This window comes from Vigna unguiculata, chromosome 3, assembly GCF_037176805.1.
Source record: "Vigna unguiculata cultivar grain cowpea cultivar isolate G323 ecotype 2 chromosome 3, ASM3717680v1, whole genome shotgun sequence".
NCBI lineage: Eukaryota > Viridiplantae > Streptophyta > Magnoliopsida > Fabales > Fabaceae > Vigna > Vigna unguiculata.
Window position 1 is genome coordinate 64715307 of NC_140794.1, and position 142641 is coordinate 64857947.

The window sequence follows — 142641 nt, forward strand, 5'->3', positions numbered from 1 at the left end:
TATTTTTACAGATTTGTGTGTGGTTGATACATGTGAATGAAATGAATGGTTTCCTAATTGGCTTTTGAATAATGATATAATGATTTGACCTAGTTGGTGAGTGATATAGTGTGTTGTTGAGATTGTGAAATGTGCTTTGTGATGGGTTGTGTGAATTGAATACAATTTTTTAAGTGTGATGTAATTAAATTGGTTTTAATGGTACTATTTGAGAATGTTTTGAATCAAAGGATACTAATTCCTTTATCGGAACTTTTTATAATTTTATAAAAAATAATTAATTGATATTAAAATAATAGGTTCAAGTCTCATGTATACCTATTACGAGATGATAATGAAAAAAAATATACTCATTAGGGTTTGATACAAAGATGAAGATGATTTTTTTTTTCTGTAGGAATGAGTATGAAATAACAAAACTCATCTCTGTCCCTTGCCATCCCTTGGTGTCTAATTATAATTGTAAAAATCTAATAGTAAATCATTGAGTTTGTGTTTTTTGTGTTGTCACTGTACAAATTTATTTGATGTTATTGTAAGTTCTTTTGTTCTACAATTAATTTGTCCTTAAATTTAAATCCATTAACTTACCTTTTTTTTTTTCCTTGTGTTGATTGTTTTGATGCGATGATCGTATAAATGTGTGAGCATATAAGAACATATGGGTTCATTCAGTAGTGTTGGGAATGATCTAAGTGTGAGTCAAAGTCTTCATTGAGTATAAATGACAAAGTTAAATACTATATAAGATGAAAGACTCCTGAATTAATTGTCTAAAGATTTTTTGTTAAAAGTGGTGTCAATTATCTTATGCATGTAAGGCTAATGTTATACATGGAGAACCACAATCTCTCAATAACAAACCCCTATACGAGAAAAATAACACCATAAATCTCTCAATGACAGACTTTATCCTTACTTAATATCTTTTTTATTTAAATTAATTTTTATGAAATATTTCAGTTTTAGAAATATGTTTCAATTTTAAAAATTAGTTATTATTTTATATTAAGATTAAGATATTGTAAGTATTTTATATTTGATATTTTATTACATTTTACTTTATATATTAATAAAATAGAACAAGTTCTTTCGTATAATATGTCTCATATCTCTCTCATATTTCTAATTTCAAAAGTCCTAAAAAAATTTCAGCAAGGGATTCCAGAGCAAGAATCTATTACTGATAATTTAAATTAGTGATTAATTAATAAATGAAGTATTTGTTTCTAAAGATGTTTAGGTGAAACTATTTTGATATACTATGATAAAGTATTATAAAACAATAACAAAAGTTCGGTCAAAATAAAATAATAACAAAATTTCAGTCAATGCTTAAATCGACCACTATTCAAAATAATTACTTACTACTAATGAATCACTACTAATTATTGTTTTCTTATTTATTAACTAATGCACATTAATTAAAATAGTAATTCAAAATAATGATAAAATCAATAACTGAAAAACCAAACCACTAATCAGTTGCTAACCCATTTTTAAACACTCTGAGATGACCATAAAACTATAACGGAAATTTGTTTACTAAATTTGTAATTACTTTAAAAAACTCTATTTCAACATATATCAAAACTATTTCGAGACTTAAATAATGGTTTGATTTTAGTTTTTATTTAGTTTTTTTTTTAATGTGGTCCTATTTTTGTTTTCTTTTTCAATTTGGTTTTAATATTCGTCAATTTTATTCAATTTGATCATTTTTGTTAATACTGTTAAAATAGTTAACGAATGTGAACCGTAACTGCCACATGTCATTTTGTGATTTTTTTTATTTTTTTTATTTTTTTTTTATTTTTTAAATATTTTTTATTTTTTTATAATTTTTTTTTAAAATATTTTAAAAAAATGTACATGTATCAAACTCATATCATGCCACATGTCATTTTGTGATTTTTAATTTTTTTTTTAAATTTAGCTGTTTTGTTTCTCTCCAAAGACAAAATATAATTTGTATATAAATATTGTATGGATATTCTTATTAAAATACATATTTTTATTAAATAATTTTAATTTAGAATTAGAGTTGGTTTAAAATTAAATATTTTTAACCTCTTAAAATTTTAAATTAATGGTGTTATTGCTTTTTTTCGTTTTAATTTTAAACTAACTCTAATTTCCAATTAAAAACATTTAATAAAAATATGCATTTTAATAAGAATATCCATATAACATTTATATATAAATTAAATTTTGTCTCAGAGAGGAACAAAAATGCTAAATTAAAAAAAAAATAGGACCAAATTGAAAACAAATAACGAATATTGAGACCAAATTGAATATAAAGAACTGACCCTAACACGTGGCATGATATTGGCTTGACATGTGATTTTTTTTTAAATTAAAAAAAAATAAAAATCACAAAATGACACGTGGCATGATGTGAGCTTGATGCATGTACATTTTTTTTAAATAAAATAATTATAAAAATTATAAAAATCACAAAATGACACGTGACGATTACTGTTCACATCTGTTAACTATTTTAACGGTGTTAACAAAAATGACCAAATTGAATAAAATTGACAAATATTTAAACCAAATTGAAAAAAAAAAACAAAAGTAAGACTATATTGAAAAAACTAAACAAAAATTAGGATCAATCCATTATTTAAACCATGTTTCAAAATGGAGTGATAGTTTAGATAATTATTAAATAAAATTAACAGCATAGACTCCTTGACAGTAATTTCCTTTAAATTCTCGGGTTGACCCTGTACAACATCTTAAAAAACAATACCGTCAGTTTACATTAATTATAGCTAAAAATAATTTTGACCTATCACAATCTATTAAAAAGGTACACGAAATATATTGTAAATTATTTTATTCAAGTGATATTGGATACCTGTATTTATTTGGTTTTTTATCAGTGCATTCAAACTAACACATAATTTATAAACTACAACAATATATAATTTTTTATATAAAACACAAAGAAAACATAATTGAAATGGTTGGAGTATACTTTTACTTCAAGATTATCATATTTCTTTCCTGCTTGAAAAACGAAATTCAAAAACTTATTATTACATTAAAAACCAAAAGAAGGAATTAGTTTAAAGAATTTATAACTAAAGTGTAAATTTAAATGTCAAGTTTCAAATTTCTGTAACTAAATTGTGTGTTCTCATATTGAAAGTTTTTGACTTTGGAAGGTAAGAGATTGTGAATCTTAATTTCGTTTTTTATTTATTTAAGACTTAAATCCAAGTTAGTTTACATATGATGTACTGATACTTCAATTTAGATCATGTATTCGTATCCAATACGAGTCTGTGTCCGATACTTTAAGATACATTAACAATTCTTATCAATGAAGTAGTTAACTTATGAAGTCAAAGTCGACTACAAAAAATCATTGAATAATTATTAACTTTAGTGACAAAAAATAATTAGTTAATAGAGTAACCAATTTAGGTATCAATTTATAAATTAAACATTATTGACAATTAAAATAGTTCAAAAAATTATAATTGATCCCTAAACTGGTAACTAAAATAGTTTTTATATACATTGGATTATAAATCGGTCATTAACATTAGCTACTAAGGTTTTAATTTGGATTCACACAGTAACAATCATATATTTATTATATTATTAAGAATTATTGTACACTTTTCAATATTTATATATCATACATCTATTACGTATCGTATCCTATTAATTTCAAAACAAATATATCGACGAATTAGATACGTGTTGTATATGATACCTGTATCGTATCCGTGCATTCACAGTCTAAAACATGTAAGGATAAAATATTAGGTTCAACCTTTTCACTGTCTTGATTTATAAGTTATAATAAAAATTATAATATTCTTGAAAAGATAAATCAATCTAAACCGTTTGTTGATTCACAATTATAGACGATAATTGTTAACTTTTTATGTGACATTTTCATTTTTCAACTTGATGACTCAAATTAAACCACTTTTTTACTAAAATGATTTGATTAAAATTAGAAGAATTCAAATCAAATTGAGTTAAGTTAGTTACTTTTTGATGTATTACTTCTCTAATTAAAATCAATTTTAACTTTATTCATTAATGCTAATATTAAGAGAGAATTATACTTGAAGATAGCAACTGTGATTTAAACTTTAGAAATGTGTTCAAATTAAAATAGAAAATAGTCTTTTATTCGACAATAATACATATTAATTATTAAAATTTATTTTCAAATGTCACGTTATCCTTTTTTAGTTAATGTTTTTGTTGTTGTTTTATTCCGTGTGTTTACTAATTTTATGTACATTTACAGAAGTAACTTTATGTTTTTTGAAAAAAAATGTTATAAAAGGCATTAATATTTATGAGACGAACTCAATATATTTTGTAAATAATATAATATAATATAATAATTATGTTCTTTGTGTGGGGCTTTGATTAATAGCTGATCATTAAATTTGTATATGCTTAAACACTTTGTTTTATTCATTTATAGGTGTGATATATGTGCATTTGTTTTTAAATTAAGTGTTTTATGACAGTGGGGTAAATCGGGGATGAGAGTGGTATTTCGGGAAGGTACAGATAGTAAATAGACTTGGGCTTGGACTTCAATAGAACAGTAATAAAATGGTGGGGTGGGCACATTTCCTGCACCTCCATGGATTTCACCATGCACCACTATAGGCATTCAAAATATTTATTTTTCCTTTTACCTTATTTCTTTCATCTTCTACTTTCTTTCGAATTATATATTTGGGAATGTTTCTAAATTATAAATTATAAATTCTAAAGTGTTCCTGAATATTTCAAAACTCAAAATAAAAATATATTGAAATTATAATTTTCACATATATGGAAGTTTTAAATAAAATTATAGAGATGTAGGGTGAATTTGTGTGATGGATGCCTGCACCAATTTGAAATATTTCTTTACTTTATTTATTAAAAAAATATTGCAAAGGAAAAGAGCATGTCCTTTAGGTAATATAGAATTTATACTGGTGTTATTCAATCTTTCTCTCCTCCTTCAAACCATGGTATATATATATATATATATATATATATTAGTAATTTACATAAACATTTTCAGTTCTTATATTATAATCATAATTTTTTATTGATCTAAGTTACCAACTTCTTTGTTTGAATATCTCTTAAAAGAATAATTAAGTTTATTATCTTATATTACTTTAGTTATGAATAAATTGCTTGAGTAACATGGTTTTAATAGAAAGAAAATGAATACTAATTATTGACACTCAAGTATGGTAGTGGTTATTTGAGTAATAAACATTCTAATCAAGGTATTAATTCCATTAACATTTATCTTTGCTAAAAATATTATTAGATTTAATTAATACTTCGATAAAGATCAAGGTAAATATTTAATCAATATTTCCTTTTACTTAATTAAATCATAATTTTATTTAAAGTCATGTTTATTTTTGTTTACGTGGGTTTATGAAAAACATATGTCAGTATTTTGAATTTTTAAAATTTAGTTCTTTTATTTTAGTTCTTTTCTTCATCCATTAATTTTTTCCTCTTCTTCTCACACCATCTCTCAATATCCTTCGTCCTCCTTCATTAACTTTCGTTTGTTTTAGGGTACTGCACAATTCACGTATGTGAGGATGAATTTATGATACTGTGGGCGGGATGTTTGTTTGGATATTTGTGAAACTATATGTATATGATCATTTTGTTAAAAATTTAAATATGAATTTAAGTTTTACATCGGATAAAATTAAGAAAATAGAATAATATATAAAAATAAAAATCCACAAATTTATTATTTTAAGGTTCTAAATTGATAATAATGTTACTTCCTAATGTGGTTGGGCTTAGACATTATTGATATTATATGTTTCCAATAAACATCCTTTTGCTCATATAAAATAAATTTGTAAGGAAATATTGTTTAGTTTATGCATGTGTAAGAAAAATAATACTTTCTCGGCCTTAAAAAAATTACAGCCATTCTACTACCTATTTAAAAACAAAAAAAATATATTATTATTTAAGTTATTAAATGAATTTTAATCTGGTAATAATTTAAGTTGTTAAATGAGTATATTTTGTTTGGTGGATGTGAAACATAGCATTACCATAGTATTTAAAAGAAAATGCAATTATTATTATTTTATTATAAATATTAAATTTGATTTAATTTTAATATCATTTTCATTATTACGTTTAAAATTGTATTAATCTCCCTTCTCAATTCCATAACTCTTGATTGTGATCCGACCCACTGATCTCCATCATGGGAAAATTGTGTAATACACAACAATATTCTCCTTAACAATTATTCATCAAGAATCGAAATTATGATCTTAGCTCTGATACCAATTGTTAGGATCGAACGCTTACTTCCAAGCCAAAAACTAAAACTATTGGTCAGGGGACTATTTTTTCACTTAAGAATGTAACAATCAAAGTACCACCATTCTCGACTGTGACCTGACCCACTTGACCTCCACCAGGGGACAATTAATGTCACATATAATCATCTCTCTCTCAGCAATTGTCCTACTACGAAATTCACTTTGATTATGACTTGGTCCACCTGGCCTCTGACACGGACAATTGTGCAACTCGCAACAAAAAATACAATATATTTACTTCTTCAATTCTTTATAAATGATTTAGAAATCTGAAATATTAATTATTATTGTAAGTATAATTTTAAAATTTATGTTTTTACATTATTATCACTATTATACAACATTATTAACGAATGAACTTAAGTTAAGAATAAAACCAATGAATCGTAATAATAATCTTTTTCAAATCCCCCTCAAATCATATAAGATGAGGAGATATGCAAAAATAAGAAAATTTCTATATTTTTTTTTTCTTTCTCAAATTCCTAGACACGGAACTCATCCTCCCCCAAACAATGTTTCTTTAATCTTTTTTTACAATAAATCTCTTCAAATGAACACAACATCATTCTTCATCAAATCACTACCCAATCCAGACACACCCTCACACTTTGTTCATCAAGACAATGTACTTGTTACTCCTTCATATGTGTTGAGGAACAACAAATTGAAACTACAATGAACCAACAAAATCATTATTTGAGTTTCTTGTCTCGCATACTTATACCTACAAAATCTTTATGTTTGGGAATTCTTTTGATGAATAAAATCGAAAGAGAAAGAGAATAATAGAAGTCAGAGGTGGTGTGAAGGTTGGGAACTCCACTTTCCCTATCTTAATCATTAAAAGAGTTACAAAAGTTAAAAAAAAATATATGATGTTTTGACTGTTATACACCACTTGAATTTTATTGACTTTAGTAAATCGCAATTTTTTTTTTCAAACTAAACTTTTTTTTCTGTTCAAGTACAATCTCCTTTAATAAAAAACTAAATTTTTATTATTTTTTTCTTCTGATTTTGCAAGTCTTTTATTGTTAGATTCCTATGTTTTGAGAAACGAATACTTAAAAGCATGTTATAAATTTGTATAGTCATTTATAATAAATTATTTTATTAAAAAATTATAATTATTTTATAAACTCATACAAATATAAATTTAAAAAACAATTTTAATTTAATATTTATAAATTAATAAGAAATAAAATTTTTGAAGAGTGATTATAATAATTAAGATTCTAAATATATTATAATTATGATAATTATCATAATAAAATATTATATTTATCGTTGTTTTTTTAAATAAATTATGAGAAATGTATATTTATTTAGTTAAAATAATTTGTTCAATATTTTTTTTGTGTAATTTAAGTTAAAAAAATAAAATAAAATAATAATATGATTGGTGAAAATATTTAAAAAGAGATTTAATGTAAAGATAAAAATTAGTAATATGCATATTAAATTTATTTAAAGAAAATATAAAAAAATAGAATTATTTTAAACAAGTTTTATTTAGAAAAAATATATCAACTTAAAATATAGAAAAATATAATATTTTTAATAGAATTTTATAAAAAAGTTAAGATACAAAAGGTATAGAATTCAAAAATTCAAATTTAAATTCAGATTAAATAATTATTTGTTGAATATATTAGTTATTTAAATTAAAGTTAATAATTAAAAAATATTACTCGGAATTAAAATTTGTAGTTTTGAAAAAAGTTAGTAATAAATGTATAGTATATAAAGAATGAGAAATATGATGAATTAGGAGAATTGATTTGAATTAAATTCGACAAATATATACTTATGTAGTTAAAAATTTATTTTATTTTTCTAACTTAATAAACACATATTTTCTTATTAAATATATAAAATTGGTGCGTATGAAATATTTTTATCTACTTCTTTTTTATTTTGAAAAATTACTATAATTAATTTCTAAATAATATATAATCTATTTTACTGGGTGAATTTTATTAATGTTCCATACTAACATAATATCACAATCAATTTTAAAAGAAAAAATATTTCTTACAAAATATCAAAATAAAAATTAATGACTAATAACATTTTTAGAACTTATTTATGTATTAAAAAAAAACACATTATGTAATCGTGTGGGTATATACATATATGGGTTTATTGGCCCGTTATAACACTAAGCAAGAAAAGGGTTTTGGTGAAACCCTAATTGAACCCTTCGTCTATAGCTTTGTGGCTGTGGCAGGGGACTAGTTTGGTTACAGAGAACGGAGTGAAAGGCCACTCTGTTTTCGCATGCCTGCAACTCCACCGTGTAACAAAGGAAGCTCAACCATCTTCGTTTTCACTCCTCGCCAAGTTTTGTTAAGCAACCAAACCATGAAGAACACCGCACAGAACGGAACCTCAAACTCCAAGCGGGAACCCACACTTCTCCTTCACCAATCCATTGCCCGTTACTTGGAACTCTCTGGCTTCTCCAAGACGCTCAAAAAATTCCGCTCCGAAGCGCAAATTGAGGTCGGTTACGTAGCCGAGTTGGAACTTCATTATGTTGAACCCTAATTCTATGCTTGAACAACTTCTAAGTTAGGTATAGGATATTTCACAAAAGGACCGTAATATTATGCATTTGGTTCTAACTTTTTTTTATTTTTTTAAACTTCCATTTTGTGGTTGACGTGGAATCTTTATTAAATCATGCTTGTTTTCAGGTTACACAACGTAATTTTTATTCATCAAATAAGTTGGAATGCATTGGAAATGGAAAGTCCCTTGTCTTGATTATTGTACTATTTTGATGATAAAAGCCTCGTTCCCTTAGATAAAATGGATATCATTAGAAATTACTACATACATGTATAGGTTCTGTTTGGGTTAGTTCCTCCATAAACTATAGTGAGAAAAGAAACTACAAAGTTAAAACAAACTAAGTTTCTCAAATTTAGAGAAGCTGTATGAGAAGATTTTATAATAGTTAAGTGCCTAAGTTAATTTTAGATTAGTGAAAGAATCTCAATTCGTTTAATCTTCTCATTTTTTTCTCTTACAAGTGCTTTTGGTACAATTGGTCCAATTAGGGAGAATACATAAATGAACTTTATATGCCTGATGCCATGTTTTTAGTAAAATTCTTCAATGTTCCATGTTTTTTATTCCGTATAACTGCTGAGTGGCAGATTTCATGTATCTGGGTCTTGTGTCAGTGTTTTACTTTGCTGTTCATGCTTGTGATGCAGAAAAATGATTTGGAGGAATCGCCGGTTGATCTAGAAGAAATGTACTTCAAGTATATAGAAATATGGTAAGACTAGTATGGTAATGTTAGTTTTGCATTGTGAAGTAATTATTTAGGATTTTTTAATTTATGGAACCTTTAGGCATATAACTGTAAACCAACTAAAATATAATTATGGTAATGTAATATTGTTGCTTTTGAAGAATATAATCAGTGTTTTCTTGTTTTAAAGTTTTCTTCTTTAAAAATGTTGCTTTTGAAGAAGGTCCTTTTGTTAAAATTCTGTTTGACCCACGTGCTTTTTCCCTGTTGATTTTAGTGAGATTATCTAGAATCTTTCCTATCTTAACGGAAAATATTATCAGGAAAAAGTACAAGTGTGACTGTCAAATATCTTCCAATCCATAAAAAGTAAAAGAAGGCATAGAATCAAGCTGCGAATGAAGGATGTTTTGTATATTCAACTATCATGTCTGTGTCATTTGTATGTTAATTGAGTTTTTCCTTGTTTATTTTGTCTCTTTTCAGTGGCAAAGATGCTAAGGCAAATATCAATGATCAAAATGAGCAAGGTAAGCTTAAATTCGTTGAAATTTTTTCTTGTCTTCGTTACTTCCTTGGCACAGGTAAAATTGTTGCATTGTGACATAGAGGTCTGGTAAATATTGGAAATGGTCTCTTTACTAGCAAGGGTATGATTATGTACCCTTGTAGACTCGACCACATGAGAGCCTTGGGCTCTGATACACCCTTTTATTGTCATAACTTTAAATGCCTTCGTATCTCATTATGTTACTTCCTAAGCTCTGGCAATTGAATCTTTATTTGCCTCTTCTGCTTCTGAATAGTTGCAGATGTACCTGACAAAAACAAAGAGGGTAAATCCAAGGAAAAGAAGAAAAAGAAAAGCAAGTTAGTTTCTGAGTCCCTCGCTAATAATGTGGAAGGCAATCAATTGGAGTCTGTTACTACTGTTGCAGATAATAAAGTAAGCGCTGATGTTTCTACAGATGCTAAAGTTATTAATGGTTCTGAGGCGCAGAAAAAATCCAAGTCTAAGTCGAAAAAGAAAGACAAGCGAAGTGGTCAAAGTGATGAAATAGCACATACTGAAGATCCCAATGAAACTGTTTTGAAGGAAGAGAATATTGTATTGTCAACCAAAGAGAAGACTAGTGAGGAGAAAAAAGATTCTAAGAAAAGAAAAAGAACAATTTCTGAAGAAAATGGTCAAGAGGTTGCAGATGTAAAGGCAGATGAAGAAAACAAACGCAGAAAAGTAGAAAATACTAATGCATCTAAGGATGGAAACATTGAGAACACTGGAGAGAAATCTTCTGTACAGAGGTCTCAGAAGAAACAGCAAAAGGAATCAGTTGAGGTATGCTTTAACTAATGGTTATTCTCTATATATGTCACTTTCTGTTTGCTAATATATAAAGCTCCTCTGAATGAAACTCCATGTTTATTTTTGTATTGTTTTAAGATATATACCTTATATTTCTTTCATACTGGCCTTCGCCAATGCTATTGGTTCGAGTTGAGTTAGCCTTCATTATTTTTATTGAGGAAATATACGTTGTTAATGAAGAATCACATCATCAATCAATGCTATTAGTACTCTATTAGACTAATAGAGTTTTGTCAAAATGCCCATAGTTTACTACGTTTCCCATATCTGCTATCTGTCTGTCTTTTTTAGGTTGTTTGCAATGCTTAGTTTTATGTTTTCTTTCATTCTTTGCCGATGATTGCTGTAGTCTCCAATTTTTGTTTATTTAGTTATATGAAAATATCAGTTTCTTTGATGAAGCTAACATGGTGGAATTCATGTTTCTGATAACTGTAATTGCAGAAACCAGTCAAGACGGCATTTCAGCGAGTACAGGTGGACAAGATACAGTTTAGTGATGAGAGGCTTCAGGATAACTCTTACTGGGCAAAGGTGTGATAAATTGATAGTTTTTCACTTTTTTTTTTTTATTGCATTTGGTGTTGTAATTTTCTCCTTTTTTTTTTTTGCATTCTCCAACAAATTGTTACTGGTGTATCTATCTGCAGGATGGTGCCGAGAATGGTTATGGTGCTAAAGCAGCAGAAATTCTTGACCAAGTTAGAGGAAGGTTTGTGATTTCACGAGTAGTGATTTTTGGCTTGCAAGTTTAGCGCTTTTATGGACAGTATAAATTATTCGCATGGTTGCATTAGTTCTATTTTAGTCTACTTTCAAGGGAAAATCGTTGTTTATGGGCTATTCAGAACTTAGCTTAGCTTCATGTTATGCATTGTGTATATTAAGGTTGTCATTCAATTCTAAATTCTGTTCAGCTCACTCAATATAATTGTTTAAAATACAGAGCCATGTCTTTATGCACAAGTTCTTTAACTGTCTTTTGTCTTTTTTTTGTGTGTATTGACATCAAACTTTTTTCTCTGTTTCAGGGATTTTCGTCATGAGAAAACCAAGAAGAAACGTGGAAGCTATCGGGGAGGTCTTATTGATTTGCAATCTCACTCAGTAAAGTTTAATTATTCTGACGAGGAATGACTGGGAAACATCTAGAATTCTTTTGCCTCAATTTTTGTTATATGAAATTTTGTGATCGGGGAGTATATTTATTACAGCCAACAGACTTTGCTAGCTCGCGGCTAACAAGTTGATTTTCATATATGCATGTTGTCTTTGTCTTTCATGCCTGATAGATGTTCCCGAAGGAACGGAAATTTTTGTCGGCAAAATGAAGAATCCTTTGTCTGAAATTGTGATAGTAGATGGATGAAATTTGTACTTGATTTTCTATTATGTGTGGTTGGTCTAGTGTTTTTGCAGTTCAAACCGTGATATTAGCTTGGGATATCGGCAACATGATTTTCTGTGCATATGAAACCGTGATGCTAGACGAACCTTAATTTTAAATTTGAACAATTATGAAGAGTTGGAAAAGCTAATTTACTTTTTTTAATATTGATGTGACATAAGTGACTATTTTTATTTATTTCAAAAACATGCTTATATCACGGAAAATCAAACGTATTTTCGTTATTGATTGTAAATCTGGAACATTAATGCTTCGGACCAAGTTCTAACTTCCAGGCGCCACAATTTTCTACAACAAATAAATAAGGCAAGGAATTCATGCACCCTGCTGCACTCCATCAACAATTTCCGGAAAATTATTTCGGTAATAGAAGTGGGGGTGATTGTCTAGGTGTTGGGATATGGTGGAGTAATATAACCAATAAATAAAGACACAAAACAAACCTTTTTATTTATTTTACGAATATGATTGGTACATATGATTACTCTAAAGTGCATAGTTAAGATACAATTAATTACTGTTGTCAGTAAATTTTGATAACAAAACTGCTAATTACATGAGATATCATAACAAAAGCTGTAAACAATCATCTTTCACAATTCAAAGCCGGGATATCAATTTTGACAGCACAACAAGAACTCGATAAGACAGAACCCGAAAGTAGCTACATCTTTTAACATACAAAGTATAAGGTCAAATTCCTTTTTATATTCTATTGTTTAAATTATTGAGAAAATGATATAAAGTAAGCTTTTAAAACTGACAACATAATGAGCTTTATATGCATATATCTTTTATTGCCTATGAAGGGTCATGTTACTTAACGTTGGTTGGTTTTTAATACGTAATGGAAAGAGAAAGGATTAACATGTGAATAAATGAAATATGAGTGGTAGTTTGAATAAGTGGATGCGTCAAGAAATATATGAAAACGGAAGGCACGTGATAATACTCTCTCTAGTTGTCAAAATGAGTTAGAACCCGCAAGTTAACCTGATCTATCATGGATTTGAGTCAGGTTGGATTAAAATTTTGGTTAAATTACTCTTTTGGTCCTTGTATTTGTCAAGTAGTGTCAATTTGGTCCTCAAGTTTTGTCTGTCTAATTTGGTTCTTGTTTTTTTAGAAATGATTCAATTTGGTCTTTACTGTTAGTTTGACCAAATGGTATTAAAGTCAATGTCACAAGCCAATTTCTGTTTTTCTTTTTTATTTTTTTAAATTTTTTGATTTTTTTAATTTTATATGTGTCGTTTCACTGTTGTGTCATTGTCAAAATAATTCAATTTGGTTCCTATATTTGTTTTTTGTTTAAAAAATGAAGCAATATTGTCTCTTCTTAAATTGAGACATATTTTATTTTTTGTATAAATATTATGTGTATAAATATTATGGTGATATTCTTACTAAAATTAACATTTTTATTAAATATTTCTTAAAATATTTTTAAATTAACCTTAAATTGTATACAAAAATTGTTTTGTTTTGAACTTAAAATTTAATTCCTATAAAAAATGTAATTTTTTTATGAAATAATAGACTGTGTAACCCTGTAATCAAATATGAGACTTGATAACAATGATGGCAATCCGAAATAGATTATGGATGTATTTTTTTATTTGTTATTACAATAATAAATAATTTAAAAATATTAATCAATAGATAAAATTAATAATAACTTTTGTGAACCAATATTTATTTTTGCTTTACTATTATTATTTTTTCTCTACCTAACAAAGTATCAAATAGTGTTTCTACTTTTGTGCATATTGCCTAACATGTGTTTCACTCCAAATGTGGGTTGTGGAAAAAGAAAAGGGTGAGTTAAAAGCTAGTTATTTTGCGTTGGAAAATATTTCAATGGTTGACTTCATGTTAGTGAGGTCTAGTTCTTCTTTATATTTAATTTTATACTATATTTTTTTAATAGAAATATGTAACTTTACTTTCATCAAATGTGCTAACTTTGGGAGTATAGTGATCATACTAGAGTAATTAAAGTTACGCTTTACTCAACTTGGTTGTAGTTTAATAGAAGTGTTTGATATATTTAAAGTATTATTTTTTTAAAGTGAATATTTAATGTCACTAAATCTAAGGATTAATTTCTACAAAATTATTTTAACTTTAATAAGTGATATTAATTTTCATTTATAAGAACTAGCCTAAAAAGTAAACACAAGCACTTTGCATGCATTTTTAAATCATTTTTAAATATGCATTACATTATACAAAATAAAATCATATTTATTAAAAATAAAGTGAGATGACCTGAGAAAAGTAAGAAAATAAAGGTTGATGAATAGGAAAAAAAGAAAAAAAGAAGATAGACAGTTTTAAATCATTATTAATTTTTAAAAATTTAACAAATAATTATATTTTAAGAGTAAAACATGGACACAAAAAGAGAAAAATACTCTTCATATATAATTATATATAATAATAGATATAGGTGCATCAAATATTTAAACAAAGTTTTATCATGTGGTTATGGGTGACCTTAGTGGAACAATATTTAGTGGATGATTTTTGTGACTTATATAAAGAAATTGGTAAAGGATAAGAGGGAAGGGGAAACTAGTGGTGTGTATTTTATTTTCAAAATCTAATTCCATCTTCTTCTTTTTTTATAAAAGAGAATAAGTTCCTTAACTTTTTTTTAAGATTTTTTTCTTCGAAAGAACTAAATTCAATTTTTTTAAAAGAAAAAAAAATCAACCAAATCACTGTAAGAAAACTTTTAAATAATGATCCATTACTTTAGTAACCAAGATCTTAGTAACTAATGTTGCAATCAATTTAGAAATCAATTAATGATAAAACAAATTATAGATTAATTAATGTTGGTGTGTGTGGTGTGATATTTGATTAAGATGTTTTCATTCATTCTCAGAGCATTTAATTTTAGGTATTATTGGTTATAATTGAGATTAAAACCACTCTTTTAAGTGAAATTTGTCTAATTGGGATCAATCGAGCAAGTATAATCATTAATAAAAATTACTTTCAAAGTTTTAATAAATGATTGGACCTTCTAGTTAGATTAATCTCACTAAACGATCTAATTTGTTGATTTTTACTAGACAGATCGACGAAACGTTTATATATTAAAATTTGATGATAAGATACTTATATTATATGTGATATTTCAATATTTCAACGTTTCTTATGCAGATGAGGAAAAAATTGAAGCATGTAGGGTCTATAGCTGGTACAACTATAAACAATTTAGTGAACTTTGGATGCTCCAATAACTTATTTGATTTGTTTATTTGAATTTAAATTTTATTCTCAAAGTACACACAATCCAATCATGGAGAGAAACGATTGTGATCAGTTGTAATTTTTAATCCTATCTATGATATTACTTAATTTATTTCAGAAAAAAGAGACAAGAACACTTTTTTTTTAATATCATCTAAAAACTTTCTATATAAAGCGTTTTATAAGGCTTTTTATGTCAAAAGATGAAGATACACGTCTCATAATGCAAATTATGTAAGATTAATTGTTAACTGATTTAGAGTTTCAAATATTTTATTGAAAGGGCTACATAAATACATATTCTGCATAGTGCTATGAGCACCACATGCTTGACCTCTACACTCTACTCATGGTTACCACTGTTTTTTTTTTTTTTCCATTTATATCTTTTTTTGTTTTCTTCGTAGAAGGCTAAACCTTTTTGAACTTTTTTTTTCAGATTTATGAGATTAAACGCACACACAAAGAAGGTAAACAAAATAAAAGTAAAGACCACACTATTGATAATTGAGTTGGGAACAAACTAACAAAAGTATCGATTACACAATCTTCTTGAGGAAAAAAAAATATCTCGATGAAAATAAAATATATTCTTAAAACTCAATAAAATGAAAATTTTTAATAGTACATTAGATTCCAATATTTAACTAAGCCTAACAAAATTTATAATAACAATGATGAGAACGAAGCAGGGTAGTAATATGAGCCTAGCCCGTCAGGCCGGCCTGCAAGCTCGCATAAAAAAAAATTATATTTGTGTGTATCAGTCAACTTTTTTAGACTCTTGCATTAACATTCTTAATTCTTGTATGACTGAAAAAGACAAGTATTATGTATTGTTTAATGTACTAAAATTTGAAGAAGACATCTTGTATGTCAAAATACGAATATTCATGAAAATGTTGAATTACCAATTTATCATCAAACTTCCCAAAATTTTTGCTTTAATAATTTTGTGAACTTCTTAAAGTTTTCAAATTTTTTGAACATTGAAAGTTTTATCATAAAAATTAAAAAAAAAATAAAAAAATAAAAAAAAGTGAGCTGGCGTGCGGCTCGCACTTATACGAGGCAGGCCAGACATTTCAGCCCGTGTTAATAATGCGGAACAGGGCAGACCAGCCTGCATTGTGCTGGCCAAATGCAGGTCGGATCTAAACAAGCCGGACCGACCCACATTATCACCCCTAGAACGAAGAGAAACCTTTCCAGTATATTAATAATAAAAGTGATAATAGTTCTTATTACAATAATAATAATAATAATAATAATAATAATAATAATAATAATATTATTATTATTATTATGACGCTTTTACGATAAATTTTGTAACAAAGATGCATGGACTAGAGAAGTGATATATATGAAAGAAGTTGTAACAAAAATAAAAAAGATGACAACCACACATTAATAGTGAAAGTGCCATGACAATTTCAGTGAAAGTGCTTACAAGGAGAACAAAGACTAACAAAAGTAACGATGAAAGTGAAAAATGACTATTTTATCTCGTTGTCTTCTAACTTCATTATCTTATAATAAAATAAATATACAACATTGATATAATATAATTAATGTAGTAGAAAAAAAATCGATTATATCAAAATAGGATACATATCCTATTATTATATTTGTGTACCCTAGGCAATCTAAATTGTTTGATTATTTATGATATCCCCAATTATGAAATTTAAAAAAATAATAATAATAATAAACAATTAAAGACGACCTAGAATATCAAAGCTCGTGTATATATTGCCAATGACTTTCAGAGGTCATTTGTCAAATTACCGCGAATTTTCAGTGTGGAGGCAATTTTCCTCGTCGAATATATACTACATATATAATATAATATGGTTAGTTTCTTCAATGACTACAATGCCATCTGCATCAACCCATTTATGAATACAAAGAACAAACCCAATTCTTAATCTAAGTGAGCATTTATCTTACCATGTGAATTGAATAACATTCTTATAATTTAATGTGTATTTTGTTTTAAAAAAATTGTTTTTTTTTGGGTAAGTGTTTTTTTAATTTAATTATCTTTATTTTTTGGGAGTAAATTTTAAATTTAATTAAGTATTACAGAATTAGTTTCTGAGGTAAGATCTGTATCCATAAAACATATATTCACTATCGGAATATTAAACAAGGAAATGGAGGAACTTGACAATGGATGACATGACATATTTAACTAATCTCGTTTATAATATTGATAAGCTCCGGTAATATTTAAAATAAAATTTAAAGATAACTCAATCTTATCAAAATAATTTATAAATTAAAACTTGTATCTATTAGTATATTATAATTTTATTTTATTTTTAATTGATGTGAATTATTCAACAACCATTTATATTGATATTTTGGACATAAGACTAAAAAAATACGATAATAATCCCAAATATGAAATAAACTTATATTATCCTCAATATTTGATTAACTATTTCAGTTTCAATAAGAAGTGTTGATTATCATATAACTCGTATGTTGATGCTTTACAATTTTATCAGTTGGTAGTCTATAGTAGAATTGGATATTCTAAGATGTGTGTAGTTACATAAAGTTGTTAATATTCATATATTTTGTACGCCCTTTAAATGCTGTGTTTAAAAATAACATTAAATAATGCTTTGCATTGCTCTAACGAAACTGTTTCTAGTATGGTATTAATATAAGAGTCTAAACCTTTCTTACAATATTAGGATCAAAGTAAAGATGGTTCTTTACCTACATATTTTTTTCATGCAACAGTTTTTCAATAATAATGTGCTCCCTTACGGGGGTTTGACATGCTGTGAATGTTCTTGAAAGAGATGGGTGCCTTCGGGAACACGGATAGAGGAGATGCATGACTTTCGTGAGCTCGTGTCGTAAGATTTTGGGTTAAGTCTCGCAACGAGCATGATCCTCGTGTTTAATTGTCAAGATTGAGTTTGGAACCCTGAGCAGACTGTCGGTGATAAGTCGGAGGAAGATGAGAATGATGTCAAGTCATCATGTCCCTTATGTCCTGAACGACACACTGAGAATGGATAAGAGGCTCATGGGATTACACAAAGGATGGATGAGATATATTTCTGGGAGCGAACTCCAGTCGAATATGAATCGTCTGGATAGAGGTGATGTCTTGGAATGAAAGAGAATTCCAAATCATCTTTATCTACGAATAAGGAAGCTATAAGTAATGCAACTAAGAATTTCATGAAAAGTTCAATCCTGACTTATGACGGCATGCCTTACACATGCAGGTCAGACCGAAACTCCTATTTTATAATAAAGAATGTGATGAATTTGAAAAAAATGTTAGTAACTTTTGTTAATATAGGAGATTAATTTGGTAGAAAATAAAGACGGAATCAAATTAAAATAAAATAAAAAATCTTAAAAATAATTGGATAGGGGTTTGGAAATTGCCAAGAAATTTCAATAATGTACGAGCTGGTTGGTTGTCATTAGTTTCACATGGGGTTGGGTTTGTCCTCTTGTACGGTTCTTGGTCAGGCACAAGCATCCTATGAAAAATGTAAACGTGCACGGGATGAAAATAACAGAAACACAACACATAAAATAACGTAAACCGCGGGGATAATTTTCATTTAAAAACCTGAATCTAAATTTAACACAGAGGTGGTATCATCTCTAATTATCTGTCTCCTTCTTAACCAATATCTTCACCCGTCCTTCAGGATACACGCTTCTATGACTTCTTAATTCTTATGAAAGTGGTGAAAGACAAGTAAAAAATAAAAGAACATAATAGAATCCTCGAATCATTTGATTTATAGTAAAATTCACACTCGTTTTAAATCATGTTATGATATGAATTGATAACTTGATAATTCATGCATCAAATTGTATGATTCTGATGATGATCCCAAACATCTGATGCATAGAGCTCTGGAAGAACAGTGGTACAAAGGATGACCCCTAGTTTAAATTTAAAAAATATAATGCAAACTAAATAATTCATACTATGTATATAAATCCTAAGTTTACCAAAAGTAAATCCTAAACAATGTTGTCCTAAGGGTACAAAAACTGGGTTTTGGAAGCCTGTATCATATTTCTATGGTGCAGAAAAATCTGTTATTGCAGCCACTTTTTAAAACACTCCACTGTTTGAGTCTTGGTAATGTCTTACCGCTGCTTTACATCACTGTATACACTGTATATTTAAATTAAAATAATTAATGTTAACTATTCTTGTATCCCGTGTCCTCTTTCAAAAGGCTTGTTTTTTTTTTTTTTTTTTCTATCACATCATATTACATACTAGTTACTCTTGTAACGGAAAATATACCCCAATTTGTTTCCTAAAACAACTATTATAAAATGCTACAACTCGGAAAACAGATTTGTCAAGGTACATGTAGCTTGCTAACATACTCTTGATCACAAACAAGTGGAGTACACAGCAAATTGCAGTGAACGCGTGATGAAAGATGAAGGATGCACGCTAATGGAGCAATGAGTTCAACAAAACCTGATAATTTTGATATACAAAACCACAGGTGAAAACAACTCTTTCCACCAAATGCCATGCATTTTTTAACACTACGTAGAAAAACAAACAAAGGTAACCACGGGCAAACCACACCCAAAAACACATTCAATCACGGTTACGCCAAAGGTCACATTTATCTTCTTGAACAACAAAAACAACAAAAGGCCAAAGGCAGTGCATTTATCGTCTTGAACAACAAAAGAAGGAAAAGGAACACACAAATGTATACGTGAAGTCATAGATATATAATAATAAATAATATTGAATAATTTATTTAATTTTAAAAATATTGAAATTTTAACTCTCTTAATTAGATACTTTTAATTATTTACGTTTTACCGAAACTTGAACTACAGACGTTATTTTCATAATTAGACAAAACAACAGATTTCTCCATTGTTTTAAACCATTTTTATTTTGTATACTATATTTTTTTAAACTTCATATTCATTCTAATTTTAAATTTAAAATTAAATGTTTAATTGAACTATTTTAGAAAAAAAAATATATAAATAATTTATGTTTAAATGGATTGTTATATCAAGTCATGATTACAAAATAATTTCTTCATATAATTTAAATTTAAAAGATTTCTTCATGATAATAAAAATAATAAAATTATTGTAATCGTTGTTATTATATGTTACGAATTATTAAAATAAACACTACGCTAGAAAAATGGGAGAGGATTTGTGATCAAAATAACACCCATTTTTTATAAGTTTGTAATTTCCACTACACCTTAACGTGTAAATATATATATATATATATATATATATATATATATATATATATATATATATATATATATATATTACAAAAATAAATAATTCTTTTATAAAAGTAATTATTTGAATTTTAAAAAAATTATTTATTAAAATAATAAAATTAAAAAATAGTTGTTTATTACAAATAATTGTTTAAATTTAAAAATAATAATTAAGAGAAAAAATTTTAAAAAAAAAGTAGAACACCATAGAGGTATCTTCTTATATATAATTATAGATTATTAAAATGATAAAAGAGTAAATAATTCTTTCAGGGTTAAATATATTTTTGGTCCCTCACCTTTTGGTGAAAATTGGAAATAGTTCATTCTCGAAACTTTAGACTAATTTAGTTCCTCAATTTTGAAAATACGTGTATTTAGTCTTTTTAACCAAATTTGTTTAAGTTTATTTGACGTTTTAAACGTATTTTATGATAGTATTTGAGTTGTTTACATAGTTTAACTCATTTTCGATACAATGTTTACTTAGAATCACGTTTAAAATGTTAAATAAACTTAACAAAATTTGGTTAAAAGGACTAAATTCACCCATTTATTAAAGATGAGAGACTAAATTGGTGTAAAGTTTCAAATAGGGACTAATTTCAATTTTCACTAAAAGTTAAGGACCCAAAAATATATTTAACTCATTCTTTTATAATGCGTAATTATTTAAATTCAATAAAATAGTTACCAAAATGATAATACTGAAAAATAATTTTTTATTATGAATAATTATTTAAATTTAGAAAAATAATAATTAAGAAGGTAAAATTGAAAAACAAAAAATGAAACCAAATAAATGTATCTCTTTATATATAAAAAATACATCTCTTTGGTGTACTTTTTTATTTTTTTCAAATGAGTCGATCCAAGCTAAAGGTCAAGTAAAGTTAGTTAATGGCAATGGTCGACCTGAGTCCACTTGGTTTAAAAAAATCAAGCTGAGGCAAGCCAAGATGGAAGTCGAGACAAATCATTGTAGGCTGAAGGTCAAAACTAATTGGCTCAAACAAAAGGGTAGAGTCGAGTCATTATGGGCCTAGGATCTAGCCGAGTCAACACGAGCTCAAGTCAAGTCGAGTTGACTTAGATCGAAGTTTAGCTTGGTTGATCCAATCCTAGGTCAAGCTGGGTCAAAATGAGTCAAACTTAATTTGATTCCATTTGTGCCTAGGTTGACTCAAGTTAGCTTTAGCCGAGATTGAGGTAAAGCAGTCCAAACTCAAATTGAGTCGAGTGAACCATACCCAAGTGAGTATGAGTCAACCTGGGTCTAGGTTTATTCGAGTTTAGGTTGAACCAAGTCAATCTGAAACAAAGGTTGAACTTAGTCGAGTCAAGATCAAGTGAAACCAAGTCAACCCGAACCCAAAGAGCCTAATCAGTCCGAACCCATATTTAGTCAAGTCGACCCAACCTGTTTCTAATAGGCCCAAGAGTTACGTTTAATAGATCTAATCTTATTAAGTCAATCTCATTAGATTAAATCTAATTGAAAAGATGGATTTAGTCTAGATTTAATCTAATACAAATTAAATTAAAAAAATCCAAAACTAATTAATTTAATTAAAATAAAATTAAATGATAAATTAAAATTTATTTAAAATTCAATATATTTTCAACCTTCTTAATTTTGAGAGGAGAGAAAGGATATTGAAGGAGAAGAAGGTGAACATCATTTTTAATGTTTTCTTTTTGGTTTAAGTAGTCAGATGATATTCACTTTTGTTTGAATGTGTGAGTTTGATATCCGTTTTTAAAAAAATGTCAATTGCGTCTCAACTTTTGAAAAAGTGCCTTAATTAGGTCCATTTTAGAAACAAAAAATTATTAACGCCATTAAAGGCGTGGCGTACCACATGTCAGTCTCTAGTTTTTTTCATTTTTTTTTCGTTTTCTTTTGTCACGTGTCAGGTCCTTGATGTGACACGAAACATTATAAGTGGCACATGGTAAGGTACTATCACGTGACAATGTCATTACCAACTGTCATTGTCTTGATTTCAATTTAATCTTCACATATGTTTTTTTGTTTCAATTTAGTCCATTTTTTTAAACAGAGAAATATTTTCTCTCCCTTAAGACCAAAATTATTATTTATATAAATGTTATATTGATATTTGTTATTAAAAGTGACTTACAAATTAAGTATTGATATTTGTATTAAAATTTAGTAGTAAAAGTCATGAATAGCAAAACATGTGTTAACAAATTAATAAAAATGTAATATGTTATAATGTAATTTCCAATAAAAAATATGAGTATAACATTTTCACTAATACTCATATTTTTTTATTAAAAAGGACATTATAACATATTACATGTTTGTTAATTATGAACCGTATTTTGTTATTCACAACTCTTATCATTAAATTTTAATACAAATATCAATACTTAATTTTATAAGTAATTTTTTTAATAACAAATATTAATATAACATTTATCTATAACAATATATAAAAAGGAATCCTTCTTTTGTGTCCACATCTCAAAATACTAATTTTACCTTTTAAAATATAATTATTTATTAAATTTTTGAAAATTGACCGTTATTTTTACAAGTGTTTCATAAAATCATCTATCTTTGCTTCTTCTCTTCTTCTGTATTTATCAACGGTTATTCTCTCATCTTTTCTGATATATTTCACTTTATTTTTAATAAATATTTTTTTTACATATTAACTTATTAACATTACAATATCATCACCTACTAATATAATATCACACATATTTAAAAAATGCGTACACACAGGCGCGATAACGTCTGTGTTTATGTTAGTATAAATAATAAATTTCGTTTTAAGAGAGACAATATTTCTCTATTTTGAAAAAAAAAAGTATTTAGACTAAATTGAATCAAAATGACATATGTGAGGATTAAATCGAAACAAATAAGTATGTGAAGACTGAATTGAAATCAATATAATAACATTTGGTAGTGACATTGACACTTGACACTACCTTGCCATGTGGCACCAGCTTGCCATGTGACACCACCTTGTCATGTGGCACTGACATTGTCATCACTACCTTGTTACGTGACACTGACATTGTCATGTGTCACACTAGGGACCTAAAACGTGAAAAAAAAATCAAAAAAATAAAATTAAAAAATATAAATAATGACATACTGATACATGACACTGTTAATGACATTAATCATTTTTTTCTGAAAAATACCTAATTGAAGTTATTTTTCAAAAGTTGAAATACAATTGATAATTTTTTAAAAACGAGTACCAAACTAACAAATCCAAAGATGGATACCATTTGACTAATTAAACATTTATTTTGTATACACTCAATGGTTCCTTCAATTACACAAGTGTGTGTATATATATATATATATATATATATATATATATATATATATATAAACTTTTTCGGTGTTAGTAAACATGAACAAATTTATCGTACAAATAGTTTATTTAATGTGATATTACTGGGAATCAATTATTGCACGAACAAATTGAAACATAACAATAAAAATAAAAATAAAAATTAAAAAAAGGTAATAATCGTAGAAAATAGTATGTATAGACCCCACTTAAATTTCCAAGAAGTTTCGTTTTTGTGAAGAGAAGAGTGTAGTATATTTATAGCGACGATGATGCAGTGCTTAAAACTTAAAGATTACTCCAAAGAATAAGCAGATTCAAAACTTGGGATGAGAGCAGAGAGAATATTGCGTTTTCTTCGTCACTTGCTGTCGCTGTTCACTTTCATCCATGGATCCATCTATCCCTTTTCCTTTTTTCTGCTGCACTGAAGGTATGATGCCTTCTATTCTATTCCATTCTTACCACTTTTAATCCCTTAATTAGGGTTCAAGCCAAGTACTTAGCTTTGTAATATACTAATTACTTTTATAAATCAAACCCTTCTTTATTAATTGTGGAACGAAACAAGATATACTAATTAGTTTTATGGTTTGGAAGCTTCTGAAGTAAATAAAGAAATTCAGTTTTAACTGTTCATTTGTTTTACGAATTTTATTATATTTTTTATTTTTATAAATTTTACTGATCAATTATTATATGTATAACAACATTGTGTTGGGTTTAGATATATTGATTAAAGTTGTGATTTGAGTTTAAAGGAGAAAAACAATTACCGCAGGGTTAATAGGGAGATCTAAAAAGGGAAATTTTGATTTATAATGTTTGAATCATATAAACTAAACGACTCAGTGTAAATAGTTTTTTTTTTTAATAAATATGATATGCATTTATTATTAAAATTTAGAATACAAAAACCATAAAAAGAAAAGCAGATTCCTATGACATAATGAGTGTTTTTTTATTTTATTTTTAATCTTTTGTCTTTAGTATAATGTTTGTTCCATTACGACATCTACCATTATTTGAACCATAAACAAATAAGGACCAAAAAATTAAAGGGATAAAAAAATGTAATAGAGACTAAATAGTTATTTAAATCAAATTTGTAAAATTTAGACACCAAGTAAAATACCCTTACGATTTTGTAAAGGCCATTTTGTAGCTATCACTTTGGCCCACAATTTTAAAATTTTCATTATAGTCTTCTAGTTTTAAGAGAGAAAAAAATAGAGATAATTTTAGTCTTCTAATTTTAACTTTCCAAATGTAGTTCATACATTTGAGAAATAGACGATTTTAATCCTATTAGTAACTTTTAGCATCTAATTATTAACAGATGTCATAATGTGATAAATCCATATATAGATATCAGTGTGATGTTAATAAATTTTTTTAAAATGAATTCCTTTAATATAAAAAACGTAAAATAAAGTGATATTACAATTGTTCACTCAAATTGGCTAATTAAACTGACAAGTAAAAGAATGGTAAAAATTGAATTGTAAACTAATAATATAATTAATTTTTTATAATTTTTCAAGGGTGTCATCAAAATTCAACAATTAAAATTATGTGGGTTATTATAGTTGTCCGTTTATTAAATATAGGTTAAAATACTCCCTTCGTCCATGTTTTTGTTGAAAAATCTCAACTAGGTCGTAAGATTTTTTTTTAGTCTCAATTAGGTCCATATTTTTTAAAATGTGTAACAATTAGGCTCATTCCGTTAGTATAGAGTTAACGGTGTTAAGGATATGCCACATGTCAGCTTCTCATTTTTTTTTTAATTTTTGAAATTTTTTGATTTTTTTTTGATTTTTTTTTGAATTTTTTTTTGAATTTTTTTTGAATTTTTGTAATTTTTTTTTGAAAATTATTCATGCCACATGTCACATCAATATTGTGCCACGTGTCAAGTCAATAAGGTGACACGTGTCAAGTCATTGTTTGAATCTCAATTTGGTCCATATATTTGTTATTTTAATTATATTTCAGTCCATTTTTTTTTTAATTTTCAATTTCATCATTTCCAAATTGAGATCAAATTTAACTTTTATATAAATTTTATAATGATATTTTTATTAAACATTTTAATAATATTAAGTTTATTTTATATTTTGTTTTAAAATTTTAAAATATTTATTTTAACTTATTACAAAATTGTTTTAAATAATTTATATACAAATGTTAGAATTGGTTTAAAATTAATAATTTTATAAATTTAAATATAAAATTTTAAAACAATTTTGTAAAAAGTTAAAATAAATATATTTAAAAAAATTTAAAAAAATGGACTGAAATGTAATAAAAATAACAAATTTATGAACCAAATTGAGATTCAGACAATGATTTGACACGTGTCACCTTACTGACTTGACACGTGGCACAATATTGACGTGACACGTGGCATGAATAATTTTAAAAAAAAAAATCAATTTTTTTTTTAAATTAAAATTTTTTTAAAAAAATTCAAAAAAATGTGGAGCTGACACGTGGCACATCTTTAATACCGTTAACTCTATACTAACGGAATGGACCTAATTGTTACACATTTTCAAAAATATGGACCTAATTGAGACTAAAAAAAATCGTATGACCTATTTGAGATTTTTCAACAAAAACATGGACCAAAAAAGTATTTTAACCTTAAATATATGGACTAAAGACAGTAAATTAAAAGTATTTCAAACTCGTCTTCAACTAAACTAAAAATAAAAATAAAAATCAAAGGCAGAATTAATTCTCTTAAATTAATGTACCATACTTCTCCTGAACAATATTTATATTTTCTTCCACTTTCACATTAGATTGTTTTATTTTTGTTGTATAATTTTTTTTATTATTTAATAATAGTATAAATTAGAAAATCCCATATTTCTCCATCGAATATTAACCACACAATCTTTCCACTAAAAAAATAAATAAAATTATATACGTTTAGTATTTTTGAAGTCAACTTTATCATACTATCAACTTTTTTTTCACAAACAATTCCTTTCAAACAAATTCTTATAAAATTATCTATTCTTTTCACTTTGGAGTGATAATTCTACAATTTTTCAAGAAATTTAATATAAATTTTAAATATATTAAATATAAAATTAATTTTATATTTAATTATTTTATTTTTAAGGTATTTTGATTAAATAAAACCATTAAAATCTTTTTTTATTTTTTAGTTTAACTACCACAAAATAATACAACCATTGGTGACCTCGATAAAAAATTATTAATATTAACAAAAAAATATTTAGTCACTCTTGCAATTGTATAACGCTGGTTGATGTCCATAAAAAATAGTATAGAAAATAACTTTAATCAATATTGACTAATTTTTTTTATTTACACTATTCAAAAAATAGTTTAATTAATATCAATAAAAATTCTATTAGACGTCGATTCAAAAATAGTTTTTGTTAATATTTGTTGAAAAGTAAATATAACTTAAATTTTAATCAATGTTGATGACAAAACAACTTCAACTAAAAATAATCATCAACAAAAAATGTTTGATAATTAAAAAAATATTAGAAATATCGACAAATAAAATTCTAACTAACATTATATATGAATAAAAAAGTCTCTACAATGATAAATAAAAAATAATTAAAATTAACTTTAGTAAAAACAAATCTTAAACATTAGCTGGAATAATGGTATATGTTAGAAGTGAGTTTTAAGCCTAACTCAACCCCACTACTTGTAAGGTGAGATTTTTACCTCACTTATATACTATGCAATTGCTTTATCTCTAGTCGACGTGGGACTTTCATGTCTTCTCAACAAAATTTGACTCAATTATATTTTGACTGACACTGAGAACAACAAATTTATAAATTTGAGAAAAGAAGTAGTATATATATATATATATATATATAACTTAAAATTATTTATTTTGGATGGAATTTAACATTTTATAATTTTAAGTTATCCATCTATATTTATAAAATTTCAATTTTTTTAAAATTGTTATTAAAACAACATATTTTATCATATAAACATTTTAAATTTTTATACAAATAATTTATCCTTATTTTTTTTCTTCATTCAAACACAATTACTTTAAAAAAGATGCATACAGTACTAGTAAAACATGAAGCAACTTATTTTTGTAATCATAACCAATAATATATATAGATAAATAAAAAATATTAATTACTATATTAATTTTATGTTTTATACAGTAAATAATATTATTTATTTGCCTTTAATTTTTCTCTCACTTAAAATTATATTAACATTGATTACTTTGGCCTTTTCACTATTTTTTAATAATTTTATTGTCAGTTATGTCAACTAATTTGAAATTATATTGAAATAAGAATTATTGTTCTTACTTAACAAAAGTAACTCATTAACCATAAATATTTGTTAATGAAAATATATGAACTATTATAATTTTTTATTTTTTGTGGATCTAACAGTATATATTTGACTTGGAGTAATTGTAGAAAACTTTTATGTTTGATGAAAACTTGTATACTGTTTTTTCTATTATTCTACTTTTCTAAATACAAACAATAAAACACATGTTACGTTATTTAAAAATTATTTTTAAACAGTTAAATCTATAAATACTCATCCCAAACACACATTCGTTTTGAATCGAATCTCAAGTTGTTGACTTCGCGAATATTAATTTTTACACATGTTATATGATACTATTTAAAATTAATTTACAAGAAACAAAATTTTATTTTATAAATTTATATTTCTAAACTATAAATGTCAAATATAAATTTCTTAGTCAATTTAACTCATCGTTGATTCGAGAGGATTTGAATTGGTTAATTTTTTTAAATATAAATTAAATTAAATTTACCTTTCTTAATTCTTTATTATTATTTTTTTGTTTTTTTTTCATAATTGTATTATAATTATTTATTATCACTTTTAATTATATAAATGGTTGGAAGTCCATGACTAGAGATAAAACTAATTCACAATAGATAAGTGAGTGCAATCCTCACCTTACAAGCCTGCCGGTTTTGTGGGATTGAGTTAGGCTTAAAACTCACTTCTAACATAAATGGATAATTTAATCATTTAAAATAATAAAATGTTGTTTAATAATGTTTAAATAATTTAAATGTTTAATTTATTTGTATGTTAAGTTAAAAAAATATGTAACACTTAAATTGTGTTGTTGTAAAATAATGAGTAAAAATTAATCCAATTTAATTATACCAAAATAAATATATAAAGTAAAACTAAAAAAAGACACTATGAGTTAATATACTTACTTATCAACTCACATCGAATCAAAGTTAAAAATTGTTTGATTAACAAATAGTGAATCAGATTTAATTGATTTATTTGTAACTAAAACAATGTTGAGTCGACCTATATCATTATTTATTATACTAATTTTATTATTATATAATATACTAATTTTATAGTCTTATTCTTTATGTCCTAAATGTGCCTACATGTAATTATATATATAATTATATGTAATTATTATATATATAGCCATCTTTACGTAATTATATAAAATACATATATTCATATACAAAGTCATTGGAAGATAAAATGCCTTACTACACACGCAAGTATACACATCTGTAAATATTAAAAAATGAAAAAATATTATTAGTTCTATTTAATATCTACACTAGAACTTGCAACATCACTTATTTCAATATTGAACATAATAATTGTACATATGTGGAATAATTAATTATGTACACAAAAGAATTAATTAATTATTTTATAATCACTACACAACATTGTATACATATGTGGAATAAGTTTAACGAAACCATTAGAAGCATTTCCAAAACAAACAATGGTATGATAATAATAAAATACACAAACAAGATAAGGAATAATAAGAAATATCACACCAAAGTAACGTAGTTCGGGTTAAGTGTTTTCAAAACCGTGTCTAGAATCGAAATTCTTAACAAATAGAAGTTACAGCTTAAAGTTTTTCTGTTAGTTCTTTTCTTCTTATAACTGAACAACAACTCTCAAATAACAACAGTAGCTTATATAAGTTTAGGGACGATTTTTTTTTGATACTGAGGCCACCTTGTATACTAGTACAAATATAACCACTATATTAATATACATTTTTTAAATATATAATATTATATTAATAAATAATGATATTCTAATATTATTAAATTAATATAAAAAATAAAATTATATTTATTGAAAATAAAATAAAATAAAAGAAAAAAATTAAAAAAATAATTATCGATAAATATTGATGTACAGAGGAAGAACAATAAGAGAAGATAAATAATTTTATAAAAAAAATATGTAAAATAACAATTAATTTTATTTTAAAAGATAAAGTTAAAATTATAAAACGAAGACTCAAAAGCGAAAATCTTATTTATATAAAATTATAGATTATAGATAAAATCTTGTATATAAATAAAAAATTAACTTTTAATTTTAATATATTTATCCCTTAAATTTATATATACTTATAAATTTGGTATTTTTAAAATATTTATGGAAGATTCGTTATAAATTATCATTTATACACCATAATTGTTATAATTAACATTTTGTGAAATACTCCTAATAAAGTAATAGATAAAACTCAAACAATGGTTTTCATCACTGAGTTGCAACATCACATAGACGAAATGGACTAGATAATCATATTACATTTCCTAGTATTTAAACACCGAAATGGACCAGATATACAATTAACTTTATTTACCTAGTGTATCTACGGCTGTCAAAAGCTTCCTTTATACAGTTCCCAAATTCTAACCATTCTTTATAGAAGAAGCATTTGGTTTTCCCAAAAGGACAAGACATGTTGCAATACCTTTCTTGATTCTGTAAACAAATTTATTGAGTAATGGAAGTTTCAAGGAAAGAGGGATATACTATACCAACAAATAAAATCAGCACTCTGCAACTGCATTCTTCAAATGCTCTTATTCCTTCATTTCATGCATGGTGAAATGAATTTCAAACTCTAAAATAGTAGTTAACATTATTTGTTGAAGACAAACTAAAGTGTTCATTTCTGAAGAGAAGATATCATATCTTGCAAGGAGTTGCAGATTTGTTCTGACTGCAATCTGCTGCAAATGATGTATACATTGCTCCAGAATAAATAGTTCAAGCCAGCATCATTCTGTAAAGGTAATAATAATCTCTCTTAAACAATCTTTTACTTCTATCTGTCTCTTAAAGTTCAACTTTTTTTACTTGTTATGAAATGTTAAGCTCTTCCATAAATGAATTTTACTCCAAATTCTTATCCCCACATCGACGCGAATCTCAAGTTTCGTCCAACTAAAATGATTTGCCTTTTCTTATTTTTGGAGGGACAATGTCACGTGAATTAGGGAAACTTTGTTTTTTCTTTCATGTATAGAAATGTTTGGCCTAATGTCATTCATTTTCTTCTTCGGTAATAATGAATTCAGCGGTGAATCTGATTTCCTTACTCGTGTGTGTGGTGGATCTAATGATCATCTTTTAATTTTACAATTTTCAATAATAAAAAAATATATAAAGTTTAAAAAGTGATAGAAGTCAATTGCATATTCTGAAAGTATTAAATTAATGATAAATAATTCAGAAAAATTTAATAAATTGTAATTAAATAAAAAATTGAAATAGATACATTAACATGAAAATTTTATTATTCCCGGTTGGAATTCCAATTTGTGACCAGAATGGCGTGCATTCGGCCATGATGCACGGAGACATGCTCTTCGGTATTATAGTGACTGGTGGAGAAAACCTATAATCTACTTAATTAAGTACACATTAATTTCAATAATGATTATTATTGAATAAATTTCTCTATTATAATAATAACAAATCGGCTAAAATATCAATATAATATTAAAATAATAAATACAATTATTAAAAGTAAATAAATCATCAAAGGGTAGTTATTTCCTTCCTTTGTAAATGTTTTCAAAGCTCAAAAAACAAAAACGAAAAAAAAAGTGTATTTTCTTTTTTTAATTGCTTTCTCATCAGCCACTGAAACTTGTCTTTTCTTTTCAAACTTATCCTTAAAAGCAGATTTTGAAAATTAATTACTAAAATTGTTTTTAAAGAGTAAAAACGAAAACTAAATCAATACGAAATTGAAGTCTTTTTACCTTCAAATTATTCTCGGCGCGTTCAACAAGATCTGCATAGCTGTGTTACAGAAAAAGAAGAATGCAAGAGCGTATTTTATTGTTTGCCAGCAGTGCGCAACCCAAACCAAGTATGGAATATAAGAGTAAGAGAGTTTAAGCTCTAGCATTATTGAAAGTTTGTTTGTGTGCGATTTCACTGAATCAATCAACTGAGAAGTGCAAACACTGAGAGTAACGTTCCATTGAATATTTTATGACGGTACGGTTCGTATTATTCACATGCCATTGTTCATCTCCTCGCCTGAACTCTGAAGCATCCAATCTCACGAATTGCATTAGTGAGTGCTCACTTGCCGCTTTTGATTTGTGCCACAAGTTAGTTATTCGTCTTTTTCAACCATTATTTCGATACTTCCTGCATCATATGTCAAAACTTACTTTGCATTAACTAAACATATTCAGTTTTTTTGTCATTGTCGTTTCCAAAAGTGAAGGTTCTGATTTGTCGTGAAAAAAAGAGGTTCTGATTCTCGTGCTGTTGTGGCTACTAATTGGACTGAATCAAACCGAGCCACTTTCCACTACAGGAAATGTTGCGTTTATCAACTGATGACGCGAAAAGGCTTCTATTAGAAATTGGAAAAAAGGTTGATTCAACAATCTTGGAAATGAGAAAACGAAAAGTTAAAGAGAATATAATTTAGGCGCGTAAACTGTATACTGCACTTAAATCGTGAAACGAAATTTCCTCGAAGGAGGGAACCGATGCGTATATATATTCTATTAATGAGGATTCTTTTGCATGAGGTGGAAATCTCGTGAACGGAAATGGAAATTAATTTAATTGTTGTTTTAAATGCTGTTGCGTTATTTATTAGTGTAATAGTGTTCTTTTTCTTCTCTGAAGGGTTTCAGGTTTCAGAGGAAGAAAAAGACGAGAATACCGCTATCGGCACCAGACTACTGATATAGTCTCTTTATTTTCCCAGTAAGTCCACGGGCTACTATGCTTATTGCTACATAATAAAGTGATGATACTCATTATGCACTATATAAGCCTAATGTAATGGTGCGTATATATTAGGGGTCTTAATTTTCTAGAGATATGTGCTTTACTGTGCAATTGAAAGTGATTGACTTGAATTTAGGGATCAGTGCTAAGTGAACTGCGACTTTGAATAATAATGAAACGACAAATATCAGTTGAGATTTGAAGGGTGGATATTTGAACTGCTTTCTTTTCCGAAGTAGAAAAACTGAATTTACGTTTTCTTGTTGTGATACGGCGAGGTTTGTCCCGAGAGTGGAGGTGGAATGGTTGTTAATAAAAACGGTTATTAATGATATACTGTGAAGTGGTAGTAGTAAGTGATACTAGGTGGTGACGGTGTCATCTTTCCTGCGACAGTTTTCGGAAGCATGAGCTTCTCCAAGGGTTCTCCTGGCAGCCAGACGCCGGGTGATGTAGAGGCCGGGCCTCCCACTGATGATTTTGATGATGGAGACTTTTCTGCTGATCCATTTGATGTTACCAGAACAAAGAATGCTCCGGTTCAACGCCTCAGGCGGTGGAGGGTACGTGTCGACATTATTTCTAATTCACTCTATTGCTGTTACTATCTTATGTCATATTATTTTCAATAATACGACTAATACATTTTATCTGCTTTTGAATTTGTACCGAATACATATATTATTCCCCATGGGCATGGGTTACTATTTCAATGAAGCTAGTTAAAACTATTTGCGGTTTTGACCTGTCCAATAATCTTGTAGGGGTTGGGCATTTGTTGGTTTCCCTAGCATGCTATTGATGTATTGTCTTCTGGGATTTTGGGTGCCGTCCCCTACATGGGTGGCAGGGATTCGCTTGTTGAGCCAATATATTTTGCCAAACTTTACTGTGAACATGTTTGGTTCAATGTCCCTATAAACGCTTTTAGGAAAAGAAAATTAGAAGAAAGGATGAAATAAGCTTCTCCATAAACTAAAGTTAATTTACATATGAATTAAAATTCATCAGATAGAAAAATTAATATGAAAGATTTTTTACAGATTTGCTTAAGCATGAGTTATTTTAGTTCTAGAGAAACTCATTTCATTTTTAATGCTTATGTTTCTCCTTTAGAGGTGCTTATTATTTTTTTTTAAACAAACTCTAGATGACGCAAACATAAAGAGATATAGGGAGGGAGAGAGAGTACTTCCCATCATTTTAATAGTCAACAAAACCTATATTAAGAGCCGCAGAAGGGGAATGAATCCTCTTTCTTTCATGTGTTAGGGCCATGTGAAGAGAGAGAGAAAGACATGGAGAATATAGGGCCTTATCTGGGGTGTTGTTTAGGGTCTCTTGAACTCACATGAAAATATCCATTCCTTAAATGAAGTGAGATCAGGGGCTGTGGGAATACTGGATCGACAGTATGGTTTCTAGAAGACATGTTTGAAAGATAAGTGGATAGTAAATGGCTTAAAAGATACCAAGTCCATGTGCTGACTGATTGGTTTTTGCAATATAAATTTGAATTTTATTTCATTTAAATTTCCCCTGCTAGTACAATATTTTAGCATTCATGCACCTACCTGTAGTCATTGACGCAAATATTTGAACATGTACCAGTTTAGCATTAGTACTCAAATGCTGTCAAACCGGAGTAATTTTTCTGTTGTGGGGTTTAGGACAAGTTTATACAACCTGTTTCTTATAGATATTTCTTATAGATATACCCGTTTATTAAGAGGTCCAAAATTATAGTGTTTTGAATTATGAGACTAAACAAGGTTCTTTCTAAGGAGAAGACTGATAAAATATACAATATTAGCATAAAGACTAGGAACTGATTGAATTTTTGTTGCCAAAGACTCAGCATATCTAACAACAGATCTGTAGTGGATTATTAGAGTATTGAAGACAACACAGTACCCATTCCAATTAGCACAGTTTTGGGATCTTCAGTATTATTTTGAACATCTTGTGAATCTCTTCCAAAGTGTTTCATTGGAAGTATTACTTTGAATAGCTTTCTGTACTTGGAAATAACATATTTGAGGTATTGTCAGGACTACCAGCGGCAGTCCAGGATTCTTATTATCTACAAACAGCAATATCAAAAAGCTCAGTTCTTAATCTTTCTAGAGAACGTCTGTTGTGAGGGTTTAACCTCACCTCATAAGTTTGGGAAAAAGTACTTGAGAGGCAAAAAGGCCTGCTTTGAGTCTTTGATTTGCAGGAACTCCAGCTGTGCTTGGTAGCATAATATTTTGATTGAAGATTATATTGCATCCATTTCAAATTTTTATCAACAACCATTGATATGTATGGAGTCAAAGAGGGAGGGCATATTTGTGTAATTATTTTGACAGTTATGGTTGAAGACAAATTTGATCCCTTGTTTGCTGGTCGCTAGATAATGAGGACAATAGCCAATTTGGAAGCTACATTGGGATCAGTCCTTATGTTTCTTGTAAAGGTTATCGAAGGATAAAGTGCTTATGCCCTTATTGGGAGCCAGTTTCTGAAAATTTTGGTTTAATTCATTTTGATCTGAAATGCCTTCCTTGTGTTTCCCAAATTCTAATTTTTGCTAAGGTGGTGAGTTTAAGAAGACTTGGATTAGATTTAGGGATTTGAGATTCTGTTAGGGTAATAAATTTGGACTCCAAAAGACTAATGCAAATTGCTGGGTTTCTATATTTTTGCCCATTGCAAAATATAGATGGATAAATATAAGTTTTATTAATGGGACAAAAGCACGGTGATATTTAATGGAATCTTTAAAGTTAATTTTCAATTCTTCTGGCATTTGAAATTTTCAGATGTTGCAGGAGGTAAAGAAATCATTCAATTAATAGAAGGGTTTAACATTTTCACGTGGGGAAAAAGTTTTGTTTGTGACAAGATAATAAGTAATACTATCACTACAGTTCTGGTAGTTTTGTCGTAATAGGCTCTTAATGATTGTCTTTTTCATGCTGCTTTGAATATTCAAGATATATTGTATTTACAATGGCTCGAGACACAATACATCGCATTTTCTTGATCTTGCACCAGGGACTTGAAGCCACCTTTTTTCACTATTTCTGCAGTATCAGAGTTCTATTTTATAATAACCGTGTTAGCATCAATTTCTACTTGTATATGACTATTTTTGACATGCATTTAATTTTTATCTTTGGGACACACAATGTTTTGTTCAATGACGAGACAAATAATTCCTTTGGTGTTTCAGCAAGCAGCACTAGTACTCAATGCTTCTCGGCGATTTCGTTACACCTTGGACTTAAAGAAAGAAGAAGAAAAGAAGAGAGTATTAAGAATTGTTATAGTGCATACACGCGCCATTCAAGTTTGATTCTTCAATTGACTTTATTATTTCTCATGTTACATGTGTTAAGTATACTAATTAACTAATTGACTCTGTTAGGCTGCATATCGATTCAAAGAAGCTGGGCAATTGAATGGTGAGTCACTAGATTGTTTTCACTATTATGTGTAAAAATTGTAGTACACTAGTAATTCATAGTAGTTTTCCAATTTAGAACTTACTCCTGTCTCCTATATTGTTAGAAACACTTTTGTTGTAAATATATTTCATTATTGTTCTGCAACTTATAAAATTTACTCTCAATGTTTTTACTTATCTTGTGTATCATTTGCTTTGATTTCTTGTTCTGCTAATCTGCATCTTCAGTCTGTTTGACCATGAAGGTTGCCTGTTCTAGTAGTTTGTGAACAAAATCAATAGGTTTCTTTTGTACCTTTGTACTACTTTTGGTCATAAAGAAAGGTTGCTATAGTCTGGTGTACTATCACCTGATTGGCTGCATATCGGTATGGAAAAAGTCTGAAATAATTTGTCTGGTATAACTGATCTCCCTTGATAAGCCCTGTTAACGTTAATGACCTAATATTCATTCCAGTTGCTACATGTGTCTGAAAAACTTCTAGCTTAGTAGTTAAGTACTATAATGTTTTTGACATATCTGGTTTTAACTGATAATCATTCTAAGTATTGTGTCTGACATGTTTTTTTAATGTGAACCAATTATCCTTTTAGCAGATCAACTCCCTTTAGCATGTCAATTGTAGTTTTATGACTTGTCCATTCTCTTTTATATTGTTTTGTTGCTATACATTATTTGCATGTTAGTTTTCAGCATAGGTAATGTTTAAAAATTACTATTACAGAGATTTTTAATGGTCTTGCCAATTTATGATTATAGAAAGTGTGTATTAATACCTTAATTCTAAACTGCTTCCATGATATATCCAATTATTTTTTGTGATTATCAAGCCTTGGACATATTTATCATTTGGGGATTGTAGTTCTATCCTATTTCACAATGATAAAAGGTGTTTATAATATTATCTTAAATTGTAAACTTAAATACCAAAGTTGAAAATGCTTTGATATGCTGCTGATGCTTGATGCTCCCTAGATCTTTGTTAAATCATTTACAGCGAGTTTACCCTGGTATACTAAAATTGTAGACACTATTTTCCTTCCAATATCAATACTCGGTACTTTTAACTGATAGGACTTGGAACTATAAAACCTCATTTAAGCGAAACTGGAGAATTTTCAATTGGACAAGAACAACTTTCTTCAATTTCAAGGGACAGAGACACTACTACTCTGCGGGAATGTGAAGGGGTAAGTGTAATAAGAATGATTTGCTTAAATATGTAATTATATTTATTAGAGTCATCATTTTCACTTGATTCTTCTGAATCACTTTATAAGGTTGTAGGGTTATCAAATTTATTGAAAACCAATTTAGAGAAGGGGATTCGAGGTGATGATGCTGACTTGGTAATACGGAGGAACGCCTTTGGTTCCAACAACTACCCTCGAAAGTCTGGAAGAAGTTTTTTGGTACATTTTGTGCACATTAATCATTTGAAAACACCTCTTTTTATTGGAGGGTTATTTTACTGATGTTGTTTTTGTTGCCTTAGACGTTTATGTGGGATGCTTGCAAGGATTTGACATTGATTATTCTAATGGTAGCTGCAATGGCTTCATTAGCACTGGGGATAAAATCTGAGGTGAGATTGGTTGAGAAAGTTGATATGATCTTGAGGGGGCTGATATAATTTTTGTTTTCTTTGTAATTTTTATTATGTTTTTTTTATTAAGTGGTTGAATGGTCACATTAGAAGACAAAAGAACCACAAGAAGTTAATTACTAGTGGAAATTAAAGGTCACGTACTGGAAATTAAAGTGAAATTTAGAGAGTCTTACATAATTTAGTCTGTAAAAGGATGTACTTGTAATGCAATGAGGGAGATTATGAATTCTGAAAGAAAATTAAGTTTTTTCTTTGTGAGAACTTTATGAAATGGAGTTATAAGTACCCAAATTTGATCTTATTGGGGAACCTGCGGCATTCGACTCCGTGACTTATCACTCACCTTATTTTTTTTGAGTGTGATGTTAATAACTTTCTCCAAACTGCATATTTGAATGATTCTCCTTCTGTTTTCTCATCAGTATTTACCTTATTGTGATCTTTTATCTTCCCATGTGACCATTCAACCACTTAACTAAAAACATAATAAAAATAACAAAGAGAACCTAAAATTATATTGAACCCTTCATGATCATATCAAAAGTTGTGAAACAATTCTATGCTTTATGTGATGATAAAGTTTTGGTAGTTTGTCTTTTTAGGTAAGTAGATAGTCTGATTCCAAACTTACACTGTTTTTCATTAAAAAAATGCATGGAAATATTAATGTCCTGTACTTTCAGTCACTGATTACTGTAGTTTCCCCCCTTCACTAACTCAGCCCGCAGACAAAAATTAATCCTCCCACTGTGTGTTGTCATATTGCCCGTTTCATTGTAATGCTTCCTTATTGGTATTCTTTGATAGTGTCAGTTGCATGCTAGATAATTTTCGTTTCCTTTTTGTTCAATCTCTATATTGATTTCTGGTGTACAACCCTTCTGTTAGCTTTATAGCTCTTATACCAGTACCATGATAGCATCTATACACCAGGCTCATCTGCTTTTTATTTGACTAATCTATTACCAACAATAAATTCTTTTGACCTTTAGTGCCTTTAGTGCTCCTTTTTCATTTCTCATTTCATTCTTGCATAATTCGGTATTAGGAGTATACTTTTGTTAATGCTAAGAATTAGGTTCATCTTCAGAATTAATTGTTTCAGGGTATCCAGGAAGGATGGTATGATGGGGGAAGCATTGCTTTTGCAGTTGCTCTTGTTATTCTTGTTACAGGTATTAATATTGTCTCTGTATAGTTGATAATGCATTAAAGCATTAAGATTCCGCCTCTGAATTTTCAATTTTATATAAATCCATTTGCTGTAGACATAAGTCCATCATCAACTTTGTCATCTGTTATAGCTGTTTACCGTAATAGCTATAATATTCTCCTTTGATGGGCAAAATATCCTTGTTTGTTTCTCCTCTTTTGTAGCTATAAGTGATTATAAGCAGTCTCTTCAGTTTCAAGATCTAAATGAGCACAAGAGAAACATTCATTTGGAGGTACATTCCTGGCTTAGATATACTTTATTATTATTACTATTGTTATCATCATCATCATCATATATCTTTAAATTTGTGATTTGATTTGTGCTTGAGAAGGTCATTCGAGATGGTAGAAGAGTTGAGATCTCCATTTACGATGTTGTTGTTGGTGATATTATACCCCTTAACATTGGTGACCAGGTATTTCATTTCCCATTTTTTCATAATCTCACACCTAACCTAATAGTTCATTTCTTGTTATTTAGTTCTTAACTGATGTTTTCTAGGTCCCCGCTGATGGAGTTTTGATCTCTGGTTACTCTCTTGCAATTGATGAATCAAGTATGACCGGGGAGAGCAAAATTGTTAGTGTTTATTTCTATCTTGTGGAGAATAAGTTTAATTACTGCTCACTTTTCCTAAGTGGATAATAATTTTTTTCAGGTCCAAAAAAATTCTAATGATCCTTTTCTGATCTCTGGATGTAAAGTTGCAGATGGCAATGGAACTATGCTGGTAAATTCTGGACTTTCGTTTTCCCTTCTATATTTTGCAATTGTCCTGTCTTGATTTTATTTACAAAAGGTGAACCCAAAGGGGGTTGTTGATATAATTAATAAATAACCCAAAGGTGAACCTTAACCCTTATAGCTTAGATTGGAATTGTCCCAAGGGCCCGAAAAACATGTAAAACACCATTTTGGTCTTTGAAAGGTTTGAGGTGGACCATACCAGTCCTTGAAAAATGAAAAATGGATCATTTAGTCTTTTATTTACATCAATTAGAAGAACTAAATTGATTGACATTTTCATCTTTTAAGGTCCAATAATTAATTCAAATCTTCCATAGACTAAAATGGTGTTTAACCGAAATGGTGGAAGCTTTTTCTAGTTGGATCTGTAAGTAAATTTTTCATTTTTTTCTTCTGGAGAAGTCACTCTGAAATGATCATACTGGTCAGGAAGGGATTCTAGCCACTGTTTGATTTTTGAAAACAACAGGCAAAGGGAAATTAGATTGTACTGAACTTCTTTCAATAATTCAATATATTAAATTTAATTATTTATTCTTTTTTAGTTTTAGTCCATCTACTTTATGATTGATTAACGATTTTTTTTTTCTGATGTTTCTTTTTGTTGGTTGCTTTCCTTCCTCAGGTAACGGCTGTTGGTATTAATACTGAATGGGGGCTTCTGATGGCTAGCATTTCAGAAGACAATGGTGAAGAAACTCCTTTGCAGGTCCCTTTTTGACATGCAGTTTGTTTTTAGTTCCTGCTTCCAATATTATGTTTACCTATATAAAGCTCTCAATGTAGGTACGCTTAAATGGTCTCGCTACCTTAATTGGTATTGTTGGACTCTCTGTGGCTGTTATTGTTCTGATAGTGCTACTGGCCAGGTTTCTATGTTTCTTTCTATGATCTAAATCTATTTTAGTCTAAGCTGATTTTTTGTAACGCTGTCCCTTTATCAAATAGACCTTTGGTTTTTGTTTTGATGTTAACATTCTTGGAATTTCAAATTAACCTACTTAAAATAACAATGTGTGGCTTCTTCTCTGCTAACTCTTTTGGATAACTATAAAAAATTGGAAGTGCGGTAAATTTTCTATTTATTGAGTCAATTATTGAAATTTGTTATTTTCCATGTATTGAAAGTTATAGCATGTTAATTGTCGACTGTGAAAGGGTAGGATTATTTGCCAAACGGTCAAAGTTTAAGTGGATAATTTGCACTTTATCTTAGTTTTAACTTTTGAACTTTTTCATATTTTTTACATGTCCCTGAAATGGCAACCTGTAAACACAGGTATTTCTCTGGGCATACTAGAAACCCAGATGGAAGTGTTCAATTTATAGCGGGCAAAACCAAAGTAGGTGGTGCTATTGATGGAGTAATCAAGATATTCACTATTGCGGTATGTGCATTGAGAATTACCAAAATGGCTGATCGTATATGATCCATTTAAAGATAAATATTCACATCCTTTCACAGAATTTAATGTTGATAACTATAAGGTGATTGTAATGGGTTGAATATGTAGGTCACCATTGTAGTGGTTGCAGTGCCTGAAGGGTTGCCTTTAGCAGTTACGTTAACGTAAGTTTCTTAATTTTTATCTCAGTTTTACCTAGTTTTGATGGATATGTGGTAACATGAAAAGTTCTTTAATATGATTTATAGATTTTATCCTTAGTTCTTTTAATGATTGTACCAATTATTGGTCCAATGTAGATTTTCTGTTTAATCTGATATTTTTCTATCTTAAGGTTTTTTCTTTTTAATTTTACTATTATTTTCTTATCATTATATGATGGCTTTCATTATCTCTGTTCTATCCATTTTAGATTTTCAATGTGCTCTTTCGTATTCAATGAGGTGTTACTCTGTCTCTCAGTGAATCTTATTTGTCTCTACTAACACTGTTTCCCATCAACTATTTTACAGACTTGCCTACTCGATGAAAAAAATGATGGCAGATAAAGCTTTGGTATGCCAATTTTTGTTTGTACTATTGAATTTTGGCGTATCTATTTGAAAATGATGTATGATATAACACATTGATTTGCAGGTGAGGAGGCTCTCTGCCTGTGAGACAATGGGGTCAGCCACAACCATCTGCAGTGATAAGACTGGAACATTGACTCTGAATAAGGTTAGTTGTTATTCAGTGTTTAAACCTTTTTTATAATATTTATTCTAAGTAACTTATACTTGCTGGAGAGCACTTGTTGCAATATTTTAATTTATTGTGGCGTATCTGTTTCCCAGCTTATATCAAGTAGGAAACATATCAACATGTACGATTAGGACTTAAGAATAACTTTAACGAACAAGAATAGGCTATAAAGTATGGTGTTTGTGAAGGTTGACCAGTGGCTATATATTTTGGGTGAATATTTCGAAGTAGTTTATGATGAAAATAATAAAGTGTCCAGCAAATTTTAATTTCTCCAAAATTCTGAGATAGATGACTGTGGTTGAGGCTTGCATTGGTGGGGGGAAGATCACTCCTCATGATAAATTAGACCAGTTGTCTCCTATGCTACGCACTTTGCTGTTTGAAGGTGTTGTGCTGAACACTAATGGAAGTGTTTATGTCCCCCAGGTATGATAGAAAGGTTTTACTTTGTTCAGCTCCCCCCCAATAATAATTTCATAATTGAGTGCTTCTTCTAATTTTTGAATAATTATATTTGTAACAGGGTGGTAATGATGTTGAAATTTCTGGATCACCAACGGAAAGGGCAATTTTAGAGTGGGGAATAAAGGTCTGTTTTGAAACTTTAAATTTGGGCTTCATTTTAATGACCTTTATGCAATTACAACTAGTTAACTCTTAGATCAAATTTCAGCTTGGGATGCCTTTTGATTCTGTCAGATCATCAATTATCCATGTCTTCCCATTTAATTCAGACAGAAAGCGAGGAGGAGTTGCAATACAGAGGGTAATAATTTATTGGCATTTTAATTCAAATATGTAAATCTTTTGCTTCTGTTCTAAACTGATATGTTATTTGGGAGCTAATATATTATATGGTGAGATACCTATATGTTGATTTTCATCCAGACCACTATTGCTAATAATTTTTTTACTTTCACGCAGCCCAACTCTGAAATCCATATACATTGGAAAGGTGCCGCTGAGATAGTCCTTGCATGCTGTACAGGATATATTGATGTTAATGATCAGTTGATGGAGATGGATGAAGAGAAGGTTTGAGTAAATGGTTAAATATTTAGATCCGTAGTTAAGCAAAGGCATTGATTATTCCTCCCAATCAAAATTCTCTTTTGGAAACCTTATCTGATTACCATTTTTTGCTAAGTTTTCGTATTCTGTCTTCTGTCTTTTCCCTATCTTTCATACACTAATGAAACGACAGCTAATACAACTATTAGATGAACTGTTGGATGCCATTTGATACTTGTTTTTTGACTGATTTTTATAATGTTCTTAAGTAAAACATTCCTGTCTCGCAGATGTCATATTTTAAAAAGGCTATTGAAGATATGGCTGCTGATAGTCTACGCTGTATTGCCATTGCATTTAGATCATTTGAAATGGAGAATGTTCCAACTGGTGAAGAACTTGCTCACTGGTCATTACCAGAGGATGATCTTTCTTTATTGGCTATTATTGGCCTGAAGGTAATATTTCCACTAGAAATTAGATTATCATGGAGTTGCGAACCCACAAATGAGAGAGTGGACAGATAGAATGAAAGAAAGAATGGAAAGGAGCTGTTATTGATATATGAAACTTCATGAAAAAGGAGAAATTCTCCTTTCATGGGTTTCCCCTTTCACAATAGAGCTACTGCTGAGTTCATTAATCTTATCTTCACAGAACGATCCTCGTCCCTTGCATTCCCTTATGTATTTTTCTTACTAACTTTTGTAACTGTCAAAACTAGATATTTTGTCTGTCCTCCCCTTATTCTTCCAAGTAAATACCCTTCAGTCATAATGCACTGTCATATTTGTTTTGTTTCCAGTATTATAACATCCTGATTGTATTCTTGACTTATATGTTATTACTCACATTTTTTCTTTAGTTTTGTGTTGAATGACAGTACCACTATAATCTATAATTTGCTCAATTTGTCATTCTTTATCTGGTATATCTTGTTTAGAGTCTATAGCCATTCTTAAAGGGCCTACACTTTATTGCATGACTTCTACACGTTTACCTTTTAGTATGTTCTTACAATTTGTTTTATGCCAATTTTGCATCGAAATGCAGGATCCTTGTCGACCTGGGGTCAGAGATGCAGTGCAGCTTTGCCAAAAGGCCGGGGTTAAGGTATGTCTATACATGCTTTTGATGTTGAAAGTCATTTTGTTTCATTAAGTGGCTTAAGTCATTTTAACAGTTATAAAATGTTATAGGACTCTATTTGTGCTGGTAAGTGGCCAATGTTTCACCCACCGATGACTTTTATAGAGAGAATGATTTATTTTAGGAAAAATAAAATTCATTACTCAGGATAAATTCTGTGAAAACTATTTAGTTTTTACCTATGTAGCACACTATTTAATTTTTACATATGTAGCACAAATACTAACATAGACACTAGACACAATAGGACACAAATACTTCAACACATGTAGTCTCCAAAATTTAGGACACAGGGACATGGATCTATATATTAAATGAATTATTTAATTTAATAGCTAATGTTTATATACTCAAAATCATGTATAAATAAGGTGAGTCAAATATAATAATCTAAACATATCGTCACCTAATACAAAAATGAATTTAATTCATCTATCTAATATCCTAAAAGTTAAAAGTAGTGATCATATAATAGTTGTTCCTTATCTATAGTTATATATAAAAGGGATTCTCTTTTTTCGTGTACACATTTTCTTTCTAATTTTACCCTTTCAGGAACTATTATTTTAAACTAAAATAGTTACATTTTAAATAGCCGCAAATTTAAATTTAATTATCTTTTAAATTAAAATAATTAGTTTATCATTTTATTCTTTTAAATCATTATCTATTTAAATTTATCTTTTATAATTAAATTAATTATCTATACTAAAAAAAGAGGACACATGTGCATAGGGCATGTGTTTCTACTAGATTCTATAATTATAATAGAAATTTATGAAATAAGTTTACAAATTTATGGTTTTTAGAAAATGGTAGTGAAAAATGGCAAGTGCATCAGTTGCATATAGCAAGTAATAAATATCATTCTCTCCATAGGGATTTGTACAACACATGACAACTCTGACAATTCATAACTCAAGTAGATAACAAAGATCACAAAAGCACAAAGAAACTCTTTTTCGTATTTTATCAAACAGTTGGTGTGTAACAAGAAAGTTAACATAGAGTATTTACAATTATCAAGATTAGATTTTATTCACTTCATTCTCATTCATTCACAAACATCTCAATTCCATATTCATGTCAAAAATCAACTTACAGGATTACTCAAATCTTATTTTTAGTGACTTTGAGCCTATGATAACTCATCAAAGTCCAATTCCTTGGATCATCAACAAGCAATCATGCATGAAGTTCAAGAGTCTTAAGATTACTAATGAATTAAGTTCTATCCCTAGATACAAGTTCCATTAGGTATTCAATTTCAATTCTAGGTTCAAAAGACATTTTCCAACACCTCAAGAACCACAAATCATGCATGGATGGCCAAACCAAAGCAAGCATTAAGCATAGAAATCCAATACTAACATTGAAATGGAAAAAGCATATGTATAGTAACAACACAAAAATAAATGAGAAATATCTTCATTATATCTAATCTCCACAACAAGGTTTATCTCTTCATGGTGGAGAACTTAGGGTTTACAAATAGAAGAGAAAGGGAAGAGATGAAAACCAAGGAGAAGATGCAAGCCCTCTCTCAAGGTTCTTGGCAACTGCTCTATGCTCCAATTGTGCCTCCCATTCGCATCTCCATCTCCAATTCGCAACCCATCTTCCTCTCTTATCCCAAACGGGGAAAATCACCATGAATGGAGGAGAAAACCCAAGGAGGAGTGGGAGAGCTTCCCAACACTCTTAGCAACCTGCAAGAGGCTCTTCAAGCACCCAAAAGTGTTTTTCTATCGTGCCAAATGAGGAATCCCCCAAATCCTTGTGAGAAACATGTTTAAATACCCTTTTTTGACCTGTCAACGTCGTCACCGCTTGGTGCCATCTCAACACCGCCAAGTGCTATTAATAAAACAACAAAATAGGCAAATCTAGAGAGTCAAATCTAGAGAGTCACCGCCTGGTAGCAGTCCTCTACCGCTAGGTGCTGCTGGCAACCTCCTAGCGACCCTTTTCCACCGCCAGGTGCTTTGTTGCTCTGCAGCTAATTTTGATTTCTGACTTTGTAGCGGTGGCCGCGATTCATTATTAACTTATTTAACACACTCAAAATAGAGATTAAAGGTAAAACAAACATAAAACAACTAAAATACAAAATAATACAAAACACACTAAACTTGAGAATATAACAAGATAAATTTGGGTCACGTCTCTGTTCTCATCTATGATGCACCGATACTTTAATTTGGGTCATGTATCCGTGTACGACACGTATCCTTGTCCTATACTTTTGGTTACTTTATCGATACTTATCAATGAAGTATCTAATTTATAAAGTCATAGTAGACTAAAAGAAAACATTTGAATAATGATCAATTTTAGTGACAAAATAATTAGTCATTATGGTAACCAATTTAGGTACCAATTTATAAACTAAACATTATTAGCAACTAAAATAGTTCAAAAAATTATAATTTATCTCTAAATTGATAACTAAAATAGTTTTTATTATATATTGGTTTATAAATTGGTGACTAACATTAGCTACCGAGGTTTTGACTACCAAAATAATCATCTCTAACTAGGAGATTGGTCTCTAACATATTTTTGTTACTAAAATTAGTCATTATTTAATAGTTTTCTTGTAGTGGTACTTTTATGATGACAATAATTTATATTTTTTATGTTGAAGACTTTAGTACATATGATTTTAATTTGGATTCACACAAGCAACCATATATTTATTATGCTTTTAAGAATTATTGTACACTTTTCGATATTCATATATCACGTATCTGTCACGTATCGTATCCTATTTTATTTTCAAAATAAACATATCGATGTATTGAATACGTATCGTATCCGATACATGTATAGTATCCATGCTTCATAGGTTCTCATTAACATTGTGTTGAAACCATGTCAAAATTATGTAAGAAACAAAAGAAAAAAAAAAATCTTCCAAATTAAACACTTCACCGATACGTGTGTCGTACATGTCATAGGGACACAACATTTGTGAGGCATGTCCGAACTTCATAAGTTTTCTTCAAAAATAATCTATTCTAAAGGGGAGTTTATAAGAGCTTATTTCAATAAGCTTCATAGAGAAATGTGTAAAATAAGTTCTTTTTAGCTTATTTTTGCAAGCTTCACAGTCAAGCTAATGATTAAGCTCTCACTTGATAAGATTTTCTTAAATACATGCTTATTTAAGCTATTTACCCAAACGCGCCCTAAATTCAGTGGCATTTAACTCTTCATTTTGTCAAAGCTATCCGCATGAATCTTCTGAAAGTTAAAACTTCCAAACAGTTTCACAAGAGGATAGTCAAGTTACACCTCCTTTTTATCAAAGCTGCTCCTCATGAGTTTTGTGAAAATTGAAACCCCAAACGGTTTCACCAGAGGATCGTCATGTCACTATTACCTTGGCTTATGGAGTTTTGCATGCTCCTCTTGATATTTCTATTATCAGTCAATGTTCTGTTTCTCACAATAAGAGTTAGTAAGCATGATATATGTTCTACAGTTTTGATTGTCTAATATGCTTGGATTCCTCATATGAAGGAACCTTGGGTGGTATCAGGGGCCTCAGGCTGCGCTACATTCTCTAGGAAAATATGGGGTTCTGACTTAGGCAGAATCCTTCAAGAGTTCCTGAACTTTCTTAGTGTTCCTTACCAATTGGTCGAATTTCTTCAGGATCATCTCTCATAATTGCTATCACCTATCCAATAATGTCTTCATTTTGACAATCGAAGTTTTAATTCTGTAAGACCACAGATATGCTACTAGTGAACTGCCGACCTAATCCAGATATACAATTCCCTTTTTTTTTGTCTTTATTTTAATATTTAAAACTATATCGTTGTTTTTTATATGATAACAATCCGTTGGCCAATTTTTCTATTATAGGTTCATCTGAACTCCCCTATCCTGCAAAATGAACACTGTTTAGGTTAAGAAATGGAGTATGCAAGGCATGTGTAGTTTTCTCCTTATAGGAAGAACTAATTTGCTTCGTTGGTTCTTTAATCCCAGGTAAAAATGGTCACTGGTGACAACGTTAAAACTGCAAAAGCAATAGCTGTGGAATGTGGAATTCTTGGTTCAATATCTGAAGCAACAGAACCAATCATCATTGAAGGAAAAACTTTTCGTGCATTGACAGATCAAGGGAGAGAACAAATTGTTGACAGCATATTGGTAGAATCCAACAACTATAACAGCCTTAGTGATGTAACTGTTTGGTCAATAAGATTAAGTGTCTATTTATGTTATAGGTTATGGGACGGTCATCTCCTAATGACAAGCTTTTGCTTGTGCAAGCATTGAGGAGGAAGGGGCATGTTGTGGCTGTAACTGGAGATGGAACAAATGATGCTCCCGCACTACATGAGGTTTGAAAGGCATTTCTTATGTTTTTGGGGCATATGCTTATACTTTTATCTTAGATACATGTTAAGATGATGGCAGTAATTATAGTGATACAATATGAGTATAACTGTTGCCAAAATTGTTGAGGCACATTTTTTGTTCAAATTATATAATCTAATTTTTGTTTTCATAGTTGTGTTTGTGACTCTATTCTTTTATTTTTAGGCCGATATTGGTCTTTCAATGGGTATTCAAGGAACAGAAGTTGCTAAAGAGAGCTCTGATATCATTATTTTAGATGACAATTTTGCTTCAGTTGTGAAGGTTAGTCCTCATTTCTTATTTGAGAAATGTCGGAAGTATTCTTACTGAATGATGCATACTTAAGGCCTCCCTCTTGTAGGACTGTTTCTGGCACTAATTGAAATGCATAGTTATGATTTTTTCATGCTGTTGTGAGAGATTTTTAGTATTAAGGTGCATTCCACAGCCTCGTTATTTCGTGTAAGCTGATTAAGAATAGATGTTTGAATCATAAGTGTACCACCTTTCAATATCTCTCGCCAATTCAGGTTGTCAGATGGGGGCGGTCTGTATATGCAAATATTCAGAAATTTATCCAGTTTCAGCTTACAGTCAATATAGCAGCACTTGCTATAAATGTTGTTGCTGCATTTTCCACAGGCGACATCCCACTAAATACAGTACAGGTTTGTTTTCTGTTTATCACTAACTGCTTGGTGTTCCCTCATTTATTTAGAATCAGAAGGCCATCCTTATGAACTAGTCCTTCATTAATTTCTTAACAGCTTCTCTGGGTAAATCTTATCATGGATACTCTTGGAGCATTGGCCTTGGCCACTGAACCACCAACTGATTCTTTAATGGATCAGCGTCCAATGGGCCGAAGGTAATTTTTTTGTTCTTCACATTTTTTTAATGGAAGAAAGAAAATTAAAGAGAACAAAGTACAAGGTCGAAGTTATATATCCTTCACAAAATACCAAAACAGCCGGGTACATATACAGTAAGTAAAAACACATTGTTGCGGTAAAAGGCTTTGTGAATCACTGTGTAAATAATCACCAAAAGCTATAAAGATCCTACTGAATGCTGAATTTATCATGCTTGCTTGGATTTCAAATAAATGCCCTTGTGTACAATGAATGGACCTATTGTTAAACTCCATTATGGGAAGATCAGATGTAGTGTCTATGTTTTTTTTTTTTTTTTTATGGTTTTTGTGTTATAAAATTGATAGTATCTGTTTTTCTGCACAGAGAACCGCTTGTATCAAATATTATGTGGAGGAATCTGCTGATACAGGTGAATTCTGTTTCTCATGTAATGGCACTTCTATCGCATTGAAGCTGGCAGGGATTCTAAATTTTTGTGGACCAAACCGGAAACAGCTAACTGATGAATGCTAAAAATATAATGCATTACTTATGCCATATTATTTCTGCTGTCTCTGAATAGTAATGTTTGGAAACTTTCAGGCAATTTATCAAGTTTCTGTGTTGCTTATACTTAATTTCCAAGGTGTGAAATTACTGGGTTTGAGGAATGAACCCAACCGCCCTGCAATCAAAGTGAAGAACTCTCTGATATTCAATGCTTTTGTTTTTTGTCAAGTAAGTCCTTATCATCAGCAATTAATGGGAATTTACAAAGCTCTAAGCTTCAGTGGGTGTTAGCTACCTTTAATATATATTTAAGTTTTTTTTTTTTTTTCAAAGTGGTGGGTTGATAATATTGTTGAAACGAAGACCAGTCACTTCATTAGATTGAAATCTGAAGAAATACTTATAACTTAATTGTAAAAAACTATAATTATAGGTATATAGAAAATTTAAAAAAGAATATTTCCATACCAACCTAATTATAAAACAAAGGAAGTTACTGTCTTTTAAAAGATGAAAATTAGCGTCTCTATTTTCTATTATATATGTGATTAAGCTCTTCCTTTTACAATCTTTATATTCTCAAATGGCTTTCAGTGTGTTTATTGTGTATAGCACCCATATAGCATCCAATACGTCTTGAAAGAGTGTAGAGTGCATAATAGATAAGGAATTACTTAATTTTCAATAGTTTTTGGTGATGTGTTCACTGTAACTTTAATGTTTTGGGAGAAACACATTAATCCACGTAGTTTATGCCAATGAACGGGGATCCAAAGCAATTTTACTTGGCTTCCCTCTGCCAGAGTAACTCCAGTGATGCTTGATTGTTACTGGACATATTCTTTCCCTAATGACTTTTGATAGTAGAGCACTCATTAAGGTGTAAGTGAGGAAAGATAGAGTGGCATGGAGGGAGTAATTGTAAAAACAGTGTTATAGATGAAGAGGCGAATAAGGGATTTAGAGGAGTTGTTGCAGGTAGAATCTCGTGACTTCCGTTAATGACCTTATTTGAAAAAAATATGGCCCGTGAAGATTGATTGGATGATAGAGTTACAGTGCACTAAATTAGATTACATTTAAGTGGCAAGGAGAGAAGAACAAAACCATTGAATGGGGAGGCAAGCTGGTTCAATTGGACCTAAAAGGTGCTGCTGGAGTCACCTCAAAGAACTCCGGTAACTGTTGGGTGCGATTCAACGTCACGAGGTCATGGTTCTAGTTGACTGTTGAGCATCTCGTAATCTCATTGCTTAAGAAACAGTGGCAGCTTCGGGTTTTCCCCATGCTAGAGATAGAACAATATTGGGATAAGGTAGGAGATGAACATGGGGCCAAAATCTGGTACTTTGCACTTGTGAGGTTTCAATTGCAAGGGCTGCCCATTCACAAAATTTGTATTTATGCTAGATAGATGGGGTGGATGTAGTATTGGGTATGAGAAAAATAAGGTCCAATTTCAAAGAACCCCCACAAGGAACTAACAATAATTTATTTTATTAGATCAATCCCCGCTTTCGCGGGACATAAATCAAATTAAACTGATTGATTTATTTGATCATTCCATGGAAAAATCCTAAAAGGCCATGTCTGTTTTTCTGATTTGAATCCTTATGTTCAAATTTATAATTTTTAATGTTAATGTTCAACTTTTAGTTCTTCCTTGACATATAGGACCATTTAAATAAGAACCAATCAAACTCATAAGCGTGAAGAATATCTAAATTTGTACTGAAATATATTTAGCGTTAACAAATGAGGGAAATACAAAAGACTCTGTCACTATATAAGATTGAAGGGACCAACATTCCTAAATTGAGTCCCTTGTTCCAGCCCTATCATATATATCATTAGTGAAGAAAAAAGGATTGCAGAAGGAGATTTTTGTGTGGATTATATGGCACTATTTAAGATTACGGCGGTTCCATATAAATTCCCTATCTCTATGATTGAAGTAATGTCGGATGAATTGGCTGGGGCAGCAATGTTTTCGAAATTGGATTTGAAAATTGGGTCTCAAAAAATGGAAGATGAAGAATTCCAATAACAACCTCCTTGGCTAACCAGGGATAGAACGAGTTCCTTGTGTTGCCATTTAGACTCATGCGTGATTTCTATACTTTTCTATGCGCTTTCTATACTTTTCTATGCTTGATGACTGAAGCTCTAAGAACCTACTCATTAAGAAGTAAATGAGGAAAGATAAAGGGTGATGCCGGGAATTCTGTAGACAGAGTAATATAAATAAAGAGTGAATAGGATATGGAGTTAGTTAATTGAGGAGTTGTTGAGGGAGAGTCTAGGCCCTCGGGACCTTCATGAATGACTGGAAGCGTTCATTGACAGAAATGAAGTCTACCACATTTTCTTTTACATTTTCATGTTACTCTTGCGTCAATGTTGGATTCCTCTGTTTTTATTTTCCGCTATATCCTTGTGATGTCCGAAGAAGGTTTCGGATTCATACCCAATTCATTGTAACCTTATATTTGCACTACATTCTTTTGAAATTTTATTCAAATGATGGCAAAGAAAATGTCCTTCCAAATGTGCAGGTCTTTAATGAATTTAATGCCCGAAAGCCAGATAGCTTCAACATTTTCAAGGGAGTCACAAGAAACTACCTCTTTATGGGGATAGTGGCAACAACTGTTGTGCTCCAGGTTAGCAATAGATACTGATGTTACCACACAGATAGTAGGAAAATTGCAGAGAACAAAATTCTGATTACAATTGAAATAGTAGAAAATTTAGATGTTGAAAGGTAAAAGAAAAACTCCCCGTGGAATTATTGACCCCAAAAAATACCTAAATGGATGGTTCACCCTCTCCACCACCCTCCATTCCCTTCGAATTCCCCGCCCCCGATATTGCTGCATCATTCTTTCCAAGCTGCCCAGTGTCCTTTCTGTTTGAGACATGCATTATATTGTCCTCCACCCCTTTCCCAAACTAGCCTATATACTCTCCCTTGGAGGGTATACTTCAATAGAGGGCATGGTGTTCCGGCACATCAGTTAGTCGTGTTAAAGTCTTCAGTTGTTTGCTTTTATTTATGACATATTGGTAGGGCTACCATAACTTGGTTACTGTTTTGCAGATTGTCATCATTGAATTTCTTGGAAAGTTCACTAAAACAGTCAAGCTTGATTGGAAGCTGTGGCTCATTTCTGTTATTATAGCATTTATCAGGTCAGTTGGTGATCACCCGTACTAGAATTCATAATGTATCTTGCTCTTTGCATATGCTTTTTTCTTCTCCGATGAGTTATTGTTGGAGATTGACTTTGATGAATGCTTGGGAGAGAGCCTTGATTTTTTTTAATACTGGGCGCATATGTACTACTCGAAAGACAATTATGCATTTATGCAAATCCATGTTGCATGCGCGAATGCTAACTGAAATTATTCCTCTGCTCCCTCTTCCCTTCCCCGATTCTCTCAGCTGGCCTCTTGCTGTGGTTGGAAAGCTGATACCAGTACCTGAAGCTCAATTCAGTAACGCTGTTCGAACATGCTTTGAAAAATTTAAGAAGACGGAATCTGAGGCGTCTCAACGGAGATAAAAAATAGGCTTCTCAACAGAGTCAAATCCAGCTTGCCTTCGCTCCGTCTCATTTATTGATGGGTTTACCTACATTCTTCCGACGATGATAAGTTATATAAAATTTGTACAGAGATTCTACACATAAAAAAGTTGGATTTGTTTTATACGTAGGTTCTAACCAAGTTAGGTTTCTTATATACGGAAATTTAGCTAGTCTTCATTTTTTCTTGCCACCAGTGTATTTTCTGTATGACAAACGCTGATTTATAATTTCATGTTTGAAAAGTTGTAGAGATTTATATGATAGTTCCGGTTCATTGTTTAAATACAGATTTATAATCTTGAGCTAGATGATATTGATCAATTTCCATTTGGCACAAGTTTTACTCTTTCTTAAATGAAAAATAATAATAATAATTACATGTCACGTAAGTATTGATCAAGACTACACTGTACATAGTCCCAAGCATGTAATAATTTTGCGTGGCAGAGAGGAGTTTACTTTGTCAGGTTTTCATAGAGCAGACAATGGAAATGGTGCATGGCCAGCTCAACCGTTGGGGCATATCTGCCGACCGAATATGCTGGGGACTGGAGACCTTTCTGGACACCTTCACACAACACCACATCTTCTATCTGCGCATCAACCACCAAATAAATATGGATATATATTACAATATAGGAAAACATCTAATCAACCTTGCAAAACCAATGCTTTTACCTGCACTTTCTCACTATCTTGTAAACTTTTTTCTACAAAATCTGTGTCATTCTGCTCAGTCAAAGAGAAGGCGGTACGTGTCAGTGTTTTAAATTCACTGCAATTATTTTAATAAGAATTTATTTATTTATTTTCTAACCCTGGTGATTTGTGGTGTGAAAACCCACAAACTAACACTCCATCCTTTATCATGTAGAAATGTATTAATGAAGGTCTTGAGGCTTCAGTGTAAAAGAAAGTCTCGAGACTTCACTATACTTGTACACAAAATCCATCAAAAGTATGAGGGCAAAGATCTGAACTTCTCATTTCATAATATTTCATTAATCACAAAGTGTTTCCGCCTAGATTACCTAACGGTGGCTAAGTTTCTTCAAATCTAATTCCATGAACAGTAGTTACAAACTATCAGAACAAGGTTCATTGGAAGATTATTTTTTTATCCCAATTTGAGTAGAATCTGATTATTGCGTACATAACTAGGAGTTACCTTCAGAGAGCGTTCAAGATAGTAGTCAAATATTACTTGACATTTGTTGGGTCCTAGTGGAACCACAAGATTGGTGTCCATCCAAGGTCCGTACCTGTGAATGCCAGCAAGCACCCCAAGTTATAAAGCATGCTAATTTGCAAAACCAATACATTGAATGTATCAAAATTTCTTGTTTAAATGAACAAGATGACTAAAAAATGATCTGCCATGCCTAAACAACAACAAAGCAAGCACCTATTAATCATGAAGTTTGGGTAAATAAAAGCATATATAGCTTTTCTTCCAAGTCGATCATAATTCTCTTCACTTTTCTCTGAGCTACCTTCACAACTCTGGATGCTAACCTTTTCAAACATCTGTTGTCTCATTCATAAACCAACCTTTTAGTACATAAGCAATCAGATGTGTAACAAAAAAAAATGAAAATCCAGTGCCAAAAGTTTCATATTTTAGTTAGTAGACTGATAAAGAGAATTATTTATTCTGGTTACAGAAAAGGATGAAAAGTCATGTAACAAGGGTTCCAAAAAACCATCAACATGACTCAATGTTCATGCTACAGTACAATAGCATGTAAAATGAAAAGATTTTTTTTTTAAAGACAGTAAAGAACCTTACAGTGATAGAATAGGAATCCATCTTAAGACCAGAAGCAAGGCCTTTATGTGCGTAAGGCACATGATAGCCACCATCTAAGTAGTTATCACAGAATACCTGCAAAAAAAGACCCTGCAATTGCTAAAGTCCTAGCAACTCCTTGAATCATACAAACAAGCTGATGCTTAAAAATTCTTGTAGTTCACTGGTGAGATAAAGCAAACAGGTTTACCTATTATACGTGAGAGTGAAGTTTCATAAACCAGGTAAAATATCTGGTGACATAACTATTAGGAAAATGAAACTGCACCTCAAGTAATAAACATAACTTCCAGTAAAATGAATAAAAAATAGTCAATTCACACCTTCCAATTGCATTCAATTGTGTATTCACGCCTGCAAAGATAACTTAGTGAAGAATCGATTCCACTGGAACTCAGTACTTCTGAACAGCTACCCAGCCATTCCTTTGACACATTATGACAATCAACTTCCTTCTGAGAACGATTCTCTTTTTCCAAATTGAGAAGAATAAAAGGTCCCCAGGTAGCTACTTTGATTGGTAAAAGGCCAAAGTCCTACCCTTCATGGTGACAGAGAAATCAGTTGACCTTTCCCTCGGAAAAATATACAGTACAATTAACTTATCATAGAACATATCTACATACATTTACATTGAAATTTCTCATTCCTGATATTCTAGTGGCCTTTAGAAGTGCTCCATTGAAACCATAAGTCCACCCCTGCAGAAATCATAGTATTTTCATATCTCAGTTTCCAAAACAAAGAAAAGAAGTAAAAATAGAAACCTACTGTGAGAAAGTATCAGATCATGATAACTGAGTAACAGCCATTACCTATGAAGGAAAGCTTGACAATTATGCCTTCAATTTCACAAGGATCAGAATATAAAAATGGAGGGGATCTATAGAGAAGAGAATCAAAATAAGTATGCTAATATGCATATTTATCACTGTTGGTAAACTCACATGATAAGGGCAGACAAAGCACGACTTCTTTCCACTCCCATAAGCAAGAAGGGAAGCATGATGACGACAGACATTGTGAAAGGCACGGACCATGCCACTGTCATCACGACAGACCACATATTCCACATCTCCTAGTCTGCAATATTTAGTCACCACTTCATTCTCAGAAACTTGGAAGAAAAGAAAATGAATACAGTGCACTACTGATTAACTCACTCCTAAATATTCTTTCTCTCTACTAAGAACCAAATGGAGCTACAATCGGAAAACTGTCATTAACATGTCCAAATACCACAAAATGAAATCAAGTCTACGAATTTCTATTGAAGAAAAAAATAGATGGATTGGAAAAGAAAACCTTCCAGTGAAATAGTCACGGGGATCCTTTATCTGCTCCGTGGATCCTGTAATAAAGATTCAGTGAAACTCGAGAACTTTTGGCGGACAGAAAGTCAGGTAAAAGTAGAAGACATAATTGAAACTTGAAATGGCTTCTTTAGACTTGTAAAGACTTGTAAAAGAGAAAAAAAAAGTTTATGCGTAAACTAATATGTAAATTTTTTTTATATAATTTCTTTAAATCTTTATTTTTGATTTATGTAAAAATTACTTTCACCTTATTTCTCTTTACTTCTTATCTTTTTCTCTTAAACAGAGAAGTTTGTTTGTTGTCTTACTCCCAAAAGGGAGAGGATCACATTTCATATTTGTGCAACCAGTGATAATGGTTTGCATAAAAATTAAAATCATTTTGTTCTTTTCAATCATCGAAACTATTCATCGGATTGAAATTCTACATCTATAATTTGTTTTCCTCGAGGGGTCAAGAAAGCAAAACGAAAATAGCCAAGAAAAGAAGGGGGAAAAGGTTGAATCTTTGGGCAGAATAAAACTGACCCACTACTTGCCAGCCTCTGTAGAAGACGCGATCGAGCTCAAGGTGGAAGAAAGAGGGGTCGGTGTACCATGATGTTGGGGGGGTAACGGCTTCCTCTATAGGAGTCTTCGGATTGAAGTGGTGGACAAGTCTCTGAGTCTGAGATGTTTGGATGTCTGAATTGTGAATAAGGCAACGAGAGAGTATTGAACTTTTGTTTGAAAAATTAAGGTTTATGAGTTGTCCTTGTCGAGGAGTAGAGATAAAGGGTATCAGCTGCATGCTCATTGCCATTTGCATCTTCGTTACAGTTCACTTGTTTTCCCTTCTTTCTGCACTGCTCAATCTGTATATATACAACTAATCACAATAAATAAAAGTTCATACTAACTCACTTATGTACCTTGCTTTCTCCATTAAATTAACAAATAAATAATTTAAATCAAAATAATATTTTTTAGTGGGCATATACAAACATATATATTTTTATTACGAAATTAGACATTAATAAATGGTTTAAGAATAATTTAGTAGTAATGGTACAATAAATTGAATAAATAATAAATATTCTGATAATGAGCAACACAATAGATCTATGAAATAATAAATCTCGTGTTAAGATGAATTTACGAGAACTTTACATTTAATTATATAATATTATAAAATTATTTTATCTCTATTGGATATGAGATTTTTGACATTTTTTATAATTACTTATACATAGAAAATTAATGATTATATAGGACAATGTTCTTGAATCAAATAAGAAGCTCTTTTATTATTTTTATGCTATATAATCAATTATACAAACAAATTATATAACTTTCAACACTAATCACAAATTTGCCAAGGACTTACATAATTGATTATCTAAGGTCCATGATAAATTTATAGGGTTAAATATATTTTTAGTTTCTTAATTTTAATGCGAAATTAGAATTTGTACATGTTTCTAACTTTAATACAACATTTGAGTTTTTTATACCATTTGTAATCCAATCATTAACATAGTAATACAATATCGTCCTTTGATATTGACTCGTTGAATACTCCTATTTTAGTCATTTTGAGCAAATGAGATCCAATAGAATTGCAAACATATAATTATAGTAAAAACTTAAATCCATATAAGAAATGTCAGAAGATTGATTCCGTACCATTTCCTAAAGAATTCTACTCCCTTTTTAATTGATGCAAGCAAACCACTTGAGTTTACTCAGAGTTGTTTTACCCTAATTCCTTAGGTAAGTAAAATCTATTCATTGAATTCTAACCCCCAATCCCTTATATCAGTTTGCAAAAATTCAATAGAATCATGCAAAATCAATAATCATCTATATTGCAAACTAATTAGATATGTCTAATTTCCTAATTGTGACAAAACCTAACATGTTCTATTTATAATCGCAAACAACCCCAATTTTCCAATTGTGAGATTGCTCATAGAATAAAAAGTACAATAAAACCATAAACAGACCACTAAGATAAAAAAACATCAACAAAACATCAAATGTAAATAGTAGAAACTATAATCCAGAGTCTTACATTAATCCATCAACAAATAGAAAATTAGTTCTGCATAATGTAAAAAAAAAAAAAAAAAAAACTGGCAGAAGAAGAGAAAATGATGAAGATGAAGAAAGAGATTTTTCCTGAACGATCCTCCCGTTTTTATTTTTCTACATTTTTTTCATTTGCTGAGGTGGTTGATGAAGATGAAGAGGGAGAGAGAGTTTTTCTAAACGATCCTCCCATTTTTATCTTTTCCACATTTTTTCTACTTGCTGAGGTGATTATTTCTCTCCCTTAACTGTTTTCCGTTTTTCTCTTTCTCTTATTTTCTTTTTCTTTAAATCCTTGTTAGTCCATGTCTTCTTAAGATTTCTCGCTGAGAAATTCACATGTTGTGGAAAAATTCACAAACCACCTATGGAACTCGCTGTTTTGTATCCTATATTCTAGAGCCAAATCCATAGGTAAGTCGTGGAAAAATCCACCAAGTATCTATGGAACTCATTGTTTTGATTCCTACACCTTTGAAGCAAAATCCACAGGCATGCCATGAAAAAATCGACAAGTCACCTGTGGATCTCAGTAACTTGCTTCCTTCACTCTTGACAATAACTCCTTCCAACTATGATTGCACCTCAAAACACCTTATTACACAAACAATGCACAAATCCAAATGTATGATCCAAAACAAAGATAATGTATGATAAAATCATTCCAATAATGTAAAAAATGAATAAAAATGGCCTAACTAATGCATGAATACACATACATTTTATCTGCTCATCATTTAGCATGCAATTTAACACAAAAAAATAACATCATTAGGTTAAAAAGACTATATGTACGAATTTCAGTTTTACATCCAAAATTAAGAACTACAAACATATTTAACGCTAAATTATATAAAAAAAATATTTTTTTATATATCATGACCTTGTAATTAAGTATACCGTAATTGATTACGTGGCTATAATTTAGAAAAAAAAGAATAAATGTCATCATTATTAAATATAAATATATTAAATGAGAATTGTAATAAATTATGATTAACTAGAATTAATTATGCACATGTTTTAAATGCAAATTCAATTAAAAATTGAGTCTAAGAATTGTTTTTTTGAATTTCCAATCATCCGCGAACATTTCTCTGCTCAGAAAAATGACTGCCCTCTGGTTCCCGCCCATTTCAAATCGTCAGTGCTGGAAATGTTAAAAGGTCCACACAATGGAGTTAGCATTGTGAAACTGAAAGCCAAATATTTTCCTCATCACACATCTGAAACTGAAAGTTTAAACTACTCATGTGGTCTATCAGACTATTCAATGTTAAAGCAATCTCTGTCCTTCTGCTGTTTGTCTTATTTTGTGCTTCAAATCTATGGATTTTGCTCTTCACTTCAACCCAACTACAACCAGGATTTGGTTTAAGACCTTTGTCTTTCATTAATTTTCGCACTCGTGCAGCCTCATTCCACCAACCAACTCTTGCATAGAGATTCGCCAGCTGCTGAAGAGTAGTTGAACACCCCGGTTCCAGCAACAACCTATTCTCTGCTGCATGGATTCCAATCTGAACACTTCCATGAAGCCTAGAGGAAGACAGTAGTGAACCCCATACTACAGCATTAGGAAAAACAGGCATATTTTGAACGAAATCACGAGCCTCCACAAGTAAACCAGCTCGACCAAGAAGATCTACAATGCAAGAATAATGATCTACTTCTGGCTGCACACCATGCTCAATCATGGAATTAAAGTAAACTTGGCCTTCTTTGACAAGACCGCCATGTCTGCATGAAGATAAAACACCAAGGTAAGTAACAGCATCAGGATTAACACCCTGCTTTATCATCTCCTCGAAGAGACTAATTGCCTCTTGAGCAAGCCCATGCTGCGCATAGCCGCTAATCATGGTATTCCATGTGATAACATCCCTACCCTCCATATTTTCAAATATGTACAAGGCCTCATCAATTGCCCCACATTTGGAATACATAGCAACGAGAGCATTATCAATGTGGAGGTAAGAGTGAAAACCCAGGTGAATTATTTGACAATGAGCACATCTCCCATATTCCAGTGCTCCACTGCCCATACATGCACTTAGAAGACTAGTGTACGTAAAATAATTTGGTCTCAAATCTGATCCCCTCATTTGATGATAGAGCTCCAAACACATGTCAACACGCCATGCTTGGGCAAAACCAGCAATAATAGCCGTCCACGAAACTACATTTCTAACAGGCATTTCTTCAAACACACGGTATGCATCGTCCAATAAGGCACACCTGCCGTACAAACTTATTAAAGAACTACCGACATAAACATTGGCAATGAACCCAGTTGTTATTGCTAAGCAGTGATACTGAATTCCTCCCCAAAGGTCACGCTTGGACCCACATGAGCTCACAGCCTGTGACAAGAAGCACACATCAATTCCGAACCTTTGTTCCATCCGTAGAACAGAGGACTGAATATTCATTTCAGTTGTAGTCCTCAGACTAGGTGAATTGTAACCAAGAGGAATGGTCATGGTTGCATTGTTTTCCAACATGTTCTCAATGAGCCTCAGATGGCTTTGACGACTCTTAACATCAGCACCACGTTTTTTGGGGGATACAAGGTTAAGGACTCTTAGTGCATTGGTTAAGACTTCGTTTGATAACAATTTATGGGAAGAGAAAGGCCTAAAATTTTGATTCCTAAGACAAAATGATGGATTCCTTGTGAGGAATGCATTCATTGATTCAAGTTGAATCCTTAAATGGAACAATTTTGCGGACATTCTTATCGGATTGAGGCCTCCTTCCTGCTGGTGACAAAAATATGTCGATGTGCAGAAAAAACATGACACTGTGTATGTATGGATGTGTGTAATGTGCTTATCCTAAAATTCAGAAATTCACTCTATTTATAGTTCTCGGTCCCCTTATTTAACTGATTCAATAATCTTATTTTAATTGAAAAATCATTGTTAATAAATTATTTAATTCAATAATATTTCTTTAAACATTTTACATTATCTTTTCTATATTCAATAAAGAAGTTAAACAATTCATTAAAAAAACAATCATTTGTATAAACAATTTTGAATACCATAAAATCTATGTTGAATAAAAATTAACATTTTGTTGATAAATAACTCATAAAATAATTAAGCAACTTTCGTGATAAAAAGGTTTTTGTCTCACATGTGTAAAGTGTACAAAACACAAGGTTTTATTAGTCGTAAATTTATTTTTGTTTTTCTTTTAACATCAGAATTGAAGATTAACATAAAAAAGGGAAAAATATGAAATAAAAATATGATAAACACCCAGAATACTCCAAAAAAACAAATTACAGATTCAATTATTCCATATCGAACCTGTAATTGGTCTTGAGTCGTTGAATATGGAGCAAAAGATTTAAACAGCAACAGAGTAAAAGTAAAAAACAAAATTGGGTTCATCATAAAAAATGAAAAATAAAAGATTCTACATCATTGAATTGAAAGCATGAACAATTGAGCAGCCCTTTCTGTTAATTTCTTCCTCAACTCATAAAGCGCCATCATAAACTGTTCCAACTCACGTTCACTCATCTCATCAATGGGGTCCTCCCACCATCTTCTGCTCAAACCCTTAACCATTTTTTCAGTTTCTGTCAGATTCTTCTTCTCCAACGCCAAATTCTTCACTGCCTCCTCGTATTGCATGTTGCTTTCTTCATATGACCCTCTTGACTCTGATGCTACCAACACTTTCGCTCCCTTCAGGTAGCTTCCAACAATGGCTTCCACGTCAGGGTGACCGAAGCAGAACAACTTTTCAGCCGGAGAAAACACAATTATGGCTATGTTCACATTGCACAGAATGCACAGTTCACTCGCTTTTTTGAACAACCCCGCTCTTCTTTTCGAGAATGTCACTTGCTTGTTGCTGGATTTCTCAATCTTCTTTATCACGATCTTCTTCCTCCCTGTGTTTTTCTTCTTCTGCGGCTGCTTTAACCTATCCATGGCTACAGCAAAATCAGGATTATCCATGCTTACAGGAACAAGATGCTTTTCCATGCCCTAACAATACTTTACCTCTCATCAAATTATTTACGTATATGTATATTTATATTCATCATTCTTTATTGCCAACAAATCCTACTTTTACGCCTTCTCTTAGATTATGTATTTGCAAATATTTGTAATTACAAATAATTGAAGATTCATCATTGATTTATTCTCCTAATAAAATCCTACAATTACGTACTGTCTTAGCATTTAATTCAATTACGTAATAATGTAAGTATATATTTTCCCTCAAAATAAAAAAATTTATAGATCCTTCATTCCGATTTTCAACATGTTTCAGGTAATGAAAGGTAAATTAACAAATCAACTTGAGGTTTTATTTTGGAAGCAAATATGTTTGTATTTATGGAAAACAAGTTGTGATTCCGTTTTCTTCTCCTTTTTATACGCGGCGCATGTATATGAATAAATATAAGACTGTATTTAAATATATCTTTATTTTAAAAAAGGTAATAAGATAATACTTTACATCTACCTCAGGACTACACAATCTTGTTATAATAAAAGTAGTAACAAAAAAAATATAATATAGGTAACTCAAATCGACAACAAATATTTTTTAAAATAATAATATTATCATATTTAAGGCTCGTGTAATTCGAGGCCCAAGCACCAATCGTTTGCCTCATCGATTTATTCTTACATTACAAATCAGAATATAGACTTTAATGAGTAAGATTCTTATTGCTTTTACTCTTTTAATATGATTTTTTTTTTCAAGAAGGTTTAATTATTTGTTGAGTTTCGGTTCCTAATAGATTTTTGATGTACGTTGAATCCTCAAAATTTTAAAATCTTTTAATTAAATTCTAACAGTTAAATATTGTGTTGTCAATTTTGTGATGTGGTATTTATCTTATACCGTTATTCTCTTTAAATACCATTACATAATATTTCTTCATAAGAGATCTTGACGACGAAATCTATCCTAAACATTTACTTTATTAACGAAAATTATTTTTAAACTTAATTAAAATAAAAATTTTTAAAATAAAAATAAATAAATTATAAAAATATTAAATATATAACTATAAAATTATGAAATATAAAAAATAATTCATTATATTTAAAAATAATTTAGAAATCAATTATAATTTTGTATTTGTTATTATTTTAATAGTTAATAATTTTTTATTTTATAAATTAATATCTAAATCAGTCATTATAATAACTAATAATTTTTTATCACTAAAACTGGTTATTAATAAAAGATTTAGTGATAATGTTAATTCTTAATTTGTTTAAATTCACACTTGAAGAGTTGATTTTTAAAGCGGATGCAAACCCTTATAGCTTCTAGTTGTTTAGTGACAATTTTTGACTTACACAAACAAACATGAACCTAATCATGACCAGCGTGGATTTTATTTGTTTTGCATAGAATTTTAGCCAAATCTAAACTTTCTAAACTTTGAGATTTCTTGTAGTGATAAGTGTTTATTAAATTAAAATATTACAAAAAGTATTAAGTCTTTCCTATTACTTGTACTATCAGGATATATTTACCGCCAATGTAATGGAAGATATATAGATTGTTATGATGAAAAATAAATTGAGAAATCAAGTAATAAATTTATAAATATTTTAAAAATAAATTAAAATAGTTAATATAAGGTCGAATTAAATTTTAAGTTTGATAAATTTGAAAACTTTTGATTAAATTTCTATTAAATTTTTATAATTGACTACTCACAAAAATTATATTTTTTTAATTAAGTGTTTGTGTTCTATTTAATATTTTTGTTAATTGGGTAATGTGATGGTTAATTAGATTATATAACCATTATTTTACTTAATTACCTTAGTTAGTTATCATCAAATATAATGTTAAATACGTTTTAGTTCATAAACTTTAACATAAAATTGAAATTTGTTTCTATTTCAAATTTTGATATAATTTTGTTTTTAAATTTTAAAAATAAATAGATATAATATTTCTAATCCAATTGTGTTAAACTTTTTAGTACATCAAATGACATTTTAAGCTATCATTTGAACTATTTACATTATTTGACATATTTCAACTCAAATGACAACTTTAATCATTTAATATATAAAAAAAAAGTTAACATCATTGAGTTAAAAAAACTATATTCACGGTTAAAGTTTAATAATGAAAACGTATTAAAGTTTGGAATTTTCGTATACAAGACTGCATATTTAATCTATCTTATAATTTAATATTTACCAAGAGGGTAAAGTTATATATATATACCAAGAAAATAACATTTTTGAAACAAGAAAAAGATTAAATATAATTATTTTAAAATATTAAATTAACAATTTTGAATAAAGGCTAAAGCTATACTATTTCAAAAACGTAATTTTGAAAAAGTTGTAAAAAACTTACAATTCACTTAATTGGATGCATCCTGATGTACACATAGATAATATATATTAGGTTAAATATTTTAGAGTTCTCAATTTTAATAGGTCTCCTCATTTTTATTTGATTCAATTGGATCTTTATTTTGGAAAATTTATTGTAATTAAATTCTTTTCATTAATAGTACTTTGATAGTATTAACTATGTGCTACGTGTCAGCACATGTTTTTTTATTTTTTTTTAATGTTAATTTTTTTAATAATTTTAAAAAAATAAAAATTGCCACATTTCAAAATGACATTATGTCACGTGGCAGAGGCAATATGATGTGACAGTAACAATACCACGTGTCACTGTTGAATATGAAAAGTCTCAATACAATTCCTCTATTTATTATTTTGTCTTGATTTAGTCTTAATTTTGTTAAAACTGAATCAATTTTATTCTTATATCAAATTTATTTTTTATATAAATTTTATAATGATATTTTTATTATAGTTGATATTTTTAACAAAATTAAATTTATTTAAATATATATTTTGCATTGAATTTTATTTAAATTTTGTTTTAAATATTTATATATCTATAATTTATAGATAAATGTTAAATTTTCTTTAAAAATAAAAACTTTATAAATTCAAATATAAAATTTTAAAACAATTTTATAACAATTTAAAATAAATATATTTATTTAAATTTTGTTTTAAATATTTATATATCTATAATTTATAGATAAATGTTAGAGTTGCTTTAAAAATAAAAACTTTATAAATTCAAATATAAAATTTTAAAACAATTTTATAACAATTTAAAATAAATATATTTATTTAAAATTTTACAATTCAATTTATAAAGTTGTTATTTTTAAATCAACTCTAACATTAGTCTATAAATTATTGATATATAAATATTTGAAATAATATTTAAATAAAGTTCAATACAAAATATATATTTAAATAAACTTAATTTTGTTAAAAAAAATTAATTATTATAAAAATACCATTGTAAAATTTATATAAAAATTAAATTTGATATAGAAATGAAATTGATTCAATTTTTAAAAATTTGGGACCAGTTTGAGACAAAATAACTAATAGAGGGACTGCATTGATACTTTTCACATTCAAGAGTGACATGTGACACTGTCATTACCACATCACATTATCTTCACCACGTGGCATAATATCATATTGACACGTGACAATTTTTTATTTTTAAAATTATTGAAAAATATAAATAAGAAAAAAGGTAAAAAATCATATATTGACACATGACCCAAAATAACACTGTTAAAATACTTCTAATAGAAATAATTTAATTACAACAAATTTTCTAAAATAAAAACTCGAATGAAAAAATCTACTTAACATTTCGTTATTGAAATAGAGAATATTCGTTATTGAAATGGAGAATTCTGTAACGAATTAAACTATATATTATATATAAACTAGAGGTAGAAGAAGACAGCACCACGTTTAATAATCCAATCTAAGATCATAGCGCCAGAGATGACGTGGAGGAAGATGGAAGCAAGTATGTGATTTCTTTACCGACTTCAATTTTATCAATGATAAAAATGGTTTTATGAATTTCTTTTTTCTTTTTTTAAAATACTAACCACTTGGTAAATTTGTTATCTATTATGCTTTCACATAATAATTATTTATCCCCACGCTTCAAACATTCAAATTGCACTCTTGACCATTTAGAAGTAACTTTTATATTGTATAACAAATCTACCCACTTCTATAGTTGGTTGGTCTTTTCATATTAAAAAAATAAAAGTCGGGATGCTATTATTATCTTTGGTATATTTTTCAATTTAATATTTTATTAACTAATTAATGAAGTCAACTTGTCGGGGGAAACTATCACTAAAATTACTGTAAGTCAAGTACAGTTCAGTAATGGTTTTTTATTGAATATTTTCTCTAGAAAAAGAAAAAGACAGAAAAGAATATAAGATAAATGAGCGATGCAATTAAAAAAAAAAAAAACACAAGAATAATATTATTAAATTTATTTAGTGTTTTTTTTTTTTCACTAATTGATAGCTTGAAGTCGCAATCACGATTACACATTTGATATAATCTGATAGCTACAGCTAGTGATCTGAAACTTGAACTGAATTACCCGTCACTCTTCATGCTTTAAATATTCAAATCGCATTAATCAATAAACTTGAAAAGCCTTTTATGAAGGACACGTTCAACTGTCTTTCACGATTTCTTTCAAAGGATTTTCAAATCCAAAAACAACTTTTTTTTTATCGAAAATAAAAACCATATATATAATAGCATAAATTACATATTTTTTTTATTTTAGATTCTTTCCTTTAATATTTGTTGGTATATTTACCCCTTCTTAAGTCTTTTCTTAATCTATTATATGAGACATCTTCCGTCTCCAACCACACCTTATCGGTATGTCTTTTTCTCAAGAATGGAGTTGATACTCAAAAAGTATATTTATGCGCTGTTTTCATTTAAAGATAAACGTGAAGGAAAATGTATGCATGCATTTGAAGATAAAATTTGTGTTGTATTTATAAAATATTTAGAAATAAAGGTGAAGAGATTTGAAGAAAAGTTTTAAAAAGTTAGAAAAGATTTTATGGATGTGATAGATAAATTTTTTTATTAGATTAAAGTGTAAGATTATAATTTTCTCTTGTAATTAAAATTAATATATATTATATTATATTATTTTTATTATTATTAAGGTAAAATATATTTTTAATTCTCAAATTTGAACGTGAAATTTCATGTTTCAAATTTTGATACACTATGGTTTCTAAACATAAAAAATGAATGAATATAATTTGTTTGACACTACAATGTTATAATTTTCTCTTATTTGTTAAAAGATGTTTTAGGTTAACATTTAAACTAAAACATGTCAAAATAGTGTAAACAACTCAAACATTAGCATAGAAAACATTTAACATGTAAAAAAAAATTAATGTCGTTAGATTATAAGAATTATATCCATTAATTTTTTAAATTTAAGAATCAAAATGTATGAAAGTTTGGAACATAGATAAATTCTAATTTCATGTCTAAGTTTAGGAACTAAAAGAATATTAACCCTTATTATTATTTACACTTTCTTTGCAAATCATAATGTTTCACAGTGAAAAGTTTATCATCCTATTTTTGTTTTCTTTCCATGATTTGAATTTGTTTTTTCACAAATAATAAATACTTTAGAATCCAAATACTCTTTTACAACAAATTAAAGATACAAAAAAATATTTAAAAATACAATAGGAAAAGAAGGCATAATCAGTTTCAAAGGAAGGGAATCAGTTTCCTCCAGATTAAAATCGATTCTTCCCATATTGTGCACCCAAAATCAGTTATAATCTAAAAGAATGAGTTCCATAACTGATTCCTCCATCATCTAATGTGTCATAAAATCGATTATGAAGTAACAAAATCGGTTCTCTACAACGAAAATCAATTCTCTGGGTTCAAACGTGCAATGGAACCGATTCCATGTGCTCCTACACAAAAATAGTTGTGTAAGCATTTACTCACTCATCTATTAGTTCATACAGTAAATATGTGTAAGCATCACAACGTTAGGGATGAGAGTTTAGAGAAAGAGAGGAAATGATATATTCATTTTTAAAAATAAGACAAATTATTAACTTTATATTTATTCATCATTTAGTTTTCTAACTATAAAAAAATATAAAATTAGAGTATTGTCAATAAAATATGAAAATTTTATTTTAAAAAACACTACATTCTTTTATATAATGTTAAAGTAAAGAAACTAAAATGAAACATTTTAAAATTACTACATTTTTATTTTTTACGTAATATAAATATTTTTAATGATTGAAAATTACAGAAGACATAGAAGTACAATAAACGGTATTATTAAATAAATAAATATTATATTTTGATTATAACTGAATTTGTTAATAAAAATATTCATTTTCCATCAATTTAAATAATTTGACACTTAATTTAAACATATTTTATATTATTTATCAAAATATATCTAATATTCTTATGATATGCAAAATGTAGCAGAATCAAGCGAACACAACATTAATTCGCCCGCTCATCCGTTTATATAGTAAATATGTGGAAGTAACACAGTGTTATGGTGAGAGTTTGGAGAAAGAGAAAAGTTGACATATTTATTTTAAAAAATAAGACAATTTATTAATTCTATATTTATTCATCGTTCACTTTCTTAACTATAAAAAAAAAGTAAAGTATCGTTAATAAAATATGAAAATTTTATTTTTAAAAACACTACATTCTTATATATAATGTTAAATTTAATTTAAAGAAACTAAAATGAAATATTTTAAAATTAATGTATTTTTAGATTTTTTACGTAATATAAATATTTCGAATCATTAAAAACTACACAAGATATAGAAGTATAATAAAAAGTATTATTAAATAAATAAATATTATATTTTAAATATAATATTTATTTATTTTTGATCAATTTAAATAATTTGACACTTAATGCAAAAAAAATTTATATTGTTTACCAAAATATATCTAATTTTTTTATGACAGGCAAAATCAACTTTATGTAGTAGAATTAAGCTGCAATATTTTATCAAACGTGGGGGTTCAAATTTTGTGAAAGAATTACAAAATTAATTAAAAATAGAGTCTTTACCTTTTTTAAAAATAAAATAAAATAGTTTGAATTATATTTTTTATTTTCTTTTAAATTTTTTTAAATGAATAAGATATACAATCTGTTGTTTTTTTGGCAAATTAAAGTTTGACTGGAGAGTATATAAAATAAATAATAACGAACAATTATCTTATAAAGATTTTGAATTAAAAATTATATTAATTTATAATCATATTTAATTCAGGTTTTATTATAACTATTGAATCTCTTGATAGAATCTACCTCAAAATATTATCATTTATTTGTTATAAGATAAGATTTATGACATTTTTAACTAAATTTTGAATTTTATAAATTTTGTTATTAATATTACTCTGTAAGCCAGACTTAAAAAAAAAAATAGTATTTAATTGAAATCAATTTCACTCTAATTAAACTTGGAACTCATGTTAAAGCTAATAAAAACTCGTAGTACGTGTTTGGTGAATGTAGAAAGGAAAATAAAGACATTGTGGGTTCAATAAAAAATAATTAAGTTAGTCATAATCAACTTCTACAACAAATATAATATATAAACGAGTTAAAATCCAAATATTAAATTCAACAAAGAGTACATCAGACATAATCTAATTAAACTCAACAGGCCCTTCATTCTTACAAAATATTTTATCAAAAATTTATTTTGAAATTTTCTTACAATTTGATCAGATATAATAATATAAGAATTATATTAAAATTTGAAAAGGCTTGATATAACTGCATTATACGAGAATTATACTTTTATAATAAAGTTGCATCTTTCTTACTTAATTTATTTAAACAAAAATGCTTTAAGTAATATTAAAAAATAAAATTCATTCTGTGTGAACTTGACTTTTGAAAACCTTTCAGACAAAGGTATATGCGATTCTTGTAACCAGTGGAGGTACAACTACAGAAACATATATTAGATAACATAAATCATGCATAAAGCAAGAATAAATTAGTCTCTATTAATGGTATGCTTGATGACGAAACAAACATAAAAAATTAAAAATTAAAAATAAAAATAAATAAGTTGAGTAAAGAAAATAAATATTTTATTATTAGGATCGAGCGCTTATTACTAGGTCAAAAATTATAAATTTTAGTCACGACGCAATTCTTTTTCACTTAAGAGCGTAACACAAGCCCAAGCGTCACGATTTATTCGATTGTAATTCGGTCCACTTGGTCTCTGTCACGGGACAATTGATGTCACTTGCAACAATTTTCTCCTCAGTAATTGTCCTACTAAGAATCTCACTTGGATTGTGACTTAGCCTATCTAATCTCCGCCACGGAACAATTATGCAACCCACAACATTTATATTGTGAAAATATGAGAAAAGAGTTTTAAAATCGTCTAATTTGATTAATTTAATAAAAAATACAAATATATATATATATATATATATATATATATATATATAAAATAGATCTTAATATTTTCTAAAATTATTTTTCTTTTTCTTCTCCCTATATCAAATCAACAAAAATAATTATCTGGACCCCTCATTCTCCCTAGTTTCCATCAATCAACCATATCAGGTAACACTAAGTTAGAGTCAAAGTCATAGCAATAGCTCGAACCTGTAACTCATAATATATATATATATATATATATATATATATATATATATATATATATCGTCAACTTTAGATGATCCAAATTATAATAAAAAAAACTATGTCAAGTATAATAAAACTAAATGCGGTTGTGAGATAATGTATTTTTTTACCGTATAAAAAAATGTGGCAAATAAATTAGTGTTCAACAAAATCCTTGTATATACGACTGGAATTTTTACGAAGATATTGTGTTACATATTCAACTACCAACAGACGTTTTCTGAATTCTGAAAGTGATGTTTATACAATTTTAAATATAGTCATAAAGAGACGATTATTCTAATGGAAATGTCTGATTATTAAAAATAATAATTTATATTGTGGCTACCATTAATTCAGAAGGGATATGTACCACAATAATTATTTTCCACTTATAAAAGAATAAGCTGGTCAAAATATTTTTTTTATCATATTTCATTTCACATATTTATTTTGGTTGAGTGTATTAAATAGTAAGTTTAAATTTAATTTATTATAAAATTATTTCATAAAATAAAGATTGATTTTGTTATTGAGATATATATATCTTGTAGATAAAATTATATATGGATGCTCTCTTACTCTCTTCATTTTGTAAACTTGATATCAATTTATAAATTAAAAAAAATTATTAAATAATAATCAATTTTTAAAACAAAAAAATAATTCATCACTATTAACTAATTTAATTACTATTTTATAAACAAAAAATTATTAATATCTAAAATATTTTTTGTTATAAATAATTCTAAATTATTTTTTAATATTAATTATCAAAGTTTTAACTATCAGTGAATCAGTATCTAAATTATTTTTTTAATTTAAAATTAAAGACTAATTTATAATTAATAATTATAATTAATTTAAACCTTACTGGTTAATATTAAAAATCAATTTATACTTTAATTTATAAACTAATTATAATTTTTATTTATGAAAAACAATTTTAGATAGTGACAAAATACTAATTTAATTAATATACTGAGTAATTATTTTAGTTTGTTATTTAATGTTTTTTTAGGTGATAAAAAAATCTAACATGTATTTTGATCCTGTATATGTTTTTGAACCTTATATTAGTAAAATTGGTAAAGGTGTTTTGAAATTGGATAGATGGTATTGCATAGAAAACTAAAGAATAATGAAATTGAAATTGATTTTCATTTGAATTAGATGAGAACTTCCCCAACCATTGACATTGCCCGTGATTCGCGGTGGCCGTGAGGGAGACACTGTTTGAAGAACAACACTTTGAATTGTCTTTTCCCTGACAGGCCAGATATAGTTGTGCTCCTTTTTCTATAAATAAATCATACTAATTATTTTGGAGTAAATAAGATTAAGCTTTCTATACGAACTATTTTCTATTTTAACTTATGACTATTTAATATTATACTGATTAGACCCGAGTTCATCTAACAATATTATTAGAAACACTTAATTTTTTTTAGATATTATACATATTTTAGAGAGTTTGAAATTCTATCACGATTTTATTTTTAAGGGCGTGTTCTCGTGCATAAATTTACTGAACTCAAAGAATTGAGAGCGATGATTTAATAAAAAAATGATTGTTGGTTTTCAGTGAAAACAAGCGATTGATAGACGATGATTTTGCGAGATTATATTATATTTTCAATCTCACTGTTTAGAAGAGATTTGTAAAATAAATGTGTTAAATTACCATTTTATCCTTGTTATTATATTGAAAAAAAAAGTTCCATTGCTGCTTACCCATTCTAGAATTTATATTTCCAGTTTCATGCTTCATTATCCAGATCCATATTAGTTGTATCCGATTCCACTTCTTTTTTATTTTTGGATTGTGTTACTTTGTGGCAGGAAGTTGGAATAGTTCTAAAGGAGTTCACAACACTTTTTTTTTTGTATTAAAAAAATTTAAATATTTTATTTTTCGATTCAAATATATTAAAGTATATTTTTTTCAATTAATATTTATCTTTAATATTTAAATTTATGTAGAAATTTTTTTAAAATTAATTACAACTTATCTAAACATGATTTTATACTATATTTAATAGAAAGAGCAATTTGATAATTTAACTTTTTTATACATTAAATTTTATTTTTTATTAGTCACATCACTTAAATCCTATACAAATTTTGATAAAATTTACTCTTAAATCTACTATACTATCACTTTTAAATCTCTTAAAAAAAACACAAACTATTCGATCTCGACTTTTAAGTTATGTAAGACTTATTAGATGTACTAGAACAAATATTTTTTAAACTTGATATTTAACAAAGTAAATATTTCGGGTTCAATTTTTTTAAACTTATATTATTTTTATTGTTCATGTATCAATTAAATTGACACATGTTTAATACAAAGTGCTAAAGAATAATATGAATTAAATATTTATGTTACATAATTTAGATAACAACACACATCATTAAATGATAAAAACACATATTTTTATTATAGAAAATAAGTTCAAAGACAACAAATTTTAAAATATTTAAAAATTAAAAAAATAAAGAGCAACATAGTATTATAAATTACATACAACTAAATATTTTATTCGAAAGACTTAAACCAACACTTGGTAATTTACTAAGTTTTTACTTTGAGAAACTAATTATGGTTACTAAAAAAATACAATATACTGGGGCTCGAGACTTATTTAACTCATAATTATTTAATATAGGTAAAATGTATAATGAACAAAATACTTTAAACAGATTAAATCAATTATTTGATTTAATTTTGTATTTTAATTAAATGATTTAATATAATATTTTATTGTTATTTAGAATTGTTAAATGATTGTAAAAGATAAATGAGGTATCAAAATAATGTTCTCCACAGGAACAATAATTTTTTTCATAAGAAAATAAAGAGGGGTGAGTCATTCTCATCAGAATATAATTCAAAAAATGGCTTATACAGAAAAATTATTTGAGACACTGATTGATAGAATTACGTAGTAGTTATGATTATTGACACAATCATGATTGATTGATAGATTCCCTCTAAAAATGAGTGATGTAATTTAAAAAATGGTAATTTAGGTTTAAGAGCATAGGAAAGGTACACTGTCTTGTAAGTTTATAACTACCATAACGGATGTGCAAGCTCAAAGGACTTTGATACTTCCAAAAAAAGATGTGTTTATTTATTTATTATTTTATTTTCCTCAACCAAACACGAAATTTTCACATTTACATCATTCTTCAAGAAATGTTAAATATCTACTTATACCAAATGTTACATTAGATGAGTAAGAACCAAACTACTTTTTACATTTTTTAAATATGAAATGAATGTAAGAATCTATTATCCAGCAAAAAGTCTAACAAAGTATAATATACACTATTTTTTTATTGAAATTAGTTTCCAACTGATATTTGGATCTCAATAATTAAAATTAGTAAGAATTATTATGATAGAGTTAAACTAGATGGACCATTATCGATTTATGTTATTCAACCAACTCGAATTGACTCAAGAAAAAAAAAGAGGATTGGATTGATTTCACAAGATTTGATTGAAATAGATTGTATAAACCTAATTAAAGTCGGATTGATGAGCATCGCGTTCATCACACCTAACGCAATTATACATATAAAAATATTCATTTATTTATTCAACAAAAAGAACTATTTTGTTACAATAACTTATTATTTATTTATTTTTGATTAAATATCATGGGTTGTTCCGAATTGAAGTATAATAGAAAGAGAGATGGAAGAAAAAGAAAGAAAAGTGTGTTGTTGACTGGATCAAAGTGAGGAAGATGGCCACGCAACCCTAAGCATACATAAATACATACGGTTGCTGTACTTCCATGATACGTCACTTACAAGTGGACCGCACTCTCCGCTCTTCTCTTTCTTCTCCTCCGTACATCCTCTTTCCTTTCTCCATATAAACCCAACAACTCTCTTCTTTTTCCACCATTCAATCCATTCCCTTCCCCGTTCTCTCTCTCTCTCTCTCTCTCTCTCTTTCTCTTTCTTTTCAGAGGCCTACCATTTCACAAAAACAAAACACCAACAAAATTAACAAAAACAAAATCGACAAAACCAGATTTTACTTTCAACTCTGTTGCTGTATTTCATTCATTTTCCACAAGATGATGTACGAGCAACAGCAACGTTTTCAGCAGCCCATGTCTGTGCAGGTCGATTTCAGGAAGAAAACGGAGAGAAGCAAAGGCATAGAGGAAGAAAGGCTTGAAATAGTAGACTTGAGTGGCATGTCCTTGGACTCCCTTCCCAACCCCTCTCTTAATCTAGCCACCATTTGCAAGTTGGACCTCTCCAATAACAATCTTCAGGTAATCACCTCCATGCATACACCTTCATTTTTCTGCACAAATGTACAGCCTCAACACAACTTGCTTTTCATTTGCACGTATAATCCATTTCTTTTCCTCAATCATCATAAAAGGAGAAGCCACTTATCAATATATATATATATATATATATATATATATATTGTGTTGATGTCTCTTACACTCAAACGCGTACGTGCTGTCGTACGTTAATAGATGTACTCGAATAAAAACAAACGATATAGGCAGTAATATTATTTAATTATATCTTGATTTAGAGTAAGACTTTTGAACAATTATTATTTATAGCAATGAAATTATAAATTATACACTTTATTTTATCAATGAAAAATCCAAATTGTTATTTAATTATCTCTTAAACTTTAATGAGTCTGTCTTAGTAGTAATAGTTTTACCTTCCTTACGGTACGCTATATATGGTTGACGCTACATACTAGTTAATTAATTAGCTAGCCGACATGATTTTATTAATAAGTCCTATGTAACTGTCTTCATGTTGTTGTTTAAGAAATGATGGTGCAGTTTATTTTTAATTAACGTTTGGTTTTGAATATGTTGGTGTGACAGAACATACCAGAGTCCTTAACAGCGAGACTGCTGAACATGGTGGTGTTGGACGTGCACTCCAACCAGCTTAGGTACCTTCCCAACTCCATTGGCTGCCTCTCCAAGATCAAGGTTTTGAATGTCTCTGGCAACCTCATCGAATACCTTCCCAAAACAATTGAAAATTGCAGGTTCACCTTCTTAACACATCTCTTTCTCCTTTTCCTAATTAATTCTATGCATGTTGCTTCATAGGATAAGGTTAGTACAACCCCGTGTAGAGACAGGAACAGGGAGAGAGGAAAACTAGAAACATGTATATTATCAAGTCCGTGTTTTAATTAAAACCAATAATTGATTATGTCTATGTTTTCAATTTAAATATTGCATTAGTCAAATCTAATAACAGTTTAATAAAAAATTTAACTAATTAAGTCTTCACACAAACTTCTTGCTGATTCCATTTTAGTTTGAGTCATACACTTGCTTTCCACCTTTACGTTAGTCAAACAACAAAACACATAGTGCAGAAAACAGTCCTAAGCACTTCAATAACTTGCTTTCCCTGCTATGATGACGTTTAATTTCTGTTGTACGTGAGTTTTTATTTTATTTTGTTTTACCTGTTCTTGAATATGCGTAAGAATAATGAAATTCCTGATCAGTAGTAGATTTGAAAGCGTTATAAGTATTTGGTTATTAAACTGTACCGATTAAAAATATACCTACCCATTTAAATATATTTAAACTTTATTCAACCGTTATTATATTTAGAAAATCAACCGTAAAAAATAGAATTTCTAAGCATTCATTGTGGGCCGTTGTCACAAGTTGCGGACAAAAATAAAAATCTTCCATTTTCTTCGGGTATCATTATTACTTAATTGACTAGCTTAAAAACAACAAAAGATGGAGGACACCAGGCCAATACAAAATTCTTAAAACAAAGGGGGAGAAAGTCAATCAATAAGTGATACTTCCGTGGAAAACCATTATTCTTCCAACAAGTTTTTTACAAGAATAGTATTCGCTCAAACATCGTTTTCCTAGTTACAAGAATCCACCGGACATCATCACCAAACGACAAATAGACAATAGATATTTGGATACCCACGTTCAAATGAAAGCACAATCCAAGCAACACATCAATAACCACATAATACTCTTATCCTTCCAAACCTAATATTATCCATTACGTTGTAATTTTTGGAGACATGCATGCATGAGTGATATGAATATATATTTCACAGACAACCTTAAATGTGCAGTTAACTGTTTGGTACTTATGAAAAACATTTTTGTTAAGAAAGGTTAAAAAAAAAACTGTGATTACCGTTTTTTCTGTGACTAATACATTATGGGTTTTGAATTAGCAGAAGCTTAGAAGAACTGAATGCGAACTTCAACAAGTTGATCCAGCTTCCAGAGAACATAGGGTACGAACTGATAAACCTGAAGAAGCTATCGGTGAACTCGAACAAGCTGGTGTTCCTTCCTCGCTCGACAAGTCACCTAACCGCTCTGAAGATTCTGGACGTGCGTTTGAACTGCCTGAGATCTCTCCCAGAAGATCTGGAGAACCTGATAAACCTAGAAACTCTGAACGTGAGCCAGAACTTCCAGTACCTGGATTCTCTACCCTACTCGGTGGGGCTCCTCCTCTCCCTTGTGGAACTAGACGCCAGCTACAACAAGATCAGGTCCTTGCCGGACTCCGTCGGGTGCCTGAAGAAGTTGCAGAAGCTGAGCGTGGAGGGGAACCCTCTGAGTTCACCGCCGCCGGAAGTGATGGAGCAGGGATTGCATGCGGTGAAGGAGTACCTGTGCCAGAAGATGAACGCGGGCCATCAGAGCCCCACGAAGAAGAAATCGTGGGTGGGGAAGCTTGTGAGGTATGGCACCTTCAATGGACACACCAGCAGAGGTGTGAGCCGCGAGGAACGTGAAGCCTTCATCATGCCTGATTACAGACCAATCGATAGCCTCACCTCGCCGCGCTACACCGGCATGTTCTCGCCGCGTCGCCTCTTCTCACCCCGCAATTACTTCAGCGCCTGAGCTCAACGTCGCCGTTTTGCGCTCTGAGTAAGATCACTAGTTTTGATTGATTTCACTGCATTGTTATGTTTACGTTCCACCGACTTGGGAACCGTGGCGGGGTATTCAGACTGTGCAGTAGGTCCCTCTTGCTTCATGGATGGACAGGATCTATTAGATTTAGTTCCAGACTATTAAGCAACTACTGCATATATATGCGCACACACATATATATGTAATGGCTATAACCTCGCTCTGGTCTGTAAATAAACTTTGTGCTTATCTCGCCAATGTGTTAGTGTGTGTTTGCTTTATCTGCACCACACTTTCTGGTACATTTCAACCCAAAAGCATATCTCACATTAATTGGAGTGCCAACTCTCTAAATTTGCCTCCAAAACATGTTTTACCATACGTATGTATATGTTCCTTTAAAGCAATAATGGTGTGAACTTTGAAGCAATATTGGTGATCTTTGAAGCAAATAATAAAATAGCTGTCATGGAAACTAGCTATGTATCATTTGCTTGATGTTGTGTTTGGACGAGATAATTTAATCGAGTAATTCACTTATTTAAAAGATTTGAAATTTTTTGAAATAAAATAAATTATTTGGACGAGAAAATTACAATGAAATTGAGGAACTTCAAGAAATTTATTTCAAATATTTAAAAGGGTAGAATTTGAAATTCATTCAAAAAATAAAAAAATTAAAATTTCACTCATTCTCATTCCACTACCATTCACCCACTAGGTTAACCTAAGTTAGCCTATGATGAAGGTCGAGTCAAGTCGACCTGAGCCAAAGATCGAGTCGACTGGTCCAAGCGATGATTGATCCGAGCCGAAATTGAGCTGAGTCAGTCCAGGTTGAAGTTGAGCTGAGTCGGCCTAGGTTAAAGGTCGAGTGAGTCGACCTAGGCTGAAGGTCAAATCGAATCGACCTAGGTCAAAGGTCAATTTGAACCGGTCTAGGATGATTAGCGAGTCGAGTCAGCTAGGTTAAAGGTCGAGTCAAGTCGACTTGGGTCGAAGTCGAGCCGAGTTTGGCAATCAAGCTGAGTTTGCCCTGATCAAAGTTGAGACTAAGTCAACTCGAGTCGAAAGTTGAAACGAGTCAGCATGGGTCAAAGGTTGAATCGATTCGACCTAGGTTGAAGGTCAAGCCAAGTCAGTGAAGTCGAGCTTATGGGGGAGTCAAGTCGGTCTAGTTCGAAGGTCGAGTCGAGTCGGCTCGAGCCGAAAGTCGAGTTGAGTTGGCCTAGGCTGAAAGTTGAGCTGAGTCGTCTTATGCCGAAGATCGACCTAGTTGGCCCAGGATGAATCTTAGTGAGTCAACCTGAACCGAAAGTTGAAACAAGTCATCCTAGATGAAGGTCGGGCTAACTCAAATCAGGCTTAAGGATAAAGTTGAATTTACCTTAAAATAAAAATTAAATTGTTTTATCTAAACCAGAAAATTGCAATCTAATTTCTTTCAATTACTCTATCTAAACAAACTATTTATTAAAGGAAGGAAATTCAATTGTAAGTGATTCAATACAACATATTTCAATTTTTTGAAATTTTTTAAATATCTCATCCAAACACAAGGTTAAAATAACCTTCTGCTTCCACATGCAACCTGTTTTGAAGATTAATTCAAATAAATATTATATTGTCTAGTATAAATATGGTATTAAATTAATATCTTATGAAAACAAAAACCTTTCATAGATTCCTATGCAAGCAAATACAAAAAAGTCATTAGACACCAATAATTACCATTTGACATTCTTGTATAGGTATAAAATTGTTCTAATAAAAGTGAACTTTGATATATCTAAATAAAAGAGAATGTAAGGTAGTATCAAATGGATGGAAAACAGACCACCCTGATCCGCGTTGTGTGGGCCTATTGCAGGTTGGCCCAAAACAGGTCTTGCCAATCAGAAGATTCAATCACATAGACTAACTAAACAACCAACGAATACCCTCAGACGAAACTTTTGACAATTTAAGCTAACACCCAAAGATTAAGATGCTCTTAATTGGAAAGCAATCCTCCAACAATCGAGACAGAAATGAAAACTGAATACTCTTTCGAGATATTAACCAATAAGAATTAGACATGAATCCAACTTACATACGAAATTTAGACCATCATCCACCTAAATTATTAAGGAAATGATTTTATAAATTCTCTTATACAATGTTCAACTTCTTTTTTATCTTTAATGAATATGTAATTTAAATTCACACTTAAACTCTCAACAAAATGTATATAAACTAAACATGTGTTATCATAGGTCACTAAATGTTAAGACTTTGAATTAAGAGAGAAAGAATCAAAAAGACTTTTTAATTCTTTCAAGGAATCATAGTCTATAGTAGGGATGACAACAGTTCGGGTCAGACACGGCTACCCGATACCCGATTCGTAAAAGAAAATCTGACCTGTTACTCATCTTGTTATTCGTCAGATATCCGTTTAAAAATTACATGTGAACATGCGAGTAGTCATGAATATTTTAAAAATAATTTATAAATTTTTAAAAAGAAATTTAAATAAAATTATAAAAATAATATAAATATATTGTAAATTAAATTTTATTTTAATTAAATTTAACCTAATAAAATATAAATTAAATTTTAATTTTAAATTTTAATTTTTTACAGGTAATGGATACCTGCGAGTACAGATAATATGATACCTACATCCAATCTATTTATAAGAAGATATTAAATTACTCATGACCCATTATCCATAGATACTAACAGAAATATTTTTGTCATCTCTAATCAATAGTCAATAGTTAAATAAATTATGTTTTTTACTGAATCGTAATCTAATCTTTACTATAGTAATTTTTAAACGTCATTGCTTCAATATAGGTTACATTTTTTTGGATATAATTTCGGTTCATCTTCGTAGTAATTTCACATTTGCACCAGTAGAGAGTCTTGAATAATTTGAGTTTTATCCACACCATCTCTCCATAAGAATTGTATTATTCATTAATAATCATGAATTACAAATAATATTTAAAAAAGTTAAATCTTATCATTATTAGCATATCGTATTCATGTATCTTTATTTCAATTGTGATAAATAATCTGTTAGAAGTCTCACATCGATTAAAGATAAGATATTGTATAGTATATAAGTAGGTACAAATCTCACTTTACAAGCTGATTTTATAAGGTTGAGTTGGATTAAAGTTTACTTTTTAACATGGTTAGAGTATGGATGTCAACGGGGCGAGTCGGGTACGTGTAGTAGTTCCTTTGTACCCTACCCGCTGGATAAATATTGACCTCATACCTATATCTATATCCGTGCGGGTATCCGTTATGCGGGTACTCACATATTTTTTTTTAATATCCATGGATATCTACGAGTACTCGCGGATATTTACAAAAGAAAAATTTAATATTTAATAAAAAAAAATAACCATAAATTCAAATAAAAATATAATGAATAACCTTTATAAATTTCAAACAAAGTGAAAATAACTCATTTAAATAGTGTTGAATGACAATTTACAAATAAATGAAGATTTTTTAAAACAAATTGATAAAAAAATAACCCATTCAAAATTAATGTGTTAATGTTTTGATAATTTTTTTAATTTAAGTTAGAGTATAGCGGGTATGGGTATCCACGGGTATGGGTATACTATGATATCGGTAACCGCCTCGTTAACATGCGGATATAAAAAACACTTGTTACCCGCAGATATCCATTTTTAACATCCATTTCCTAACCGTTGTGGATTTTATCCGCAAATACCCGCAGATACAAATTTTTTTAACGTCCTTAAGTTAGAGTCTATACTAATGACATTTATTATTTATTACATCTATTCTTCTATCAATTATCGGATCACTACTCAAAAGTTTACCGCTTAACATAATTAAAAAATAATATGAATCGATTCATGACATGGTTTCTAATAAAAGAATTATCATCATCAATTCAACTTCACTAAAAAGAACATCAATTCTTTCAAGTGTGAACATTCTCCTAAGCATATATTTAAAGTTGTGGTGCGGATATCTATCTAATATTTCCATATATACTTTTAAATTATTGTAGATACGTATTTTAAGCATACACAAACGTACCTGTATTAAATATCCTTGACACTAAATGTTGGATTCAAGAATATATAGTTGCATCATACAAACCACATTGCTTGCACGATTTCTTTAGCTTCATGATACCCATGAACATAACACTTATAAGAAACTGACTGGCCTCAGTTCTTGTGAAAACCAAATCTGAAATTCAATGCTGAAAATGTAATAAACCCCAAACAAAGAAGCTAGTGAAAGCCAAATGTTTTTTTTTCTCCTCACACATCAGAGAACGAAGGTTTAAAACAATCATGTTATGTGTTCCATCAAACTATTCATCATCAAAAGAATTTCTGTCATTATGTTATTTGGCTTATATTGTGTTTCAAAAGACTTTGCTTTGGGCTTCAACCTAACTAAAACGGTTGTGACCTTTGTCTTTCATTGGAACTTGTGCTACCTGATCCCACCAACCAACTCTTGCATACAGATTTTCAAGCTATTGAAGTGTTGATGAGCATAGCAACTCATGGTGTTCCATGTGATAAATGCCCTCTCTAAAATATTTTAAAATATGTTCAAAGCATCATCAATTGTCCCATATTTGGAATACAAGGAAATGAAAGCATTATCATTGTGGAGATGACAATGAAAATCCATGTGAATTGTTTGACAATAAGCACATGACCCATGTCCCAGTGCTCCACTGTCCATTCAAGCACTTAAAAGACTAGAGAAATAATTGATGCCCATGAACTCACAGGAATTTCTTCAAACATGCTGTATGCATCATCCAACAAGGCACCTCTGCGGGTACAAACTTATCACAGAGGTTCCATCATGTACAAACTTATTGTAGTGCAGTGATATCACTCTTGGAACCTGAAAATTTCTGCGATGCGTTGTTGATGCCCATGTGATTAGAAAGATAGAAAACAAGAAAAATGTATAAGAAATATGAAAAAACTAAATAATGTTAAGACTATCTAGTGTACTTTTTTTACAATTATCTTATCGATTTTGTTTTCTTAACCATTTTTTTATTATTTCCTAATTTAGATTCAACCTATCACTAGTGTAGGGAAGGGATTTGACCGTGGTTATTTTGACCTTTTGACTTCGGTTTTACACCCTAAGCATATACTGACGAGGTAAAAAAGATTTGTTTATGCCTCGGTTTATGAACCGAGGCATATGCGAGGGTTACTATCTTGGTTCTTGAGGGAACCGAGGCCTAATGGGTATCACGAATTTAAAAAAAAAAAACTTTCTGAACCACCCTCCCTCTCTGAAGTTAGGGTTTCCTCTCACCGACTCAGGCGCCGCACACCACGTCGGCAATCTCAGCACCATCCTCGTCGCTTCAATTCAATACGCCAAGGACCGCATCGCGCAGATCGAGTATGTCTTCTGCTCTCAGCTTTATCCTCAACTTAAATCTGACACGGCATTGAAACGACGTCGCACCGACCAGCTCCAACGCGAGGTCGACGAGAACTTGGCAATGCACAAGAACCTCGTGGAGTTGGTGCAGTCCAAGGTGTCCGCTCTGAGAAACGCCAAAGAGAAACAAAACACTGCGTTTTCGAAATTGGAGGACTGCGAGAGGGAGAAGGTGAAGTTGCTCGCAAGAATTAAGGAGTTGGACGAGAAACTGAGGAGGAAGACGCGAGAAGTTGAAGAGGAAGGGGCACGAAAAACTTGTTTCTACAACGAGACTTGCGTTCGAAAATGGAAGAGAGAAAAAATGCTGCTACTAACGCGAAAAAGACAAACAGTGACACGATTTCTTTTTAACCCTAAGAAGACTTATTGCCTCGGTTGATTTTAAACCGAGGCATATTCCACTCGAAAAGCAATCAAATATGCCTCGGTTATAAGAGACCCGAAGGAGGCATAAACATCTATCTGCCCTCGGTTATAAGAGATCCAAGGCATAAACATCTATCTGACTCGGTTAGATTTGACTCGAGGCATAAAAGTCTGCCACCTGTTTAAAAATATCAAAGCTGCGGCAAAAATAAAAATTTTGAGGGTTTATGCCTCGATTCTATGTACAACCGAGGCATAAAAGTTCAGAAAAATTACAAAAGTGCCACCGCGTCTTCATATACCTTGTTTGCACATGAACCGGTGCATATTGGGCGCTGTAAAAAATTTATTCTATACTAGTGTATAGATATCATTAATTATAAGCTTAAACAAGATATTCTAATTGGGCTATACCTTTTGTGTATATAACCTTTCATTAATAAAAACGTTTTCTTTTTCAATCTTATTATGTTTTCTTTTTGGAGAGTACAATAATTATATTATTATTTGATTTTTTAATAATTTCATTATTTATAACTGCTCAATATTAGTTATTGAATGGAAAAATTAGTTTTAAGTATATATTAAATATTTACCTTAAAGAAGAAAATGTCTTGCAATAAATTTTCTTCTTATATTTGAGTATTAATAATTTATGTGAATTTAAAGAGGTATAGTGAATGATAAGTATTATGATTATTAAAATTTATTGGATCAATAAAAATATTTAAGAAAAGTTTTATATAATTTGAAACACAAACAAGCATATTTATGGAAAAATATTGTATAGGTTGAGTATTTTTCTTACTAAGTATTAAATAATAAAATAATATATTATAATTTCTATAATCACGTGCATTTTTGTGTAGTTTTTACTTGTGAATTTTTATGTGTTGAGACTCTTAATGAATAACCTTTAATGATTCATTATGAAATAATTGAAGAGACTTTTTATTTTGATTTGAAATAATATGATATTTCTGTGAAGAAACTTTTTATTTTGATTTGAAAAAATTAGATTCACATATTCTCTAGTAAAAATATTTATGAGGAACCGGGTTAAAATAGTTCTCAGAAACATTATTTTTTTAATAATGTTATTTTAGAAAAGTAAAATATAACTTTCCAACTTTCCATTTGTAGGAAAATAAAAGTAAGCCTGTATAATAATAGTTCTCGAAAAAATATTTAGATGACTCTACTGATTAAGAAATGTAACTGATAGGGTTTGAAATTCAGGAATTTACTTGCCAAGCATGGATAAGAGTGGATAGAACGAGTTAGACAAACCCAAAATAAATATGAGGAAAGAGAAATATTGATTTTAGCAACAAACATGTATAAAAAATAGATAGAGCACATTTCGAACCAATACATTATCTTGGTTAAAGTGTATATTTATCTGAGAATTTTGGTTTTCTTATTTTATTTGCATTTAATTTTATTTTAGTTTAATTGAGTTTTAAATCTAACAGATTCATTCAATGGACGTTAAGTTCATTTTTTTCTTAAAAAAAATCACCTGTTATTTATTCATATTAAAAAATCTAAAATATATTTAGTTGATGAAAGTAGTCTTGAAAATATTTATATAAATTTTCATAGATAAGAGTAATGTGTTATTCTAAAAAAGAGAAGTATGGACAATGTTGTTGGTAAAGTGTTTGCTGAATGACCCTCTGCCGTCACATTGATTGGGTACATGGGACGACACCGTTTTTGTCAGATAAACAACAACGTTAAATGTCTTGTCATGTGAAAGGTATTAAGGGGTCGCCGACAGCTGCCATTCTCCGCCATCACCGGCATAATCCACGTGTCCATCACCTTTTTCTTCCAAACTTTTGTCTCTTCTGTTCTCCTTCTCCTTTCTATTCATTCTTCCTCTCCCAAACCAAGTGCCATTGTTACTTCTTCTCTTACTTTGTCTCCCCCATTAGTATTATCCTCTTTTCAAGATGTTCAATTTCTTACTTAGAAAAGATGCAAGAAAGATTCTCAAGCGCAAAGATAGCGATGCTGGGGAAAGAGGTACTCTATGCATTCTACATTCCTTTCTTTTTACAATATTTGAGTCCTCAATGCTTCAACTTTTCTCCATTTAACTGGGTTTCGGGTTTATCAATTGCTGGTTTAAGATTGGATAGTGTAAATATGTAGCATCGGATTATTCTCCATCAACTTTTCATTTTTTACAGTTACTTTGAGCCTTTTCAGAACACTCAACTTCTTACACTGCTAACTCTATTTTCACATATTGTTGAAGAGTAGTCACATGCAAAAATGGGTCTGGATTTGGGACTTCCATTTTTGCAAACTTTTTTGGTCATTTTTCATATTTCAATGTTTTTTTTTAATCCTTTGGTGCTCATCAGAATACGAAGCTGCTTCAATTTACTTCAAGTCCGTGTATCATATTCATGGATATACTTCTTTAATGCAAATAGGCTAAGTATTATCTAATTTATATTTTTTTTTTGAAAAATTAATATAATTAGGGGAGACATATAATATAGAAACATGGAACCATTAATTCTGCATTAATGAACCAAAAATTAAAAATTGTTGCCTTAATAGATGATTTCAACAAAACAATGAGATTAATAGTATACTTTTTAAATGATAGGAAGGAATTTATGATGAGAATGATTATGATTTTTGTTTTCAGTAATGTTAAAAAAATACATCCTTAGTATATTATATATTTATTATACTTTATGAATTTGTATGCATACATAGATATAATAACATAGAAACACGGAAGCATTCTCCCTGAGGAAGCAAAAATAAAAATTCTTCTCATTACATACGATTTAAACAAAAGAATGTGACTGATAGTACTATTCTTATCAGTAATGAGAAGGAATTTACGATAATAATGGTCACATTTTGGCCCGATTTTAAGTTTAAAATTGTTTTTGATGTTTTTGTTTTAAAAACAAGCTAGGAGTAAAACACGGTGTAAAATTTTTATCCAACACAGTTTACTTAAAATTGCTTCAACTTAAAAAATCAAGTTTGAATCAAGAATTGATTATGTTGGACTAAACACATGAAGATTTACTCAACATTGAAATGTTATTAATATAGTTCAAGTAACATGATAAAAAATTATATTAAGTTTATTGCTAACTCCTTTATAATAAAAACATTTAAACGTAATGAAAGCACTCCATCGAAACACAGAGTGGATCTTGTTATTTTTTTCAGTCTAGTCTCTGCACCTACTTGCATATACTAACTTTGAACATTCAAAATTTATTCAAGTTCATGTCTTATTCAGCCAACTCTGAATTGATGAATTTTCCTTGAACTTGATATATAAGAATGTGAATGTGATGCATAGTTAGTTGATACTTTTTACTCTATATCTCCATAAGAAACTTCTCCAATACCTCCTATTATAACTTTTATTGGTCATTACAGGAAGAGCGCTGGAAGACCTGAGAGGCTCACTGTTTAATGAATTTCGTTCCCCTGAAGGTGCAAAACGGCATCAACATCGTACATGTGGTCCAGCTGCAGCACTTGCCTTCAATTTTGTAGTAGCAATTAGTATTATCTTCATGAACAAAATGGTTTGTTTACTTTCCTTTCTGTCTGGTTGGACTGTGTTGTGTGTCGAAGTTTTAATAACCATGGTTGTAGATTTTGACTTCCTTGACTTTTCTTTTCAGGTTCTTCAAACTGTTAAATTCAAATTCCCTATTCTTCTCTCACTAATTCACTATGTAGTGAGCTGGTTCTTAATGGCTGTACTAAATGTGTTCTCTTTGCTTCCTGCCTCTCCTTCCTCAAAATCAACTAACCTGTCTGCTTTATTTACTCTTGGATTTGTCATGTCTCTATCTACTGGCCTTGCTAATGTCAGCTTGAAGTATAATAGGTAACACAACTATGACATTTTTATTTAAAGTATTTGTTTCTTTCTCTGAATTTAATATCTATATATATCTTCAGTATTGGTTTCTATCAGATGGCAAAGATTGCAGTAACACCTTCAATAGTTATGGCAGAATTTGTATTGTATAGGAAGAAAGTTTCTTGGCCCAAGGTAAATGCATTAACTTTGGCTGGGAATAATTAAGAGAGTGTTCAGGGGCTTGTAGGAATAAGAGTTTTTTTTTTTGTTACTATTGATTTGAGTTATGTGCACATTTTGTGCTATGGTGATCTCTTATACCTTCAACGTAAAATTACAAACTTCAAGTAGCTAATCTCATCCTTTCATTGTTAAGTTCCTAACCAGAGTGTGTCTCTTCTTGTCATTATATGTGCTTCTGAGGACCTATGAATGCAGTTCAAAATTGTTGTTGAAAATAAAAGTCTAGTAACTACGACTATTGTTTTTGAAGTTTATCATTTTACTCATTTGTTGATCTTTAACATCATGCCAGATGAACAACATTGATTCAATTAGTAAATCTATACACTTTAGCTACAATGATGCTTGTATTCTATGTTTCAGAAGTAAATGATGTGTTATTCTCCACAATTAATTCTAGATTTCAGAATTTTCATACTTATCTCATTTGTTTATTTTGTTTTATTATTATTGAAACCCTAACTGAGTTGGTTTGAAACTTTACAGGCTTTAGCATTAACGGTAGTATCCATTGGTGTTGCTGTGGCTACAGTGACAGATCTGCAGTTTCATTTCTTTGGTGCCTGTGTTGCATTAGCGTGGATTGTACCTAGTGCTATAAACAAAATCCTCTGGTCCAGATTGCAGCAGCTAGAAAACTGGACTGCTTTGGCGTGAGTAATTTGTTTGTTTATTCTTTGGTCGTTAATAAGTATTTATGACTGCCTCTCCCCATTCCAAGTGCTGATTTACATACCAATATTCCCTCTTTGCTTTATTTGTGGATTATTCAACAGGTTAATGTGGAAAACAACACCCATTACTTTAATTTTTCTGGCTGCTATGTTACCCTGCTTAGACCCTCCTGGTGTACTTTCCTTTGATTGGAACTTCATTAACACATTGGTGATACTCACATCAGCCATTCTTGGATTTTTGCTTCAGTTATCTGGGGCCTTAGCACTAGGGTAAGGCACATGTATTACCATCTTCAATTGTTGAATATTTTGCCTGTTAAAAGTTATCAAATTTCTGTTTTTGGTAAAAAGTAGGTGTCCCACTTGTTTAATACTTTACTAGGGTGTTTCATCAAATTAAGTGATCATATAGTGTGTCAAGAAGGTATAAGCTTATTTGTTCAGGTGACAGAGTTGTGTCAAGAAGTCTTTAGTGGCATTTGATACCATCTTTGTTTCTCATGTGAATATAATTTGCATTTCCCTATCTGACCATAAATCGCAATAATAATAGTGTTTTGAATAAAGTATAAATTATCTCATCTAGGATTCAATGGCATTTGATACTATTGAATCGTAGACTATTTACACTTTTTTTGTTCCACTAACATGTTTTGTTGTTAGCAAACATTCCTTTAGCATGCTATAATCTATACTACAACAGTGACCCTATGCACTGAGAATTTCAAAAAAAAATTATAGACATGGCAAACTTGATGGTTATGTGCTAAGCCTAATACTGGTGGTACTATATGGCCAGATGTACAAGTAATCAAGTGTGCAAAGTTTATGACTATGTTAATGTTTGGTCATTTAAAACTTGTCCTAACCAGACCATCATTGAAGTTCAACAAATTGTACATCTGTTTCTATTTACATTGTTGTTTAGCTAACTGCTTCGGGCTAGTTTGTTCATGTATTTTTTTCCTTGTAATTTACAGTGCTACATCTGCGGTCTCGCATGTTGTTCTTGGGCAGTTTAAGACATGCATTATCCTTTTGGGAAACTATTATCTCTTTGGATCGAATCCTGGCATAATCAGTATCTTTGGAGCATTTACAGCTATTGTTGGTATGTCTGTTTACACTTGCCTTAATCTGAAGCAGCAAACAGCCAAGATATTTCCTCATCAGACCTCCCTTTTACCAAAATCTAAACTAAGCAAAGAAAATGGCAGTTCCCATAATGGACATTACAGCGCAGAAAATGTCTAACAAAATTCCTGATACTGCATTACATGAGATGATAATTAACCAATCATTTTTTTTTTCCTTGCTGTGATTTCTAGATTCGAATCTGACCATTTTTGGTGGTGATAGTTTATGTTCAAATATAAAAATTCATTAAATTCATACTAGGATTCAATGCTTCTATCATGGCAAGTGGGAACCCCATCTACTCTGTAAATGAATTATTTGGTTGTTTCTTATCCTGAGTTACGAGTTTTTTCTGCGGTATAGAATAGGAGCTACTGTTTCATTTGTAATTGTCACAGAAAACAGAATTTCATCATTTTATTTTATTTTTGTTATATTCATCCCAGTTTGCTACATCTCATTATGAGGTGTGAAAATAGGTTTGTTAATTTGGTATTTAGTAAGAATTATGCAGACTTTGTTAATATGTATAAGTCATGAGAAGGAAGGATATGTACAAAAACATATATACAAAAGGTATTTGTTTAAAATTATTCAAAGAGAGTTTGTTTACTGATTTATTAGAGTCTTGTTTAATATATAAAATACAATCTCGCATCGAAAGAAGTAAAACCTAATCAAACAGAATATCTGATAATATAAAAGAGAATCAAATAAATACATCTATCAATATAAATAAAAAACAGAAGATATATAATATCTTTATCAATCTTTTGTCATTTTTAGGTTTTGCTAACCAATGTTGTTAAGAAATCAAGAATAAAAATTGTCTATTTTGAATCTTGTTTACAGGGAGCATTGAAAATCATGGAGGAAATTATCAATTTTATAATAAAAAAATTATTATTTTTCTTTTAACAGACTACCAAAATTAATTGGCAGTTGTCTTAAATTTTTAGTTTAATTCACTTAGCGAAAAAGGTTTTATGCTGTGAATCAATCATTAATAGTTGATGGTATTTAGGATTAGTAATATATTCTTTAGGATAGTTTAAAAGTTTGGATAGAAGAGGATGCAATGAAAAATGAATATAATGGTATTGTGTTTTATTGTTTAATTTTATTTTATATTTTTATTGTTTATACTTATTCTCTTCCATAATAGAAATTTGGTCTCCTTTCATTAATATATATATATATATATATATATATATATATATATATATATATATATATATATATATATATCGGAAATTGTCTTATGCTAAAATAATGAAAGTGGAACAAACTTTAATTATTGAATTTGAGCATGTATGAAATAAGGAATCTTGGCAGACTCGGAATTTAACATTAAAATATAAGTTTTAAAAATTGAAGTTGTCATCAAATTGTTTAAGATATTGATTGAAATAATAATAAAATAGTACTAATAATTAAATTATACGTAAAATAATTTTATGAAACACAATTTAATAATACTAAAAATTGAAACCAACATATTTTATGTTTTTAAAATATTCAAAATACACATAAAAATAAAATATTTTATAATTTTAGATTAATTAAAATTTGGTATTGAAAATTATAAATTTATTATATTTTTAGTTCAGGGAAAAATAATCAAAATAACATACTTTAAAATAATGTTGTTTTGATTGCTATGAAGCGATTTTTTTTTTACTAGTTTGAACTGCTTCACGAGTGTCAAATAATTTAACTTGTGACTATTTATGGTTCAAATGGACTACATAGTATACCTATTCTCCAGTTTTACACTGATCCCGTTGTTTCTTTCTATGCAACTAGTCAAACAAAATATGGATTATGTGGGCTGAGTGTAAGTATATGTTTATTTACTTTTTTTAATGATAATAAAATTATTAATTATAATTATAAAAATAAATATAAATAATTTTATTCACGAATAATTTTTTGTTATGAATAATAATTTTGTATTAAAAATGATTAAATTTTTTAAAAGAGGTCAAATTAAAAAAGTAGATAAATTTTTAAAAAAATTATTTAAAATTTTTTTGATAAAATAATTATTTTTATTTAAAAAACGTTATTAAAGAATAAATTGGAAACAAAAGATGTGAAAAAAAATCCTTTACACGATGATATAAATAATTATAATTTATTTTAAGATTATCCTAATTAAATGTTGATATTTTATAAAAAAAAAATCATTTTAGTCCCAACCAAATAGGTAAGAGAGAATATTGCTCAAAATCATTTATTCATTAGTAATATAGAAGAGTGTAAAGATATTCCAATAAAAGTTTTACATAATTATTTTATTTTCTTAACATGTATTAAAAAATCTTAAATAACAAATAAAAGACTTAATGGTGCTTCATGTTTTTCGTATATTTGTAATTGAGTCAAATTTTTATATATTATTGAATCATATAATTTTGTCGTAAACGAAGTAATGTTATACTTATCTCATTCTATCATTTTGCTTTATTGTGTCTCCATGTCTTAATATAAAATAATATTACATTGTAAAATGATAATTATCTTTTATTATTTTAATATTATTTTATATATTAATTATAAAATCTCTATTTCTTGACTCATAAAAAATATGAGATAATATAACAATTACATCATTCTATTCAATTAATGAAAAAAAAATTATGACTCAATTAAAAAATAATTCTTTTAATATCTAATAAACAAAACAAATTAAAAATACACTAAACTTAAAATTTAACTTACTGTAATGGATAATAATATAAAAAAAAAATCTTTCTACGACTTCATTTAATATCACAAGAAACATTAGTGAAGATAAATAATAAACAATTTGTGTCTTTTGATAAAGCATTCAAAGATTAATTCCCGAAGATTTCAGATCGAGTGCATCTCCGGAATTCTTCATTGTTAAATGATTTAATTTAACTTCTATATTTTAAGTTATTCCTTATGAGCATACAAATAAGTTCCATCTCCTAACATAAACATAGTATTTATTTAATATCAAATTAATAGATTCAGAAAATCTAAAATTTCATACTTTTTAAATAAATCAATTACTAGTTTTAAGTTTAATTTGCTTAAATAAAGTGAGTCAAAATCGAATAGTTCAAATTTCCTTACAAAAATTATAATTCCTTCAATATATATTCTTGAAATTCTTACAAATATATTCTTGAAATATGATAATACTTGCCCTAAATAAAAATAAATGAATGTGATTAGACCATCTTATAGTAAATTATTAATATAACTAATACTTACAAAAATTACATCAATTAATAATTCACGACGAGGTTGTTTAGCTCATTTTTATTTAAAGATGAATTAAACCATCTTTGCAGTTTGAACTGATAAAGAAAAGTCATATTTGAAAATTTGAATATAAATATATTCATGACAGGATTTGCTTAGAGACGGTGCATTTATTTGTCTGCTGTAAAATTATTAGGTGATTACTTAATAATTAATCATAATAACAACATCTTGGATATGATGAAATACACCTTCCAAATTCAGATTAGCTTAGTCCAAGAAAAGTAAACATTGCTGCGCTTATTCAGAAGAACAAAGAATGCAATTCACTTGCTCTAAAATTGATTTACATAACACACAAACAAAGAAACACCCACAGACAACAAATAAACCAATTAGGGTTTCCCCATTTAGGTCAGGGCTCTTATGCATTATGTTCTCTCCACTGTCTACACAAACTGTTCAAAATCGTTTTTTTATTCATCAAATGTCTGAAAGGTTCCACCAACTGGGACAACCTTCATGTGCAACACTGTCAATTTCCAATATGACTATGAAACAAGACAACCCTTTGGAGTTCCACGTGATCAGTGACCAAGACAACGTGTTAATCTCAAAATAAACTAATACACAAAACCACTTCTTCTTAATCTACACCATTACGGTGCTTGTATGTTTCTTAAACCCTATCGTGGGGAGGGGATCAAGATCATTTCATCAAATTATAAGCAACCTCAGCACATGTCATGTTTCTGATCTAATCTCGTTAGTTTCATTAATGGATTTTTCTTGTCATGTTTCAAATACAAACGATTCTTTTCATTCCTCTCATAAATTCATCAGTATCTACTCGGGATTATGATTTTTAATCAAATTGTCATACGACATGGCTTTATGTGCTGTCTGCAATTTCCAAGAAACTTTCTCCGGTCAATGCTCAAATTTAACAAACAGACTCCTTTTATTACTTTTTCTATTCCAATGAATATTTAAGTAACAAATAGACGAACATACACATATAGCTTCTTTTTTTATAGATGTAAAAAAGTTAATAAGAATAATGTTAGATCCATAGCATCTATGCAACTCTTTGTAAATAGTAGAAGAAATTCTTCACGACTCTATTACTAGCTGGAGTCGTAATAAGTATATTTATAACGAAGTTGATTACTTTAATCGTCAAAGTTGTCGGGGCATATATATATCATTCACTGCATGCATCATTAACTGTGACATGAATAATGGCTCTCCGAACAAGACAATTCATTGAAACTTTTGGTATATGTCGACTCAAACACCCATAATTAATAAAAGGGTAACATATGAATTAAGAATTTTGTTCCAATTTGAACCGTTTATCATCCGTTGTAAGTCACATGTGAAGTTTTCAGTATTTATTATGTTGAACATGATCCCAAGAACAGTAACCAAACTTTTTTGGAAAAGGCAACCGCTGGAACGATGCACTGAAGCCACCCTGCTTTTGATCTTCGATCTACTCATCAATTTGACTACTAGTAGTTTATTTATACATATATATATATGCGCGTTCATATATAGTACAAAATACTGAAAAAGCCAGCATTACCATGCGTATATAATGCTGTTAATTGTATTGTTCCTTCCTCGATACATGCAACGTTAAACTTATACTCTTAAACAAATCAGAATATATTCATGTATTATGTGATGATCATTGCGTGCAAATAGAGTCTATGCTTTTTAGTAATATGTCTGATGAGGAAGTTTAATTTCTGCAATAGTTCGAATCTTCAATTGAAAATCTTTTATTAAATTGAAAAGAAAATTTCCTGATCAATGAAGGAATTTGAAAGTCAACTCTTCGAAAATTATAAAATCTCAGATACCTAATGTGTTTCTTTTCTGTGAGGTTGAAAGGGAGCATGAATGCTACCTCATTCAGAAGTCCCCAACTCCAACTTTTTAGCTAGTTTTAAAATGCCGAAAGTGTGTAGTTTTAAAGTTGCTCCATTGATATATAGTGTCCCAAAAACAACATAAAAAAATTGATCTATCTTGCGTCTCGTAGGTTGTAATCTTTTATCTTTCCTACCTAACTAGAAGATTTTTCCATTAACAAATATAGAGAGTTCAGAGTGGACTAGAAATTTGGAAGAAAAAATCAAAGCCAAACTTTCATACGAATCATAAATAATTAATATATAGCATTCTACTATATACTATATATAATTTCTCTTTCCCTCTCTAACATCTAAAATCAAATATCTTCTACATTTCTTCATCCACCCCGCTTGAGCGTGGTGTTACGTAGTACGTACAGTTACAGCATCATAATTCTCTTCTGTTCCTTCTTCCTCCCAAGATAGATTAATTAGAGTCCAAGCAGCACGTAGTAGAGTATGGTTATGGGCAATGCAATCAGCATTCCAAATATAACCCTGCAAAATTTGCAAACTCTCTTTAGTTTATATATGATCATCTGCATCTCATAAATTTTCTTATTTGAAAATTTTAAAAGGGGGGAAATTATCAAAAAATGAAACATTATTCGGATCAGGAATATTGAAATCATTCATTTAACCAAATAAAAAACATAAAAAGACACTTACGCAGTACTAAGAATATCTGCATGGAGATTGTATTCTTTGGCAAACACAAAGGGAACGATACCCTGGGGAAGGGCAGCCTGCAATAAATAGGCCATAACATAAACAACTAAGAATTAATAACAATATAACATTAAAGACTTTGACTGTAATAGATAGTTGATTAAAGAAAGTTTCATTGTTCATTTCACCTGGACAATTGCAACATGCAAAAGAACTCCACGGAGTCCAATGCCTATGGAGGTTGCAGCAATAACTGCTGGACCTGTCAAGAACCTTACAGCCATAGAAAATGCTGCCACAGATTTTCCACAGGCAATGATCTTGGGTTGTAATGCCATGAACAGACCTGATTACAATTAAGATTCCCATATATATAATTTACCCTTCTTTTTTTTTGTATATATGATATAGTGCTGACAGAAAGGAGAAAAAAATTAATAAAGGGTTCATAACAAGTACCTAGACTGAACATGGCCATTCCGAGACCAGCATCAGACAGTATTGAGATGGAACCTTTTACAATAGTTGGCATTTCAATGTGCCACCTGCATGCATGCACATGAGCAATTAAGCGATTTATGAGTGACAGCAACAGCGATTGGTAAACATTTTTTCATTTTTACTTTGAAATTCATGTGTACCTGAATGATATGAGAGACCATGCGAGTCCCAACAGACTGGAGTAGGTATTAGGATTTCTTATGAGTTTTCTCCAAACCATGATGAGGATGAGTCTTGTCATAACACTTGCAGGTGGCATCCGTTGGTTTTTGTTTGCATTGCCTTCTAAGTCCACCTTCTTCTGGCAGGTGTATGGAGATCCACTTGTGGGAAATTTCGCTCCCTCATCCATTTCAAGCTCCTTCTCTCCACTCCCTCTACGACCAGGACTCATGTTCTCAATCAGTTCTTGAACAGCTGCATGCAAAATCGAACATTTAAAATCAATAAACAAATTAACCCTACTCCAAACAAAAATGGAAGTCCTAGAAGCAATGTTTTATAAGGATGTTTTCAATAATCACATTCTTTGAAAAGTGTTTGAGATATTTTGATATATGATCTTGGGGTTACCTTTGGAAGCAACAGTTTCATGTGGAACAGCCTTAGAAGGATCAACTGTCCCAAAGTCGGTGGAGGCAGCTCTATTAACCGCATGCCTCAAATTCCCCTCAGAAACTGGTGATGCGCTTGAACTCCAAACAAACATGTGTAACTCCTTGTTAGGTGCAGCACTGCCACCACTGCTATCTTTCTTTTTGAGGCCACCGGCGCTTGTGGACCCTGAAAACATTGGATTCGGAGGTGGGTAAGAAGAAACCAAACCTCCATTAAACAACTCTCCACTCATGCTTCTCCCTCCTCTCTTTTTGTGCATCTTCAACATCTCCTCTTCAAAATTAGAAGTCCTTGGTGTTGCCCCCTTGGAAGATTGCAACGAGTAAACATCACCGATACCACTATTACTCTGGAAACTGTTTGTGTAGCCATGCTTTGGACTCGGTGCCTTGCTCGCAAACATGGCATAGAAGTCTGTTTGATTGAAACTTGAAGCTCTTGGGGTTGGTTCTCTTGATGACTGAACGGAATAGATCTCTACCCCAGTGAGATTAGATGCTCTAGGAGTCATAGAAGTTAAATGGGATTTGTTGAAGGAAGATATCATAGAAGAAGCTGCTGATCTCTTAACCACCACATGGAGCTTTCCATCTTCTCCTATCTCGGCATCCGTTTGCAGTGGCTCTCTACCGTTGAGTGAGACAACATCTGAGTCAACCCTGAAGGAGGTGATGGAGCCTGCAGTCTCAGGGAACTGTTCTGTGATGAGGAGTTTGGCACCTCTATATTCAAACAAGAACAACATGAGGGTGTACCATATGACACTTTGCAGCACCACAATTTGAACCATGAGGCTCCCTGAAAAGTCCCCATACATGGCCTTCAATAGAGGGATCCCCATGACAAGGGTGTTTGGAAGAGTGGAAAGAGAGAACAGGGTGATGGTCCAGTCCAGGCTGCCATGTTTTGTGAAGGTGTTCCATAGAAAGAGAGCACCCAGAATGACAACTTTCTGAAGACAATCAGCTGCTATGAAGTGGTAGTTCATAGCATAAGGGTCATTGGAGGAGATGAAGTGGAAACTAAGCAGTGGAACTGCGAACACAGCAACAAAGCGGTTTATACCAGAACATTGATCAGGTGTGAAAATTTTCCACCACCGAACTGAACCATATGCTAATATCATAGCCACGTAAAGGGGCACAATAGCCGCGAAAACATCATAAATATCCTTAATGGTTATCATGGTTAACGCAGGGTTGTAGCTAGGTCAATGTAGACAGAAAAAGAGAGTTGTGAAAGGTTTTGTAGGGTAGCGTTTAAGCTGGAAAACAAGGAAACATGACTGAAACTAAGGACCTCTCACCACAAAGAAGGGCAATAGGCTTAAACCTTCAGTGCTAGTCCTCTCTTATAGACACGTCTAGGTTGCTAATTTTTTAAAAAGTGCCACCAATAGAAAAAGCAAGAAATTTCTGTTTGATTCTGTTTCTTTTATATATATGATTTCTGAAATGAATAGAGGTGATTCTCCCTCAGAACCCAACAAGTGTGATTATTTACAGAGAATCGTGAAATATATTTCTTAGATTAAATCTGATAATTAAAAAAGAAAAGCTCAAGTGGGTTAAATGTAGTGAGAAGAAGTAAAGGGTTTGGATTTTGTATGAAGTGTGTGTGAATTTCATTATATGCCTAACTTGGCGCCATTGTAGTCGTTGATGCACATGTAAGTTAGGCCATATTGAGTGATCTGCGGTAGCAGCAAAGATCTTAGAGAGAGAGAAGTATTTTTTTAATGGTAGTGGGATGTGAAGAAGATTCAGACATAAATGAGCTTACTCCTTTTTGGATATTACAAAGAAGCCAACGGTTCAATCACTCTGCTGCCAAAACAAAGAACTTCAAACCATGTGGTCAACATTGATGCCTAACTTTTTCATTGTAATTAATTGTTTCGGTTTGTCTGATTTTTATATGTCGTGAGTCACAGTTATGTTACTGTGAGGTGAATAACTTAATTTTTTCTTCATTTTACAAATGATGTAACAGTTCACGAAAGAACAAATTCTAATGATTCTTCGTAGCATACTTTTGCTGCTTCTCAAAAGTGAGTTGTTTTGTATTTCACTAATTGGGACATTACTGATTTAGACATCCCTTTGAATAGAGACTTTTATTAACCAAGAAATAATTTCTAGAAATTATAAGAATGGTGAGATCTTTAAATTTCTTTATGTATTTCCTGTCTACTAATCATATAACAATATCTCATTTATAACTTTATGTAAATAGCATAAACTAAAAAAAAGAAAAGTGTACAACAATATCACATTTATAACGGCTTTTCAACATTAATTTTCAAATAACTGTTTTTGGAAGGTAGTTAGTTTTGAAATTTTGAAAAACCAACTGTAATAAACAAAACAATTGTCATTCAAAAGTTAACGATAACAATTTTATAATTAATTTAATATCAATATTATATTTTTGATGAAAGATTTTGGAGAACCATTACCAAAATTGAAGAAATAACGATGGTAATCAAAGTTGAAAACACAATAATGACAATTTAGTAACTTTAAGTTTAAAATAAAAGGCTTTTAATGATAATTTTAAGTCAATTGTTATAGTTTAGTCACTTTCATTTTACTAAAAATTTTGATTTTATATGACAAATTTGTTAAAAGGATTTATAAAATTTATTTTTGTTATTTCTTATAAAAATTTTAATTGGTAGGTAATTTTTTTCGTAAATAATTATTTTTTAAAAATTACAATGTAAGTATTTTTTAAAAAAATTATTCTGAAAATTATTTTATATAAAATATTTTATAAAAAAAAATGATAAGATTTTTTTGAATTTTTTTTATAGCAAAATTTATAAATATTTCATAAAAAAAATATTAGAAACAAAATTGATAAGAAATATTTATTTTTTAATAGTAAATGATTGCATGTATAATCATTATCTAAAGTCATGTTAAATAAATTTATATTTTTGGTTTGCTAGTTATTCTTCCTACACAATTAAGCTCTTTACAATATAATATGTCACCATTGTTCATTGTCTCCATTGTGATTCCGCGAAAAGAAGAAGAAGGGTTGTGTCACCACTAGCGTGTTGTTGCTGCTATCGTTGTCAGGTTTTGTTATGTTGTCACTATTTTGCCTCATGAGAGAAAGAAAAGAATGTATGTCACTAGGTAATCCCTTATATCACTTTTTTCTTAAATTTCATTTCTTTAATTTGTTAAAGAAATTAATTTTTTGGATTCAGCAACTTGAATTTTTTGGTTTACAATTTTTTTAACGTCTTTGGAAGGAGTGTAAACTTTTGTGTACCTCAAGTTGTTGCTGACAAAACAATCTTTCTTCCGTCCATTAAAGTGTTGTCACGTATACATTTCTAGGAGTTTGTTAACAAAATTTTACCAAAAAATAATTTTCTCATTTCCTATTTATCTTTTTAGTATCTTCTTATTAACAAACCCTATCTATCTTAAATCCTACTGTATAAACAACATAAAGGTTCAAGTATCTAGACTATTAGTCCACAACCAATAGAGCAAGTTGAATTAAAAGATTTGATGTGAAAAAACAAACTTTAGGAGTATCTATTTTAAAATATCTATACTTCAATAAATAAAAAATTTCTTGAAACATTTCTAGTTATTAAAACACACCCTTTGACTAACACATTTATTAATTGTTTTAAGGGGGAAATATAAGAAAAAAAACGTGAATGGGTAAGTTCAAAGTTTTCGTTCATCACCCATAATGAATTGGGCTGCAATTGAGAAATTTGCGAATCAAGTCCAATCCTTTTATCTCCATAGTGAAATGAATATTTAAATGAAGCCCAAGTTTGCTTGGTCCTTCTTTAACCACTTAATCCATTAGTTAATGGACGAGTGAGCAAGCCCAATAATTAAAAATAAAAAACTGTTGGGAAATAAGAAAAACCATTGAAAAACTAAAAATTATTCTTTTCACAAAAAATTGGAAATATCTAATATAAAATTGATACAAATAAAATATAATAAAACATAAATTCATAAAACAGTAAAGTTATAAAGAAAAACTTTATCTCTGAAGTAAACATGTAAAAACTAATATCTCTATTTATATAGGTTTGATTAACCTTTTGGTTTTTATAGAATAAAAGTGTTTGTTCTTTTCTTTTTTGTTTATTTATCCTGTATAGTTTGTTTCTTTTTTTTTGTAGTTGCTCTTATTATAATTTTATCCATTAAATTAAACGGTGATAAAATCGCGATAATGTTATTCCATGTGATATTAATAAAATTGTCAAATCCAATATTATGTCAGTTATAACGACTCATGATTCTATTATTTTACGGTTTTTGATTGAAAATGTATATTGGTTTCTAATTTGGATCTGTTTACCAATTATTATGTCAAATCTTTTTGGTGTATCACCTTCAAAAAAAACTTGAGTGAGACAAGTATGGTATAAAAAGATATAAATATGGTGTTTTAATATCTTATATGGATTTATCATTCATTAATGTCAAATCTTCTAATGTTTTTCACTGAAAAACCTTACATTAACAATGTGCAAATACATAATATTTTCAAAAAATTAATTGATTTACGTGTTAATTCGTAATTTAGACTCTTTTACTTTTTAAGTTAATCCACATCCCTTAAATATATATAAGCAATAAGAAAAAAAAATATGCACAAGAGATGTTTGAACATAAAGTTTATAAATGCTTAACTTGAAAGTATTAGTTTTGGAAAGCAGTCGAATGAAGAAAATCTTGAGAACTTGAGAAGACCGAGAATTTGAAAAATTCGATAAACTTGAAAAATTATAAGAACCTTGAGAAATTTGAGAATCTAGAAAAATTTGAAAACCTTTAGAAACTTGAAAATTTTGAGAAATTCATAAATCTTGAGAAAATTGAGAAAGTCGAGAGTCTTACGAAGTCGAAAACCTTGATGAGCCAAGAACCTTGAGAAATCGATAACTTTGAGAAGTCCAAAAATATTGAAAAGACCGAAAACGTTAAGAAAGTCGAGAAAGTTAGAACCTGAAGTTGATTAAGTTAAATAAGAAAAAATTTAGTGGATTAGCACCTTGTGTTAACTTTTTTGGTGTGTTGGCTATATAGATTGCTTTAAAGTTTACACCTTCATATAAATTTATAGGGATATTTGTTAAAAGTGAAAATTTTAGCTAGTTTGATGAGTTTTGATTTCCATTTAAAAAATAATATTTTGGGAAAATTAGTTTTTAAGTCAAATTTTCCGAAAAAGCAAAATCTTCACGAGGGGGTAATGCTCTAACGTTTTCAAATTTAAAATAAAATGTAAATTAAAAATACCATACTTCTTCTAATTAAATCATATACTATAGTAACAAATTAAAAACTTTAACAGAAGCATGAAAAAAATTCATGGGCTACTAAGTTTCGTTAAACAAAATTGATCAATAACCTTTTGTATAGTGTTTTGAATTATTATTATTATTATTTTTCATTTATAACGCTTAAATTTGAGATGGGGACGTTATATCAGTTTTAGTTAGAGGGTGTGAATTTTATCAAACTTTGAAAAGACATCTTTATCATATAACACTTTCGATTACGAGATTCAACTATTGAAATTAATGCCATTTCTGAAAAGAAAGTTATTAACCATTGACTGTGAGGTGCAGCCATTTTCTGTTTTCCTCTTTCTTTCTGACCTAAATGTGAATATGAATCTATAGAATGAGTGAGGTACCAAACTTCACTTATGGCGCTTTGAATACTCTTCCCACGTGTTGCGAGTTTCGTTGAAACTATAAATTCTATTTGGGCATTATAGTCATTTACTCTTCCTTTATATAATGTTTTTCGATTACATAAAAATTAATTAATTTTAGGGAAGTGAAGTTGAAAATATAACATATTCAACATAAGTTTCGTTAAAATATCATTAATATTTAGAAATATAAATTATTTTTGTTTCCCTTACTTTTATTCTCAATGATAAAAGGTGTGTGTATATATTATATTCTTCGGAAAATTACTTTCTACTAATAATTTTGTTTAATAGCATGTTTTACAACCCAATAATAATAATTTTATTATTTTTATTATTTTCGCAAACTTTTTATTATGTTTTCAGTTTTTATGTATTTTTCATCTTTTAAATGTCTAACAACATGTTGTCATGTTGTATTTTATTAAATACATAATTATCAAAATGATATCATTTTACAAGAATAGATGAAAAAAAAACGTCATTTTTCACTATTTTCAATTTGTTTTATTTGTAACATGTCACTACACATTTAGCACACGAGTAAAAGGTAAAAAAAATAAGCGATACTAAAATAGAGTGAAAACATGGTAAATTTGGCAAATATATTTTATATGCAATTAAATCTAGAAACTTTCTATCTTCACTTCATTTTTTATATATTTACTTTTTTTCACACTTTTTCATTAAATACCTTTGAGATTATTAAATATCAATTACTTATATTAGTGGAAATAGTATTTTGAAACACGACTGTTCTTTATTTAAGAATGTGATTCCTTACAATATAGTATTATATTTTAAAATAGAGTCTTCCAATAAACACATTTATTTGAAATCTTGCATTGTAGGTCAACCACCGTACGATGAAGCCATAAATGGTGGTCCATGTTAACAAACCCATGAAGGTTTAGTTTTCTCCAAGGTTGCAAGAAATGGTGAAGAAAACAGTGGCTAATAATGGTTGCACAAAAACGTTGAAAACAATATTGTTGCTTATATTAAAAGGATTATCGTAAATGTCAACCAAACTTTAATGAAGTTTTGTACGTTGGGCTTCACCTTCTCACCACCAGCACAGACTCTGGTGGCTAGTTAGATGCCATCTTGTTGACCAAAAAACAAAAGTTAGATGCCATCTCCCACCTCTCAATTATTAGTGTTTTCTTTTCTTTAATAAAATGGAGATAGTGTACATGTGCGCATGAAAGCATATTAATTATTAGCATAGAATACAAATATTATCATAGAATAAATTCCTATTAAATATCAACTCTCCAGATCAAATCAAATCAAATCAAATGTGTATTACTTTTACGGTGTTAATCTGCGTATTTTAAAACCATCAAGAAAAAAATATTTCTATTATATTCCCATATGCGTTGAATTAGAGTGACAAAGAGATTCGGACATGATTTTTTTAGGGTAAACACCATGATAATGTTTATATTCCTGGGTGTTGTGGCTGACCAAACTAGGCATTGACCTAACACAAGGAATCAAGTTGAGTAAGCTTTGTTACTTTTTTTTTTCTTCTTCTTTATTGAAACTACACGCATTACTTTTTTCATCGTATTGGGAATCCACGTTAAAATTCAAAATTAAAGTTCCATAGTTGCCATCACCATAGATGGATGGTCAACCATTAACAAAAGGACAAAATGGAAAAGGTAAAGGGCGAAACTTCCGAGGAGATCGATATAATTTTATACTGTTTTTTATAGTGGAATACACTCGGTGCTATACGTATACGGTAACTTATTATTGCCAAAGTCTATGGAAGTCAACAAGAAAATAGCCTCTTCACTTTTCAAGGAACAGAACAGTGTTGATTTTCGATAAACCTCAAAAGCCAAATTCGGAAACTAATAAAACATAAAGTGATTTATAGTAGAACTCAAATAACCAAGTTCCCTTTCTGTGTGCTAAGCAGGACACGAAAGTCAAAACTCATCACAAATTTGTCATAATAATAATAACAATGAAGTAATCGATATGAAACATCTAAGTTGTTTTCAATATTAATGCAGTATAGTTAGTGCATGAATGCGCTTGAAAATGACAAGATTCTACATACAAGTGTGGCCTTTACATAAACTAATGCTATGCTTAGCCAAAGAGAGAAACAAAGAAAAAACAAAACAAAAGAAGATAATAGCCAAAACAAAAAATTATTATTTTTTTCCATACTTCATTATCTTCCCCACAGTTTCAACTTTCCAATACAGTGAAAGTTGATGGGCATAGTTCTTTTTAAAAGATGGGTCAGATATTAAAATGGAAAAAATAAATAAATCATTTGTTTTCCCTCTCTTTATTGAGGAAAGTAGGAAAATAGTAAGCAAAAACAGTAGATGCAATGCCGTTGACCAGGTTGGGGAAATACTTGAAGACATTAATCTGTTTGGGTAAAGGAAGCTGGTGCCTTTGGCTTGGCGGTGATGATATTTTCTGCATTTTAATTAAAAAAAATTGTATGGTAAAGATTTGTTGAGTTGGTTTGGCAATTTCCCTGGGGGCTTCCAACCGAGAAGTGGTGGGACACACCACCTAGTCCTCCTTTGGAGCTTTACAGTGAGCAAACATTGTGTTTTGTCGCGGCACGCCTTTTTGTGTTATTATTATTAACAATAATAATAAATAATGGCATTGGTGGAATAAAAAAGTGATTTCTAAACAACATTATTCTGGCCATTACTTCAATTTGCATGCAAAAGCAAAGTCCAACCAATATCCACGCTTCCATTGACGAAGCTTCGTTGACTTTCTCATCCACCCTCTCTTTTATAACCAACCCTCTTCCCCTCTACTTTCTTCCATCCAAACCAAACCCACACAAAAAACCAAACCAAACGCCAACAACGTAGTCTCTCTCCGAGCTTCCATGGCAGTAGATCTGGCAGGTGTTGCCAAGATTAGGATGGAAGAACAGATAGCCATTGAAGAAGCAGCTTCCGCTGGATTGAAAAGTATGGAGCATCTCATTCGTGTTCTTTCCTCTCAAATCCCTTCCTCTTCTGCCTCTGCCTCCGCCTCCTCCTCTTCTTCAACACACCACCACCGTCTTAATCTCAACCACCTTGACTGCACGGAAATCACCGACTTCACCGTCTCCAAGTTCAAACAAGTCATCAACTTGTTGAATCGCACTGGTCACGCTCGCTTTCGCCGCGCGCCTTCTCATCCCTCTCCCTCTCTTCCTTCTCCACCGCACCCACAAGCTCAAAAACCCACTCTTCATTTTGCAAACCCCAAGCTCAAGTCAAATCCCAATCCCAACCCCAACCCTTCTTCCACGGATTTGTCGGTTTCTCAGTATTCCAAGACCAAAGACACCACCTTTAGCATATCCCCTCCCATCTCCACCACCACCTCCTCCTTCATGTCCTCCGTCACGGCCGACGGCAGCGTCTCCGACGGCAAGATCGGCCCCGCCATCATCGCCTCCGGGAAGCCTCCTCTCTCCTCGTCCCACCGGAAAAGGTGTCACGACGCCACCCTCTCCGCCGGGAAAACCTCATCCTCCGCCCACTGTCATTGCTCCAAGAGAAGGTAAAATTCTTTTCACACACATATCAATAAATCCCAAACTAAAGGAAAAAAAATAATGATTTTGTTTCTGGCTTTCAACAGGAAATCTCGTATGAAACGAATGATTCGAGTGTCGGCGATAAGTTCGAAGATCGCCGATATCCCTGCGGACGAGTACTCGTGGAGAAAGTATGGTCAAAAACCCATCAAGGGGTCACCCTACCCACGGTATTTTTCTATTCTTATCCTTCTGTAGAATTGAATCCGTCAAAGTCAAACATTAATCTCCACGCCTCTCAACTTTGGAACCCTCGAATGATAGTATTATTTTATTTATCTTGTTTGTCGGAGATTAATTATTAAGTCTTTTGGTAATGGCAGAGGGTACTACAAGTGCAGTAGCGTGCGAGGGTGTCCGGCCAGAAAGCACGTGGAGCGAGCCCAGGATGACCCCAACATGCTCATCGTTACCTACGAGGGAGAGCACCGTCATCCGCAGCCGCGTCTGCCAGAAACCGCCGTCCCCGCCCCTGTGGGTTTCGGCGCTCAGGCTGTTTAAGCGACGGATATATCGAGAAAGTGTGAGACCGACAGTGATGAGTGAAGACCGCTGTTTGAAATTAACTGAGGAAGTTGTAACAGTGGGAAAAAAAGAAAGGAAGTTCTTGCAAGCAAGGGAAAGTTAAGAAAAGAAGCAAAGTCAACTTTTGCTTTGTTGGTTGTGACCTTTGTGGACCAGAAGAGTCCTCTACCAGAGGATAAGCACTTTTGTGTAAATTTGACAAAAAATTATGAAATATACTTGTTTTTTTTATCTTTTGAATTTAATTAATCGACATAGTTTATGCACTCTGGACCAATGAGGAAATTATTCTTAATATTCATAAAAATGAAATTTTTTTGTTAGTATTTAGAAAATAGTATTATATTGTTGGGGAGGTGTAATGAAACCCAAGTGGAAAGAAAAGTATAAATTCGATTGGGTTGAAAAGGAGGGATGGGGATGAAAGAAAAAGTCAAAGGTGAAGTTAGAAATGGAGAATCTGTGTAACTCGTTTGTGGAGTATGGTGCGACTGGGTCCCACACCACCAGATTCCAATCTTTCCGTCTTATGCTTTCCTTCATTTCGAGATATTTTATTATTCAAATATAACGAACCAAATATCAGGGATACCATGTTTTTCTTCAAGTAAGTTCTTTAAATTCAGTATTTTTATTTAGTTTTCATTCTTTAATAAATTGTGCTATTTAAGTTCTTTAATAATTTTTTTTGTAATTCCCTTGCTGAATATTTAATTTAAATTTAAAAAATAACATCATGCATTATATGAATTTTGTTACTTTTTATAAGTATAAAAAAGAGCTGTTAAATATGAAAATTAAACATAAAAAAAATTAAAATGACCCCTTTAAAAAAAAAAATTAAACTCATTAAAATATTTTTTCTCCTTTCTGTTTCCTTTCGTTTTAAAATATCTTACAATAAAATAAAGTTTCAGAAATACTATATATATATAATTAATAATATAACCAATTCATGCGAAAATATACCGTAAGTGAATAAATATATTAATTTAATATATTATATTATAAATATAAATATACAATGTAGAAAATACACAATATATAAGAGGAATTTTAACTTTTTTTAGTTGTAATTTTTTATTCAAATATATTTTCAGTCCCGTAAACCAAAATATATTTTTTATGGTGAAACCTTTACTTCTGTCGAGTTATAAATATTGCCATTTGTATAGCGAATAAATCTGGTTATGTTTTCAGCTGAAATTCTTTTCAAATATTTATAAGGTAGAGGTGTTTACAGTTTGGATTGGATCAGATTTGGAGTAAATTTATTGTCAAATTTAATTAAAACAAATCTCCCTCTCATTGAGTCAGGATTTTACCTTTTTTATTAGACTTTTTTAAACTCAATTCACTCTTAACTTCTTAATCAAATAGGATTAATTTGGGAAATAAATCACAACTTGTTACATCTAAAATTTAAACAAGAATTTTGTAAAAAAGTATAAACAATTGGCCCAGTCACAAAAATATCATATATAATGAATTTATTAATATTTATAAAAACTATTTTAAAAATCATATCTCTTACAGTATTTACTTATTTGATAGTATCTTTTTAACGTTGAAAATACATATGTTAAACATTAAAAGAAATGTTTACTTAGGGTTGGTATTGTCTTTGACTGCTATACATATAGTTGGAAGTCAAATATTGAACTGAATTAAGATTTTTAACCTCAAACACCGTTGTCTCACTTACAACAACATTCAATTTCAAATTGTAATGTTAATGTAACATTTCAAAGTTTGAAGTCTTAAAAGAAAAAATTCAAAAACACATTTGGATGCAGCTACTTGTCTTGTTGTGGTCCCCTCTTACTTTAAACTCTGGAAACAAGCACAGTTTGCTTTGAATTACATTACCTTTTGTGCACGCAATTCATATGAATCTGCTACTAATTTCAAGACTAACACGTGTTTTTAATTTTCATAACTACCGTTTTGTTTAATTTTAGTTTTTCAACCTTCTTTTTCATCACTTTTACACTGTGTTCAGAATATTTATTATAGATAATAATATTTTGTTTCATTTTTTTATTTACTTTTTAACTCACAATTTCAATTATTTTTCAATTATTTATTTTCATTTTTTTTAGTGGTGTGATATAATAATTTAAAAGTGATTGAAAAGTGAGTTAAAAAAATGCATCAAAATATTATTATCTATTTATTATCTGTGCAAAATATATTTGAAAATGTGTTCCTGTTCCTTTATTAATTTGTAATAATTTGAAAGAGAAGAAAATAAGAGCTATTGTGAATGTGCTCTTTTCATTATACCAAGGACACAAAATCACCTGCTATAGTGTGTAACTACTTTTCTTATCTAATTTTAATTTAATTTTACTGTTATATATTTTTTTCACAACTTATTTCATTCTTTTAATGTTCAAATTTTATACGTACTCTTTTAAGTTATATACATAATAAAAATATTAATCACAATAATAATTAATTAATAATAATTTTTATTTTATTACTATATGATATTTAATTAAAACTACTTTCAAATATAAATCTCATTAACAATTTATCATAATAATTATTTTTTCAAACTTAAGAAGTAATTATTTACACTTTGTTTTCCATTAATTTTAAATAAATATTTTTTAAATTTATTTAACTATAGAGATAAAATTATAATCTTATATTTTAATTCATTAAAAAAATATATCTGTCACATCCATCAAATTATTCACAATTTTTAATAAATTTTATCTTTAAATATTTTCATTTCACTTTCAAATCTCTTAGAAGGAACAACACTACTTTATTCTTTATAATTCTTCAAATTCATCAACTCACCTTCCTTCACATCATTTTTCAACAAAAACATAACCTTACATTGTGAAGATTTATTATTCAGAAGAATTAGGGAGACATGATTTAATAAGAATGACAATCATGTTCACTTGATAGTATTTCAGAGTGAGAGAAGTGAAGGAATTAAGAGATTATTTGATTTTCCCATTTCTGCCCACATGAACTTGTTTAAGGATGATTAATGATAAAATATTATTATACTCTCAACTCATTTATATTTTTAGTCACGTGCATGTGTGTTTGTTGTTTAATTTAGAATTATGCTTACAACAATAATCAATATCCAAAATTTTTAAAATGTTTATTAAAAAAACATTCAATATGTAAATATATTGTATTTTTATTACTTTTTTATTAAATTTTTGCTTCCAATTTATTAATTTTAATATTTTTTATATAATAAATATAACTAATATAAATATAATTTTATATTGCTTTAAACATGAAAGACAATTTGATAATCTTATTTTTCTTTCGGTTAAACTTAATATTTAATTTATCACATCAATCAAATCACTCTAAAATTTTGCAAAAATCCACTCACTTTCTATCTAAATCCTATAAAAATAACAACACAAACTTCATGTTTTAATTCACTCTCTTAATAAAGCAAAATATTTAAATAATAGTAATATAAGAGGCGGTAGTTAAAATTTTAGCAATTAATATGAAATCTTATTTTGACCTTAATTTACAAATTAATTATAATTTTTTATTAATCATAGAAATTATTTTAATATTAATATTTTTTAATTTATAAAATGGTGTATTAAAAGAAAATCATTAAATAAAACCAGATTTAAAGATAAAAAATAATTAGTTATTATAGTAATTAAATTAAATTTTAATTTATAAGTCAAAAGTTATTAACATTTAAAATAGTCTTTATTATAAATATAAAATTATAATTAGTTTATGAATTATAATTTAAATTAGTCTTTAACCTTAGTCACAATATTTTAAATTTTATAAAGTTAAGTCTCCTTATAGTATAATAATAAATTTAATTATCTTTTACTCTTATTATAAGTCGTGTTTCTCTCTTTTTTTTTAATTTATTTTTTATCTAAATTACAAATGACATGTAGTCAAAAAATGTTATTATCAACAATATAAAAAAAGAGAGAGAATTCTTGAAAAATGGAAGAGAAATTATATTTTTATACTTTTTTGGCACTACTGAAAAACAAAGTGTTAATGATAATTAAAATTTCTTAAAGATGATTTTGGAATCACTTTTATTTAAGATCATATAGAAACTAAAATTCTCAACTACAATGGTGTATATAACCGTCATTTTATGTATTGCATATAACAAATGTTGCGAAAAGAATTGTCGTTATATCTTTATGTTTCATTTAAAATTATTTGTTATTATAAAGATAGAATGACAAAGATATAAATCCTTATATCCAATGCCTAAGAATAATTAATGGAAAAAAAATTCTAATATAATCAAAATATATTTCAAAACTATATAGGATATAATATTTTCTAGCAATGCAAACTAAATTTAAAAAATAAAAAAATAAAAAAATTAATAAAAGCACATGAGAAAATATCAAGATAAATCTATGGGGAACAGTGGTGATGACAACACAAAAAAATTGAGAAGACGCTACAACCATAAAGTGAATAGAAGTTTCTAAGGACATCAACACAACAATGGTGGAGCTACTGAATAATGACACAATTGCAATGGATACCCACAGCCACGATAGAAGTCAACGCGGAGAACGATCAAGAAAAAAAGAAAACAAAAAAAAATATGAAAAACATGAAGATTAAATGTATGCATCTATTTCTATACAATATAAAGACTATGCAATGACGTTAAAAAACAAAAAGCCGTAATCATATTTCAAACATTAATTACATAAAAATTATATAGTATTATATATAATAATAATAATAATAATAATAATAATAATAGTAATAATAATAATAAAATGAAGTCATTTGTATGTTTGTTCCAAATAAGGTCATTTATATGTTTGTTAGTGGAAGGATCTTTTATGGTTGTTAGTTGTTTTGTATTTATGGTTTACATGTTAAAAATATTGTATATTAGAGAAGTCGTTATAATGAAGCTTCATTTAAATAGGCTTTCTATGTAATACTAAAAAAAAAGTACGATCCTCGTTGAAAATAATTAATAAATACAACTAATTTCAAAATAAGATTTTTTGTGTCTTTAATATATAAAGTACAAACTTTACTAATTAAGTAATTTTAAATCTGCACTAACGATAAATCTAAAAATTAAAAATAATCACTCATAAAAATACAATGGGGTAATGATATGTTTGAAACTGTCTAGGTGAAATTTAAAACCTTGTCTCAAGTAATAAATTGACGTCTGCTATTCTAGTACTAAATGAATAACACAAAAAATATTTTACCATAATTAAGTTAATGAAGCGTAGACTATTGTTTGTGTTTATTTGAAATCAATTTTCAGTTTCGGGAATACTGATAAAGAGTAACATAAATCTTACTTTTTGCGAGCGCTTATCATTATATTAACTACTTGACCAATTTTTTTAATACTGCACAGTACACCATGGATTGAGAATGTAAATATTACAGTCAAAGAACTATTTCAGAGATTAACTTTTATTTAATTTTGGTGTATAATTTTTTAAACCGTCAATAAGTAAGAAATTACCATTCTGGTTACTTTTAAACTTCTGAATGAGTGGAAATGTAAAAATAAAAAGGTTGGATTATTAATTAGGCATGTGTTTTTAGTGACTATTGTTTCAATTGAAAAAGGGTCTTTCTTCTTACACCTCCAATTTTTTTTTTTAAATTTCCAAAATATCCTTTGACCATTTAAAGAAACTCACGAACATCACACTCCCAAAAATATTTCTGGATGTCGACTTCCGAAAATCAAAATATGACTTCCGAAAATTAAAATATATGACTTCCGGAAGTCAAAATATATGACTTTCGAAAGTCAAAATATATCACCGAAAGTCGACTTTCAAAAGTCAAAAATCATTATCGAACGTCGACTTCCGGAAATCAAAAAACATTACGGAAGTCGACTTCCGTTTATAAAAAAATCATATATTTTATTTTTTATATTTTAAAACACATTAAAAATTATAAAACATATAAATTTTAAAAAATTACTTTAAAAAATAAAAGAATAAGTAATAAAAATACTAAACAAAAAATTGAAAAGTAAAATTAAAAAATAATTTAAATTAAAATAATAAAACTTTAAATTTTAAAGAATTGAATATATATATATATATACATATATAAACCGGAAGTCGGACTTCCGTATATATAAATAAACGGAAGTCAAAATCCGTTTATATGTATATACACACCGGAAGTCGACTTCCTATATATATATATATATATTCTTTTTTCAGTTAAAGTTATTATTTTAATTTAAATTATTTTTTAATTTTATTTATTTTATTGATATTATTATAATTATTTTATTTATATATTTTATGTGTATATTATTTTATATTTTATTTGAATTTTTTAATTTTGTCTAAAATTTAAATATTAAATTTTAATCAAATTTTTAAATTTTTTTCAATTATATATGTTTTTATATTTTTAAATTAATTTTTTTTTATGTAATTTATTAAATATTTAATAAAATAAAAAAAATAAAAAAATCATTTTTAAAATAACATATATAAATAATGAAATTTAAAATTTAAAAAAACGAATATATATATATATATATATGTATATTAATTTAAAGTTTTATTATTTTAAAATGAATTTAAATATTAAATAAAATTAAATGAATCAGAATAAATTTTTTATTCTTTTGTTTTTTTATTTAGTTTAATATTATTTTAATTTTACTTATTTTTATATTTATATTTATTTTTTAGTATATTAAATAAAAATAAAATTATATATATAGATATTAATATTTTAAAAAAATATATATTAAGAAATATGAAAACATAAAAAATAAATAAAATAATAAATTAAAAAAATCATTAAAAGTTAAAAAATATAAAATTTTAAAAAGAATTAAAAAAATTCAAAATAAAATTTGTTTTTCACTCACGGAAGTCAACTTTCGGAGAATGTTTTTTGACTTCCGGAAGTCGACTTCCGAGAATATTTTTTGACTTCCGGAAGTCGACTTCCGGTGATGATTTTTGACTTCTGGAAGTCGACTTCTGGTGATACATTTTGACTTTCTGAAGTCGACTTCCGGTGATATATTTTGACTTCTGAAAATCGACTTCCGTGATATATTTTGACTTTCGGAAGTCATATATTTTGATTTCCGGAAGTCGACATAATTTTGGGGGTGTAGTGTTTGCGGATTTTCTTAAATGGTCAAAGAAATTTTTGAAAATTTAAAGAAAGTTTGGAGGTGTAGAAGAAATTTTGGAGGTGCAGGAAGAAAGACCCTTGAAAAATTGAAACCTAAATTATGATTGCGTTTGTAACCTTTTTTAAGAGAAATTGGAGTAAAGCCCATTTCTTTTTCCTTTGTTTGGATATTGGCCCTGATTTGATAGGAATAAAAGTTCGGGCCTTTGGACGTAAATATGGATTTGGGGCTCCCGGAACCAAACAATACATTTTGAAGGCAATCTCTTTTCGCACTCCATAATTTCTTTCTACACTCACTATTTTTCTCATTACCTATTTTGTTCTTTGTCATTTGTATGAGTATGAACTTCTCATGGCACCATTTTTTTTTCTTCTTCTCCATTCCTTTTGCTGCTTCTACTAATTTTGTTGGAATTCAAAGTTTTGGCAAATGAATTAATTGAACATACAACATTTGTAAAGCTTGACGGTGGATAACTAATTTAAGAGGTAGTTTTCTCTTCATGGTTTTCAAACATATGAATCATACAATCGTAAATAAAATGATAAAAACTGAGTGTAAGAGTGTCCGGTGCAAAGCAACGTCTATGATTTTCTGGTATATATATATCAGACTGAAAAGGACAGAGGTAATTAAGAGTAACAATAAGGAAAGCATGTCAACGAGCTTTTGTATGATAATCGGTTCAAGCCTTTAAAACTTAAGTAGGATATTAATACTTCAGAGACTGTATATTGTTTTTTTTTTCTTATCTACCTAAAGTAGTTGTTGCAACTACAAACACCAGTGCAGTCGGCAAGGAGTAAATGATTTCAACACTGTTAAACCCACCATGCATGGTGCCATGAGTTATTCAACAAGCTTAATGAAGCATACGAATCTATCATTTCCATGTTTAGCCAAAAATAGCTATGCAGAGTATTTGGCTAAACAACCCCTCGCATTGTATGAATGAAGACACATTGATCAACAATCATGGAAAACCATCTTCAGATATTTTCAACAATGTGTATGCAGAACACATATATCACCATGTGTTGTAGAAATGATTATATTAGTAGTATATATAATGGATAAGTTTTAGTGATTGATTTGATAAAATGATAAAAATATTTGAAGAAAAAATATCGTTCATGATATATAGAAGAAAACTAGAGTTTGCATAGTTATAGACATTGATTAATAAGGTTCAAAATATGAACTGTTTTCAATAAAAGAAACAGCTTTTGTTGAGCGGTTAGTGTACAGTTGTTAAGAATTGCAACTAACAATCTAACATATTGATTCCTGTTGAAATATGAAAATAAATGTATATGGGCATACAGAAACAGGGTTGAAGCATGTGAGAGGTATCTGGGAAGAAGATGGCCCACAAAAATCAATGTCATTTATTAAATTAGGAGAGCTTAAGTGTGAATGCATGTGAGGAGTTTGAAAGACAAGACAAATAAAACACAAGAATATATATACTACATAGGAAAACGGAAGCATCTAATCTTAATAGCGCATAATGACAAACTTCATAGGATACCTTGTTTGTTAGAGTTGTTCCTGTTGTAAATTATGATCCACTTCAAAATCACGAATTCCTCTTCTATCTTGTTGATTAGAGTCTCACGTCTCTGATAATGAGTTACTTAGACTGCGATGTGTGGCCTACCCATACACTATATATTCTTTTGCACATTGGATGCTTATCCGTGACGCATGACATGGACTTCAAACCAGCCACATATCCCACTTTTGGATTTACACCTTCTAATGTCTTCAATTAACGTGCTTTACCCAAATCAGTTACGTTCATTTTACCTATGCTGTGCATGCACTATGCTGCTCATTCATAGCTACCACAGAATTTAAAACCAGTCAAAAACAAACAAGGCTTTTGCTTTCGAGCTTTTTATATTTTCACTACAAAAATGAAGGAAGCATCAATACTTCCTCTCATGAATAATTAATAATCAATTATATAAACTTCGCCTTTTTGGACTTTTTTCTTCATATATATTTAATGATCACGTTTTCTGTTATTTCATTCGAGTGAAGATCTGTGTAAAAAGCTGAGACGAAAGCCAACACCATAGTTACATTTTCCTTAAACATGTATAAGCCAAACGTGGTCACATTCACTTTGTGATTCCATTTTCTTCCAAATTAAGCAAGCAACATCTTATTATGCCTTCACCAAAGAGGTTGACAATGAGGTTCTCATTACTCAAATATCTGTCGTTGCGTTTAAGACAAATATATGTATTGATTAACTTTTAACGACCCACAGAACTATGACAAAACAATCATATGGTGTAGGCACCCTTTGCTTCTTAATACGGTTTTTGATTATTTGATTTGGAGATCTAAAACAAAGGTTCTGTCTTTTGGATTGTAATGGGTAATAACACTACTCTATAGACTAGTTGCAAGGAAATGGGAATACATCTTTTGTTTGTTTGTTTTCTCTTTTCCTCTGATTTAGCATGTTAGATGCATGCATGAAAGGACAAAGTTTTCAATGGCAAATAAGGAATTGGTGACTATATGTTACAGGTCATGAATTATATTATATATGTCATAAACAGCCTTTAATATTTCAGTGAGGTGTCTTTAGTGCTGTGAAATGTAGATTCTGCAGATGTAGAGAAATAGGTTTGCTCCTTATTTGTGTGTGAGATACAGAATGCAGCAATGAAAATCTATACTGAGGTTGGACAAGGATCATATGATCACAAAATTTGTTGCTATGTGATTGATACACTTTAGTTTGGTTTGAAACTTGAGTATGTGTATTTAGAAACAATTAATGAAGAGAAGGAAGCTACTTTAGCAGGGGTGACCCAGGGCTACATCAATCACATGATGAACAAAAACAAATGAGTGTAAGGGTATTATAAGCGTGCAAATATACAATGAACTTCTATATGATCATATTTGGAAAGAAGGGAAAACAAATCAAAGTCCTAAAGTAGAAGCATGAAATGCTTTAACTAAGGTTATGGCTATCTTTGGATAATGCCTACCCTCTAGAGGGTTATGTCTCATTTGGTAGGAGAGAATTAAATTGGAAACTGTTAGTTAGTGTCCTTAAAAATAAAAGCTTTTTGTATATTAAAATTATAAAAATTTAATATATAATTTTTAATTAAATTGTTAACAATGTAAGTTTTTTTTTTTTCTGAGATGATGTTATTAAGATATTTTATTTTGGTTTTGAAAACGGATATTCACCAAAATCCCATGTTTACTAATATGATAAGGAAAAAGTAGGAAAAGTTTACAAAAATATGAGTTAATTTGAATAACTCAATAGGTTGCTTAAGTATACGGGAGATTTGAGTAATTAGAGTAATTATGTGTCTTTAAAAAGAATCTTTGATTTTAAAAAAAAATTGTACGATAAATTTTGCAAATTTTATTAAGAACGTTTGTCATTTTTGTTAAAACATGTTAAATAATAATACTTGTATTGAATTTTCATGGAGTTAGACAAGGTGTTAAATCACATTAATTTTTTGGTGTGTTTTTATTTATATTTTATCTTTACTCTTATTTAGGTGTGTTGGTTGAAGGTATTGTTTTCCTATCATGTTATTTTCAATAATTTATTAATAGTGTTTGATTTGATTTTAAACATTTAATATGTATTTGAAGAGAAAAATGATAGCATATAAACTTTTAAGCCAAAAATCTAATTTTTAGTTAAATGTTGTTAAATTAGCTTATTTGATTAAAATTTTGTAAAATTAGTCGTTGAATTAGTTAATAAATATAAAATAAGACGTATTAATAATTTTCTTATAGGGTATACAAACATTCTTTTTGGTTAATTATAAAATTTGTTTAGCAAATTTTTATCTCTTATAACTTTGGTTTAAAAAGAAATATATATATATATATATATATATATATATATATATATATATATATATATATATATATATATATATATATAAAATTAGTATGAGAATTATAAACTGATTGAAAATAAACAGAATAGAATGAAAAGGAGATGATCGAGAAAGACACTCATGTATACTCAACGTAAAAATTGAAAAAAAAAATGTTATACATAAACTTAAACATGTTTTTAAATAGTGCTTAAAAATAATATTATTTTTGGTGAGATATATTTGTGCCAGAGGTTAATCGCTAATACTCAAAGTATTGATATATTGGAAATTGAAATTCGTTTAATAATATAGAAATTTATTTAAACATAACTATAACTATTTTCTTATTTTAATATCACTTAAATAATTCATTTGAGTATTAATTTTATTTAAGTAGTCTGGTGCTTTTTTTGTCGTGTTTATCCTCTCATTAAAATCTATTATAAGGATGTTTAATTTCACTATTAATTTCTCACAATGTAGTAGGTTGCATCACTGACAAATTTAAATTAGTTGTGACTAGGACGGTGGTGACATAAAGGAGAAAGATGGTGGGTGAGCTGAGTAAAACACTGTATTGTGGGTTGAATTCATTCATAATTATGTTGAAATATTATTAATGTGTTTTGAGAATTTTTTTATTCTATAAAAAAAACTATATTTTTTTATATAACGAACTTATTCAAGATTTATAACTGTGTGAAAAAATATACTAAAACTTTTGTTTGTTCATTGTCAATTGTCTTTAAGTAATTGTATTTAAAATAACGTAGTTCTTTTATTTTTTTTTATTTTTGGATCAGCCAAAGTAATTCTCTTAAATACTATTAATAAATTTTACTTTTTGTATTTATCAAAGATTTGGTCCCTTTTTTTTAGTTATTAAGAGTCATTTTCTCTTATCACATGAAAATTCTTTGACGTGACGAATCTTTCATCTGCGATTGCATTGCTTGACTGATGTTGTCAAAGCTTGAACCAACTTTGTCTTTCCTGACAAAGACTTGGTTTTATTGAAGAGTCTTTGGATTTAGGTTTTTCAATGAGTTTTTGCTAAAATCAATGTTCGAAATTGAGACTTTAACTTTGTTCATTTTTTTAGTATGGTTGTTTGTATTTTCAATATTTTTACTTTAATTTTTAATATTAATTATAGAAATATATGGTACAAATTTATTTTAATAAAAATACAAATTAGCATCTTACATATTATATATATATATATATATATATATATATATATTAAAAATGCATTGGTTGATTTTAAATATATGTAAAAGAACCTTATTAAGATTAACACATGTCAAGTAAAATCTTAGAATATTAACACACTTTAGTAATATATATTAAAAGTTAAATTAAACCTTCAGTAAAAAAAAGTCATTTAAGTTAAATTCAGAAATATTATTAAAGTTAGATTTTAGTTAATATAGATTATTTTTTATTTTTAAATATAATTATTTGATTATATTATAATTGAGTATGTATTGTAAATATGTTTATATTCCTTTTGTGGTATTTGATATGTTTTGAATATGAAATTGTAAGATATTTAGTAAAGTATACTGTTCAATTTTTTGGTTTCGAATTTTAGACATTAAGTTGTCAAATTTTCATTAGATTTGTGTAATGCATTGTGTTGAGTGAATCGTGTTAGATTACGTAGATATCTTTTATAAATTTTAATATGATTTTTGGTTTTTTAGTTTATTTGATATATTGTGATTACTATAATAATTTTTCTTTTTAGTACTATTAATTTATTTTTTTGAGAATTTGGTATGGTTGCTGAAACTATATTCACAATTTTAAACTGAGAAACACACAAAATAGAATGTAGATTAGGTTATGGCAAATGTGAATCTTCTACATCATTTCAGATCATAATGAGTGCAACTTTGCTTGTGTGACATACAGCATTATTTAATATCCACAAATCAATGTTATGTCTTTCACTTTCTATTCACTCTCAACCAAATAGAATATATCTCACCTTTAACATAAGTTTTAAACCAATGTAAAAAGTAAATATTAACTTACGAAAATGGAGGAATAATAAGTTGATTATAAAAAAGTAGGTTTTGACAATTTTTGTTGTCCCAACTTAGAAAAAACCTTATCTCTTAAATTTATTGATAGACGATAAAATGAGATATCCACCACAAACATTAATCGTAGTAATAGTAGGAGAGAGAGGAGATTTTATTGATATTTGAAGTTGTTGAATTTGTGTGTCTCTCTTTAAGCACCTCCCATCATCACCCTCTCGTTTTCTCTCTCCACGCCTTCCCTCCAACAAACAAACAAAGAAATATTCTTCCACTGAAAAACCAACCCATAATAATTACATATATTTGCTACCACTATCATAACACTCAATTTCTCAAACTCTTCTTCTCTTTGCGGCCAACACAATGGGCCTCGAAATCTTTGACGACTTTCGCCCAATCATGCCTCTACCAATCAGAACCTTCACCCACCGCCCAGAGCTTCTTCCGACATGGTCCAAGGACGACCAAGACTGCCGCACACCCACTTCGCACCCTCCAACGTTGGTTTGTCCACCGCCTCCCAAGAAACCGCGACCTTCTGTCTCTGTCTCAACAACAACAACTTTTCCTTCTCAACCCTTCTTTCAAGTGCCTCACGATCTCGCTTCTGTCTTTATGCTTCGCGCTAAACCTGAGGAACCTCTTTGCTAGCTACCTACGATACCACTTCTTCTCTTCTCTTCTCTTCTCTTCATCACTCCCAACATATATATCACTTATAATTATATATCACTATATACTATCAATAAATTAAGCACCGCGTCGCATTATGAACACCTATTCTTCGCTTAATTTTGTTTCCTTTTCTCTTCTTCTCTTTTTCTCTTTTTCTCATATCATTACAAATAAATAAATAACCTGGTTGCTTGATCACCAACATTTTTATATAGTTTTCATATGTTGTGTGTTCAGTCTTGTATAGCTTTTCTCTTCTTTTTATCATCGTTATCATTCTGTTGCTATTTTGAAGATTTCAAGGCTAGGATTTAATTCTAGTTGTGAATCCATGCTGCATGATACGATCCATTACTCTCTGTTAAACCATAAATGCATGCATCTAACTCAAACACCCCTTTCTGTTAAGTCTCTTTCTCACACACACACACAATAAAAGGGTGGTAGATGGATCTGGAGCTTGCTACAAATCACGAATACACGAAGCTACTGTTACTTAAACCTCTATATATATATATATATAGGTTTAAGTAATTTAATTTCTGGTATAATATGTAGTTCTTATTTGGAAGATTGAAGAAATATAATTAACTGGATTGAATACTACGGCTATGAAGTGAACGGGGCCTACAATTTAAAAATCACTTCAAAAGGCTGTGTTTGGAACGTTTGTTATGTATTTGCTCTCTACTTCAGTTACCACCTTTTACATATAACCGTTTTTGTAATCTGGATTAACCTATCGTTCTCTCAAAAAATAAAAGCAATGATGTCTTAAAAGGAAGTTAATGTTTTACTTGGATTGCTCGGAAAACCAGAAGATGGAATGTGTTTTATAACGTTGTCAATGTCTTAGAAATTTTTAAGGAAAGCAAAAATTCACCACACGTGTTGTGTGTATGTATATATAGAGATGCCTAGACTACGGTTCCTAAACCCTCGTAGTTACTTCGATCCATAGCTTTCAAAAAATTTGTAATTTTAATTTTGTAGTTTTCTTCATCTAGTTCCACTATTAATTAATTTTCCTTCTTTTCTTCAATACATGGCATATTTTATTTATATTTTTATTTAAGGCCTCAAAATAGTGTTAATTTTTAATTTAGTCCTTATTAATATTATAATTTTATACTTTCTATTTTATTTAGTTTATTTTATTAATTATAAATAACCACTGATCAAACAAAACATACAAGAAACTTTTCAAATATTAAAATTACTCGGGAACAAATGTTTTCTTTTGAAAAGCAAATCATTTTCGTTTTGAGAATTGGGAATCCAGTTAAAAAGATCATAACATTCTGACAAATTTAATATATATATATATATATATATATAAATATATATATTTAACCTCAGTAAAGTATATTCTCTAGGTATGGCAAGGGGACAATAGGTACACAAGTTCAATAGTTTAAAATATATAATTTAAAAAGAAAAAAACTAATCGTAAGTATATATTTTGTAAACTCTAACACGTTCCGTTGAAAGAGATAGATTAAATACATAAAAATAATTATTTAGGAGTCACGTGTGTAAATTACAGTAAATAAATATTATAATATTTGAGTTTGACGTCTTTCAATGAATTAAACATAGATAAAAAGAGACAGTTCCTTTAATACGCGAAATACCCTCCGAACTTAAATACAGAACAAAAATATCTAATTCAACTAATTAAAACATATGTTAGTTAAGTTTTTTTTAATTTAATTTATTTTATGAAAACAAAACATTAACCATCCTTAATCATTTCACCTCCATCTCTGCAATAGGAGAAAAACCCACCATTTTTTCCTTTTCGAAAAGAAAATGAATTTAACTATATTGATGTTTTGGGCTTGGCTGTAATGAAGGGAGGAGGATGAGGTGTCAGGTAGGTAACTAATTTATTGGTTCACATTCAATTAAGAAAAATAAAATAGATATTTTTTTATGATTTCTGTGTATTATGTAATTTAAAATGTGTCATCCTTGTATCAATTTTGAGAAGAAAGAACGTAGACAGAATGTTGGGTGGGTTTATACATTACGTGGATTGTAATCTTATGATTCTATATATACGATATTAGTTTATATATATATATATATATATATATATATATATATATATATATATATATATATATATATATATATATTAGTTTTATACATATAAGACATTTGATATTATTTTTAATCCAAAATCTTACAACAATAGAGTTATGGATCTTTACTCTTATGTAGTGTTTAACTTTATTTTTTCTACGAGTCATGTTTGACTCACATTTTTTGTTATGGTTATGCAGTCAGTTACTCTGAACCATCGTATCTGATACCACTATTGGGTTTATATATTTCTTCATATGGGGTTGTAGTCATTAAAAGATTGTAGTTTTATATATATATATATATATATATATATATATATATATATATATATATATGTGATATTGCAATTGGTCTTACTTATATAAAGCATTTGACACCACATTTAATCCAAAATTTTAAGGCAGTAGGGTTATGGGTCTTTACTCTTATATAATGTTTAACTTTTGTTAGTGAAAAACCAACACGGCAAGTGCACCGGTCGCACATAGCAAATAATAAGTATTTTATCGTTCTCTCCCAAGGGACTTGTGCAACGCATGACAACTCTCGCAATTCACAACTCAATTAGACACAAAGTTCACACAAAAACAATGGAAACTCTTTTTGTATTTTATGATACAATTGGTGTGCAACAAGAAATTAACATAGTGTATTTACAATTTATCAAGATTAGACTTCAACCATTTCATTCTCATGCATTCTAAATTATCCCAATTCCATAATCATGTTAAAATCAATTCACAAGAATACTCAAATCCTATTCCTAGAGCCTTTGAGCCTATGATCACTCATTAAGTTTCAATTCCTTGAATCCTCAACAAGTGAAATCATGCATTAGTTTCAAGAATCTAAGATTACTAATAAACCAAGTTCTAGTCCTAGATACAAGCATTCATTAGGTATTTAATTTCAAATCTAGATTCTAAAGATGTTTTCCAACACCTCAAGAATCACAAATCAAGCATGGGAAAAATCCACATCAAGCATTAAGCATGGAAATCAAATACTAACATGAATTGGAAAAGCATATAAATTAACAACACAATTTTACACAAGAATTCAATGATTTACATCTAATCTCAACAAATAGAAATTGCTCTTCATGGTGGAGAACCTAGGGTTTTACAAAATTGAAGAATAAGGAAGAAATCGAAACCATAAAGTAGAAACAATCCCTCTCCCAAGGTTCTTGAATACTGCTCCATGGTTCAATTGCGCCTCCCATTCGCATCTTCGCCTTCAATTTCGTAGCCCATCATCCTCTCCAACCCAAAAGGGGTGAAACCTCCATGGATGAAGAAGGAAACCCAGGAAGGAGAAGGGAGAGTTTCCCAACACCCCTAATAGCCTCCAAGAGCCTCTCCCAAGCACTCAAGGTGTTTCTCTTCGTGAAAAAATGAGGAATCCCCTAATACTCTCGTAGAAACATGATTAAATAACCATATTCGCGTATTGGGGTCGATAATCTCGCCCAGCGAGGCCTAAAATCGATATTCCCAGACATGTGCCTCGCTGGGTGAGCCACATTTTCGCCCAGCGACTCGAATACTGCAGTTCTGGTCTGTCATTTTCGCCCAGCGAGCCACCAGCTCGCCCAGCGAGTGACCCTGGCGCCTAATGATCTTTTTTGGCCTTCCAAGGGTTGTCTAAGGCAGTATATACATATAGGCATAGGCGGAACTATATGGTGACAGGGGGGAGCCACGGCTCCCCCAATTTTATTTTTTTTGAATTTTTTTTATATATATTTATATATTTTTTAAAATTATATTTATATATTATTTATATTAAGTTTATGTAATGAAAAAATATAATAAAAGATAAAATAAAAAAATTAATGGAGACATTGATTTATAAAAGAGATTAGAATTTTTTTTCTGGCTATAAGATCTTTCTACCATGTAAATTATCATGCAAGTGTGTGAAGAGAAATAAATACAAAGAGATAGATTGGGAAATAGAGGTTAGAAAAGACATAGATTGAGATTGAAGTATATTTTCTTGCATGATCTCTCACATATCAAAGTTAGTATCTTATTATGATTTATGTATGTTAAATTTATGATTCTTTTTAGGATGTTTATCCCAAATTAATATAAACCCTAATTATGATTTTAGGGATTCTTTTATGAAATTGGTATGAACCCTAATTATAATTTTTCCCAGATTATTATAATCTTTAATTATGAAATTTAGGGATTTTGTGTTTTTCGCTGACTATGGTAATTTTTTTTTAAGTTTTGAATTTATACAATGTTGCTTATTTAATTAAAGTGGTATGAGTTTTGTTATGTTTTGCATTGTGATAATTGTGATTTGTGAATATAAATTTTATTTTTTCTAAATAGGCGAGATGTGATAAATTTATATTAAAAAGATTATGATAAAAAGTAAAAAAAAATTGATTCTTTTTTTAAAGAAGGTTTGTGATAAAGAAGAAAAAAAATGCATTTACATTAACTAAACTTGAGAAATTTCATGAGAACCAGGAATTCAAGACAATAAAAAATAAATCTTTAAAGTTCTTAGAGTTATATACAATGAATTTAAAAATTCATTAGAATGCGATTCGGGAAAAACGGCCTCAAATGTGACAATACCACCAAATCAAATTGATGAGGTTATCTAAAATGATATTCATGGTTTGATATCATGATATAATAGCGAATGATAATAATATTTTTTTGAATTCTACTATTATCTGAAGAAAAAAGATGAAAAACTTTTTTTCTAACTAAAAAAAATTATATATAACAAAACTAATTTGGCACCCCTACATTTTTTGTTCAAGTTCCGCCACTGCATATAGGTGAGTCCTTTCTCCAGGTTTGCAGTGCTGGACTTGATCTTGGTGTCCCTCGACATGATTATTTGTGTAAAAGTCAATCTTTCATGTCCAATCATGCTTCTTTAAGCTTTAGCTTGTTTTCTTCCACCAGAATTGCTTCCTATTGTTTTATTTCACACACTCATATAGAGATTAGAAGTAAAAAAACATAAAACAACTAAAATACGAAACAATGTAAAAATAACATAAACTAGAGGATTAAACAAGATAAAAGTTATGTAGGAGTTGATTTTATTCAAGAAACTTAACATCAATAAAAGGTAGAAAACAACGTTATCAACTTTGTCTTTTTTACCCAATGTGAGATCTTGACTCATACTTGAATTATTCCCAAGAGTGGGTGACAGAGACAGAAGTTGTGAGTGACTTTGGTGAGAAAAGAAAAGAAGTCATCAAAGAGAATAAAGAAGAAAAAAAAAGTAACCAATTTATCTTGTGCAAGTTTATGTAAACAAGTTATCTTGGAAAAAATGTTTTATTCATCATCTCGTTTATTACACTACGCCAAATTTGGTAATAAACAACGTTTTTTTTTCTTAATAGATAGCGGCGCTATCTATTGGAGCAGTATCTATTAATAGATAGCGCTTGTAAAAAAGCGTTGTCTAATGACACTTGATAGATAACACTTGTATAAACAAGCGTTATTTATATATGTTTTAATAGATAGCACTTTCTTTAGAAAATGTTGTCTATCAAAGCTCTTATAGACAACACTTGACTGAATAAGCGTTGTCTATGAAAGCTCTCATAGACAACACTTGACTGAATAAGCGCTGTCTATGAGAGTAGTTTTTCATCAATATGTAGCGTTTTTTCAATTCATTAGTAAATAGCGCTTGTTCAAACAAACATTGTCTATTTTTCATTAATGGATAAAAATTTTTCAATTCATCAATAGATAACATTTTTTAAACAAGCAATGTGTATTGGTTTGATTATTTTTTATTATTATTTATTTATTTTTTTGTTCATTTTATTCTTCGACTCACATGCATGTATAAAGACTTCGAACTTGAAATCAAGCAAAATTGAAATGAAAGGGCATTGAAATTCTTACATAGTTACACAAAAAACTTAATGATGTTTATATATTTTTAAAAAAGTATAATATTACATGAAAGAAATTAGCAAAAAAACTAATATTTGTAGTACTCATCCATCATGTTCCATTTTTGGTAGACTGTGGGGCCAAAACACTTTAGACAAAACATTGTTCCTAATCTTCCCTAATTTGTTATATAAGGAATTATACAACTAACCTATAAACATTTACTAATGAGATAAAAACACCAATCTTCCCTGACTTCAATGATTTGATTGTCAGAATATTGTTGACATCTGCAACTAGGAAAATACTACAACAAAGAAAAATAAAATAAAATTAGTCAATCAAAATTCTACTACAAATGAATAATACATACAATTAAGATAACTTACATCTATTGGAATTGTCCCTCCTTCACAATATGTGACAATTTCCTTCATATATCGACAAATGTAATACCCACAATCATGGTTGTTGGATTGTTTTGGACACTAGAAAACATCAATACAATTGGTATTAACCTTCAAATAAAACAACATCATTTGATCTTCAAATACACAATTGTAATCTACCTTAATTGGTGTCCATTTGATATTGCTTAACTTAGACTTTGAAGCCATAGATCCTCTTTGAACTCGGTAGGTTTGTATAACCCTTGTTAGTAATAAAAATGAAGCATACATAAGTAATATATATATATCTCTCTGTGTGTGTGTGTGTGTGTGTGTGTGTGTGTGTGTGTGTGTGTGTGTGTGTGTGTGTGTGTGTGTGTGTCAAGAAATATACTCACTATTTTTTGCATTCTCTCTTTTATTGGTAGTTCATGTGTTGTTATTTGTGGTGATAAAAAGAAGAACCCCTTATGATTTGGCTTAATGAATTTTTGATATAGGTACCTTACAAAAGAAAGATATAAGAATTAAAATTTAGTAAAATCATAAAAGCTACTAACCAAAGATTAAAGTCAATTATAAAAAAGTAGTATATTGTACCCGATATATATAGAAATTGTAGTTGCACCAAGCCATGCATAGTCAATAATTTTTCCAATAATTTCTGCATTAATGATTTCTTTATGTTCATCAAAACCAAATATGTCTTTCTCTATTTCTATTGGGGAAAGTGACTCTGTAGGCTTTAATTTCATATATGAAGAGAGGTAGTTGCACCATTGAGGAAGATTGGGATGAATCACTTTACGAGGAATATGTTGAACAGTCATTTTTCCTTGACATTTTCTTTTAGGTGCGACAGATTCATTCGTATTATTAATCTTTTTCTTTTTAGATAGAGTGGAATCCTAAAACATCATCAATTAAACAAAATTAGGTGATAGATAAAATATTTTCATAAATAATTATGAATTAATAAGCATGAATTAATAAGCGTTGTCTATGTATAACGATTTTTATAGCATTTGTTTAATAAAACGCTATCTTTTAGCATGTGTTTTAATACATAACGTTTAATTAAATAAGCGTTATCTAAATAGCGCTATCTATTCCTAATTTTGGCGTAGTGTTAGGGTTCCCTCTGTTGTTTATGTAAGTATCTATTGGAGGTTTGTTATCTACCTTGTTGGTGAAGAGAATAATGCTTTGATCCTTGGAATTGTAGAACTTTTGGTGTACCTATTAATTATCATTAGTAAAAGATTATACTAGATTAGGTCCGTGAATTTTTTCTCCATATTGAATTTTCTCGTTAAAAAGTTTTGGTGTCTGCTACTAATTCTTTACTTATCTGTTTTATGTATTTGCATATTATTTATATAAGACAGATTTGATTATGATTTTTGTTTCCACTTTTTTATCTGTTAATTTTGTAATCTTCCCTGCACAAAGAAATCCATGTTATCTCGTAAGTGATGGTGGACATAGGAGCGAATTGATGAACACATGCATGAATGGAGAGAAAGATATTGTCTTTAAGAAAGAAAAGGAGGGGGCGAGAAAATGATGTGAGTTATAACAAATTGGATTTGAAAGGAGAGAAGTTGAGGTTTGAGAAGATATAGGAGAGACGAAGATGAGCAACTGCCATTGCAAATAACAATACTAGGATGCTTGGTCTGTAGTTGGTTCTCCCTGCACTTTTTTGTTCCGGTGTGTTGGTGTTTGAAAGGTGGTAATTCATTCCGGAATGTCCAAGGCTTCAGAATGAATATTTTGAATATATTGTATGAATGTATTTTAAAATGTATATTTTAGTATTTATTTTCAAACTTACAGAAACATTTATCAGAATATTTATTTTGAAATATAATTATTTTAAAATATATTTTAAATTATAAAATTTAAAAGGTAATTTTGAATCGAGATAGATGTTCTGTAATATTATATGTCATGAAATGTATTTTTTTTCTTAAATATATTTTAAATTATACAATTTAAAATATATTTTTACGTTAAAAACAAGAATATATTATATTTTAAATTATATAATATAAAACATATTTTCAGATTTATGAATATCTTTGGCATTATACAATCTAAAATACACTAAATAAAAAAGGCACAGAATAATTTTTACCTTTTCATTATAATTTTAATAAAGACTAATTTGAAATTTATGAGTTTTATGGAGGTGCATAAAGAAAGAAGTGAGCTCCAGGGACAAACAGCTGCTGTGACATAGTAAATATAACCCATTTGGATCCATCATTTTCCTGTATTTGGCCTAAATTAAAAAACAAAGTGAAATCCATGGGATTATATGATTGCAGTTGGAGTAAAATCCACGATAAATAACGATGCAGGTTATGTTTAACAAATTCAATTTGTTCAATTTCTAAGAAATAGAAGCTAACTTTTACTTATTAAAAAATATAAATAAATAATTTGTAATAATTTCTAAGTGGCGATGGGCTGAATTCAGTTGACCACCATCTTGCTGATCGCGTTGTTAACACGTCTTCTCTTATAACTGTTGCCAGCTGGATTCTGATTAGCTGCTTCAATCTGTTCCAATCTTTCAACAACTTCTTTCATTGATGGCCTCACATTGACTTCTGTTTGGATGCATTTCAGACCTAATTGAGCTACCTCTAAAGCTAAGTTGGTTGGATACAGTCCTTCCAACTTTGCATCCATACTCATTCCTATTTTCCCTCTATTTACTATATTTGATTTCACCCAATCACTCAAGGACTTTTGCTTCAGCAATCGCCTTATATCTTGCATTCTTTTCCCTGTCAGCACCTCCATCACAACAATTCCAAATGCATACACATCACTTTTCACTTTCAAACGACCTGCACAAAGACACCTCAATATTTAGTATCTTCTCATGTTTCAACAAAAGGTTTATGAAATGTTTTAAGAGAAAATCTGTGGATATCACCTGTTGCTACATACTCAGGAGCAGCATAGCCTCCTGTTCCCACAACTCGTGTTGTTACGTGAGTCTGATCAAGCGAAGAAAAACATTTGGCTAACCCAAAGTCTGATAACTTTGCCGTGAATGTCTGTCAGAACAGCCAAAGCTAAAGATTTCTTCTTTCACTTACTTGAATTCTTCAATAGCATGCAAGCACTATATGTGTTGAGAAAAGAAGAAAAGTTACACAAAATAAAGCGTACCTCGTCAAGTAGTATATTTGAGGGCTTAAAATCTCTGTGTACGATTTTCATTTCCATGGAATGAAGGAAATTGAGTCCCCTAGCTGCGTCAATCATCACCTTCAGCCTCGTATCCCAAGAAAGTGGTCGAACATTTGCACCTCCTGCATGCAGAAGAGAAATCGTGTGCATAAATCAGAGAAAATGAGGAATCAATTCCGCATAATTGGCATGCATGAATTCTTACTTCCAAATAGGTGGTTATCCAAGGTGCCACGATGCATGAATTCATACACCAGGAACAGCTCACTATTCTCTCGCCCAAATCCCAACAACTTAACAAGGTTGGGATGAGAAAGCCTCCCTAAGAAATTCACCTCTGACTGCATAAAGAAGATAATCAAACAAAAGTTTTGAATCCTAATTTTAGAATGACATTAATGCTTACCTGCCATTCCGCAACTCCTTGCAAGCTTCCGGGATTCCATTTCTTGATGGCAATGGTCAATCCCTCACCTCTAATGAAACCCTTGTATACTCTACCAAAACCCCCCTCTCCTATCACACTGTCAGCTCTGAAATTTTTTGTGGCAGCTCTCAGTTCTGCAAAAGTAAATACTCTCGAGTTTGGAGCATTCAAGATCTCACCTTGAGAAAATTCCCCTCCATCTCTGACTCCAGAGGTGTGGCTATTATCAGAGCCCCAAAATGGCGTGCTAGTGTTATTCCCTGATGTGTGATTATTGCCACTACTTGGCCCAAACAGACTACTGCTTCCTCCAAATTGGCTGCTACACCCACCACCAGAAGTAGAATTGTCATTCTGTATTAGTCTTATTTTGCTGAGACCAGCAGAGAATTCAGTCCTCCCTGAGACATCGTCACAGCAATACAAAATCCATGTCAAGATGCTTAACTTTTAAGTATCAAATATTTCATAAACCATTTTTAACCATAATTTGCTATTGTTCTACTACGAAAATCAGGCTGGTTTGAAAAACTGATACAATAGTATACACCTATGTTTGCAATTAGCAATTAAAGAAACAAAAAGAACCATAAGGCCAAAATATGTAGTATTTGATTTCATATTTGTATAACGTGTTGGTCTACCTAAATGGTTCTTCGCGTTGGGATGATCATCGCCATTAGAACTAGATGAATGACTGCAACAGTTCCCCATTGACTTGTTTATGCTCTTTCCGTGCCGTAAAATCAGAGATATAACTACAGAAAAATGTTGAGAATAGTATGAGTCACAATATAATGCGAATTGGTTTTACATGTAAACTAGAAAAGTATAAAAAAAAAACAGTGTATCCTTTGAAGAGGAATGAATGTCAGAGAAAGAGACTAAGGAAGCCTTCAAGAATACTCCAAGAAAATGCAATGTTATTGCTAATCATGAGTTAAACACCAAATGCTAGTTCTCTGAGTTAAACACCAAAAAATAAAAATAAAAATAGAAGAATTCCACTTTCCATTGGACCCTACACCAGATACTTCTATTTCCAAACAAATCTAAATTAAATGGATAAAAAATTGCCATTAGTGTTATTTTATCATGAAAACTTCTAAATTAGGTGCTAGAAAGAATGAAAGACAGGGTCCTGAGGCTAGTTGAAAAAATGGAACCCGTGAGACACTTTGATACGTCGTATGTAGTCCATGTTGAAATTCGTTTTAGCAGGAGTTGAGATATAATCAAAACGGAAAATAGCAGAGAACAGTTTAAGCAGGAACCAGTCAATAACTTAAAGGAGAAGTTTTTGCCACTATATTCCTCACACACGTGTATAATAATTTTACATTTCACAGTTATTTTTAGTTGACATTGGTTTATCTTGCTATCTGAGTAATAAAAGATGAAATGAAAAGTTTTCGGTATATAATAGGAACTCACTTTTCCCATGTATGTCTCTGTAATTTTTTTTATTGTTTAAATTTATATATTTATTTCAATAAAAATATATGTATTATTATTTTTTATATTTGATTTATAATTTATAATTTGAATCAAAATAAATTTGGAGAAATAATATAGATTACAAATTTTATGGAAGAGAAACAAAAACTAACATAACTCTATTATGGAATAATAGTGCACACAGTTTTTAGTGTGTGTGTGTGTGTATATATATATATATATATATATATATATATATATATATATATATATATATATATATATATATATATATATATATATATATATATATATATATATATATATATATATATATATATATATATATATATATATATATATATATATATATATATATATATATATATATTAGGATATGAGGAGATATATATATATGAGTTTCGAAAATGAATTGATAGTAAGAGTAGATTATTTTATTACAAATTATCAATAATTCTTTTGACCAAAAATCCTTTTTTTCTGTAATCTAGGTATTCGATTGGTGAGGGGTTCCAATCGAATAATCGGATTAGGTTTTTTCAATTCAAAAAACGTAAATGATGAGAAGGTCCCTTTTTTTCCTATATATTGAAAATTTTCAATATTGGAATCCAGAAGTCACACAGTAAGACTTATCTGATCTTATAAATTGTTAAAATGTTCGAGTTTTAGTTTTCTGATAAATTCTGAATTTTTTTACGACATTATTCAAATTAAAAATATCATCGAAAACTTACAGCAGCTTGCCAAACAAAAGCTAAAAGAAAAAATAGTACGGGTATTACTGGCATAATATCCACAATTGGATTCAAGAAAGCGTAGGCTTCGGGCAATTTCTCCAAAAAAAAACTACTGGAATAAAGGACAGAGTGAATACAAATATAGATCCAACTAAAGATATTAAGCATAACAAACATTTTGTTCTTTAAAAAAAATAAAAGTTATTTTTGTTTTTTTTTTCATTCTAATTTTCAATTTTATTGCATTATATACATAATACAATAAAAAGGAAAATAAACAGTTATGAATAAAAGTAAAAAAATGAATCAAATAAGATAAGAATCTCGAGAATCCTTCTTTTATTTGAACTTTTCCAGTTTCAAAATATTTTTTATTCTGAAATCAAAAAAATTGAAGAAATCATACTTCCTTCTATATAATATCTTAATTGAATTGTATGTAATGATCAATAAATTTAGTTTTATCCTATCTATCTATATCCATTTATAGATATAGATAGATATGTAGATACGCATATAAAATACTAGTCGCAAATTTTTTTTTATAGAAATTTTTGAACTGGAATTGACGAACAACCAATATCAATAATAGTCTTTATTAATGTAAAATGGAAAATGGGGCGTGGCCAAGCGGTAAGGCAACGGGTTTTGGTCCCGCTATTCAGAGGTTCGAATCCTTCCGTCCCAGAGCATATCTATTTAGGATGTATATCATATTTGAATACAGATTGTATCGCATAATTAAAAGGGACCCTCCTTTTTTTGAAAAAAAAAATTACCATTTTTTTACTTTACAAATTATAAAAATAGAATAAAGTAGACATGATTAAATTAGGGGTGGATTCTGATATCCGCCATTTTTTCTAGTATTTTACAAACGAACATGATCTTGACTTGACATCATTTGTTCTATTCCACTAGACCCCTTTTTTTGTTTTTGGGACAGGAAAGGGATTAATGATGTAAATAGTACATGATGGAACTCGAATTTATTCATTTCTCGGGAGCAAGTATCTAAAATTTAATAAATTCTAAAAAGTTCATAAGTCTGTTTATTTTATAAAAATAGAAAGGATCTTATTTCAGCCAGGTTCAAAAAAAATGGTTGAAATTTGTAAAATTGCTTTTTTATCAAAAAGTTTATCCGCAGGAATTAACTTTTTTTATGATTCTTTCAGAGAAAAACAGGTATGTTGCTCCCATTTTTTTAAAAATTCCCGGAGTAATGTCTAAACCCAAAGATTCAAAGAAAAGCTAAAAAATAGGGAATTAAGGAAATACCATTTTCAAATTGTATCATCAATTCTATTATGAAAAATTTTAGAAAAAAGAAATGAATGATAAAGAAACGAAATACGGGCAAGAAAGAGGAGTAGAGACCACTCAATAAATGAAATAGCTGCTTGGTTTTCTTTTTAGTTTTTTGAGGATTTTTCAAATTGAGTGTTATGGAGGTACAAATAGGAAGAGTTTTTTTTTTCAGAAAGAAAATACGAAAGAAAAATACTTCAGTCATTGTTTAATTTATTTGATGATTTTATTGCTCTATTTTACATCATAATTTTAGAAATACATAGAATTTTTGATATTCTCGAGCCGTACGGGGATAAAAATTTCCTGTACGTTTGGAGGGGGGGTATCTATATCTATCCCAAAGAGCTGTTTATCGAATTGTTGCTAAGGGATGTTCGACCCCAAAGAGAGGGAAGATATCTTCAGAAAGTGGATCCTATAAAGAATTAAACCTATTTCAATATTCCTGTTATTCTTTCATTTCCTTGACAAGGGGCGCTTAACCTACAGGAACTGTTCATCATATTTCAAAAAAAGCAGGTGTTTTTATAGAACTTAGCTCGAATCAACAAACGAAATTCAATTAATGAAATCAAAAAGGGGGTGTAGATTATTTGTATATAGATTTACAAAACTCCCCGCTCTCTTGTTATATTCATACTTCATTTTTTTATTTCTTGTTGTTTATATAGAATCATAGAATGCAATTTTATATAGTCAGACAATTCATGAAATTTTCATAAATCTTCAAAAAAAATGAAAAATTGTATAGAGATAAAAGAGAGAATATAGGAAAAAAAAGAGTAACTAAATATAGTAATTGGACTTTTAAATAGATTCCCCCCTATGAGGTGATTTTTTTATTTCATATTTCTTCTTATTTTATTCTTATTTCTTTTTAATATTGACTCGCTCTTTATTTTTTTCAGTTATTAATTCTAGTTATTTGATTTATATACTTTTTTTTGATAGTAAATAAATGAGATAGAATATTCAAAATGGAATATTTCTATTATTTGATTTTTCATCCAATGACTATACATTTTTTATATTTTTATGGAAATACAGGAAAAAACTCTATGGAAAAATGGTGGTTCAATTATAAGTTACTTAATAGGAAGTTCGAATACAGGTGTGAATTAAGTAAATCAATGGAGAGTCTTGGTCCTATTGAGAATACCAGTCTAAGCGAAGAACCCAAAATTTTAACTGATATAGATAAAAAAATTCAGAGGTGGGATGATCGTTATAATTCTTTTGATTATTTAGTAGGTGTCGATAACATACAGGATTTCCTATCTGATAAAACTTTTTTAGTTAGGGATAATAAGAAGAACAGTTATTCCATATATTTAGATATTGAAAATAAAACTTTGGAGATTAACAACAATCATTCTTTTCTAAGTGAACAAGAAAATTTTTTTTCTAGCTATCTGAATACTGTTATTAAGAGTGATTACAATCATTCCATGTATGATACTCCTTTTAGTTGGAACAATTATATTAATAGTTGCATTGATAGTTATTTTCATTCTCAAATCTGTGTTGATAGTTGCATTTTTGGTAATATAGTCGAATATAATGACAGTTATTTTTATAGTTACTTTTTAGGTAAGGTCAGAAATTGTAGTGAAAGTGAGAATTCTAGTTTTAGTTTAATAACTAGTACGAATGATACAAATGATAGTGATTCCACTCTAGGAGAAAATTATAAGAATCTCCATGAAAGTGAAAAATTGACGCATTTGTGGATTGAATGCGAAAATTGTTATGAATTAAATTATAAAAAATTTTGGAAATCAAAAAGGAATATTTGTGAATACTGTGGATATCATTTGAAAATGGACAGTTCAGATAGAATCGAATTTTCGATTGATTCGGGTACTTGGAATCCTATGGATGAAGACATGGTTTCTCTGGATCCCATTGAATTTCATTCAGAAGAAGAACCTTATAAAGATCGTATTGATTCTTATCAAAGAAAAACAGGATTAACTGAGGCTGTTCAAATAGGGACAAGTCAAGTAAATGGTATTCCTGTAGCAATTGGTATTATGGATTTTAAGTTTATGGGAGGTAGCATGGGATCCGTAGTAGGTGAGAAAATCACCCGTTTGGTAGAATATGCTACTAATCAACTTTTACCTCTTATTCTCGTATGTTTGTCCGGAGGAGCGCGTATGCAAGAAGGAAGTTTGAGCTTGATGCAAATGGCTAAAATTTCTTCTGCTTTATATTATTATCAAACAATTCAAAAATTATTCTATGTATCGATACTTACATCTCCTACTACGGGTGGGGTGACAGCTAGTTTTGGCATGTTGGGGGATATCATTATTGGCGAACCAAACGCTTATATTGCATTTGCTGGTAAAAGAGTAATTGAACAAACATTGAATAAGACAGTGCCCGAAGATTCACAAGTAGCTGAATCTTTATTCCATAAGGGTTTAATTGATTCAATCGTACCGCGTAATCTTTTAAAGGGAGTTGTAACTGAGTTATTGCAATTCCATAATTTCTTTTCTTTGACTAAAAAGGAAAGAAATTATGGAATTGAAATACAAAATCAAAACATACAGTATCAAAGTAATAAAATAAAAGAATAATAAAAAAATACTAAGAATCATAAAAGGGTATATTCTGATATATATCGGCTTAGCTATAATCACTAGAATTCCTATATACTAAGTATAAAGATATAGGAATTCTAGTGATTATAGACTGTCTTTTTTAATAAAAATAAGAATAAAAATCGACAAAAATAAAAATAGATATAGTACAAATAGTAAATCGAGGTACCCTTATTTATGATAAACTTTCCTTCCATTTTTGTTCCTTTAGTGGGTCTAGTATTTCCGACAATTGCAATGACTTCTTTATTTCTTTATGTTCAAAAAAACAAGATTTTTTAGATACGGCGGTAAGTAGGGAAAATTATTATAGATCTTTTTTTTAGAGTTGGAAGCAATTGGATGAATTCCCCCTAAAGGTTTACATTTCAGTAGCGCCAGTTGATGAAAATTACTTTAGAAACAAGTACAATTTTGGGGTTTTTTATTCCACAATTATTATTCTTAAAAAGAAAAAGAGGGGGTAATGAATATTTTAAAAAAAAGATCAAAAGAAGTACTGATCTATTCTATAACAGAGTCTCGAAAAATAAGCAATATCATTGGGGTTATTGTTGGTTGCAATTTCCAGTTATCTCGGTATGGGTCTTTTCCTTTTTTCTCAGGAAATTAGTAATTTTCCATTTATTCCACAAGGGGCCGCGATGGCTTTTTATGGAATTGGGGGTCTCTTTATTAGTTTTTATTTGTGGTGGATTATTTTGTGGGATATTGGCGGTGGTTTTGATATCTTCGATAAAAAAAATAAAGAAGAAGTATGTTTTCTTCGTTGGGGATTTCCTGGAAAAAATCGTCGTATTATTCTCAAAATACCTATGAACGAGATTAAATCTATCAGAATAATAACAGGAGTTCAAGAACGAAGTATTTTGACTCGTACTCTTACTTATGAGAGTCTCGTTTATATGGAAACAATAGAACATGGGTTTATTCCCTTGACTCGTATTGAAGATAATTTGACTCCACCAGAAATTGCAAATAGAGTTGGCGAATTATCTTTTTTTTTAGGTGTACCGCTTCTTTATTGATGAAAATTGGACTTAACTAGAAATAAAATTGCACAAAAAGTTTCAGAATTGTCCTATTTATTTAGTGTACCGATTGAAATATTTTGAAAAAAAACTGTTTTTTTCAAAATATTTCAATTTTTATTTTTATAGATGGGACATTTTTTGATTTCGAAATTTGAATATTATAGTCATAACTCGAAGTGCTCCTTGGTGTATTTCTAAAAAGAATCCTTTTTTCTTTGAATCTTAGCAATTAATATCCTTTCGAAACAATATTTTTTTCTTCATTGGATTGGAATTGACTGTGAATTCTTTCGATTTCTTATTCGATTTATGTATTCTTTTTTCTCAATTAAAGAAGGCAAAGGCTAACTTCCGAAGTTTAAGTAAAAAAAAATGATAAAATACAATCTAAATTTATCTAGAAGCTCTATAACTTGTAATGAAGCTTATACTTGATAGAAAAGTTATTATCATATAGAGTTGACGAAAGAGATGAAGTTAAGTTCATTAAAGACGAAAAATGAAAAAAAAAAAGCATTCCCCTTCTATATCTTACATCTATAGTCTTTTTGCCCTGGTGTATCTCTTTCACATTTAAGAAAAGTCTGGAATCTTGGTTTATTAATTGGTGGAATACTAGTCAATCCGAAATTTTCTTGAATGATATTAAAGAAAAGAGTATTCTAAACAAATTCATAGAATTAGAGGAACTGTTTTTCTTAGATGACATGTTAAAGGAATGTCCGAAAACATATATACAAAACCTTCGTACTGGAATTTATAAAGAAACAATCCAATTAATCAAAACACACAATGAAGATCGTATGAATACGATTTTGCACTTCTCCACAAATATAATTTGTTTCTTTATTCTAAGCGGTTATTCTATTCTTGGTAATCAAGAACTTGTTCTTATTAACTCTTTGGTTCGAGAATTTATATATAATTTAAGTGACACAATAAAAGCTTTTTCTATTCTTTTATTAACTGATTTATGTATAGGATTCCATTCAACCCATGGGTGGGAACTACTTTTTGGCTTCGTTTATAAAGATTTTGGATTTGCTCAAAATGATCAAATTATATCCGGTCTTGTGTCCATTTTTCCAGTCATTTTAGATACAATTTTAAAATATTGGATTTTCCGTTATTTAAATCGCATATCTCCATCACTTGTAGTGATTTATCATTCAATGAATGATTGACAGAAAAACCGATTTACTTCAATGAATTTCAAGTTTTTATCTAAAAAAGATAATTTTTCATTTTCCCCTCTTTAAAAAAAAGTTAAATAAAAAAGGGGTTCCCACCTTGGATAGGGAACTATGCGAGTGACCTACCTAATCTTATTGTAGAAATTTTCAGGATCAATGATTAGACCATGCAAACTAGAAATGCTTACCCGATCCATTTCTATATCGGTCATGATATATATAATAATTCGAGCACCCTTTTCAAATGCATATCCAATTTTTGCACAGCAGGGTTATGAAAATCCCAGAGAAGCAACCGGTCGTATTGTCTGTGCCAATTGCCATTTAGCTAATAAGCCCGTGGATATTGAGGTTCCACAAGCGGTACTTCCTGATACTGTATTTGAAGCAGTTGTTCAAATTCCTTATGATATGCAAGTGAAACAAGTTCTAGCTAATGGTAAAAAGGGAACTTTGAATGTGGGGGCTGTTCTTATTTTACCGGAAGGTTTTGAATTGGCACCCCCCGATCATATTTCGCCTGAGATTAAAGAGAAGATAGGCAATCTGTCTTTTCAAAACTATCGCCCTACCAAAAAAAATATTCTTGTAGTAGGCCCTGTTCCTGGTCAGAAATATAATGAAATCACGTTTCCTATTTTTTCCCCGGATCCCGCTAGTAAAAGAGATATTCATTTCTTAAAATATCCTATATATGTAGGCGGGAACAGGGGAAGGGGCCAGATTTATCTTGACGGGAGCAAGAGTAATAATAATGTTTATAATGCTACAACAGCAGGTATAGTCAAAAAAATCATACGAAAAGAAAAAGGGGGATACGAAATCACTATAGTAGATGCATTAGATGAGCGTGAAGTGATTGATATTATACCTCCAGGACCAGAACTTCTTGTTTCAGAAGGTGAATCTATCAAACTTGATCAGCCATTAACAAGTAATCCTAATGTCGGTGGATTTGGTCAGGGGGATGCGGAAATAGTACTTCAAGATCCATTACGTGTTCAAGGTCTCTTGTTCTTTTTGGCATCTATTATTTTAGCACAAATCTTTTTAGTTCTTAAGAAGAAACAATTTGAGAAGGTTCAATTGTTCGAAATGAATTTTTAGTTCCGCGTATTTATCAACATATTAAACTCGTAAAAATAACTCAATTTTTTTGATAATTTTTGTAATTATATTCTGTATAATATCTGTATAATAGAAAATATATATATATATATTCAAATATGGAAAAGTTACTCTAAGGGGGATTCTTTGTTTTTTCTTTTTTTTTTCTTTGTCCTTTCCTAGAGTCCGATTCCTATTCCTTCTTATATATATATATATATATATATATATATATATATATATATATATATATATATATATACTTTTATTTTGGCTTAAATATATTTTTTATTTTTTAATTTTTAGTGAAAATTAAAATTAGTTTCTTCTTGAAATTTTGATTAATTTAGTCATTCATATATAGAGATGTGTAAATTTAGTTATTTTAACTAAATGTTATTAAGTTTACTATTTCATATGCGTTTTATGATAACATTTGAGTTAATTTAGAAGCGAAACAACTCAAATACAATCATAAAATATGTTTAAAACGTCAAATAAATTTACCAAAATTTAGGTAAAATGACTAAATTTACACATTTCTAAAGATATTTTTAAAGATGAAGGACTAAATCGTTGTAAAGTGAAGTAATTCTAGATTTCATTAAAAGGTAAGGGATAAAAATATATTTAATCCCTTTTATTTTTATAAATCTGATAAATTAGTTTTTGTAAACTTTAATATTTTTCCAAAAATATGAGTTATGAGAGAATCTTTTAAGAAATCTATTCTTGTCATGGATACTCATAGAAAAAACAATGTTATCCGACCATTTCTCCAATCAAATTAATATAACGGCTGTCTCCGTTGTCAATATTAATAAATAATTTATGGACATAAATTGAGATAATTCATTAAGTTAAGTTAAAAACGATACGTGACAACATAATGGAAGTGTAAATTTGTAAACTTCTATGCTTGACCTGATTGTATTCTTTAGAGGAAATGTATATTATTACAAAAATAGTTTACTCGAATGTAAACAGTATTCTTTCCTTAAGAATGCTTATAAAAATCTTTTATGAATTTTCCAATTAAAGATAATGTTATAATATTACATGCCAAACAAATTTTAAAAAAATAACGAATTTCATTTTCTTGTCTTTAACTTGTCAATTAACTTACGTTTTTTTTTCTCACTCATCGAATCAACTTCTTCCTAAACATAAAAAGAGTAGGTTGATGAAGAAGTTGGAAGTGATATAAGTTGATTAGTAAATTGAGGATGAAAAGACAAAAATAATGGTCAATTCATGTCGTTGATGATAAGATCAAACAATAAAATACTTAAATAAAAAATATTTTAAGCAGTTAATAGAATGGAATTTGATAAATGTAAAAACAAAAAACAAAAAAATGGTCTTTGTCCTCCTAAATGAAATGAATATAGAGTAAATACTTGCATTCTCAATCAAAAACAAATCTTAACTGTTATATATATAGAAATGGGACGTTTTTGTCTTGCAAGTGACACAAAATACTATGTAAGATGTTTCCATATATATACCTAAAATCTACGAAGCCTAAAGCCTACAGGCTACATCATATGGTCTTACCAAAACTTGAATAATACATACACATATACATATGTCTTATAAAAGTCAAAAGTTGTCTTCAATAAAAAGCTTACAATATTATAAAGTTTTCTCATGGTTTCTTTAAAAACCTGAATATAACTCAATTTATAACTTTATGCGCAAAGATTCGAAAACAGAGATATTAATAAATAACAGGAGTAAGCATCAATTCATAAGTCCACAAAGAAAACCATTTATAGGATCAGAGAAAAAACAAAAGGAAACGCACCAAACAACATTCTAAATGCATACTACAATAATAATTTATTGTTTGTTATATAGGATCACATAAACAAAGATAAAAGAAAGAAACAAAGAAACGATTTTCTAAGTCACATACACTCTTCAAGGACCGCGAGATAGTCCAAGATGCAAGGGAGAGGAGAAAAACTGGACCTATTTACTGTGATAAAGTGTTGGTTTTATAAATTTTCCGGATATGGATTATAGTTATTCAGAGATTTGTTAGGAATCCAAGTGTGAGTCTAAGTCCCACATTGACCAGAAATAAGAAAGTAGAGC

The 142641-nt window shown here is 29.4% G+C and overlaps 9 protein-coding genes and 1 pseudogene across 13 annotated transcripts; 5 read left to right on the plus strand and 5 right to left on the minus strand.

Annotated features, from left to right (window-relative positions):
• Window positions 1-8514: 8514 nt before the first annotated feature.
• Window positions 8515-12388, plus strand: LOC114179774 (nucleolar/coiled-body phosphoprotein). 2 transcript variants are annotated; one of them, XM_028066229.2, is made up of 7 exons: window positions 8515-8867; window positions 9587-9651; window positions 10114-10157; window positions 10434-10966; window positions 11441-11530; window positions 11647-11708; window positions 12028-12388. In XM_028066229.2, exons 1-7 carry the CDS (start codon window positions 8643-8645, stop codon window positions 12131-12133), a joined length of 1125 nt encoding a protein of 374 aa, XP_027922030.1. In that variant the 5' UTR covers window positions 8515-8642; the 3' UTR covers window positions 12134-12388. The 2 variants fall into 2 exon arrangements, with proteins under 2 accessions (XP_027922030.1, XP_027922031.1); XM_028066230.1 differs by having other exon boundaries at window positions 10440-10966.
• Window positions 12389-24562: 12174 nt separating this feature from the next.
• Window positions 24563-54326, plus strand: LOC114175892 (calcium-transporting ATPase 8, plasma membrane-type-like). 3 transcript variants are annotated; one of them, XM_085670657.1, is made up of 36 exons: window positions 24564-24718; window positions 31294-31401; window positions 33268-33348; window positions 33769-33935; window positions 36593-36709; window positions 36788-36824; window positions 37902-38017; window positions 38108-38239; window positions 38323-38412; window positions 39542-39611; window positions 39814-39884; window positions 39984-40067; window positions 40154-40231; window positions 40311-40382; window positions 41025-41108; window positions 41186-41268; window positions 41679-41787; window positions 41914-41969; window positions 42318-42360; window positions 42442-42525; window positions 42841-42978; window positions 43076-43141; window positions 43226-43318; window positions 43477-43587; window positions 43854-44021; window positions 44617-44676; window positions 48712-48876; window positions 48954-49070; window positions 49273-49371; window positions 49620-49757; window positions 49857-49957; window positions 50328-50373; window positions 50547-50681; window positions 53009-53116; window positions 53554-53645; window positions 53899-54326. In XM_085670657.1, the coding sequence occupies exons 4-36, from the start codon at window positions 33780-33782 to the stop codon at window positions 54017-54019; spliced, it is 3240 nt and encodes a 1079-aa protein (XP_085526783.1). In that variant the 5' UTR covers window positions 24564-24718; window positions 31294-31401; window positions 33268-33348; window positions 33769-33779; the 3' UTR covers window positions 54020-54326. The 3 variants fall into 3 exon arrangements, 2 of the variants coding, with proteins under 2 accessions (XP_085526783.1, XP_085526784.1); XM_085670658.1 differs by lacking the exons at window positions 24564-24718; window positions 31294-31401 and adding an exon at window positions 32367-32698 and having other exon boundaries at window positions 36593-36824; XR_014993424.1 differs by lacking the exons at window positions 49857-49957; window positions 50328-50373; window positions 50547-50681; ... (1 more) ...; window positions 53554-53645; window positions 53899-54326 and adding an exon at window positions 49451-49524 and having other exon boundaries at window positions 24563-24718.
• LOC114175893 (choline monooxygenase, putative (CMO-like)) lies at window positions 53006-58035 on the minus strand. 2 transcript variants are annotated; one of them, XR_014993425.1, is made up of 11 exons: window positions 57698-58035; window positions 57159-57204; window positions 56801-56936; window positions 56480-56554; window positions 56177-56389; window positions 55833-55928; window positions 55449-55570; window positions 55212-55305; window positions 54861-54973; window positions 54722-54772; window positions 54548-54636 (listed from the first exon to the last, which is right to left on the minus strand). XR_014993425.1 is itself a non-coding variant. In XM_028060738.2 (10 exons), exons 1-10 carry the CDS (start codon window positions 57975-57977, stop codon window positions 54499-54501), a joined length of 1251 nt encoding a protein of 416 aa, XP_027916539.2. In that variant the 5' UTR covers window positions 57978-58034; the 3' UTR covers window positions 53006-54498. The 2 variants fall into 2 exon arrangements, 1 of the variants encoding a protein (XP_027916539.2); XM_028060738.2 differs by lacking the exon at window positions 54861-54973 and having other exon boundaries at window positions 53006-54636; window positions 57698-58034.
• Window positions 58036-60290: 2255 nt separating this feature from the next.
• On the minus strand, window positions 60291-62080 carry LOC114177455 (pentatricopeptide repeat-containing protein At2g37320-like). The gene has a single exon (XM_028062794.2). The coding sequence runs from the start codon at window positions 61972-61974 to the stop codon at window positions 60421-60423; it is 1554 nt and encodes a 517-aa protein (XP_027918595.2). The 5' UTR covers window positions 61975-62080; the 3' UTR covers window positions 60291-60420.
• A 409-nt stretch (window positions 62081-62489) lies between these two features.
• Window positions 62490-63255, minus strand: LOC114177456 (agamous-like MADS-box protein AGL61 pseudogene; annotated as a pseudogene).
• A 12377-nt stretch (window positions 63256-75632) lies between these two features.
• On the plus strand, window positions 75633-79192 carry LOC114175019 (plant intracellular Ras-group-related LRR protein 6-like). The gene is made up of 3 exons (XM_028059774.2): window positions 75633-76128; window positions 76714-76883; window positions 78069-79192. Exons 1-3 carry the CDS (start codon window positions 75925-75927, stop codon window positions 78748-78750), a joined length of 1056 nt encoding a protein of 351 aa, XP_027915575.1. The 5' UTR covers window positions 75633-75924; the 3' UTR covers window positions 78751-79192.
• A 7160-nt stretch (window positions 79193-86352) lies between these two features.
• LOC114176858 (nucleotide-sugar uncharacterized transporter 1-like) lies at window positions 86353-91112 on the plus strand. The gene is made up of 7 exons (XM_028062038.2): window positions 86353-86631; window positions 88027-88178; window positions 88278-88486; window positions 88561-88654; window positions 89192-89358; window positions 89482-89652; window positions 90363-91112. The coding sequence occupies exons 1-7, from the start codon at window positions 86559-86561 to the stop codon at window positions 90634-90636; spliced, it is 1140 nt and encodes a 379-aa protein (XP_027917839.1). The 5' UTR covers window positions 86353-86558; the 3' UTR covers window positions 90637-91112.
• A 4773-nt stretch (window positions 91113-95885) lies between these two features.
• Window positions 95886-98799, minus strand: EIR1 (Auxin efflux carrier family protein). The gene is made up of 6 exons (XM_028061150.2): window positions 97422-98799; window positions 96989-97265; window positions 96807-96892; window positions 96536-96693; window positions 96348-96424; window positions 95886-96176 (listed from the first exon to the last, which is right to left on the minus strand). Exons 1-6 carry the CDS (start codon window positions 98650-98652, stop codon window positions 96110-96112), a joined length of 1896 nt encoding a protein of 631 aa, XP_027916951.1. The 5' UTR covers window positions 98653-98799; the 3' UTR covers window positions 95886-96109.
• A 7182-nt stretch (window positions 98800-105981) lies between these two features.
• On the plus strand, window positions 105982-107526 carry LOC114178690 (putative WRKY transcription factor 11). The gene is made up of 3 exons (XM_028064743.2): window positions 105982-106733; window positions 106815-106940; window positions 107094-107526. The coding sequence occupies exons 1-3, from the start codon at window positions 106066-106068 to the stop codon at window positions 107269-107271; spliced, it is 972 nt and encodes a 323-aa protein (XP_027920544.2). The 5' UTR covers window positions 105982-106065; the 3' UTR covers window positions 107272-107526.
• Window positions 107527-129773: 22247 nt separating this feature from the next.
• On the minus strand, window positions 129774-132281 carry LOC114177025 (putative serine/threonine-protein kinase PIX13). Its single transcript, XM_028062250.2, has 6 exons — window positions 131728-132281; window positions 131063-131484; window positions 130862-130997; window positions 130636-130778; window positions 130397-130520; window positions 129774-130307 (listed from the first exon to the last, which is right to left on the minus strand). Exons 1-6 carry the CDS (start codon window positions 131795-131797, stop codon window positions 129928-129930), a joined length of 1275 nt encoding a protein of 424 aa, XP_027918051.2. The 5' UTR covers window positions 131798-132281; the 3' UTR covers window positions 129774-129927.
• Window positions 132282-142641: the final 10360 nt, after the last annotated feature.

Coding starts and splice junctions, on each gene's coding strand:
- LOC114177025 (XM_028062250.2), bottom strand. CDS start 131,797: ATGGGGAACTGTTGCAGTCATTCATCTAGTTCTAATGGCGATGATCAT. Junction 131,485..131,727: donor CAACGCGAAGAACCATTTAG/GTAGACCAACAC, acceptor ACGATGTCTCAG/GGAGGACTGAATTCTCTGCT. Junction 130,521..130,635: donor CAAATATACTACTTGACGAG/GTACGCTTTATT, acceptor CTGTTCTGACAG/ACATTCACGGCAAAGTTATC.
- LOC114179774 (XM_028066229.2), top strand. CDS start 8,643: ATGCCTGCAACTCCACCGTGTAACAAAGGAAGCTCAACCATCTTCGTT. Junction 9,652..10,113: donor TTCAAGTATATAGAAATATG/GTAAGACTAGTA, acceptor GTCTCTTTTCAG/TGGCAAAGATGCTAAGGCAA. Junction 10,158..10,433: donor CAATGATCAAAATGAGCAAG/GTAAGCTTAAAT, acceptor GCTTCTGAATAG/TTGCAGATGTACCTGACAAA.
- LOC114175019 (XM_028059774.2), top strand. CDS start 75,925: ATGATGTACGAGCAACAGCAACGTTTTCAGCAGCCCATGTCTGTGCAG. Junction 76,129..76,713: donor TCTCCAATAACAATCTTCAG/GTAATCACCTCC, acceptor TTGGTGTGACAG/AACATACCAGAGTCCTTAAC. Junction 76,884..78,068: donor AAAACAATTGAAAATTGCAG/GTTCACCTTCTT, acceptor TTGAATTAGCAG/AAGCTTAGAAGAACTGAATG.
- EIR1 (XM_028061150.2), bottom strand. CDS start 98,652: ATGATAACCATTAAGGATATTTATGATGTTTTCGCGGCTATTGTGCCC. Junction 96,425..96,535: donor TGCATGTTGCAATTGTCCAG/GTGAAATGAACA, acceptor TATTTATTGCAG/GCTGCCCTTCCCCAGGGTAT. Junction 96,177..96,347: donor GCAGATATTCTTAGTACTGC/GTAAGTGTCTTT, acceptor CAAATTTTGCAG/GGTTATATTTGGAATGCTGA.
- LOC114177455 (XM_028062794.2), bottom strand. CDS start 61,974: ATGTCCGCAAAATTGTTCCATTTAAGGATTCAACTTGAATCAATGAAT.
- LOC114178690 (XM_028064743.2), top strand. CDS start 106,066: ATGGCAGTAGATCTGGCAGGTGTTGCCAAGATTAGGATGGAAGAACAG. Junction 106,734..106,814: donor TGTCATTGCTCCAAGAGAAG/GTAAAATTCTTT, acceptor GGCTTTCAACAG/GAAATCTCGTATGAAACGAA. Junction 106,941..107,093: donor AAGGGGTCACCCTACCCACG/GTATTTTTCTAT, acceptor TGGTAATGGCAG/AGGGTACTACAAGTGCAGTA.
- LOC114176858 (XM_028062038.2), top strand. CDS start 86,559: ATGTTCAATTTCTTACTTAGAAAAGATGCAAGAAAGATTCTCAAGCGC. Junction 88,487..88,560: donor GTCAGCTTGAAGTATAATAG/GTAACACAACTA, acceptor ATATATCTTCAG/TATTGGTTTCTATCAGATGG. Junction 88,655..89,191: donor AGAAAGTTTCTTGGCCCAAG/GTAAATGCATTA, acceptor GAAACTTTACAG/GCTTTAGCATTAACGGTAGT.
- LOC114175892 (XM_085670657.1), top strand. CDS start 33,780: ATGAGCTTCTCCAAGGGTTCTCCTGGCAGCCAGACGCCGGGTGATGTA. Junction 39,612..39,813: donor TCTTGTTATTCTTGTTACAG/GTATTAATATTG, acceptor CCTCTTTTGTAG/CTATAAGTGATTATAAGCAG. Junction 53,646..53,898: donor GTTATTATAGCATTTATCAG/GTCAGTTGGTGA, acceptor CGATTCTCTCAG/CTGGCCTCTTGCTGTGGTTG.
- LOC114175893 (XM_028060738.2), bottom strand. CDS start 57,977: ATGCAAATGGCAATGAGCATGCAGCTGATACCCTTTATCTCTACTCCT. Junction 55,929..56,176: donor CAATTGAATGCAATTGGAAG/GTGTGAATTGAC, acceptor CTTTTTTTGCAG/GTATTCTGTGATAACTACTT. Junction 54,637..54,721: donor AAGATAGTGAGAAAGTGCAG/GTAAAAGCATTG, acceptor GTTGATGCGCAG/ATAGAAGATGTGGTGTTGTG.